This window comes from Lacerta agilis, chromosome 12 (genome assembly GCF_009819535.1).
Source record: "Lacerta agilis isolate rLacAgi1 chromosome 12, rLacAgi1.pri, whole genome shotgun sequence".
Lineage (NCBI taxonomy): Eukaryota > Metazoa > Chordata > Lepidosauria > Squamata > Lacertidae > Lacerta > Lacerta agilis.
In genome coordinates, this window is record NC_046323.1 from 48,846,832 (window position 1) to 48,991,010 (window position 144,179).

The 144,179-nt window shown below is 45.0% G+C and overlaps 1 protein-coding gene across 3 annotated transcripts; it reads right to left on the minus strand.

The window, feature by feature from the left end:
- Positions 1-15,695: 15,695 nt before the first annotated feature.
- CTDSPL (CTD small phosphatase like) lies at positions 15,696-77,518 on the minus strand. 3 transcript variants are annotated; one of them, XM_033164889.1, is made up of 8 exons: positions 76,826-77,513; positions 38,631-38,785; positions 34,740-34,772; positions 32,075-32,176; positions 28,458-28,514; positions 24,346-24,438; positions 19,176-19,361; positions 15,696-16,403 (listed from the first exon to the last, which is right to left on the minus strand). In XM_033164889.1, the coding sequence occupies exons 1-8, from the start codon at positions 77,079-77,081 to the stop codon at positions 16,278-16,280; spliced, it is 1,008 nt and encodes a 335-aa protein (XP_033020780.1). In that variant the 5' UTR covers positions 77,082-77,513; the 3' UTR covers positions 15,696-16,277. The 3 variants fall into 3 exon arrangements, with proteins under 3 accessions (XP_033020780.1, XP_033020782.1, XP_033020781.1); XM_033164891.1 differs by lacking the exon at positions 76,826-77,513 and adding an exon at positions 40,751-41,040; XM_033164890.1 differs by lacking the exon at positions 34,740-34,772 and having other exon boundaries at positions 76,826-77,518.
- Between the last annotated feature and the right edge of the window lie 66,661 nt (positions 77,519-144,179).

The window sequence follows — 144,179 nt, forward strand, 5'->3', positions numbered from 1 at the left end:
GGGATAGTGATTCAGCAAGTGACTTCAGCTCTCTGACATAGCAGGCAGGAGACAGCTTCTTCATGTAACACTCTTTATTCAGGCAAACAAAACTGGGGAACTGAGGAGAGGGAGGCTACATTTATAGGGACAAAAGACTGGCTAGAAAGGATACATTTTGGAGGGAACAATCTCAAGCAATCACAAAGCTGCCTTTTGGTGGGAACCAGTAAGACTGAGGATCCAAATGCAGCAACTTGAATGAACTAATATTAGCTGTTCCTTCTGGAACAGGAAGGCAGTTACTTTCCCCTAATGTGAATACAGACAATAGTAATACAGATATGATAACCCTTGAATCAATACACAACAGTTCTCCACCCCTGGTGCCAAAGCATGAAGCCCCGCCACTGCTTGTGAGGTAGGTTGGAGTTGAGAGACTGTGACTGGTCCAAAATCAGTGAGTGGGGATTCGAACCCCAAACCTCCTAGGTCCTTGTCTGACCTCTAGCCACCACACCACACCACACCACACTGCACTGCATCAGGAAAAAAGATATATTGCAAAAATTTATTTTACAATAGAATAGAATAAATCTTTATTGTCATTGTCCTCTTGCGGGAAACAACGAAATTCCTCTTTTCTTTTCTTTTTTTAAGAATAGGTAAGAATCCATATGAAAATGCACATGGTATGGGAAGTGTTCACATCGCTGGGATGGTTCAGTCAGCAGAGCATGAGGCTCTTAATCTCAGGGTCCTGGGTTCGAGCCCCATGTTGGGGGGAAAGATCCCTGCGTTGGAGGGGGTCAGACTAGATGGTTCTTGGGGTCGCTTCCAGCTCTGCAAATCTGTGGTTCTATCTGCTGGCGAATTTCTGCAAGAACAACTTTGCATTCTTTTTGCAAAAGGATCTGGAGATGTGCCGAACTTAAGATCGGAAAGCAGAGAGGAGCGGAAATGGATAGAACATGTCCATCGCAAGGTGGTAGGTGGCTCTGGATTCCTGCCATGAGTAGCCTCAGCAGCGTACCCACGTTTGTGTCTGTGTAATGTGCGAAATGGCTCTTGTGTGCATTATTATGAAGTGAATTTGAGAAATGAGGGAGGTCTCCTCCTTCTCATTTGCTTCCAAGATGCTGGACTTTCGGACAGTAAGTTTTTTGACAGCGGAGCTTCACTGGAGGGTTGTTTTTCTTAGCAGAGGTTGGATGGCCATCTGTCATGGACGTTTTGTTGAGATTCCTGCATTGCAGGGGGTTGGACTAGATGACCCCCCCGGGGTCCCCTTCCAACTCTACAATGCTATGATTAAGGCAGGCAGATGAGGGAGTAGCTAAATGCAGACTTAGTCCTAATGGAACAGCTTCCACTGCCTAGACAACCACCCAAGAACAGCCTGGTTCCCTTCCCTGCTGGCTTTTCCTCTTCCTCTCTCCGAGTCACACAGCCAGGAAATTTGGCTTAAGTGCAGTATCAGGTGACAGAATAGCAAATTAACATGGGCACTGTGTGTGTGTGTGTGTGTGTGTGTGTGTGCATGCACACCCCTCACTTCGCCCTCGGGCATAAATTTCCTGAGCTAGTCAGGAAAGGAATAAGTTTTGGCTTGGCTGATCAGGCTAGAAAACAGAACAGCTTATTGTGCCACCTCTCTTATCTGATACGACACATGCGTAGTTCTGAATACAGTTGGCAGAATTTGTTCCGCCGGGCTCGTCAGGAGAGGAAACTTACTTCAAGATGCACACTTCACCAAATTTTGCGATGAGGTTCTCCCTCCAGGTAATGTGTACAAAATACTGTAATAAAATGGCAATAACAATTAGCAGGATCGACATAAACACGAGCAGCGAGAAATTTAAAGGAATTATAAAGGACAAACGTGTAAAAAGGGTAAACTTGGATCTGCGTTGAGAATGTGATAGAAAACAAGAAACCACGGGGGGGGGGGGGTGGAGGGAGGTTGCAGAAAATATTATTTGATTTGGGTAGATTTATATTTTTAGTTGAATGTTGAAAAATGGGAAATAAAATTTATTTTTTTAATAAAAAAAAAATAACAACAACAATATCATAGTGCAGTGGTCAGCAAACTTACCGTGCCTCGGGCCGGTGCCTCCACCGCTGACCGTGTGGTGGGCCGGAGGGTGGGGGAGCGCGCACCCATACGCGTGTGCACACGCTATTTCCGGCGCACTTCCAGGTCGGAGGAGCACCAGAAATAGCTTGTGTGCATGTGCACGGGCCACTTCTGACCCGAATGTGCACCGTGGGCCTTAGTTTGGGGACCTCTGATATAGTGTTATGAGTTTGGGGCAAGACCTCCTTGGAAGCATTCTTGTGTTCACTACGACTGAACTTCACTGGAATTGGGTGCTTTGTAGTTTTACATATATCCAAAAGTGTCGGTATCCAGAGGGAGTCGGGAGGTCAGCTGGCTAGCCTCCAGCTGAATCGTGTCCTTCCAGCTGACCTGCTGGACAATTCCCGATCTCTGGTGCAACATTAAATCAGCGCCCCAGTCTTCAGAAGCCTGGGTGCACTATATTCTCAGAGCGTGCGGCGCAACAGAAGTGGAAGGAGAGGCTTGTGAAAGCATATCTACAAGCATATTTATTGAGCATAAATCAGGACAGAGAAAAACATTTCGGCTCGCCTTTGTCTCCTCAGAGAGAGTCACGAGCAAAAGAAAAAGAAAAAGCTATACACAAACGGAAATCTGTGCTGGTGTGTAAACAGACATGTGACACACAACAATTCCATGTCTGCAACTTACGGTGGAATGGAACTTCCTAAAGATGGCACAGGTCTCTGCTGACTTTCCTTCCTAGGAACAACAAACCCTCATTCAGCGCTTGGAGAGCCAGTGTGGTGTAGTGGTTAAGAGCGGTAGTCTCGTAATCTGGGGAACCGGGTTCGTGTCTCCGCTCCTCCACATGCAGCTGCTGGGTGACCTTGGGCTAGTCACACTTCTCTGAAGTCTCTCAGCCCCACTCACCGCACAGAGTGTTTGTTGTGGGGGAGGAAGGGAAAGGAGAATGTTAGCTGCTTTGAGACTCCTTCGGGTAGTGATAAAGCGGGATATGAAATCCAAACTCTTCTTCTTCTTCTTCTTCTTGGAGCTGCCTGGAGTCTCTTGGAGATTGGGGTGGCGCATAACGTACTAGGGTAAAGTGTGCATATGAGGGCATATTATAGTGAAAATGTCATGCTCAAATGCATTGTATTGGGGGAAAGTGCTTTGCATTATATTGGAAGAAATTCGCACGCAAACAGCGGATTAAATTTTTTTAAATGTCACGTACAAATGTGGGAAATAGGGAGAACTGAAGTTGAGATTGGAAAGATGAGAAACGGAGGGAAACCAAAATGGATCGATTTGCCTATCCCTCCGCTTTGGATGCAAATGTCCCAGATTCAATCCAGATAGGGCTGGGAGATGCTCCTTGCTTGAAATCCTCAGGAACACCCACCAGTCAGTGCAGATAACACTTAGCTATGGGTACCATCTGTGCGTGCACGCTTTTCTTAAAAAAGTACAATTCTTAAAATAAATGTGTGTCATTTCAAAAGAATATTTTTTTTTTTAAAAAAACTGCTGTACATCACCTGGGTCCTTTTAGGGGGAAGTGACAAAAGACATTTCATAAATGAAATGCAAACTTTAAACTTTTAAGCGGAAGGGATCTGTTCTTCCAAACTTGCATAATAGAGATTGCTATTTGCTCATGACTCATCCTCTCTCATAATTCAAACGACAGGCTCAAAAGAGAACAGGCGATGTGTGTGCTCTGGGAGGCGTTGGGTGGGAGAGCTGCTTTCTGTTTACTCTCTGTTTACACACCTGGCCTGCGAGCCAGATTTTAACAACAGGAGAGATGAACAGGATGATGACACTGGAAAATGAGATGCTGTCAATGCTTTGGTTCATCCCTATCCTTTCTAATTAACAAGCATGTTAATTAACTACTACTACTACTACTACTACTACTACTAATAATAATAATAATAATAAAAACCAGCACTGCCCCAGGATGTACAGTCGTGCTTTGGTTCTTGAACGCCTTGGCTCCCAAACAAATCGGCTCCTGAATAATCGAAACCCAGAAGTGAGTGTTCTGGTTTTCAAACGTTTTGGAAGTCGAACAGACTTCCGGAACGGATTCTGCTTGACTTCCAAGGTATGACTGTACGGTGATTTACGAAGTGGGAGGGAAGAGGTCCTTGGCTCTTCTGCCTTCTGTGACACAAGGGCAGCTCAGCCAATCACTGCCAGTCACCAAGTGCGTTTCGGTAGCCATAGCATCTATGGTCATTTCAGCGCAATGATTTTCATTTCATTTTTTAAAAAAGCTAAATGTAAAGATCAGTCCCCTTCATGGATCACTGCCTTGTCGTGGCGAAGGGGCTTGAATTACTCAGGGAAGCTATGGTCAAGGTCAAGATGGACAGGTCATAGTGGAGAGTTTGGACCAAACGTGATCCACCTGGAGGAGGAACTGGCAACCCACTCCAGTATCCCTGCCAAGAAAACTCCATGGACAAAGACAACAGGCATATAAAAGTTATGACGCTGGAAGATGAGCCCCTCAGGTCGGAAGGCGTCCAAACATGAGTTTGGCCAAACTGCGGGAGGCAGTGAAGGATAGGCGTGCCTGGCGTGCTCTGGCCCATGGGGTCACGAAGAGTCGGACATGACTGAACGACTGAACAACAACAGCAAAGATCAGTTCCCTTAGAAGAGGGAAACCAGGACCATCAATGGCAAATTCAAAACACGAGAACTTGCATTCCTGCATCGGCTCCCTGCTCTATACCTTGGCAAGCAAAGACAGACCACAGGAGGTTTTCCTATTGTGGAGTCAAAGCAGAGAGAGTGTGAGAAGGCCAGGGAATGCCTCCCTGCTGTGGGGAAGGGTGGCTGTGCCATTGTTCAGGGACCTAGCCAGGTGATTTTCTTTGTCCCAGACTTCCCTCCAGGCTCTCTCTCCCTCCCTTGTTCCAGCCAGTTTTGATCTCGAGCTACTGCCCCCCTAAGCAACCCCCTGCCACGGTTGAGGTCCCTTGGCTCTCTGCTCTCTCCCGGAACACTGCCACTTAACGCTCGGGTCGAGATTTAAGGCTGTAATTTAAAGGTTTTAAAATACTTGCCTAAACCTCCCTCCCCATTATTCTTATCCCACAGACCACCCCTGCGGACTCCGTTGCAATTTAAACGAGGAAAAACTGACGTGGTGCGAGCTTTTGATTGCATTTAGCCGCAGCTACGCTATCTCCCTGTTCCCTGCAAGGGATTAAAGAGCCGGTGGATCTGCGAAGTTCCTGCCCCTTTTTCACGTGACGACGACGTTGCGAGGTAGGGTTAGGTGGAGAGGAAGAAGCCCACACGAGAAAGAAGGGGTGTGTGAGCGAGCGAGGGTACAGGCTCTCTGCACATGATCAGGAACTGCAGAAAGGCCACAACTCGGTAGCAGAGCATGTAGGAGGTCCCAGGCAGGGCAGGGAGCAACTTTTCTGAAACTCTAGAGAGCCACTGCCAGCCAGAGTTGGCAATGTAGAGCTAGATGGGCCATAGGTCTGTCTCGCTATAAGGCAGCAATATGGCATAATTAGCAAGAGCCCCTTCCCTTGCTGATCTTAACACTCAAGAGGGCTTGCAGCGCAGATGTGGTCTTTCAGAAACAGGGGCGTCTTGCCCATAGAGGCAAGTGGCGCGGGGTGCCAGGGCTCCAAGTTCGAGCCAAGTTCTGGAGGGTGCCTGGGAAGAGGCGGAGGCTGGACACGACGCCTCCTGGCATCAGCTCACTGTCCTTGCCCGCTGCAACGCCGCACCTGGAGCCTCCGCCTCTTCCCTGCCGGAGCTGCTGGCAGTACCCTCATACCTAAGGGACCGCCTCTCCTGGTATGTCCCGGGTTGGACCTTAAGGTCCTCAAATAATAATTTGTTGGAGGTCCCGAGCCACAAGGATGCTAGGTTGGCTTCAACTAGGGCCAGGGCCTTCTCAGTACTGGCCCCGACTTGGTGGAACAGTCTGTCACAAGAGACCAGGGCCCTGAGGGATTTGGCATCTTTCCGCAGGGCCTGCAAGACGGAGCTGTTCCACCTAGCCTTTGGGTAGGTTTCAGTTTATCCCTGATGTTTCGTTCTTTTGGTGTGATCGGTGGGCTACTTAAAAATGAGGCTGCAGTTTAGATTTAATTTTAAATTGTATTTTAATCTGTATTTTAATGAACTGTTTTATGTTTTTGTTGTGATTTTATTGGTGTTAGCCGCCCTGAGCCCGGTTTGGCAGGGAAGGGCGGGGTATAAATAATAATAATAATAATAATAATAATAATAATAATAATAATAATAATTACTGTAAAAAGGTGAAATGGGGGGGGGGCACCGGAGGGATCTTTGAACCACGGTGCCGGTTATCCTTAAGACGGCCCTGTTCAGAAACTTGGGGCCTAAGCATAGCTGTCAACTTTTCCCTTTTTTAAAAAGGGAAATTCCCTTATTCCGAATAGGATTCCTCACAAGAAAAGGGAAAAGTTGACAGCTATGGGCCTAAGTCTCTTGGAATTTTTGCAAGGGCCCCTTCGCTATCCCTCGCTGCTGTTCCCACAACTGGGCACCGCAATTATCAGGGGCTCCAAGGCCCTTCTGAAATTGAGCTGGCATTTTGTGAGTTTGCTATTTTGCATTGCTCCGATTCATTCATCGTATTTTGCTGCGCTTTCACTGCCCATTTCTTTTGCATTAGGAAGCGTTGCTCTTGTTTGTTAATTCCTTTGTGACTGTTGCGAGCCATTTTCTGCTCAGCTGGGTTTTCGGGAAAATGGCAAACGAATAAACTTGTCCTCTTCCTCTCTACACCAGACATTTAGCCTGGAAAAGAGGAGATGGAGAGGAGATAGGATGGCCACCTTCAACTATCTCAAGGGCTGTCACATGGAAGAGAGAACAAGCAAGTTTTCTCCTGCTCTGGAGGGTAGGACTCGAACCAATGGCTTCAAGTTACGAGAAAGGAGATTCTGACTAAACATCAGGAAGAGTTTTCTGACAGGAAGACCAGTTCAACAGTGGAATGGTCTCCCTCGGGAGGTGGTGCTCTCTCCTTCCTCGGAGGTTTTTAAGCAAAGCATCTGTCATGGATGCTTTAGCTGAGTTTTCTGCATTGCAGGGGGTTGGACTAGATGACCGTGGGGGACCCTTTCAACTCTACAATTCTATGGTTTTCCTTCTCATCTCTCTCTCTCTCCAAAAGATGGCTTGGCATCATTGCAGCACAACCAACTCTGCAGCACACTGCCTCCCCTTCCTTCTCTCTCACACATGCACTACTTGGAATAAACTAGCATTGTTTACCAATGGCTGAACAGGGTTTTTCACTACGTGGGCGGGAGGGAGCCCAACAGTTTAGGCTGAATTACAGAGCTACCTACGAGTGCATCATTAGGGAGTGTCCGACTGAAAAGCTGACACTTCATACAGGAAATCTTAAGGGGTCAGCCAAGGGCAGGGGTAGGCAACCTAAGGCCCGGGGGCTGGATGCGGCCCAATCGCCTTCAAAATCCAGGCCGTGGACAGTCCGGGAATCAGTGTTTTTACATGAGTAGAATGTGTGCTTTTATTTATTTATTTATTAAAATGAATTTATTAAATTTTAACAATAAAACACACACAAAATACAAAATACAACTGCAAAAAAACTACAAAACTACAAAAAACACAAAAACAAAAACAAACACTTATTTAACTATCCTTATCTTATTGCTAACATTGTTTAGGGACCTCCTCACATCCTCTCCTCTGCGTTCATTTCTAATCTTCTTTAGTAACTTTATAACATTGTAAAATCTTCTTTCTCCTCAAATCTTAATCCTTATAAACAATAATCACCATTTAACATTAAACTTCATCCTAATAAAAACAAACATTTCATATTTCTAACTACTTCTTATATCCTATCTTAACCTAACTTCTGGCATTACTGTAGCCTTATATATCCACTGATTTCAATTTCAAATGTTTTTATTTAAAATGCATCTCTGGGTTATTTGTGGGGCATAGGAATTTGTTCATTTTTTTTTTCAAAATATAGTCCGGCCCCCCACAAGGTCTGAGGGACAGTGGACCAGCCCCCTGCTGAAAAAGTTTGCTGACCCCTGGCCAAGGGCATAAAGAAACAAAGAGATTTTTTTTTGGGGGGGGGGGAAGCAAAGAGAAAATCTTGGTTCCAAAGCAGAAGAGAGAGGAGGGGGGCTGTTTCCCCACAAAACCATTCCCATGTGACCAGTCAGGGCGGGATTCTGCCCGAGATCTGGTTGCCGGAGCGTTTCCTAGCTACTGTGTTTGCAGTCCTGCCAGGGTGGCGGTGGTGAGGGAACAGGCAAGGCTCTAGAACTGAGAAACAATCGTTCTCAGGAATGAGGAAGAAACACCCTGAAAGGGAAAAAAGAGAGGCAACAACTGTAAATATTAGTCTGAAATTGCCGTCTCGTTACAGCAGAGACTGGCCTAAGACTGAGTTGGGTAGGTGGTATATGTTTTGCTGGATACTGTATATACTTGAGTATAAGCCTAGTTTTTCAGCACATTTTTGTGCTGAAAAAAGCTGCCCCCGGCTTATACTCGAGTGAGGCAGGTGGTGGGGGCGGCGAGAAAGAAGCCCTTTCTCTCCACTCATGCCGCCATCGCCCACTCACCCCTGTCGACCATTCCTTAAGAAGCGTACAAGAACAGCGGTTCTTTACTCTCCCCAGGCAGCTTGTTCCATTCCTGAACTGCTCACATAAATGCAAACTTTAGACCCCAGAAGACAGAAAGCCTATCAGTTAAGGAAGTATTAAAACCCCACAGGTGCTCACTTTCCCTGGCTCCTGCTAAAACAGGACAGGATCCCAGCCTTCTCTGTATAACACAAGGGAACATTGCACTGTGGGTTAAACCACAGAGCCCTAGGGCTTGCCGATCAGAAGAATGGCGGTTCGAATCCCTGCGACGGGGTGAGCTCCAAAGCGGCAAAGGAGGAAGAGGAAGGAGCAGCCCAAAGGGTTCCTTTCGGGCTGCTTGTTCCTCCTCCTCCTCCACCACAGCAGCAAAGGTGAACCGGCTTATACTCGAGCCAATAAGCTTTCCCAGGTTTTTGTAGGAAAACTAGGTGCCTCGGCTTATATTCGGGTCGGCTTATACTCAGGTATATACGGTATATAAAATGCCCAAGAATGGCAGTGGGTGGAATGAATAAGTACTTTCCCATCCTGGCAATATGAAACAGCCGACCAAAGTTCAAGTTCAGGGTCAGTTCAAGGTGCTACTATCGGTGCACAGGGTCCTATGTGTTTTGGGGCCAGGATTCCTAAAATATCTCCTCTCACATACCCAACTGCCCCCTCTGCTCTGTAGGAGAAGGCCTCTTGCAGACACCATCTCATCAGGAGCTCCGTTCTGTTACCACGTAAGAATTAGGTGCCGTCACACGCAAAGCCCATCCAACAGCCATGGTGATTGTATGAGGCAGTACGATTCCGAATACCAGTTGCTGGAAGCTGCAAAGGGGAGAACAGTGTCATTCCACAGCTCCCCACCCCCCAGGCAAGGCCAAAGAGAAGGAATGACGGACTAAAAATGCATGCGTCCACATGAAATAAAACAAGCAATATTCTTTTGCCATCCCGCAAGTTACCTATGACGATTGTTGTTAACATTGGAAGAAGATCTGCTTCGGCATGAGCAAGAGTAGAAGGCAAAAAGCCTCAACCGTCTCCTTTTCTGCAGCACCTCCAAAAAATGGAGGGGGCTGATTTCGACTCTTTAGCAATAACGTACCCCAATATGCTCTTTGTGAAACAATGGGTGGACCGAAACGAAGCTACGGTTCAAAAATCACATGCCTCCGAATTTTGCGAGAGGTTGCAAGGGGACACCCTCGGAAGATGCATGAAGCAGCAGCCTTGCTGAAGCTATGCAGGTCTGAATCCGGTCAGTGTCTCCCCATGAATCTTACAAATCCTGCTTTTGAGTTCCGTGATGGGAAGAAAGGTGGATATTCAGTGCAATGGACAGGTATTTTAGAGACAGCTGTTTTCCCCATCTTCTTGGCGAATTTTCGAAACCTACTCTCCCCTCCTCCTTTCGTGACTGATGGGGTGATGGCTGTTCCCCAAGTTTTTTAAAAGAGCAGATGAATTTTAATCTTGAGGAGCTTGAAGGCATTGTCCCCAGTTGAAAAGACTAGCTCAAGTCTTCCACCCAGTGGACTGACAAAAGCTCTGCATGAAGCGTAAGAAGCCCCAGCTAATCCCAGCCTCTCAACAGAGCAGAGCCTTTTTCGAACTTTTAAAGGCAAAAAATTAGCCAGATTGCAAATTGTGCAGAATTTATTCCTACTCCAGTGGACGTGCCAATAGTTGCACATTCAGGAAGACCCTTTCAAAAATAAAATCTTTCTGATTGTCTGTTTGTTAAGACTCTAGTTTTAAAAATGTTTGCCTTTAATTGGAAAGTTAAATGAGAAAATGGGGAAATGACCAGACTTGCATAAAGTACAATATCAATATTGTTTTGGACACAGTTGTACACTTTTAAACCATGTCCTTAATTTCTCCAGAGTTCACCTTCTCCCCTTTCGGAACAACTTTTCTAACATTTCCTAAATCTAAACAAATATTTTGAAGTATTTAAATATAGTTTTCGTAAAACATCTAATTTAAATTAAGCTGATTTTAAGAAAAAAAACATTTTTTAAATAAAAAAAAAGTCAGAAAGCAATACTGGAGCAATGGAAAAACCACTGGCTTATTCAGCAGAATTCAGAAGTTAGTATGTTGCAAAGTTCGTAGTAGTGGTGTAGATGGCAAGAATGGGAAGTTATGCCATTTAAATTGGGAAATAAGAAGGATTTTTTGGTGTTTTTTTTTTAAGGATAGTGTTCCCTTCCATCCCCCAAGATACATGCACAAGTATCTGAACTGTTTAAAAAACCTTTTGTTTGCAATAGTCAAGAAATCATTCAGGTCCCTACCTGACAACACTCTGCCCCCTTCCCCTGGGAACACTCGCAGGGCAGTAAGTTTCTCAAAAACTGCGGAATAGTTCAGCGCATGAAAAAAGTGTAAACAAGTTCCTTTATTATATTAACCAACAGTTCACCCTTTTGCGTATTTCCCCTTTCAGAATTGCCCAGTGACCCATTTTCAACAAGTAGAAAAGAACAGAATTTGTTTTTTTTTTTGCATAGGTAGCTGATAAGATTTCAAGCAATGCCCTTCTATCTACCGGTACTCAAAAGTGGGATTGTAGCACCTTTGAAATCAGGAGGCAAAAACATTTTTATTTTTATTTTACCATAGGGCAGTGCGGTTCTGTTTTATTTTTCTAACTAATACAGTGGTACCTCGCAAGACAAATGCCTCGCGCAACGAAAAACTCGCTAGACGAAAGGGTTTTGCGGTTTTTTAGGTGACTCGCAAGACGAATTTTTCTATGGTCGTGCTTCGCAGGACGAAAACATTTTGCAATCCCCCCCCCCCCCGCAAATGCATTCCTATGGGAAACCGCGCTTCGCAAGATGAAATTTTCGCAATACGAAGCGACTCCCGGAACGAATTAATTTCGTCTTGCGAGGCACCACTGTAGATCTATAGCGCATTTTGTGGGCTGGAAAATATAGACTACAGATGTTTTACAGTTCCCAAAATTTTGATATGCAATTGCTCCCAAATCATCCTGATTCGTAATGGTGCAATGACAAGAGGTTGCACAGACTAGACATTAGAAGAGTTTGGGGAGTAAGATCTCTGCTTGGTTTTTCTTTTTTTAATGACAAAGGAAAGGCCAAACAAAAAGAAACAGAACCAATCAAGCCATCCAAAGTAGCAGTTGCAATATGTATTTCTTGAAGTAGTCCTTCCAAATCTCTGCACATCTCTCTCTCCTTGCCCTCCCTTCCACTTTAAGAAAAAAAGTTTCTGCTCCCTTCCCCTCTTCTCAGTAGAAGTGAGAAACACCAGTAGATTGATCAAGTCAGAGGGAAAGCTAGATGGCCCCTCACACTTCCTGTGTATGCATTGTGAAGGGAAAAGATCTCTACTGAACCTATGGGTACCCTTAAATGCAGACACTGTACCTATAGGATGGTCCATGCCCATTTTATTCTTACCCACCCAGAACCCCAACATACAACCAACAACAGAGCTTCAGCATCATGCTTGAGTGACTGACAGAAATTTAGTTTAAAAGCCTGCATCACTAATATGTTCCCTTAGTAAAATTGTCTGTACCAGGAGAAAAGTAGGGCATTAATGCCAGTCACACGGCAATTTAAGGAATTGTTTGTTCTCATGGCCTTATGAAATAGATCTCTCCCAGTTTGGTTAAGCTGCGGTTTGCAAATGAGCGGTAAAAATATAAGCTTCATATAAACTGGAAGACATGTCAAGTCTGGACTTTCAATATTGTAATATCCAGTGATGTCTACGTTTAGGGACACCCCCCCCCCCACCATCAATAAATGTAGAATGTAACAGTAATTTCCGGGTTTTCGGTATTTGGCAACCATATTCTGCTCTCTCTTCAGATCGTATTCAGCAACCACTGAATCCGTACAAGGGATCAACAAGTTTTGGCCAAGCTGTAAAGCACTCTGGATGTGATGCGAGAGTGGGCAGTAGAGAGTGCAAAGACCGACCTCAGGACTGTGTATTACAGAGAGTGGGAGGCTCCCTGCCTCACGCGATGGGTTCAAAATAATGGCCCAGACTATTTTATGGTGCACTAAAGCAGGTTTCAGCTGATTTTTCTTCAGAGGCTCTTAAACATGTACTGAGTTCTGCAATGCACAAGAACATTGGACAACGGATCTGAGCTATTTACCTGTCAAATGGTCCTGATTTCGCCCCCCCCCCCCGAGGTTCCTCAAACGCCTGAGTCATGTGCCAGAGGGAGATCTTGGCTCACAGAACCTACCGATGCTACGACAAATGCATTCGCCCGTAAGGAGTCACATGGCTTTATAATAAACCGCTATTTATTTATTTTTTTCAAGAATTTAGCAGGTTTTAAATTTCCCAGAGTTATTTTCAGCATGTTTCATTAGAGTTGGGGGAGGAGGGTGGGAGGTGGGGTGTGGGGAGAGAAGATAAACCAGAAAGAGAAGTTCCATTGTCTATTGCATGTGGATTCCACAATGTTACAAGACACTTTTAATATCGACATTCATTCACAGACATTTAAGGCAACTGGTTAAGAGATAAAATCGACGATCCCCCCACTTCCTTTTATAAAAAAAGTGAACATTGAGTGAAAATGGCCTGCGTTATGTACAAACAGATCACGTAAAACTTGTCAGAAGGTCACGTCGTGCTAGAAAGGGCGGGACAAAGGACAAGCGATGGTTGGAAGATCGCGGAGCTTAATGGGGGCGAGACTAACCACCCGCGGTTGACTTCTGCTTCGTTCCAACCATTCTCCGTCATCCCTGCCCTTGCTACAACCTGAATACATTTCCCTGCAGACTGTACTCGAGGTCCAGGAGGCCAGAAGCACAGTGGAAAAATACTGCTCAGAGAACACGCTTTGGCAGTAACAACCGCTTTTCATTATTCTGCATTCAAATACAAAAATTAAAGAACACTTTGAGTGAAGGTAAGCTTTAAATGGACTAGCCAGAATCCATACTTAAAAAAATAATAATCAAAAATCAAAAAGAAAACAACCCCTAGGTTTTCCTCTTACGTTGCCAGGTTTCCTGGCGGACAAAACATATGGTACTCAGTTAAATAACCTCTGGTGGGCAAGCAAGGTGTGGAAAGGTGGGCGATAATTTGGGGACAAGTGGAACTGTAAGAGGCTCTGCGAACACCGTGCGAAATTGTACTATGGAGTGACAATTCTGTTTCCTGCTGTGCCTGTGATAACCTATTTCATGCCCATGGAGGCTGGCTGGCTTTTCTTACATATAAATGTGTTAAAAGCTGCTTCTTCAATGTTTTAGCGGAGGACTATAAATCCTATTTTTGGCTCCTAATGGCCATACCCAGGTAATGGCAGGTAGAGACAAGCTGTTTCTGCACCTGACAGTTTACTGGGCTAAGCACCAAAGAGGGTTGTCACCCCCCCTTTTCCTTTTGGACAATTCCTGTCCAGTATGGCTAATCTGAGCAACTATAGATTTCAAGTTGGTGCAAAGGGGAAAAAGTGGCCTCAGATATTGATCGGAAAGGAAAGGAGCAGAGAGGCAAATCATCAAAATGGGATTGTGCTGCTGGGTGTGTCGTCTTTGGAGCTTCAAGTGGAGGGAGGGAGGGAGGGAAGGAGGGTGAGAGAGAGAGTGAGAGAAGAGTATGAAAGATAGAATCCTTTGCTATTAAAAAAAAAACTCTCTCTGTGGATGAAACTGACATTCTTTACGTGAACAAATTAGGGGCAATAGAAAATGCAAGAAGTGTAAAAGCCCAAGTGGAGAACACTCTGAGAGTCTTAACACAAATACTCCAATTTTAAACAATTGGGTAACTCCAACATGTGTGTGATATAGGTAACCTCAGTCCTGTTAATCTGAGCTTTTCTGCAAAGGGATGATAATCTGAAATCTCATCTAGTAGGTGGGGAAAATGAAATGAAATGAAATGAAATAGAGAAAAGTCGTGGTAAGCAAAGAATTGTCATTTTTGTAATTCTCAAAGCAGGGGAAGTGGTTTTTTTTAAAAATCCCACAATGAAGCACATGAGAACACAACCCCAGTTTGAAAGAGTTTTGCAGGCCACGTTTGATTTAGCTAGCCTATATATAGCTCAGTCAGTAGAGCATGGGACTCATAACCTCAGGGTTGTGGGCCTCAACGCTGGGCGAAAGATTCCTACATTGCAGGGGGGTAGGACTAGACAATCCTCATGGTCCCTTTCCAACTCTGCAATTCTATGATTCTATGATATATAATACTGTTTGATACACAAAGCTAGCACTTCATTTGTCGGCCATGTTTTGCAGCTTACAGAAAAAGGTTTTCAGTAGCACAGGCACAGTGGCGAAGAACAGTATAACAGCCAGGGTTCAGCTCCGTTTGGTGAACCTTCAGTAGCAGCAGTTAAGAAAAACAAAATATACAGGGCACAAAAAAGGGGGTGGGTGGGAACTGTCTCCTACACACAGATACCCCATTGTGACAGGAATGGGAGTTGTGCTCTTGTGTGATCTCCTGCACTCCTTTCACTGGGGCTTGGGCCCACACTTCTTAACAGCTCAGTTTGCATCTTTCGGTAAGGAAGGAATTCAAGCTTAATAAATAAACCCCCCATTTGTCGCCAATGCTTATCGGTAGCTCACCGCTAAGAGCATCTGAAACACCTGGCAGTTGTGCGTTAGCAAAGACAGTACAAGACCACCCCCCCCTCTCCCCACCTCCTGAAGGTGGTGAAAAGCTCCTTGCCACTGTGTGTTTATCCCATTCCGTTTTGTCGTAAGCAGTCAAAAAATGCAGATACCCTAAGCTATGTGCAAAACATGATTCAAATTAGTAAGACAGTTGCGTCACCAACCTATATATAACCCAGATGACTTTCTCCTCGTATATATTCCTGAACCTTTTCAAATGTGACACAAGCCTAGCCAATGCAACCCCAATGTCACCATCTTGTAGGCAGGACCTCCTCGCGGCCTCTTTCGATTTTTGCCTTCGTCTCCATATATTACAGTGCTCTATAAAATGATTTCCAACTTTCTCTCTTCTTCTTAAAGCATTTGAACAATACAAGACTAAAAGATGCCTGGAAATACGCCTTGATACAAAAATGTCTCTTTTTTAAAATCTGGAAACAACATTCAAAAAGGCACTTCATCGTGGAAGAAAGACAAGTTCAGAGTCAGGTCAACTGCTCTTATAAGCAGGGCAGGGTGGGAAAAATGGTCTGCATAGCAGGAGGGTTTGGGTGGGGGAAAAGGGTCCAGTCGACTTGCTGAAACATCAAGCTTTCAATATATATATATATATATATTTGGCATGTTTTTAAGAAAAAAAGTGGATCCTGTAAATTGTGTCCATTTATGAAATTCATTAAAACAGTCCCCATTCAAAATGGCTTCTTTTTAAATTTTCTTTCTCTCCAAGTAGTCTCGTCGCTTTTACGGCATCAATATTCCCATGATTTAAGTCGCATCAATTCATGATTGTCCTTCGTGCACAGCAAGTTAAGAGGGAGATCGAGAGCATCGTTACTCTTGACAACTCGAGCAGCCTCTCTGAGGTGCTGCGCTGGGATTGGCTGTCCTGGAGCGGCTACGGTCAAGCAGAGGCGTGGCCTTGCAGGGCTACCTGTTGCAGAGTTTATGGAGCATAGTGTAGACTTCCTCCTCTTTGCTTAGTCCTTCAAAGAAAGGAATGAGGTCTAACAATTCTGTGTCTGTCATGTCATCAAACCACGACTGCACAGGCACCTGAAACAAACAAACAAACAAACAAACAGTGTCACATTAAACACGTTCGTTGAAAACAAATCAGCTACCCTCATTCCCAAAGGAAGTGTCTTGCATGAAACTTTAACTTAAGGCATTTATATACGGCATAATTGTACAGAGAATAAATTGGGTAAAAAACCCATCATAAAATGGGACTTAAACCAAAACACTACTTTAAGATGCCTGCTGGAATAATAAAAGTCTTTGTCATGTGCCTGAAACTCAGCAAAATCTGTGTGCCAGTCTGTTTTATCTGAGTCGGAGGGGGTTTCACAGGCTTCCGGCCCACTAAACCGAACACATGTCCACTAGTAGTAATGAACTGTGCATCTAAGCCACAAGGTGGGTGGGTGGGGACAGACACCACCATCACAGACTCCCCAGACTCTATGGGATTAGGCAGGGATATATAATTCAGTGGGTAGAGAACTGTTACTGGCCACATCAGCATGCCATGATGTCAGCTACTGGTAGGACGCTGATGACTGTGCACCAGGGGAAGGTGAGATGGAGTCTGACTCAGGCAGGGGGGCAGTGGTTTGTGGAGACCTGTACCAGCCAGGAAGGGAGAATCACAGGCAGGGGAAGCTTCAGATCTGGAGGAAGAGGAGGAAGAGGCAGGCCAGGTGCTTTCCTACCCTCCTCTGTACCACTCTCTCCCAGAAGCAGTAGAGAACTGAAGTGGGAAGAGCAGAAGAAGCTTCCGTTCAGGCATAGTCTCTGGCTATGTCAGGGGGAGGTACATAAACTGGAGGAGGGGGAGTGGTCGCCAGTAGCTGCAACTGCTCCATGGAGCGTGGAGCTGGGAACAACTGTCTGGATGCTAGGCAGGTGCGCGCAGATCTCCAGAGCTGAGGAAGCGACTGTGTTATCTTTGACAATAAAGAGTTAAGTCTCTTCTGTGTGCACTCCTCTGGCTGTGAAGCACCCTTGACAAATGTGAAGCCAAACTGGAGCACTGGATGAGTGCGCTGGCTCCCAGGGAAGAAATTGCAGTCACTTTGCTGCTCTCCGCAGGCATTATGGGACCATGTGGTGCAGCAGCAATGCTGAGGTTTGCAACAGGTCATGGTTAAGGAGAAGAGACCTGGAGAACCACAATCCCAGGTTCGGACAACCCACTATGCCAAGTAGTAGTATGCATAGCTACTGCCCCACATCCAGGGAGGAGCAAAGTGGCTGTGAGCTTTTTGCTGGCTTGTTTGTGCTGCCATAGTTCACTCTAACATGCAAACCTGGCCATTGTGAAACCGCATGCCAATACAAACTCGATTATCTCTGGTGCTTCTGCAGGTGGCTCTATACTGCTAATTCTCTCCGACATATACAGATAACTGTAAGGTTGTGAAAAGCTGTTGTTCTCCCTCTCCCTCCCTGTCACTTTAGGAGTTCATTCACAGCTCCACAAAAACAAACATTTGGTATCATTCAGATTCCCCCCCCCCCCGTTGAACATTTGGTACCTTATGTAAGATAACGTCTAGCTGCTCTAAAATTAAACAACCAATGAAGAATTTGAAAATACCAGCTTTCAAATGGTCTCGAAGAGCTGAACAGTTGGAAGACTAAAAAACCTGTAATATCGTTAAGAACTGTATGTATGCTCCTTCGGCTCTCAAGCTTTCCCCAATTTTAAGGGGGTGAGTAAACAGGAGCCCCTGAAATCCAGGTGCCTAGTTGCCATCAGAGACTGAAAACGAAACAAAAAGAGCTCGGCAGCTCTGAAATAGGCTGCTGAAAAGAGTCACAGCTTCTTCTCCTGCCCCCTCTCCCCATTCCCATTCCCTCCCGGGATTCCTTAAACTATGGCAGAGCTCTAGAACAACTTAATTATAGCGCAAGGTAGCGGAAAATAATAAAAGAATGTGGCCACGATCCTCTGCATAAGCAAGGCAGGGAGGATAAGGAGAGGAGAATGCCCAATGAGAGAAGGATCCTCTCTCCTTACTGGCACACTGTGGAGCAATAATCCTTGTATCCTTGATTTAAATTCACCACGAACTCATGCATATCGTGGTTTGGATATCTGGAACTAATGAGGAGATGGCTGCTCTCCCCGCAAGCCCTCTGGGGGCCACGTGCCAGGGGTGGATGCAGCCAAAAGTGGGTGCGGCCACCCCAAATACTGAGGCCTCTCATATCTGTGCGGATCAACTGATGACTGTTAAGGGGGTTGTCACCCCTTTTCCACTCAAAAGAAAATGAATGGGAAAGGGGTGGGCTTGGGGAAAGTGTTGCTGTGCTCGGGCCCTGTTTTTGGGTTTCCTGCACAGCATCTGGTTGGCTACGGTGAGAAGAGGATGCTGGACTAGGTATTCCTTTGACCGGACTCAGCAGGGCCTTCTTGTGTTCTTACGCATCCCCACTGGGGCACTGGGTTTTGATCTACCCGGCACTATTAAATTACAAAGATCTGGCCTCATCACTCCTGACCAGGTTGCCTGCGCTGAAGATCCAGGAAAAAGGGGGGAAATCCTACTTTCCTGGTCAACACCTTGGCATCTTTCAAGCAAGCTCAGAAACAGAATGCAATGAGTTTCTGACACAAACAAAAGAGTTGCCCACCTCTTGCCTCTTAACACCTAAGCATTTTGTAGCATTTGCTCCTCAGGTGTCGATGCTGCTGCCATGCTCCATTTTACAGTAGCGAGAGCGAGCACTTGTGCATCTTAGCAAGCAGCAAATGCCTGAATCAACAAACCCAGAGACAAAAGAATTTACTCCCGTTTATTGCAAAGTGCTAGTACTTACTGCATTTTCAGGATGGAAGATGTAAGACGCAGGGGAGTTATCCACTATAATAACTTTGCTCAGCTCCCGCCCAAGCCGGCTTAGATCCTTCACGTAATTCCCTCTGTGGAAAACGCAGGATTCTCTGAAGAGCCGAGCTCTGAACACGCCCCAGCGATCCAACAAGTCTGCCACTGGGTCTGCATACTTTGATTAAAGAAAGGAAGTGGGGGGGGGGGGAGAAGAGGCCACACGGTGAAGACATATGTAACCCTGTGAAAATCAAGCATCCCTTTTCAACGCAGACGTTGAATGAGCCAAAAAGAAGAACAGGAGACATGGCTCTGATGAGACTCTTGTCAGATGCCTGCGACATAAAGATGCAATAGGAACTGGGAGGGGGGGCACTCCTGACCCTCCCTGTCTGTGAAGAGGGTTTGTGGTGCTCTGCACATGAGCCAAGCACCTTCCTCCAGAGTAAACGTTCACAAAAGGTGCTGTGGATATCCTTTAATACAGTGACCCTCCTTCAACAGAAGGACGAGTGACTGCCCCAATCTTTCAACACACACACACACACACACACACACACACACACACACACACACACACCCCTTTGTTCTATGTGTTAACAATCGTTTAATATACTTTTTATGTCTCAACACAGTCAGGGCAGTCAAAGGCAAGGTGCACACAGCATCTGCAACCGGCAAGTTATTTAAAAATTTACTTCTGAGAGATAGTATACGGTAGGCCCATTTAAAAACATCCCTAAGGGCCATGTTAGATTACGAAAGAGGCTCTGAGGCGAAAGAAAACACTCCCGACTCCATCCTTAAGGCTAAAGTTCACCAAATGGCTTTGTCAAAGGGTTCCCACAGGGGAATACAGAGGGAAATAAGCTGCGCAAATTGAAAGTGCGCCAAGGATCTTTCAGGAGAACCGTGAAGAATGACAAGAGGATCTGCCCACATGCTTTTTCTCCAGTGAACTAGCAGGGCAGAATAGCCAAGAGCTGCCCAGGTTGCCAGTTTCATTTCCAATTCAAGGTGCTCCCATTAATTGTTCAGAGCAATAAGCAACTCAGCTCCAAATTCCTGAAAGCCACCCCCTGGTCCTTCCCTGCAGCCTCCTTGGGTGTTAAGATTGGCTGAAGAAGCTTGGGGGGCAGTGGCCCAGGAAGAAGACATCCTCTGCTGCAACCCCTAAGCAGTGCAACTCCTTCCCTGCAGAGATGTGTAAGGTATCTTCAATACACAGCTTTGGGCAATCGCTGAAGACACAACTCTGTATCCTGGCTTCTGACACCTGAGATGCATATTTTTAGGACCCACCTGATTCCTGGGATTGTAAATTGTTTCAAACCATGTTTGACATTGTGTTTTTAATTGTCATATCCTGCCCTGGGACCTTAGGTAAACAATGATGATGATAAAGATGGTGTTCTCTCGATTCCAGGTTGCTCCTGGTTAAAAGGGCCTCAGGTAGTCTTTTGAGAGCCACTGCTAGTTCATGGAGGAGAGAACAATTGATGGCTACTAGCCATGATGGCTATGCTCGGCCTCCGCAGTTGGAGACAGCAATGCTTCTGAATACCACTTGCTGGAAACCACAGGAGGGGAGAGGGCTTTTGTGCTCGGTTTCTGCTTGCGGGTTCCCCAAAGGCATCTGGTTGGCCACGGTGATGCTGGACCAGGTGGGCCATTGGCCCGATCCACCAGTGCTCTTCCTGTGGTCTTATGTTCAGAGGAGACCATATTGACCCAGATAGTCCGACTCAGTGGAAAAGCAGCTCATCTCTTTTATGTAACTGCACATTAAATTTGCAGTTGCCCAGCAGGATTCAGCAGCTGCACTGCTCAGTTTCTAAAACAGCCGTGAAGCATTAAGGTGGTGGAGAGCTGCTGTTTTCAAGGAAAGCAAGGCTAACCCCCCCACCTTTGATCTTGTGGAACAACTTTCACTGGGTCTTGGGATCCTGGCCACCGACTCTCTCTTCTCAGCTAAAACGCTGCCCAATGAAGTCTAGCAAATTATTCGACAAACACAGTCACAGGGTTAAGTACAGCCACAATATCCGATCTAAGCTAATCGTACCAAGTCTGGTCCCAAAGACAAAGGCGAGAGAAGCCAAATTGGCCTAGAGATCCTGGTGTGGCCTCTCCAAGGTGCCATATGCAGAGGTTCGTGGCATGAGCAAGAAATGGACCCTCAAAAAGTTCACAGGAAGAGGTGGGCAAAAGTCATTACACAGATATCAAATATACTCTGTGCTACCGGTGCATGAAAATGTAGTCTTATTTTGCACATCCTTAAAATGTACCTTATCACATGGGGATACGGACTAGGGCTGAGGCAGGCCAAAATTAAAACAACGTCCTATCGCACTGAAAACCCTACACTCAACTTTTATATCATCTCTCAACCAAACCTACTACCTCACAGGGTTGTTGTGAGGATAAAATATGGAGGTGGAAAGGGGAGGAACCATGTATACTACTTGTAGGAAAGGTGGGATGTAACTGTAATTATTACTTTTTAAAAGAAAAACTCCTATTTTGCTTCATCATGTGGAATTTCAGGAGCAGCAACCTGTTTTCATTGCTGAACTGAGGAATGACAGCCTGAGCTACAAGAAGCTCTGGCGATTTCGAGTGAAAAGTATGAATTTGTCCCTATTTTTGGTCCAGCACAAGAGACAACTCAGAAACTTCTGAAAGTACATTGGTGAAGTCTGTTTGAACATTACTAGGAGTGAGGGAGAAGGTCAAAGCTGCCTAAGTGATGAAGGAAGGAAGGAGTCCATGTGCTGCTGTCAGAGTCCTGGGTTCAAGGTTCTTGGGGTGAGAGCAGAGGCTCTCTTGTAGCAATGACAGTTCATAGCTAATCTGATTTGTACGTTGGATTTGCACCACTGGACTCAGATAGATGTGGCACCAAGAGGAGAGGAAGCATGGGGCTTTCCAAACAACTCATAACCACTGTAGGGAGAATATATGTTAGTGATTATAGTATGCTATAACAGACTATAAATACTATAAATATTCTATTTACAGTCCCCTAACTAGCCCTTCCCCGCTAGTTATAGGACAAAGCAGACAACAAAATTCAAGTAACAGGAAATCACAATAGCAATGTAGGCAGATTGTTAACTAACAAGCAGCCGCCATTGTGTGAGAGACCTTCTCAGAAAGAGTCCAACAAGATCTTCAGATCTTTTTAGAAAAGGCCCCAATGCAAAGGCAAAAGCATACTTCGTTAGTCCAAAGTCTACAAATTACTGAAAAGCAACAATCTAATTTGAGGCGAAGGGTTGCGCAGAATGCCGATTCCTTGGTCAACAGAAATCCTAACACCAGGCCCACAAAATTCACGCTCTGTAGAACTGGAAATTCACATCCAAACAATATATTTAGAGCACTCTTATACCATTTTAACTGCCATGGCTTCCTCCAAAGAATGTTGGGAACTATAGTTTGCTAAGAGCGCTGGGAATTGTAGCTCTGGGAAGGTTCCCCTACTAACTCTCAGCACCTTTAACACGCTGCAGGTGCCAAGGTTCTTTGGGGGAAGTGTTAGAGTGGCGTAAGAGTGCTTTAAATGTTGTGTGGATGTGATCCAAGTCTCGGCTATCATCTCCTAAGCTACAGAAACCGCCTCTATTCTTCTGAACAGGAAGAAGATTTAATAGGCAAGCTTGAGGATGCTGTGGCGACTTCACCCTCAAGCACTCATTGCAATGTATGCAAAAGTCTACTGGAGGGTAGGGTATGCGGAGGGATGAAGCCAATCCCGATTTGTCACACCCCAAATGCTGGGGTGCACACCCCTCCCCCAGCCATGTTTCTAGGCATATGCTAAAAACAAATGGCAGGTATATCCACTCCGGCTATATTGACTTGAATAAAAGATTCATTTCATGGCAAGTTCAATTGAAGCACTTGCCAAGGCTGTAGCCGAGAAAAGTGATTGCCAAAAGACAAGCAGGGGAAGAACTGAGCTTGAGCTTTCTGCCGGCAAAATGAGCTTGCCTGAAGCCAGGAGCAAAAAAGGCTGCTTTGCAGGAGCGGTACATGTGCTCCCCAGTCCTTGTTGCAAACAAGATGCTTTTCTCCAATGACCAGAGAAGCACACTGCCAACGCTTGGAGAGCCTCTTCCAATTATCTGCTAACTGAGGCAACGTAATCCGCCCCCGCCTCCCAATTTATCCAATACGGTGGGAGTTTGAAAAAGTTTGACTTTGTTTTCTACAGGAATGTGCTGCGTTCACCACTACAGACATCACTGGCAAACATCACGGCTGCTAGAGACGGCTAACTCTACTGCAGAGCTTGTGCTCTATGCACTAGCATTTCTACAACTACTCCAAAGTGCACACAAAATATTGAATTATCCCTGGTCCCCCCGCCACAAACCTACCAGTCTAAGCATCACCATCAAGCTTTGCAAGCACTTATACGTTATAAATGCTGCTCGGTAAGGTGTGCTCTGTATTCTTTAACCAGTTGGAGCCCCGACGATTCGTTGCCTGTACGGGCACTGCATTAGAACCCGGTACATTTCATTTGTGTGCAGCTTTAGAAATACTACGTTATGTAATAAGCTATTTATTCCCATTCTCCTCCCCACCCCTCCATAACCATGGCAACTATATATATATAAAAAAGGCCTTTCATATTGCCATCATGAGCAATACATGGAGGCTACATTATGAGACAAGCCCATATGTGATATTGTTACCATGGGAACACTTACCCAAACACTAGCAGACAAAAGTACACGCTGCCAAATAAAGCAAGGAGGGGAGAAAGGGGGGGGGGGGAGATTAAGACAATTATTTTCTCTTCAATGGGAAAGAAAGCCCTATATATATATATATCTTTTAAAGTCCTCGAAGGGGACTTCAGGCATCATGAAGGGTAGAGAGAAGAGAGGTCTGTCTACATTGGCAACACTCTTGGCCCAGCTGAGCTGCTCTGGGTTCGGGTTTAGAAAGACGCTTGTTCGGTGACTCTTCTGAAGCAGTTCGCCCCCTAATTCTGCGGGACGGCTCTCAAGAGGAGCGGCTCTTATTTATAAAGTGGCAAACGTTTCCCAGCCGCTCTGAAAGTTTCCTCCAGCCAGTTTCTGAGGGTACCTGGAAGGAGGTAAAATATACCAAGGCACACAGACGAGACTTAAGCGACCTACCTTTGCTAGACTGGCTGTGAATAGCACACATTCAAAGAGCTCTCCCATCCTCTGGAGGAACTCGTCCACGTGTGGCCGCTTTAATACATAAACCTGGAAGGACGCAGGGAGGAGGGAAGGGTGGGAAAAGAAGAGAGGCTGAGACTCTGGGACAAGCGGAAACACACCGCGGGGATTAAATCAGCAGAGAAGAGATGTTGATGGGCCCTATTATTACTTGCTGCACAAAAGGCGATAGGCAAAGCAAACTTGCAAGGTGGGTAACTGGAGTAGAAAATTGACAGTGGTGTGGAAGGCAAGGCAGCTGCGGTTGTTCTTTATTTTCCCCCATTTGCAAACAATCAATTTTTAACTGAACCAAATAAAAGAGCTGTCTTTCTAAGCCATGGAAACTGCAATACATCTGGGACATTTAGTGCTTTCAAGGAACATCTGCTCGAAACGGTGTTACATCTGCACGCTGAAAAATGAGCATTACAACAATATAGGACATGTTCTCTCCCCCCCCCCCCCGGCACCATGTTTAATGTAACGTTGGATCCTTGATGGTGAAGCAGATAAACATAGCAAAGTTGCCCTTGGTACCCAATATATCTGGTTGTTGGTCTTCTTGCTGTTCAGAGCTGGGAGAAGACGCGTGGACTCGAACCTCTCAGCATCGCATTCACTGTGTTGTGGCTACCTCCCAGTGCAAGTAATCAAAGATAGGCCATTTAGAATGCACACAGCCTATCCTGGATTACTTGAACCAGGTCACAGCCTCTTCTGGAAAGATCATTCGAGGAGCACTGCCCTTCAGGGAAAGAATGTGCGCTACAAAGTCATCACATACTAAACTCATGCACACAGCTTTCAAATGGCATGTTCCTCATTCTTCTTATTTCCTTCTCGCTATTTTTGTGATTAAAAAAACCCCAAAAACCAGAATCCTTAGCTCAATAAAAAGACTACTACCGTTAAAAACAAACCCTCAGATCATTGGGTCTTATGAAGAGCTACGCTGCAAGATGTTCCACATTTTGTTTGAGCTCCCCACCCCCCATCACCCTGGACAGAGGATGGAGAATGACTTCTGTGTTCGAGAAAATGCAGCTCTCTCCAATCATTATTTAGTGGTACAATGGTTCATATTGTGAAATGCAATTTAACTCATCGCAAACACCCTCCAAATCAGAACTTCATAACTGGAAAAAAAACCCTTTTCAAACAGCAGCTATTCTCTGCGCAAAGAAAGGAGGCCTTGGATGTTTCTTAGACACATTTTAATGCGCTCCTCAGTCCTTCTCAATGCTAATGTAGATAGGCCTGCTGGGCAGCGACACAGCACTCTGAAGGCAGAAAGCTGTGCCAAGTGGTCATGGGACTGGAATAGAAATTTACTGAGCAACTGGAGAAGATGCTTTGTTATTCAGATGGGCAAATACTGTAGGCAGCACCTGCAAAACTGCTGAAGGATCACCCTGTCTGTAGTGGAGGACAATATGGGATCATGATCATCTTGTTCTCTTTTTTTTTTTTTGGAGGGGGGGGGGGAGAAGAGAAAATTGTCCCACTTGTAAAAAAAAAAAAGCCTCTTGCTCTGTGCTGGCAATTTACAATTATACCCCATAAGTTTTACACTTCTTATCTTTGGAAAGCGCTACCTTGGCACGTGAGACTGATTTGGCAGAGAGAACTGATAAATAAAGATTGGAATTTGTGGATGGCAAGTGACCCAGGTTCTGTTACAACAACAAATATATATTAGTTTTAAATCTGTTTAACTGTCATACTATCATAGGAATGAAGGATCAGATGGTTGTCTTAAGAGAACTTCAGGTCTCCTCATAGAGCCGCCATTTCCAGGGCCCCTTTGGATAAAAGAATGAATGTTCAACCCCTTTTAAGTCTGTAGCGAGAGAACTGGTTCCCTGCACTCCTTTGGGTGAAAGGGCAAATTTCTTAAAATAAGACAACTGACTAAATGAATGGTGTGGATACATATTGGAAAAACATTTTCATCCTGCAGAACATCACAATGTGTTTATAAAATATAACAGTTTCTAATAAAACCAATTTAAACAAGAATGTAACAAGCAAGCCATCATGAAAATAATCTAAGTTGAAGTTTTCCTCCAGGCTTTTCTCTGGGCAACACTTTCAGAATAAAAAATGGTTCACACCACACTGAATTTTGTTATTGACAAGAAATACATTGTGTCAAACAGAAACAACTCCCAGCAGTGCTTGATTTGTAACATACAACACAACTACTTTAGAATATGATCATGGGACATCCAGAAAGCATTAAACAATGCAGCTATATAAGGACATGAATCATTCCCAAATAATTAGAAACGAGCCTCATATATGTACCTTAAGTATGTATACAAACTCAATGAGAGGGACAAGCTTGCTTTTGCCGGGTAATCTCATTTATATTAGGTTTAATTGGAGACAAACACAGTCTTATATCCTCATCAACACAAAGAAGCCTTTCTATTTTCTGATATTTCATATTTGTCAGAGTTGAAAATCCCTTTTCCATATCTATCCACATTCTGCAAATAAAAAACATATATATTTATGCTATACTACACTGAAATGTTTATTTGATTGTCCTTGAATCTTCTCACACTTGCCATCCTCTCTAGCCACACACTTTGAGAACCATGGCCATACCATAACCCATTCTATTTAGGTGGATACATTAAAGAAACCAATTTTATCAACTAGATGGGACAAAGGCAGCGAATCAGTTATGTGTACAAGTCTGTGTTCAAAGTTCTTAATGAGATCACGCAGCAACAATGCGCTCTGTGTGTGTGCGAACAATTTGATACCGATTGGGCAATCTTTTCTTGCCTACGCTTTCACCTTGTGTATACACACACAAGATCCCCTTTCCTCTGCGATTCTAGTGATAACTTACATATTCTAGTTAACAGTTCAGCCATTTCAAATCCGAGTGCAAAGACTTTCAAGTGAATGCCATCTGGCCCCAGTGACATGCTATTTTTAATGTGTCAATTAGTTCTCAAACTCATCCTTTCATAATTTGACACCTTTCTTTAGATGCCCAACTGGTGGGAAAGGAATCCAGGGTGAATATATATCCATTCTTTTCTTTTAATTTGACAATGTTTTTCTTTACATAATGGTAAAGGGACCCCTGACTGTTAGGTCCAGTTGCGGACGACTCTGGGGTTGCGGCGCTCATCTCGCTTTATTGGCCGAGGGAGCTGGCATACAGCTTCCGAGTCATGTGGCCAGCATGACTAAGCCGCTTCTGGCGAACCAGAGCAGCGCACGGAAACGCCGTTTACCTTCCTGCCGGAGCGGTACCTATTTATCTACTTGTACTTTGATGTGCTTTCGAACTGCTAGGTTGGCAGGAGCAGGGACCGAGCAACGGGAGCTCACCCCATTGCGGGGATTCGAACTGCCGACCTTCTGATCGGCAAGCCCTAGGCTCAGTGGTTTAACCCACAGCGCCACCCATGTCCCTTTTCTTTACATAGTCATTCAATTACTGGCTTTGTAATGGAACAGGAGAGAAAAAACACAAAATGTAGCCACACACACACCTGAACACTTTATAAACTTATTTGATAATGGGTCCAGTTTCTTTACACACTTTTACAATGTCCTCAATAATATGTATTGATTAGCATATTCTGGTGTCTCGTTAACACTGATACATAATAAAGAGACTCCATTTTCAGTTGTCAAGCTGCCTCTCTTCTTTTACTCTATACATTACTCAAGTATTATCATTTGGGCCACTTCTCAAACCCCTGTCATCCAACCACCTAGTGTTGGAGCATTTGTTTTTCTCCAGTTATAGCTGCAGTTAAAAGATCATTTCCTGGTCTTCTGAGATAATGAGATCTTTTACATGATTTTCTATCCTGACAGGACAGCTATTTCCTTTCCCCTCCTGAGGGCAGGGTTACTCTGTGGGATCACTATGTGTCTCCTGATGACGGGAAAGGACTTCTGAAATTCTCAAAAGTAAAATAAAGAGGGAAAGGCAATGTCCCAGAAATAGCTACCCAGACATGAAAAGCTGCATGGGAATACCAGCACACCCAAAACCAGTGAAATGGTGAATAGAAAACAGCGATGCTCACCTGATGTATAGTTCCATCAATTTCAACGGGAACAATGAAATCTGCATTGCTAATTGGCTAGGTGGGGGTAAAAGTGAAAATAAAATCAGTTTGAGAAAACATGAACAGTCTGTACTATCATAAGCTCCCCGCACATGCTCCAGGGAAACATGCTGGGAGTGACAGCACAGCTCCCGTCAAAGCCTCAAAAACCTTGACGACAACTGGCGAAGAAAACTCCTTCAGAACAACTGCCAAAGAGCTGGAAAATCATCCTGTTCACATATTTACACACAAACCCTAATCTATTGCACAAACACATTTGCGCTTTCAGCTTTTGCAATATGGAAACAATGGGTGTCGGAGGATGCTTTCATTCATGCGCTCACACAGGCGGGGGGGGGGGGGGAAGGTGCTTGCTTGGCTTCCACAAACAGAGCCAGCAGGTAGAGCAGGCAGCAGATCTTCCTCTCAAGCAGGCCTGCTTTGAGATAAGGCTTTCAGCCTGCTGCATGAAGGGGTAGGGCGGGAGACCTTCCCTTCGTCTGAACAAAATTGAGAATGGCCCCCAGCAGCAAGGATGGAAGAAAGCATCATTTTCTGACCTGCTTAGTATTCATGACATGCGGCGCTGTCCCCCTTCTGCTGCAGTTCGCCTTCCACCAAAAACTGAGTTATTTGACTGCTGTGTTGAAACTATGTAACTTATTACATAAATTATGATTCTTTATGCTGTTCTACCCCATTCATCTCAATGCAAAGGAAACAGAATGCAAGCAGGGCGGTAGAACGTATTCATTTGTGGACTGAAAGTAAGAACAATGAACACTGATCTTCTTCACTGGATTGATTTCCATTCCGGACATAGCCCGAAAAAAAGCCAAAATGGTCATTTTTCACTCCTGCTTCCATTTTTGCTGGATTTCTCTGACATCCGTGCTCACAGATCAGTTACCGGGGAAAGTAGCAGCCTTGGTTAATGTTGGTTAACAATGCAGAAGAAATATCAATAACCTTAGATATGCTGATGACACAACCTTGATGGCAGAAAGTGAGGAGGAATTAAAGAACCTTTTAATGAGGGTGAAAGAGGAGAGTGCAAAATATGGTCTGAAGCTCAACATCAAAAAAACTAAGAAAATGGCCACTGGTCTCATCACCTCCTGGCAAATAGAAGGGGAAGAAATGGAGGCAGTGAGAAATTTTACTTTCTTGGGCTCCATGATCACTGCAGATGGTGACAGCAGTCACGAAATTAAAAGATGCCTGCTTCTTGGGAGGAAGGCAATGACAAACCTAGACAGCATCTTAAAAAGCAGAGACATCACCTTGCCGACAAAGGTCCATATAGTTAAAGCTATGGTTTTCCCAGTAGTGATGTATGGAAGTGAGAGCTGGAACATAAAGAAGACTGATCGCCGAAGAATTGATGCTTTTGAATTATGGTGCTGGAGGAGATTCCTGAGAGTCCCATGGACTGCAAAAAGATCAAACTTATCCATCCTTAAAGAAATCAGCCCTGAGTGCTCACTGGAAGGACAGATCCTGAAGTTGAGGCTCCAGTACTTTGGCCACCTCATGAGAAGAGAAGACTCCCTAGAAAAGACCCTGATGTTGGGAAAGATGGAGGGCACAAGGAGAGGGGGATGACAGAGGATGAGATGGTTGGACAGTGTTCTCGAAGCGACTAGCATGAGTTTGGCCAAACTGTGGGAGGCAGTGAAAGATAGGCGTGCTCTGGTCCATGGAGTCACAAAGAGCCGGACACGACTGAACGACTGAACAACAACAGCAACAAAGCAGAGGAAATGAAGGGACCTTGGCAATGCACTCTCTTTCCAAAAGGGGGAAAGAAGCAGGAAGTGTAGTCCTAACAAGTAACACCACCAGGAGGAAGAGAGGACTGCACCAGCTTTTCCTGCGCCATGTGTTAAGAAAATAAGTTGGCTTTCCCTTTACCAAGGACTCAGAACATGTTGCAAACATTTTGAAAGAAGGTGTGTCCATGTTTAATGGCACAAAGGCTATGCATTTTTCAGGCCTGGTCTACTACACATAGCAACAAAATTAGGTTTACTGTTCCACTTCAGATTGCATGTGGAAGAATCTCATTTTTGAATGCTTTCCTACATTTTTTTTTTAAAAGATCACTGCAAATAAGACCCTAGCAGATGTGGGATAAATTTATTCCACCACGCACCCTGGTATGGGGAGTGTTTTTTAAACATAGAGGAGCATTCAGAAGTGCTATTCCCCCACCTAAATTCTGAGGTGGCAGCCTTTTTAAATGACTGTCAAAAATGTTGTGCCAAGATGGCTTGCTCTCCCAAAAGCATGTCACATGACCTCTTGCTGGACGGCAACCATGCCGTTTATTGTAACATTGGTGACAAACTGCTGTTTACCTCATCTACAAAGTATTAACGCAAGGTACAAAAGAGACAGGCTGAATTTAGAGGATGTGAGATAATCTCACTAGCTCCTGGAAACAATGATTGGCTGCCAAGCCAAGGTGAAATTTATGGAGGCTGTTTTACTGAGCATACATTTTTGTGAGCAACAGGCAACTTCATCATATGCATGAGGTGAAGCGAACTAAGAAGGTGGTCACTTTGCACTTACACTTACACACACACACACACACACACACACAGTCGTGAGTCTAGGAGACGATAACAGTTAAGATGGGGACTGAGGGCATATAACCTATCTGCTGACGTACATGCACAAAATAAAACAGTTAGCATCATGAGTACTTAAACACAGTGCCTGTTCAAAATGGGAGACTTAAACGAAGATTGAAATACTAGAACACACACCTATATCCATTTTTGAGACCCCCAGGGATTTGTTAATAGTTAAAGCCCCCATTATGAAGCTTCTCATTCCACTATCTTGCACAGCAGCCCTTTATCAGACAGAATATCTAGGAAACAAAGTCTTGGTGCCATCACAAAATGCCAGGTATGGATGGCCACTAGGTCAAGAGACAAAACATAGATCAGGGCAAGCCTCGTTTCTATGCCATCACTCCTGGAAACGGCTGCAGAGCTAGCTGAGGAACATTCAACTCTTCTCTGCCTTACAAAGGAATGCAGTGTTTCTTTATAGAAGTTTTCCCATACTGTAAAGTCTACATGCTTCACATGTGCATTCCCACTGGATTTTCATCATTTGGAGCTCAATGTGGGAGGTGGCTTCACTGAAAGGCACCAAATTTTGAGGCTATATGGATGCTCGCTCTCTCTGCCATGGTTATTCATACATCTAAATCATGCAAACTCCGGCCCTCCAGATGTTTGGGACTATAATTCCCATCATCCCTAGCTAATAGGACCAGTGGTCAGGGATGATGGGAATTGTAGTCCCAAACATCTGGAGGGCCGGAGTTTGCCTATGCCTGATCTAAATCATCACTAAATGCTGTGCTCAGTGATTGCCAACATTACTGTGAGGCACAGTTGTTGCTGGACACAAGACATGTGCCCCCTTTTCCAAAACAGAAGCATCCAGCATTGGATCCTAATGCTTAATATTTCAACTATTGTGGGGGGGGGGGGGAAGGTAGGAGTAGGTTCCATTGTAGGAGTTATGGCCTATACCAGCCTATCACAAAGGATACTAAATAGCATACATACCTTAAATGAACTGTGCACCAGTGTTTCATCTAGATCAATAACCACACATTTCTTTCCATAATCAGATATTGTCATTTCTGGCAGGAGGTATTTAGCTGGTGGCTGAATGGAAGACACAGGAAGACCAAGCATCGTTAGAAACATATCCTCAGTGAAGTTGTTACAGTAGTAATTAGCACTGATTAGTAACACGGACATGTTGGGGGCAGTCGGTGGGAATCGCAAGTGAGGAGAGCGGTGTTGTGCTCAGGTTCTGCTTCTGGGCTTCCTATAGGCATCTGGTTGGCAAATGTGAGAACAGAGTGCTGGACTAGTTGAGCCTTTGGCCTAATTCAACAGGGCTCTTGTTATGTATTTAGGTGTTTGGGAAGTGCAGCAGATGGAAAACATTGACTTGTGTAGTTAGTGTGTGGGTTTCAGTGTTGCTACAAAAAAATCCTGTTCCTAAACAATGAGAATGAAGAGAATCTCAATTCTGAAGGAGGATGAGATCTTCAGGAATCATCCTCGTAGAACGCCACCCATCATAATCTCTTCCACAACAACCAGTAGCTGAAGTTCATAACGGACCAACAAGAACGCAACGAGAGAAACGATTCTTTATTAAACCTAGTGTAATTCCACTTTTAATCTTTTTTCTTAAGAAACCCCATGCTGAGCTCCACAGTAAGTCTCCCTATAGCTCTAGTGATTCTACTACTCTGTGGTCAGAGTGTGATGGCCCCTCAATTCAAAATGGGACAGGAAAAGCACTGCCAAGTATTGTAGTCTCACCGACGATCCATTATTTGCCTCTCCTCTGGTATCCCATTGTTTGGCCCCTCTGTCTCTTTCTCTCTCACATATAAACACACAGTTGAAACATGGGACCCGGATTGGCAAAACCTGCATGAACAGTCCTCCCCCAACTTCTCGGGATCTGTGTGTATGACACCCAGAGGCAAATGATGCTTTAAAGAGGGGATCTGCAGCCTGATCCCTCCTCCCTCTCTCTTGTTTTGTTGTTACTGCTGCAGCAAGCTGCCTTATCTTTCGACGGGAGCTTTGCCCACTCTTCCCCTCCCATGAAGAGATGATTTTTGTGCTGATGAAGAAATCCTGCAGAAATCTCTTATGGCCAAATCAGATAGCATTTCCTCAACCACCTGGAACCATGTGCTGAAGATGACAAACACTCCCCCCTGCCCCCCCCAAATGAGCCAAGGTACTGAGTCCCTGCCAACCACAACTAACTCCCCCTATACACATGGAAAGTACCTGCACGGGCAGCAGATTAAGGCCTCCGATTGATAACAGACTAGAAACAGTTACACAAATGGCTGATTCATAACAGAATCAGATTTAAACCATTATGTACATAATATTTATCTACACTGCAAGGCCTTCATTGCCTGGTGGCCACCAAGTGTTTGCAAATGTACATTGGACATGAACAGCCTTTTGTTCTGGCGGTCACTGCAATGTAACACAATAAAAGTCAGGCCGCTGAATAAGGCTATTGTGGAACTGACTGCATGGGGTGGCTTATCTTTTGACGGGTGTTTATTTTAAGTCTCTGTGTGTAGTCAGATAGCTGAAAATGGATATCCTTTTATTGTGCTGCCACAACAGGGCTGCCGGTAGTGGGATTTCTACTACGCACCTGTAAACTGATCAGAAATGTGAGGTAGTTGGGATGTGGTAGGGATCTGACACTTAGCTGGTCGCTTATAGGCAGCTTTGGCGGCGTGCTACTGTGGGGTAAGCAATTTTCTATAGCCACCAAGGCCACATTCACACCATGCATTTAAAGCATGCGTATACCACTTTAATAGCCATGGCTTCACCCGAAGAATCATGGGAAATGTAGTTTGTTAAGGGTGCAGAGGGATGTCAGGAGACCCCTCACAGAGCTACAATTCCCAGCACTCTCAATGAACTACCGTTCCTAGGATTCTTTGGGACAAGTCATGACTGCTAAAAAGCAGTACTTTTGGGTTTAAAAAGGTGCCAGCATTGTGATAAAAGTGCTGTGGGTGCCAGCAGAATTGGGCTGCCATGGGCAGAAAAAAAGAGGTGAAAGTACTTGATACAGGTGACAAAAATTCACTGGATAGAAGGGTGCTTAAATCTATGGTGTAACCCTAAAGCCCATTGGGAAATGGATTAAAGGAACACCAAGAACGTGGAACAATTCTCTTCTGATCCAATAAGGCTAAGGTAGTCAGGGGCACTTATCACTCTAGAAAAAAACACCCATGTCTGATCAAAATAAAAAGAGATGCTGAAATTTCCTTTACACTTGGCCATGAGGGAGGCCTGTACACAGTGATAGAAATTGGACATCTATTATATTTTGTTACTTTGTGGGCTAATTGATGCTGTTTGTTGTGCAATAACCATTTTTTTAAAAGTGTGTAATGACAAAGGTTTCGTGAAGGGCTCAAGACAGATTGAAGACCATTATATGTTCCGTTTCGTTCCCGTTAATATGATTTGTATTCACCAGCTACTGGTACTTCATCCTCTAAGATCTTATCAGTTAGTATAAAAGAATGGTCCTACAGCATGCAACACACACAAAAACCCCACATCAATCTAGACTCAACACAAGAGAGAGATGATTAAACCAACCCCAAATTAAGAAAATTCAAAAACAGAAAAGAAAAAGAATAAAAATACATACACTTGGTATGGGAATGACCTGCATCTGGTCACCCTGAAGGGGAAAGGAGAAAAAAAAAAGGTCACTGTCAGAGTAAGGTATTTCAGAAGAGAAGAACACAAAAAATAAGTGGAAGTATCAGATTTAGTACTCAAACCATTCCAACAGAAACTCAAAAAGTTGCTTAAGAAACCAGATGAATAAAAAGGATCTAGCACTATGGCAACAAAAATTATCAGTTAGTAGAACAGAAGCATTTGTAAGAAAAGTGGGTCCCTAGTTGTTAATTCCTATATTCTCAACAGTATTGTTTGAAAGAAATTTGCAAAAAAAATATACTCGTAAATAGTGAAAATGCATAGGGGCTCAGTCAGTCCTGCTGTATTTAAATCCCCAAGATGACAAGAAAGTAAAATAGAAACCAAAATTAGTGTTCAGAATAATTACCCATATTTTCAAACACAGAGGACAGGCTCGCTTGTCACGTGTGCGCGGGAGCACTTTCAAACTTTTAAAAATCCTACCACTCAGAATTATTTTAGTGTTGCATTATAAACACAAAGTATTCACTGGAAAAGCCAATGGGCGCTCATGCTTTCTGACATCCATTTGTTCTCGTGAGTTGAACAAGAGCCCTTCTGCTTGTCTAGAAGCAGTGCTTGGTGGTTTGGGATTATATAAATTGTGCCAAAGTATCGTTTGAATTGGAAAACCTGGACAAGTCCGTTCCCCCCCCACCCTTAATATAATTTTTGATATGAGAGGTGCTGAGGCTCAGGCCAGCCGATGTGAAATGACTTGTGAACTTGGAAACTGCTTCTTCCGACTCCTGATGCGCAGTGGCTGGCTGACTATTCAAGGTTTAAGAAAAGGCACTCTGTATGCACTCTAACTGCCCCGGCATCTTATGATGAAGGGCAGCCCATGTCTAACAAATAAGATAAAATAAATAACATGAAATGCTTTTCTAAGCCTTGGGGCTAAGCCTTGGTGAACTTCACTTTGTCATAATGTCCATTTAAAAAAAATAACTTTAACCCCCTTCCGCTTTTCTTACAGCTTCCAGTTGTGTCAGTGCCAATGAGTTATATTAATTATTTTCAGAGCAACTGAAGCCACTGTGGTTATGTCAGAATCCCATTTCACCCGCTTCCAATTTCCTTCCTCGTAAATTTGTTTCATATCTTTGTTGCCGCTGCCTTGAAGCAAGGAAGACACAAGGAAAATATGTTTTCAATGTTTTGCTGCAAATCCTGCATTACCTTCCCAGAGATTAGCAATGCCCTAGTTTGACGGCTGAAGACTGTCACCCCGAATCAACAGTCTGCATCTGTTGTGTGGTCCTGCCACTCTCCATTTAATATAACAGGTCCACCCAAGCAAGCAGGGTGACAAACTGGACCTTCCTGCCCTCCTACCTTAAAGGGTTTACAGACAGAAGAAGAGAGACAAGCACAGCTGTCATAGCACTGTTCTACATTTCCCCCAGTTTGAGGGTATGGATTTGTTGATCCAGAGGAAGAGAGACAATCTGATTAACTGGAAGTTACTCCAGTGCAATGCTTTGTGTCTATGAGACAAGCTCCTGCACCGATTTCTGTAAATTCATATATGGAAAGATTATACTTCACTGGAATAGGCAATCTATGGAAGTTGCTGCTGACAACGGTGTTTCTGAAATAACCATCAGTTCTCTCGCTGGCAGGAACCAACACAGATATTCTTCTACAGAGCCTAAGAAGGCAGTCCTATATGTGTTTACTCTCAGAAGTAAGTCCCACTGAGTTCAATGGCACTTAGGATTGCAGCTGGATATTAATTCCCAATGAAATAATTGTTAAATTCTTGAGTAGTCTAAATAGGCCTTTTCATTTAAGAGGTAGAGTATGTAGGAGCCTGCGGCTTAAACACTATCTAATTTGATGATTTTGTCATTAAGCTTCCAACTCAGAATTTAACTATTCTTTTAATTATTACCCTCAACATAAATTTGACTTTATTCTATTTAAACTACTGTTCAATCTCCTGTTTTACCCATGGTTATCTATTCAGCCAATTGTTACACAATCACTGAATCAGGGTTGTATTAGTATTAATTCAAAATTAGGAAATCCACGAGATTTGTTTTGAGTTATCTGGACATGGCCATTAAACTGCCTGTTTTAAATTATCAGCGTAGCCAGGAGGCTGCTACTATTTGCAGCAGGCAAGCACAACTTGGGGTCTACAAGCCGCCCAATAAGTCTTCTGTTTATGGAGACCTCTAGTCAATCCCAAGACAAGCTACAATACATGGCTAGTGGGCTGCATTTGGCTTGGTGGTTTACAGTTGGGTATGACTCCTGCATTAGAGCAAGAATCACCAAAGAGGCCTTCCATGGTACCCACACCTTAACCTACTGACATTAGGCTTCAAGGAAGCAATCAGTTCCAAAATAATAGAACAAGATGTGGCACGTGCTTGCCTGCAGTGTGTGTGGAACTAACAGTTTCATTATCTTGCAATATGCTCCAAAATTTTGATGACACCCCCCCAGCCCCCGATTAGAGGGTGGATTCATACAACAACTGCTCAAGCTAGTTTGCTGTCACACCGAATGCCAGGAAATTTTCATTCTATTCTAGTGTGAAAAAGATATCCTCAAGTGAGTTCTATTTAAAACGTTTGTCAGCCTGACAGCTTGCTAAGTGTCATCAGTTCAATCTTCTTGAATTTTTACCACAATTCCATGAAGAATATGGGAAAAGGCAAAGTCACATTTTGCTGCTTCTCATAATTACTAGAAAAAGACTGTTGGGTCAGCTGTGCCCCCTCCCGCCTCCCAAATAGTCAACATGGCCAAGTTTTTCTGCCCAGCATAGCAGAAAAGAGATCAGTTAAAAGACAGGAGCTGTGATGCACAACAATTCACAACCACATTCTGCCCTTGCAGCCAAGAGCATGCACCTGCATGCGCTTATCATTTCCTTTTCCACAAACGGCTGCCATGGAGTTCCTAGGCCCCTCTTTAAACTCCAGATCCAAATTAGTATGTGGAGCTAAGTATCAACTGGGAATAGTTTAGAAGGAAAATGGAAAGGGTGGAGGGGGGAGAGAATATTAAGTTAGCACATCCACAGCAGGCTTAGCCCTGTTTGGTAATTTGGTAGTTGCTAGGTTGCCTGGGATGATTTAAAGATGGCACGGCTCCACCACTGAGAGCAATAGACTCAGATAGCAGAGTGCTGCACTAACTAGAAAGCAACTGCAGTGCTCTGTCATCCAGCTGAGCTGCACAACGGCCAAGTGGAAACAAATATATGGAGGCCTCCTCGAGCTGGGCTTCTGAAGCGCGTTTGCATGTTGTGATTTGAAGGAAAGTCAGAGAGAGCACCACGCTGTGTGCAGCAATGGAACAACACTGCTCCATCTTCTCATCACAATTCATTAAGGGAAATGCTAGCTAGCAAGCCGTGGTTGGGAAGAAATCCTTGGTTAAGTCTGTGTGACATCACAAAAACCTACTGCAGCAAACTAAGGAAGGAAAGGAGGAAGCAGGGTGCTTCCAGATCATGAAACCTGTTTGCTGATTGGGCAGTGTGAACCTGAACCAGACCACAGACATAACATCTAGAAGCTAGGTTTGCCATGCAATAAATAGTGATATTATTTTCTTCAACAGCTGTGGTAGCCTGCAAATGACTTATTATGTTTCAAATGGGGGGGGGGAGAGAAATGGTTTCATCAAATGGGGGGGGGGGAGAAATGGTTTCATCAACTGCCATACTTTGCAACATTTCCCCCACTTGTAGTCATGATTGCAGCTCAGTGGTTTCCAAATGATATTGCAGGATATCCAGCCACACACAACTTTTAACGGAAGGTTTGTTCGCATTAATACAAAAAGCAAAAGTTAGCAAGAAGATGCCAACCTTCTGAAGTCCGCCATTTTCTTCCACCAATGGAGGAAGGACACTGGTGCTGTTGGTAGATGGTGGCTCAACATTGTAGTCACGAAAGCAGCAGAACAAAGTGCTAAAGATGCTTCGACTCCTCTGCTTCTTCAAACTGAGATTACATTGGGACACTGTAAAGAAAAGCAACATTTGAAGTGAGGTGTGTAACAGCTTCCCTAGGCTCTTGAAGAATTGGGTCAGTTAAAGCAACATCATAATGCTGGTGAAAGCCTTATTTCTAATAGTTCCAGTTACAGGTAAGGTAGCTGTGTTGGTCTGCCATAGTCAAAACAAAATAAATAATAATAAAATCCTTCCAGTAGCACCTTAGAGATCAACTAAGTTTGTTCTTGGTATGAGCTTCCGTGTGCATACACACTTCTTCAGATACCATACCTTCAGATACCATATCTGAAGAAGTGTGCATGCACACGAAAGCTCATACCAAGAACAAACTTAGTTGGTCTCTAAGGTGCTACTGGAAGGATTTTTTTATTTAGTTTTATTTCTAATAATCTTCTTTTGAGTTGGTTTTGAGTTATGCCAGGAAGCATTGTTGCCTCTTTTCTTCAAGGCTGTCTGGTGTCAAGACAGCAGTGCCAGGTTATACCAGAGAAATATACTGGACAGAATTTTGCTAAGCTGTGTGTCTCACTGCATGGATTTTTACAGCAAAGCTACACGTTATGCGGAAGAAAACACTGACACCCATCACATTCACACTTTATATTTAACAAGCAAGAGAATAATGCATGAAGCAGTTCTTTGGTTTCTTATGCAACAAAGAAACACAGGGAATTGCCATGGCACTATGACAAACAATACAGGAGGGAAGAGAATGTTCTATCTACGACCCATTTGGGCAGGACCTTTGAGTAGGCACAGCAGATGTGAAAGGCATCTGTGCCTCTGCGGCCCATTAGGAAGAAAAAAAAACACACCACCAAACAAAACAACCAAACAAATTGCTGACACATGCATTTCAAAGACTGTCAAAAGCACCTGTTCAAGAGTTCATTTCAGGACACAGCTCTGGCCTTGGATGTGATCTGTGTATGTAATTAAGTTGTGACAGCTAGGATTTAAATAAGTGGGGAACCAGTTATGTGAGCCCGAAACAGTGGGGTGTTAAAAGCAGGGGGGGGGTGTTAAATGTGTTCCTACAAACAGCAGGACCTCATGCCCCATAGCAAACTGGTTCTGAAATGAAAGGTTTTTCTCAAAAGCCTTCTGTGATAGTGCTTGGACAAAGGGGTCAGCTGTGCATGGAAACCCCCCCCCCCGGTAATCAGGAGAGCACAAACACTATGTAGTAGCGGTGGGCAGAGACCACGAAATTCAGCTCAGGTTCCCCGTTTGGCACTTGGTAAAAAAAAAGCCTGATTTGTCCTGATTCTGCAGTTTTCCTTAGGGTAAAGACATATTTCCCGCCTTGCAATGCTGTTCTCTCTCCCCACACTCTGTTAAGGTACAAGATGCTTCACGAGTCCCTCTGTTGGCTCATGTAGCCTCTTGTAGAGCCTGCAGTGCGTCGGACAAGCCCCAAACGCAATCTTCAAACATTTTAGCCACCTATTTGGATCCACCTTTTATAAACCGCTGTACCTCAGCTGAGTTCCCATGCCAGAGCCTATGACTGGGTATCAAGTGGACAACATGTTACAGGGAGGTGTGCTGCTATCATGGCAAGCAATCAAGACCTTTATCCAGGCTACCATGTGGTCCCACTTTGCCAGCACCTACCTCCATTTAACTAAAACATGGCAATGCCCTACAGGAAACATACTGAATGACCTAGATCGAGGCATTCACAGCAACAGTTTTACACTTGCACATTTTCTGCAAAATAACCCCAAACTCTCTCTACCTGCACTTCACTACAAACTCAGGGTGTGTGTGGATCAGCCAAAGGTACCAGGCATGACTACCAATTTGCGTTCCTGGAGAACCTTGAGAGGTATTCATGCAGCCTTTTACATAAAATCACAGAATTGTAGATTTGGAAGGGACCCAGAGAGTCATCTAGTCCAACCCCCTGCAATGCAGGAATCTCAACTAAAGCATCCATGACGGATGGCCACCCAACATAAACTCACAGGAGTGACTGGCCTGCTGGAAGCTGTCAGAGGAAGGCTGGAGAATCCCCCCTGAAGCCTGTCTGGTTTCTATGCTAGGATGTCCCTCTTCTGCCCATCACCTTGGTCAAGGACATGGAATTCATGCACCTGCCTGCAGACAATTTCTTGTTGCCCAAGCTAGAGGCAAAGCACAAGTCTGATTTTATGAAAATACTGAATAGCATTGCCCTGTACAATACAAAATATTTCCCCTCTCCAATGTTTCTCAGCTCAAGCATCTTAAACCTCTTTGTACCTTCAACAGCTTTAGTTGCAACTTTCTGGTTGCAGAAGTTTTAGCATCATTATTGCTGACTAAGGTGAGTAACTGATACACACATCGGACTAGCCAGTATGTGCAAAGTACTAATAATGCTATTTTGTGGCAGATTAAATATAGCTTATTCACCATTTCCTTCCATCACTTCCTGCACCACTTGATGTCTTTTATATAGAGAAACCCCTAACAAACACTTATGAGTAAAGGTTCTCAAAGCAAGCTCAGCTCACAGTTTTGCCCTAAAGGACCAGGCCTGGCCTGAAATGAACCCCTCTAGATCTTATGGAAACAAAAGAGTAGTTTTCATTATAAGGTGAAAGCTTGGAAACTCAGGCTTTTGAGTTATGCTTGCAAAACCAGAAGGGTCTTTGTCTACTTCTGTCCGACTCAGATGTGAGCAAATCATGCAGGCTTTTGAAAGTTTCTGGCAGAAATAAACACATTTTGGAACAAAAAGGGGTGGCCAATGATATTTTACCAAAGACTAAGCCCCATGTTAGGTCTTTACTTAGTATGTAAATTTTGCACTCCAGAGCATGCAAAATTCTTGTAGAGTGTAAGCAACAGAAGGGCCTGTACCTTCATGAATTGCCTTCCCAAGACGCAGTGGCAGGCAACCTGGGTGGCTGGCAGATCAACCAAGGCCTAATGGACTTTATCCCTTCCAGCCCACCTGCTTCCTTACTGTCAACCACTGCTGAATAACATGGCTAAAATCTTCACAAATTTTCTTCCAATGCACAACTACCTATTTCCTGCAGTTCTCTCTCTCAAGAAATGCAGACTGACTGTGTGTGGCCAACTCCAATTAAAATAAGAAAGAACGATTACCCAGCTGCAGTTATATTGGCTCTAAAACAAAAATAAAAGGGGGGGGGGACTTATGAATGAATTAAGGAACCATAAAGCAAGTCTCTTAAGCAAAAGGCCTAGAAAAATAAGCCCTACCAGATTAAGTACCTCAAGTATGAATGTAAGAAGCCTCAAACCATCATACCAAGTGGGTAGGTGGGGGTGGGGGTGGGGGTAGAGCTATTTTATATCCAGGCCTAGCCTATTCAACCCTCTTTTAGGAAGGGTTACTGATTCATGTGGGGTTTTGCTCCTGACCCCCGTGTGTGTCGGCAGAGTATGAATAAGCCTTTTCTGATCATTTCCAGGTCACTGCAATGTGCAGTTATGCGTCAATTAGGTAAAGGTAAAGGTACCCCTGGAGGGACGCGGGTGGCGTTGTGGGTTAAACCACAGAGCCTAGGGCTTGCCGATCAGAAGGTTGGCGGTTCGAATCCCCACAATGGGGTGAGCTCCCGTTGCTCGGTCCCTGCTCCTGCCCACCTAGCAATTTGAAAGCACGAAGTGCAAATAGATAAATAGGTACCGCTCTGGCGGGAAGGTAAATGGTGTTTCCGTGCGCTGCTCTGGTTCGCCAGAAGTGGCTTAGTCATGCTGGCTACATGACCCGGAAGCTGTACGCCGGCTCCCTCAGCCAGTAACGTGAGATGAGCGCCGCAACCCCAGAGTCATCTGCGACTGGACCTAATGGTCAGGGGTCCCTTTACCTTTACCTTTAAAGGTACCCCTGACCGTTAGGTCCAATCACGGGCAACTGATCGGCAAGCCCTAGGCTCTGTGGTTTAGACCACAGCACCACCCACGTCAATTGGACACGTGTAAATCTGTCATTGCCTGTACTTAAGGCTGCCCTAGATGGGTCCTACCTATGATCAAAGATTTTTTAAAAGATGCAGGTGTGTACATTATTAAGGCCTCAGTGGATCTGTGTTACTAATTTTCCATTTCTTATACAAGGAAGTTGTTTGTGCTGCACAACTAATGCAGAAGTCTATCTAAAGGTGAATTTTCATAGTGCGGCAGCATATAGGCCATATTGTACCTTATACAAGATTGAGTTTCAAGAAATCATTTAAATTAACATGAAATGGTTTTACTTCATAGCCTACTGCCTCAAAAGCAACACGACTTGAGCCTACCACTGACTCACATTTCCTTGTAGAAATATGTTCTGGAATAACCTTTGACATTTTTATAGTTTTGCAAAATTATGCAAGGACTTATATGTCTGTTACTGTGATGCAAGTGTGAGATATAACACTTGAGAATGTAAACCCTTTTAAATGAACTTATCAGCTCTTTACAACTTTTAATTTTATATCTTGTGGTTATTGTCTTAAGAAAAAGGGGCTAGCCAATTATATTTAAGTGTACATGGGAAGCATTCCTGGAAAACTATTTTATACTTCTTATACAGCCCTGCCCCCAAAAATCCTGCAGTAAAAAAAATTACCTGAATGTCAGAATTTTAAATCTGAATATTCAAGGTGTATGCTACTGATTAAATGCATAGTGAATATTCTGAATTGATATCCAAGGTTCATATAGTTTCATTTTTTATTGTTATCATTCACTTCAACACACCAAATAGAAAAAGAAAACAAATACAGGGGTACCTCTGGTTTCGCAACATAAAAAGCCCGCAACCTGAAGCACCATATTTGCGCAATTTGACGCTTGTGCGCATGCGCGAAGTGCGATTTAGCACTACTGCACATGCGGCGAAACCCAGAAGTAACGCTTTCTGTTACTTCCGGGTCGCCGTGTGACGCAACCTGAAGCAAACGTTAACATGAGGTATGACAGTATCCATCACCACAAAGCAAAAAAAAAAGTGATACATCAACTAGTAATCTCCAAACCTTGAAATAACATATAGTTCATATAATTTCAATTCAAAGCTGTTACGGTACTTTAGTGTGGTGGACAATGAGAACTTGCTGCATTTAGGCCACTGTCTTAAGGTCCATCATAGAGCCAATAAGGATATGAAATACCGGTAGGTTCTGTGTGAAAGGTGATGAAAAGCGAAGAAAACAAGTCTCACATAGTGGCCATAAGAGTGCTATCTGTAGACCACTTATTAGCCATTGTTTCAATGCAGTTGAAGAGGCAAATGATTTAACCAGGATTTGCAATTCTGGACCAGTCACAACATGTTTGGTCCGTACATAATGCTGTTTTGGTTTTGTCCTCCTACAGAGTTCTGAGTTGATCAAGAAAAGACCTACCTATTCTGTATCTCAATGCATGAGAGACATCAGCTTCAATTTATGTATCAACGTTATATTATTAAATGCCTGCAGGCCACCCTTTTCCTTCTTCGCTCAGGCATACAGGATGAGCCTCAAAGGGTAGCACTCAGTGTCAGACTCCAATTTCCAATCCCCAAGGTAACACATTTAGCATTCCTGGTGCATGACAGTAGCATTTAGAGTTCCCAGCCATGTTTCTCCCATTGGGGGTGGTGGAGAAGCAGGAGGGGAGCTCACCTGCAACACTTGTTTGCACAAGTGCTATAAATCTTACTCAAATTTATATTAAAAATGCCAAATGCTCAGGAGTTCGCATTTAGAGAAGCCAACTCAGCAACAAGAAGGGAGAAAAAAACTACTTCTTCCATATGACAGACATTCCAAAAAAGTAAAGTATTTTAGGAATTCACGGTATTAGAACTCTTTGCAGATGCCTCCAAATGATGTAGCAGAACGATCACTAAGGAAAGAATAAAACCCCATTTGCTTTCTCAGTCACATTTGCAGCCACTCCACAAGATGCTCACTCAAGACATTTTTTCTGGAGACACTTTCAAGTCAAAACATCAATGCAGCTTTTAAAGCCAGCTACAGCTTCTTCACCTTCCCACGTCCAAATTGCTATTATTTCCAAAAGCATGAGATGTTTTTACAGGACTTTAAATATGGATCAGTCAAAAGAACAGCTGCCTAACCAAGCAGTGAAGAACTACCCTGTATTAAAGTGCATGTGCGAGAGTACAAAATGAGTGTTTCACAGTGGTAACTGCACAAAAGGAGAGGCACGCAGCCAAGTAGGTGCCACAAGTAAGGTGGTTATAAGTCCTGATGATAAATTGGCTTGTCATATTACCCTTAGGATTCTATTCTTTAAGACTTAAGCAGAGTTAAAATGACAGAATATGCAGACAGCATCATAAAGCAAAACAGATGAATATAAAACCCAATGTATACAGTGTTAAGTGGCAGGCGGATATGCAGTAGCTCTGTACAGTAAGGTACACAGATAGCAAGGAAAACAGCACCAGTAAATAATTACTTATTTTGTGCAATTCAAGCATTCCAATAAGAGAATGAAATAATGAAACAATATAGCCTTTCATTACATTATCTTATGGTTGCCTAATAAGCTTGGCCAACACTATTCTGGTATTGTAGGTAGTAGGATGAATCCAAGAGAGCAGCAGCTTGCTTAAAGGGACATCTTGTGAGTTGACAGGTTTCCTGGGACAGGGGTTTCCAGGCTCACAGTTCACTCAGCCAATATATTAGCACAGGGGAACTCGCGGTCCTCTGTTGGGGCTCAAGCAAACAACAAGTCCTAGAAAAAGTGGCAATTCCAGGAAAGCTAGTTCACCAAATCTTCCGAAGGAGTTTTTTTTTAAAGGCATCACGGAAGGATTGCTACAATCTTCAGCTGGGATGCACTGTGGTTTGTTGACCTTTTGAAGCAATTATGCCTTTCGCTTCCCCAGCCCTTTATCTGGAGGATCGGTCTTGCCCATTTTGCACCGGGGCAGACAGTAACTTGCGGAGTCTCAGAAACATGATTGATTGCCACTGGTGGCACATTTGTGGATCTCTGGTCGTGGCTTTGTTTTACAGGTGAATTTTGGCTTCACATAGATTATTTTGATTCTAAATTCTATAGTGAAGTTCTACATGACATTGAGCTTCATATTTTTATTGCTTGCGACTGCTATTTCCTAAGAAAGAATTCTATTCTTCTAACTAAAACATTCCTTCCTTTTAACAAAGGGAATTTTCAACACTGTGCTAATAGATACGGACAAAGAATGATCCAAGAAGTCCTCAACAGCAGAACATGCAGAAGATAACAAGCGGTATGTTACAACAGCTGTGAAGGTGGATGAAGGCTGCAGCAGATAAGAATCTGTTGTGATACTCATGCCATCGGAATAGAGCCTTACTGCGAAGACTGTGCGTTGGTCAGCGTACACTGATCTACACACATAAAACAAATTCACGCACAGGCGCCTTGCAAAAATAGATACAGAATGGGTGTGCTGTTAGCCTGTGCTGCCTTTCCTAACACCTTTTTCAACTTCCCCATTTACACTTCCATTATGCTGCAAGAGCAGCTGTTCATGGGGATGCTGCTCGTAAATTAGGTAACTCCAAAAACGCTGCTCAGCAAATAACTCGGGAGTTCATTGCTGTGAAGTGACCTCATAGCACGCACGCACTTCCCAGGCAGCACATATTGGAATAGCTGCTTAGTAATATCCAGGGTAATGAGGTGCTAATGATGCAGTTTGCTGAGAAGCTCGGTCAGTTATTTCTAGAGCCCTGGCCTCAGATTTACATTAGGAAAAGAGCAAAGAGGGGACAATTCTGTTAGGGTGGACACGTGTGCATTGCTAGAGAGCGGGCAAAAGAGGACAGAAATTTGCATGAACTTTCTATATGCTAATTTAAAAAGAGTATCATTTACTTATTAATTGCATTTGCAGGCAACTCCCCATTTATGCGGGGGTTGCACTCTAAGGCACTGCATGTGTTGGGGGACACACACACACACGCATAAGCCTGCCCCATTCTGCCCCTGCTGCCTTACGGTGCTGAAAATATGCCAAACACCTGCAAATGGGGTGTTGTCTGTGGATCCAGCCCCGAAGGAAGCATACATGTTACTCCTGCTCCTCATTTAATCCTCACAACAACCCTTTGAGGTATAGATTCAGGTAGGTAGCCGTGTTGGTCTGACACAGTTGAAATAAATAAAAAAATTAAAAAAAATTGTCCAGTACCACCTTAGAGACCAACTAAGTTTGTTCTGGGTATAAGCTTTCATGTACATGCACACTTCTTCAGATACTTTTGAGGTATGTTAGCCTGAGAGGCAGTGACTGGCCCAAGGTCACCCGGCGCTCATCATGGGCAAGTGGGGATTTGAAGTCTGGTCTCCCAGATCCTAGTCTGACATTCTAACCACTATGCCACACTGGCTCTCAAAGGTAAGAAAACAAGTATATGGATGTAGGTTTAGAAACAGTAAGTGTAACTTAAAAATAAATACAATTCCCCAATATGGAGAGAACTGTGACCAAGTAACCTATGAGCCTGCTCAGTCTGCTGTTTGTTCAACTTCAAGGAACTTTCTCTCCCTTCTTAGAGCTCTTTTCTTTTAAATACTATATGGAATATCATGGAACATGGAATATGACCTGACAACTCATCAAATAGAGACAGACCTCTGTAAAGCAGGACACACATCCACCCTAAATTCTGTTTCCCTGCTCTGCTATGAAAGATTACCTGGTTTCTGTTTGCTTCCAAATCCTTCCTAGAAAATGCACATGAAATCCATATGGTTTTCAGTTCCAAGGTAACACATGCACATGAATCCCAATAGCAAGAAAATATAATTTACACCAGAATCAGATTCCAGGATGGCACTGAGCAGTGAAGCTGGGATCTACTTGAGGACTAGCTCCCTATGTTACGCATGCAAGACAACATTTCTTCTGCAAAATTTATTTTTATTTTTGGCATTTTCTTAATATCATTTTAACCAACGATTCCAATATGCACTGGAACACACTATCAATCTTACACCACGTTGATTAAAAATATGAAGAGCGCAAGTCACTGAAGGGAATCCTCCAAGTGCCTTCTAATAACCAATCAGAAATAAAAACTTTCCAACATATATCTGGTCTAAAATAATTGCTACGTAGTCTAGACTAGGGGTAGGCAACCTAAGGACCGGGGGCCAGATGTGGCCCAATCGCCTTCTCAATCCGGCCTGTGGACAGTCCGGGAATCAGCGTGTTTTTACATGAGTAGAATGTGTCCTTTTATTTAAAATGCATCTCTGGGTTATTTGTGGGGCCTGCCTGGTGTTTTTAAATGAGTAGAATGTGTGCTTTTATTTAAAATGTACCTCTGGGTTATTTGTTGGGCATAGGAATTCGTTCATTTTTTCCCCTTCAAAATATAGTCCGGCCCACCACATGGTCTGAGGGACAGTGGACCGGCCCACGGCTGAAAAATGTTGCTGACCCCTGGTCTAGACGCACGTCCACATACTATTTACACATCTCTAGTAAGGCAGTAGGAAGGGCTTGGTGGGCTACTTCTACCACCCCCAGTACTTTAAATGCACATTTCATCTCTGATCAATGCACTAATCATCCTACCAATGTATTCAATTAATCTTTCCTCTTTTCTTTAAATTTTAACTACAAGGGAGATACAAAATTCATTAGCTGCAAAAATATTTCACAGTGTTTTTAGAATGCAGGGAAGGTAGCTCCTTGCTTTGCAAGCCTGTTTCCAATCTGACCTTGGGAGGGCAAGGCCCTGATTGACTCCAGCTACAAAGGTTGAGGCTGCTGAAGAACCCAGAGACCATCTTGACTGTCTCTTAGTGCAGACTCAGGTCATTGAGCCTGAGCTTCCACTGCTGCCACCTGTCATGAACCACCATGGCAGCAACAGTAACAAGTAAGTTCTATGCTTACTATAATATGCTGTCCTCTTGCTTATTATGCTGTTTTAAATGTGCATTCCATTGTTATTTTTTAAATAGTTTTTTATTGGGTTGTAGAAACAAGTTAAATGTGAATTGTATATCTTACTTCCTTCAGTAATGCTTTCTTTTGAAACGTTTAAGATACTGTTGACCTCCTTTGTTATGTTTTATTCTGGATGGTTTTATTTGATGTTTTAATGTGTTTTAAACTGCTCTTCCCCTCTTCCCCTAATCACTCCAGTATCACTACTTTCAAGTTAGTTCAGTGCTGGGCAAACATTTGGACCATCTGAACCATCACCAAAAAACCAGAACTAGAGCAGAGCAGCAACCTGAACTTATTTCAGCTTTATAAGCATGTATGCACTCTTGGTATTTTTCTCAGCCCCGTTCGGGAAGTGCTTTTCTTGCCCCGAAAACGCCCATTCATTGTTGCAGGGAGTTAATGGTGACTGAAAAGCCTAATATGATGCTATCTGCCATCCACTTCAGTTCCCACTCCACACACGCACACTTCCTCTTTTCTGTCAAATACTTAACAAATGATGTAATTTATTCCCATAGCTAAGCAAATCAGACTAGACCCAATAGAAAGAACTAGTAAATTCAACATGTGTTTCCTGTTCAGTACAAGGATTGCTAAGTTAAAAAGGAAAAGAAAGAAAGTACATGCCAAATATTGTTCCTCTATAGTCCCGGACAAGGTTTTAATTCAAGGGTCTTTACTTGATCCAGAATGTATTTTAGTTTGGGAAGGAGGGGAATTAGTAATTTCAGCGATCTTAAAATTATGCTAATTGCAAAAAAACCAACAACATTAAGTTAAGCTCTGTAGAGGCAATAATGGAGTTGCTTACCTCCAGTTAATAGTGCCTCAAGGTCTGTGGTGCAGACACACATTTGGGAGTGCCCTGGAGCTTAGAGAGAAGCTCATTCCACTATCCTTCTGGATGGCCAATGCAAAGTACCATAAGTGAGCTGGAGGCTGCATTAAGCTTTGCCTTGTCCAGTTCCCTCCTGGCTGCCAAGGAGGCCACAATGGGAGGTACTGTTCTGAAGCTTGAAACATGCTTGTCGTTACGCAGGCATGAACAGTTAAATGAAAACCAAATATTAAGCAGACTCTGTAAGAAAGCAGACACGACTCTTTTGGTCCCCAAAAGGAAAAGGGTCAGTGCTTCGTAATAATGCACAATCTTTGCATGCAGATCCCAGGTTGAATCCGCAGCATTTCCAGGAAGGGCTGGAGATGACCTGCTTGAAACCTGTAAATTCACTGCCCATCAGCAATGACAATACTGAGTCTGATGGACCAATGTACTGACGGCACAAGGCAGCGTCCAACTATGGCTGAGTTCTTTCAGGTTTGAGCCTGTGTGTATGTAATTCCAAAATGTGAGACTTCACAGAGGCATGAACTGCAACATCTTCAGAAGATACACGATATGAAATCTCCAGTTTAGGTCATAAGGGCTTATGGGCCAATTAAGTTGCTTTCACTGGGTGAAATTGCATCTCCTATAGCAATTAAGCAATCTGTCCAGACTTCTGTCTTCCATACAGGACCAAATGAAATGCACTAAATGTGCACCGCTAAAAAAAAGGTTCTGAATTTTGAAAAGTCAAGCACAGCAATACTCATTTAATCCAGAGGCCTGCTGCCTGGATCGTTCTATATTCCAGATAAATTACTATTTACTACTCTATGCGTCATTCCGATGCCTCATCACAGCAAGCAAACTTCCACAAGGAACAGCAACTAAATGAAGCTGGTATATATTTGCCAACTTTAGATCTCAAAATGGCAATGCTGTTTTGTTTCGTGTGCATGTATGTGTGTTAAACTTAGCAGACTGAATTCTTTCCCTCAGCAGAAAAGGATGTTTGGATTCTGTGGCTGCATCTGCTGTTGAACTTTGTGCAGCTTGTCTCTTTCTACTAGAAGAAAGCTTTGTTTGTTGGCCCCTCTCTCAGGGCGGGAAAGGAATGCAATGCATGCACAGACTCTGCAGTATTTCCTGTTACACTCCTGTTCCAAACCAATGTACTGGGAAAAAATCCAGGCAGCACAATCAAATCCTTGATCTAAAATGAAGGAAGGATGCTCAATGTTTTACAGTTTATATGTGTAGAGAAGTTATCTACATGGATTGGCAGGCTGTAAATAAACACAGAATTTACCTTCTAATCTGGACAAGACTAACTAAAATTCCCAAAACAACAGCATATGTATCAGCAGAGCAGATAAATGCCAGCCAAAACTAAATGACGTTTAATGTGTAACAAGATTTTTCAATGGCAATTGACACATGAAGGACCTTATCTCTCTATCTACTTTACCCCTCTACAACCTGCTGCAAGTCATGCTTCTAGCTGGTAACTCCCTCCACCCTGCAACTGAAACAGATGATTGGGTCACTCCTTGACTCCAACTAAAAAGAAGGGGATTACCCCACATATGCCTGGATATTAATATTTTATTTTATATCCAACCCATCTGTTGTCTCGCATGCCTCCAGGTCTCTAATACCAACTGAAAATCTAATTTTGAACACCAATGTACACTATCAAAAAATGTTATCAATAGTTTATAAGATAATCAGTGATTTACAAGTAGGCCAACTTAATTCTATGAAACATCTTTGGGAGTTGGACCTAGGGGCTGAGACTGAAGAGGAGGATTGGCATAACCTAAGCGCTAATACACATCAACATGTATTAAGAAAATATTTTTAAATTACCTGTATTGCATAGGTGGCACTTAACCCTGCTAAAGTGCAATTGTATTAGCAAGTCATCCTTCTTCCTTTGCTAGAGGAGATGTAATGACATTGGTACCAGAAGTGGTGGGCATGTACCAAATCAGAACCTTTCTAGCAAAAGGTCTTTGAGGAGATAACCTCATCACAAGACAAAATGTTCGTGTGCCAAGGCTCACGAAAGAACAAATGGATCTTCAATACAAGGGACTTAATACTTTTCTTCTAGTGGCAATGAGGCAGCTTACAGCCCCAAACTGGAAACAAATGAAACACTCAGGGCTTATCCACACCTCTGTTTGTCCCACCACTTTCACTTGGGAAAACCCGCAGTTTAGCACTGAATTGGAACAAACAGTGATTGGATTTTCCATGGATTGCTGTTCCGTCCAATTTAGCGCTAAAGAGGTGGTTTTCTGGAGGGAAGAGGTAGGGGGAAGGCAAAACCACTAGAAAGTGTAGGGCAAACCACTTGGACCTGTGCTTTCTAGGCACGCGGCAAGCAAAAGTGTGGACAAGGCCTTACAAATTTCTATGTGGCGACAAAAAGTATGGAAGATAGCATTATCAGAAAAACCGAGGGCTTTGGTCAACAAATGAGATTCGACAACCTTTTGGGAACTTATTACCCTTTCATAACATTCTTGGTTGAAAACCCCATTGTTTGGCACCTACCAGACACACACCTGCAACTATGGTGAAATGTATTTCCATAATTTTCTGCTCCATGGGAAAGGGGGTTGGGGATTTGTGACTTTTGGGGGGGAAAGTTTTATATACCCCTCCCCAGATTTATTCTTATGAATATAATGCATTTACTGTACATACCACCCCATTATTCTACCTCCCACCTTTGGTCAGGGAACCAACTGGGTTTGGGTGGGAGGGAAAAGACCATGGACTTAATTCTAAATGGTACCCAGGACCTAATGTGAGATGTGTCTAGAGACAATGCTGTCTAATTCAACATATATGTAATTGAACAACTTCAAAGAAGTCCAACGTGGATTTGAATTGCAGTGAGGAAACCTCTCAAAATTGGGGTGACTGGTCCAAAGGAAGCTGAAAGGGGAAATAATCAAGAGGGTCAAATCTCTCCAAAGCAATAGTAATTATTCAAAGCCACAATGATAAAAACATAGCTATAATGTAATGTTTATTATGGATCTAAACAACTAGGGACTATACAGAAGACACAGGAAAGGAGGCCCTCTCCAAACAGGTTTAAAAAGTCGGCAAAACAATGAAATGCAGAATAATTATGCTTCAGAAGGAGAAGGGAAATTCCAAATTTAGAACAATATATTGTTAAAATGATGCTTCTTGAGATCTTTTGAACAGTGGGAGATAATCTATTGATTATCAAAGAGATCAGAGAAGAAGATGCAAGAGAGTGGATACATTTAAAAGTCATTCATGTGAAAATAAATGTGAACAAGGTAGTATATGCAGAGAAATTGGTAACAGAAACATATAATCCTGATGTAAGTGAAAAGACAGGAATTGAAATTTAAGTAAGGATGAGTGGCTAAATGTTTATTATAGCAACATGAAAACAAGACAAAAAAACAAAGGAGAATGAGCTTTAGCCATATTTAACAATAGTAAATAACAGCTTTGACAAAATCTAAAGCGGGGAGAGGAGGATGAAAGCTTGAAAATCAGGGAAGTGGTATCAGGAACAGATAAAGAGAAGGAACATGGTAAAAAGAATCAAGTAGATAAGACATTATTTGAAAAAGACTGAAGTGGGAGAGAAAACAATTACGAAGAAATAGCAGAGACAAGATGAAGGATCAGCAAAAGAAGAAGAATATATTATCAGAAGTGGAAGATAAAATAAGAACAGAGAACTGAAGCTGATGTTTGAACAGAAAAAGGAAATGAGTTAGTTTATGTTGAATGATAGGGCCGGAAAGAGCCTTTTAGGGATCAAAGTGTGTGTTGTAAAAAAAATGGAACACCAACAGATCCACAAAACATTCAAGCAATTTTGAAATCAAGTAAAGGAGAGAAACAGAATGGTAGTTAGCCAACAATGAATGGTCACAAGAAGGTTTTGTTGCTATTTTATATAGGAGAAACTAAAGCAGATGTTAAGTGGGATGGCAAACACACAGTAGCTTAATAAAGACTGAGAATACAAAGGAAGCAAAGAAATCTGTTTAAGACAAAGAAGGAAATGGGATCAAGGGGACAAGTAGTAGCTCTTCATGACAAGAGAACAGTGACAAATTTCTAAGAAAGAGGGAAGGAAAGAAAATGGGGGGAAGATAAAGAAGATTTCACTGAGAACAAAAAGATGATGACAAGGAGAACAAAGAGGACTGGAAAGTAAAAATAGAAACAAACAAACCAACTTTTTGGGAATAAAAAATGACACATACACCCCCCCCCCAAAAAAACCTGAACAAAAAACAAACAAACCCTGAGAACAAGTTGGGGGAAGAGGAGAATGATAGTGTAAAAAAATAAATGGCCGGGGGGGGGGGGAGTGTAATAATCATCAAGAAAAAGTCAAGTGTTAAGCATATGCCAAAAAGATGTTTAGTGGATCAAGCACATGAGTGAAAATTTCAATCACAATGCAAGCAAAGTTGGGATGGACAAAGGTCAACAAAAATAAATAAAAATGTGAAAAATCAATTTTAATGGGGAAAGCAAAATGGAAGTGACTTCACATTTTCATTAGAGAAAGTGAGGCAAACACAGGAGAAAGTAAAGGTTAAATGAGAGGGAACAGAAGTGGGATCACATGCATGTCAAATCGTTGAAAGGATTAAGAACAATTAGGCAAACCAGCATCTAGTAAAAAGATGATGATTAGATAATAGCAAGGAAAAATCAACAGGAACTAAGAGATGAAAAAGCAAAAGTTGCTCCTCTATCTAAAGCATGACTATCAGCATCAGTATACATAGTAGAAAGTTCAAAGGAATCAAGAGGAGCAAGAAAATATTTTATGTCAGCATTACCGAACATCACCTAGTATAAGAACTAGAGAAGAAAGCACAGAAAGCAAGAAAGGTAAATAATTAGATATGGAACCTAGAGGGTAACAGGAAAAAAGAGAATTTGAAGGATAAATAGTACTAACCTGTTGCCCTCTGGTTGTTTTGGACTACACCTCTCATCAACCCCAGTCAATGCAGCCATAGTGGCTGGGACTGATGGGATTAGGGCAACAAGTTGGTGAAGGCTAGAATAGAGAAATGACAGCACAAGAAGAAGAAAATCCACTCCAATCCCATTGGTTTAGCAAGGGGAGTGAAAGCAAAACAGAACCACCAAAATCCCACAAGGGGTTGCCAGGATTAGAGTCAGATGGTGGAACCCAGTTTTACACCAAAGCAAAACAAGGAGTGAGAAACTGTCGGCTTATCAACACCTGAGCACATGCAGAAGAAAGTAGACAAAAAAGGAATAAAATTTAAATCAACCAGACAGCAGGCACAAACATACCAGGGCCCAGATTCAAAAGATTCACAGTGGTGTTGACAGGTAAGGTGAGAAGAGAAAAAAACAATTTACCACATGGGTAACTCATGTACACTGGTTAAGAAAAATGCCAATGTGTTTAAGCAAGGGAATGGGAAACGCAGGGGCAGGGGCAGGAGTTTTCCTAGCCTATTACAGTGGTACCTCTGGTTACGTACTTAATTCGTTCCGGAGGTCCGTTCTTAACCTGAAACTGTTCTTAACCTGAAGCACAACTTTAGCTAATGGGACCTCCCGCTGCCGCTGCGCCGCCAGAGCACGATTTCTATTCTTATCCTGAAGCAAAGTTCTTAACCTGAAGCGTTATTTCTGGGTTAGCGGAGTCTGTAACCTGAAGCGTTTGTAACCTGAAGCGTATGTAACCTGAGGTACCACTGTATTATTACAGCAAAAATTGCAGTTCTGGAGAAAATGGCTAGTCGCAGGGAAGCAAACATAGACACTTACCGCAGTTTGGCTACCAGGCCATGGTAAGTGAGCAGAGTTAATAACTGCTGACAGAATAGACTAGCCAACCTCAGGAATGGACCTTGTGGGAACCCTACTTGGCTGCAAAGTTTCTGACAGCATCTGCAAAGGAGCTTTCAAGCACCAACTCACCACCAGGAGGCATGCTGGAAGTTTATAAAACTCTCTCCTTTGTTTGTTTTAAACTTTTTAGACTGCAAGATTATGGGTGTGTCTGAAGAGCTAAATATGTTTTCCATAGAATATGTTCTCCCACATATAAATGGAACAGCTGATAACTGATCCAAGGTTCTAGCCCAGTTTTTAAATTTAATTTTGTGAAAATACAGCCTGAAGAACAACCTAATAAAAACGTATTTCCCCTTTTCCAGTTTTGGCACTGGCTCCTATGTTATCTTTATTTTATGCTGCCAATGTTGTAATAAGGGTTTTTTGTATTTTAAAAGCTATATTTTTATATTTGGGGTTTTGTTTTTAGCTACATTGGGTGCTAATTTTACCATGGGACATATTGATTGATTGTCCAGGTTAGCTGGAATCAGTTGATGATATACAATATTAGTAGCAAGGAAATAAAACATTTCCATTGTGAAGTTTGAAACAACATCTTAATAATTTAAAATATTGTTACCCATCCTTCCACGACGTAGTGTCCAAGAGAGCTTCCTACACTTGGAATATTAATCCCAGTGCAGAAACATACCACCAACATTGGCTGGTGCCCATTGGATCTGGTGGGGCTGACAACAAATCAGAAGGGTGTGGCCAAAATGTTCTGATTCTTTCTCCTTCATACCTTACCAAACTACTGTAGATACTTAAGCACTGCAATTTTACAAACAGATAGCACTTCATGACAAAGAAGATATTTAAGTCTCTAGATCCTCTGGTGTGCTTGTGTTTTTAAAAGGTGTAAAGACAATCAGGTTCTTTCCAGTTGGCTTACTAAGAAGGAAAATGTGCAGGCAATATTCTACTCAAAGTGTGATGCAGCTTAATGGGTTGAACTATTACAGGCATAGGCAAACTCGGTCCTCCAGATCTTTTGGGACTACAATTCCCATCATCCCTGACCACTGGTCCTGTTAGCTAGCGATCATGGGAGTTGTAGTCCCAAAACATCTGGAGGGCTGAGTTTGCCTATGCCTGAACTATTAGCACCACCAACTCCTCCTCACAAACCACAGCCTCCCATTAGAGAGGAACCGTGATTAGGGAAATAAATTAAATTTATACACCGCTTGATTGTAAAAAAAACCCTCAATTTACAAAGAGATAAAGCAAGAAAATTAAGAAAATTGGCACCCACACTATAAAACAGGCACAGGCAAACTCTGGCCCTCCAGATGTTTGGGACTACAATTCCCATCATCCCTAGCTAACAAGACCAGTGGTCAGGGATGGTGGGAATTGTAGTCCCAAACATCTGGAGGGCCAGAGTTTGCCTGTGCCTGCTATAAAACATACAAAGGTTAAAATACTGAAACAGCAGCCCCAGTGGCCAAGACTCCACTGCGTACCACTACGAAGTAAAATGATAGTGTGATTGTAACGAAATTTAATTTAATAAGCACACAGTTTAAGCCCCAAGTAATCCAAAGTGACCTCTTAAAATTTAGGTCAGCTGTTACCCAGCCGCAGCCTATGCTGTTTTCTCCTGCCAGAGCTTTGGGAAACTGTTACAGAAAAGCCTTCTGGAAACCATGCAATTTATGCCTGAACCAGCTTGCCACCTGCAATCCTTGAGGCTGCTTGACTCCTAATTGAGCCCTAACGAACTCTTCTGAAGTCTTTACAAAGCCAGCTAATGGAGGGAATTGCAATGAGGAGGCTTATTTGCTCCCAGCATGCCTGAAACTTTCCTGATTGAGTACCAAATAATGAGGCTGTGCTTATATAATTAACTGCTTTTCATAAATTAATGAAAAGCAATGCCAATGGCCAATTGCATAAATGCAGAGGGGGGGAAATATTGTCGTCATTTTCACAGCAAGATGCCTTTCACTCATTTACAATATTATCTAAATAAAGGCTGATAATTTTATTTCTGCTTGGTCACCTAGATATCTGATAGACTCCTGGGAATGTGGAAGATTTATCTCCTGTCATGATCCAAGCATGTTAACATGTCTGGGAACATATATGAAAGCTTTGTTGTTGTTGTTGTTCAGTCGTGTCCGACTCTTCGTGACCCCATGGACCAGAGCACGCCAGGCACCGCTATCCTCCACTGCCTCCCACAGTTGGGTCAGACTCATGCCAGTCGCTTCAAGAACACTGTCCAACCATCTCATCCTCTGTCGTCCCCTTCTCCTTGTGCCCTCCATCTTTCCCAACATCAGGGTCTTTTCCAGGGAGTCTTCTCTTCTCATGAGGTGGCCAAAGTACTGGAGCCTCAACTTCAGGATCTGCCCTTCCAGTGAGCACTCAGGGCTGATTTCTTTAAGGATGGATAAGTTTGATCTTTTTGCAGTCCATGGGACTCTCAAGAGTCTCCTCCAGCACCATAATTCAAAAGCATCAATTCTTTGGCGATCAGTCTTCTTTATGGTCCAGCTATGAAAGCTTACCCACCCTGCAATTTCTTGATTTAGTCAAAAGGGATCTAAATAATGCAAGCCTAGTTTCTGAGGAAAGCTTGCAAGATTTGTGAATGAAGGCAGCTGAAAAACAAGAGGCATTCATCTTCAAGTAACAGCAACCCCAGACAAGGATTTATTATTACAATAATCTTGCTCTCCCTAACAACCACAGTGAGATAGATGCTTATTAATCCCCTTTGCAGAGTAAGAACTGGAGGTTGGTATCTAATGACCAGACCATAGCAAATTCAAAGTGCTGATTTGTCCAAGCTGCTATTTGAGCCCATTACTTGTCATTGTCCACAACTTTGCAGAATCAGTTCAATAACTGCCTGGTCAGCTAAATCAGACCAGATACACATACACATACACTAGAAACTAGTCCAATATAACTAAGATAGAAGAAAGCATAAACACAAGGGCTGGAATAAGGACTGCAAGATAGTGTTTGTATTATGGCTGAAACTAGGGGGCACAATCAGGATCAGACAAAACACATGGTCAAAGTACAATCTTGTTACCAAGTTGCTGGAGGGAGAAGGGGCTCTATGTTTATTTATCAGTGTATGACAGCCTTTTGTTACTGGGTGACATGCAAACTAAGCAATGAGATATATGAACAGTGTGTGATTACTCGGGATTTTATTTCATGTAGCAAATAGAAGGCTGAGCAATACATAGTGCTCCATCAGACATTATCATCTTGTAGGGATAAGCCAAAGAGGGGTTCGAGTGTCATTTGTATATCATCAACAGTCTTCATGAAAGGGATTTGAGGATCAGTTTATACTTTCAGCAGTTGTCAAGGAATGTATACAGTGCTGTGCTCCCATGCTCACTGTGGCCCACTGTCCCACACCCTTCCTGGGAGCCCTGATGCACTGGAGAGTTCTTTTGGAGGGAGTGGGGGCCTGTACTGGGGCAGATAAGATAGGATGGGGAATTCCTCTTGTGCAAGAATTCTTCTGCCAGACTGGATACAACCCAAGAAGTATTTTGATACTCACCCATATTAAGAACACTCTCTAAGTAGGCACATCAATGAAAAGTTTCAGCCTCATCTCCTTTGATATTTTACTGTGGGAAGGGGTGGTACAATACAATAATATGAAAGTTGCAATCCCCACGTGGTCTGTAGTGGTTGAGCTCAGGAAAAGCCTTACCGGCGGCTTCTGCAGAACATATAAAATGGCCCTTAAAACTAACTAGAAGTTTTCTGACAACAGCTTTATACTTTCTCTCTTTTTAAACTTTGGGCCAGGCAGAAAATGGTTGAGTAGCGGGAGGTCTGCTCATATAAAGGTTCTCCTCTCTGAGCAATATACATTGTATTAGTTTCTACAGCACTGACATATTTAAAATGTGATGAGAATCAGCCTGCAAACAGATTTGTATCAGTTAAGACAATACACTGAAATTTCAATTGAAATTTCAAGCAGCAATTAATGCTGGAACTGTGTGCGCTTTGGTCTAAAAACTGCAAAACCACACCACACCAGATTTTGTTGAAGTGTACAGTGATACCTGCGTTTAAGAACAGTCCGGTTTAAGAATGATTTGGTTTACAAACTCCACAAAACCGGAAATAGTGTGTTCGTTTTAGAACTTTACCTCGGTCTAAGAACAGAATCCGAATGGTGGAAGGGCACCGGCAACAGGAGGCCTCATTAGGGAAAGCGTGCCTTGGTTTAAGAACGGTTTTGGTTTAAGAATGGACTTCCAGAACGGATTAAGTTCATAAACCGAGGTACCACTGTATTTCAAGGCAGTAGATATAACAGCAGTACGGTAGCCAACCTGGCTCAGATTGAAGATCCATCTCAAGAAGCAGTATGTCAAACTGTGGTCAAACAGATGCCGCTAGGAAGCTCTCAAGCACAGGAGGATTGAGATAGCCATCACACAGTGCTTGTTTGCAGCATTTGGGAATCGGCAAGGTGTGCCTCTCACCAGAGATTCAATTTAAACTTCACTGCTTTTTGTATCTTCTTTTCTTCCAAGGCACTCAAATCTTATTATGGTACAAGCTAGAAATAACTTAAGCATGCTGAAAAACACTCTTGAATTTTGAAACTACTCTCTACCTAAAAGATTGCTAATGATAACAGCAAAGTGTTTTTGACCAAAATGTAAATAAAGACGTCTTGCAAGTCATACAAATAAAGTCTACTATATATATTTCTGTTACTGTATCAGGCTTAAAGATAGGCTGCATGATATTTGAATACTTAAATTCTTTATGCCTCTTCAAAGCAGAGGTTGGCAACTTATCCCTTTCCTTGGCAGAATCACAAATACCCTTCCCTATATTTACAAGATTGCCGTGGATGCAAAATAGGTTGTAAAGGTTTATTCACAACTCCAATAGGGCCATAGAAGCTTCAGTATGTTAAAGCATGTATGAGCTACACACAGCCTTGATAAAATTGTCGCAAAGGCAGAGCTGTAGCTACAGGAGGGATAGCCAGCTCTTTTTTTTTTTTTTGCCCCAGGTGAAGCCTCCAGAGGGGTGCCATTGAGGCTTCCAGCTTGTGTGTGTGTGCAAATGAAGGTGGGTGGGTGTGCCAAACTGGGTCTATGACCTGGGTGAAAATGAGCCTAGTTTCATCCCTGCCAAAGGCACCATGCAGACAAGATACTACCTGCCCACGTTCCTAACATCTTGTCTTAAAAATATTGAAGTGAAGGTTGTAAATCATTTGTGTTCCACTGTAGGGGCCACTCTGGAGCAGAAATTGAAGCAATCTCAAGGAAGATTATATGTTCTCAGCTGATCCATTGTAGGCAGTGAATGATGAAGGTTATCAGAATCGTGCAGCCAAAACTTCTTACTCTGTTCATTGGAACTGACTGAAGGGTGAATTAATATTGTGGACAAAACTTCCTTACAGTTGCCCATGGCAGGTTCCTGCTACGATGGTAAACCCCATCTTGCCTCTTGCAAAGTCAGCTTCCCTTGCCTGTTCAGCAAACAGGGATAAAGAAATGCAAGCCTTTCTTAGACTCACAATAAGTAACCCTCCATCCTGAATGAACCAGATGACAGGTAGAAGTTCTAGGATGAACTGTCAGGTTGTTGTTGGTTTTAGTCATGAAAGGTGGCACTGCCAAGTCAGGGCATGGAATACAGAAGGACAAGGCCGCAAGAGTGTAATTTCAGGGGTCAGGTGTTTTGTGGCATTTCCCCTTAAAACACCAGAAGCCTTTTGAAGTATCATGAGAAATCGTAAGAAATGTCTTCAAAAAGGATGGTCCCTCAAAAACAAGCTAGTGGAAGGGACTGCAGCATATAAGAACTAGATGACTGAACAGCAAACCTTTGCCTACCATGTGAACTGAAATCTAGGTTGAAGGACAGCCGCAAGGCGGCAGGATTCTTTGATCTTCTGATCCTGCTTGTTGGCAAGAAAGGGGATATTAAAATACAAAGGTGGGAAAATATGGTTGTAGCAGAAGTAGAAGCTGCATCTGCTAAGAATAGGAGTCATTGAGCTGAATCTGAAATGGAACGCTGTGGAAGACCCACCTAAAGGGAATGAAAGATTTTGTACATGACAAAATAATATGAACTATCTGTGTGAAAAAGCAAGCACAACGGTTTAATAGGAACTCCTAATTATCTTTCTAAAGAACTTAAATCATGTGTTAAATTGCTGCTTTAATGCAAAAAACAAATTCAATTCAAAATAAGGGCCATAATCCTTACACCACTCTTCCAAAACACACAGTTCTCCCATCAACAGTATTTGTTTTATACACTCAATATGAGCATCTCCAGACTTCATCAGAATTTTTTTCCAACACTGATATGCGAAACGCCTACCCATGTTCTCTTTTCTTTCTTTTATGAGAGGTAAAAGCAGATTGCTTTGAGAAAAAAAGCTGCCTGACATGCTTACTAATTGGGCTTGGTCAAACAGCAGCTTCACAGACATCAAATGCCCAAAATGTCAGCCTCCTCCCAAGGCAGGAAGTCCACCAAGCAGTAGCTGGCCAATGCCAGAGTAAACTGAACCTTCTATGTTTGTCCAATTACCCTTTTTCCCTTTTGGCTGCCTTTGCTGTTCATACACACTCAAGCTTCCCTTGCACAGGAAGTTGGGCCTCAAATTTAATCCTGCAGATTGAAGCCTTGTTTCATTAAAGCTACCAGCATTTTAAAAAAAAAAAAAACACCAAACAAACCACCACTCTTGCTAACACCAGCAAATGCGGGGGAGGGGGAGGGGAGAGATTATCTGCAAACACCTACCAAATTAAGCATTGACTTCAACAGGAAGGTGGGGAAGGCTACAGTTATCACAACTTCCTAATGAAATTATGTGCCTCCAGGAAGAAAAGTGGAAGCAATTCTTTCACATTTGTGTGGCCAAACGTGTGTCCTGTGGGTACTCAGTGTGGAGGTCAGAAAGAGGCACCAAATTCTACTCATTTCCAATTTTGAAACACAGATAAGGAGCCGCACAATGAGGAAAAAGTTAGAAAGTGAAACCACATAAGCGTCCCTTGTCCATCATGATTTTGCCTACATCTCTCCCAGTATTCACAGGTGACCAGAAGTTTAAGACTATAAGAACGTAAGAAGAATCTGCCAAATCAGGTCAATGGCCCATCTAGCCCAGCATTGACCAGATGTCATGGGAAAACTGCAAGCAGGACCTCGGCACAAGAGCACTCTCCCCTCCTGCAGTTTTCAACAACTGGCATTCAGGAACATTGCTGCCTCTGCTCACACAAGTGAGTGAATTGAATTCCATGCAGACTAAGTAAGCAGCCCATTAGAAGACAGATGGATCACTCTGTCCCTCCTCTGCCAGCCTGCATGGTTTTTAGCTACTGTGGAAGAAAAGCTCTCCTCTCCAATCAGCATACAAACACAGGGTAGTACTCCCCCGCCCCCAGGCTTGTATCTTATTAATACAGTAATGCTGCTTTACACCATCCACAGCTGTTCGTTCATCATGACAGAGGGAACTTTGAAATATTTTGTACACCACTAAAAGAGAACTATGTGGCATGGAAGTGCCCTACGCTATCAAGACAACCAAAATGTGATGCATCCATAAATCTTACACAATATTAAAAGAACACAAGGATTTTACCAACGGCTTATGAAGCTTCATTATTTTAGAACTTTTCATATACACATTTAAAGAAGGGTTCTCTTTAATTCATATTCCAAATGGAAAGGAGAGAACCAGTGGGACACGGTTATCCCTGGCTATAAACTCAATAGGAAGCATACAACAGGAAATACCCGAGGTCGTGTCACTCTATGTCAAAGACAGGTTGGAGCAGACTCCTCCACAGAATCATTGTGGGTGGGGATACTGGACCCCAAGAATAATTTAGTGCTGGGGATATACATTGAGTCCAGAAAGCTAGAAATCCCCAAAGGGGAAGACTTCTCCACTGACCTGTCATTTAGCAACAGCATCACCAGGTGAGAGGGTAGACCAACAAGTTAGGTGGACCAGCATGACTCTGCAGGTTCTGACAAGGGTAGCAACCCTTTAATGGCATCACATTTTTCCTTCCCCCACAGCTCTACAGTTGTTGAAGTTGTAAAAATGTTTATCTGCATAGTAGCTAACGTAACATAACAAAATTTCAAAGTAACTTACAATGTTACAGAAAATCTCCCTTCTGCCACCATTTTTTAAACCAGTTAAAGTTACAGCAGCTAGCACAACAGCAGCGATAATCAGTATTAAAGTGCAGGTATGTCATTTCAAAAGGCACTTCTTACAAAACCTAAGGTACAGTTTCTTTTTGCAACAGCGTATACAAAGCGCAACAGCAATTTTAAATTGCAATTGTGCACAGCATGAACTATATTAATCCTCCAGCAGTTTTACAATACAGTGGCAATTAAAGTGCCAATGTGCAATATGCAACAATCATCCAGCACTTTTGCAGTGCAGCAGCAGTTTTAAGGTGCAATGATACAGCACAGCTGCCACATTAAAGTGCAGGTGTGCAAACATATGAACTACCGGTAGCCTGATGATAATCCAGTAGTTTCCCACCTCAATAAAACGGCAGATTCTGCCACCCATCATCTGGGAGCCTCCTTGACTTTAGTCTACCATCCTGGGGTGACACCCCCCTTCTGCCTCTCACTTAGGGTTACAAAAATAGCCCTTGTCACTTATCAGGGGGGTTGCTGCCCCAATCTTCATTATTTCCCAAGTGGCAGCATGCCCACCAACTGTCCACCCAGCACAAACTGGACTTTTATCTCGTACTCCAAGCAGCATCCTGAGGGAAGGTTGAGCCAAGTGTCCTGCTGCAGCATGTGGGCAACTGTAATTAGGGAGCTGGTGAGTCAGTACCGGTATTTCAGTTCAGCTGTCACAAGCTGCTGGATGTTTCAGGCTTAAGGTGGAATACACTTCAGCTAAAGGTGGGGAGTAGAGGAGTTGTTCTCACCTTACTCCCACAGCAGCTCAGCTACTTTCTCCAGTGCTGCCCCTGGAGAAATCATGCTATGAGTACTGTATTATCCACCAGAATGTTAGCTTTATTTCACTAAAAGATTTTATTAACATACTTTATCTAACATAACAGAGAAGTGGGGTTTTATATATACATATACAGTATATAAAATACCAGATCAGTTTGAAAGGCATGACCCAGTCTTAAATAAATATAACAACAAAGTGCAATTCTAGCTTTAGGTTTTTCTTTCATTGTGCATCTTTTAAAGTACAGTGGTACCCCGGGTTACGCACACCCTGTGTTGTGGACGTTTGAGTTGCGAACGCCCGCAACCCAGAAGTGTTTCCGGAGCGTGCGCGACTCCTGGATGCACAGAAGCGCTCAAATTGCGCTTCTTCCGGGTTTTTTTGTGCGTTCGTGATACACACGCCCACGTTACGTACCGCAACCCAGAACAGATCGTGTACGTAACCCAGGGTTCCACTGTAGTGCATTTTAATAACATTCAAAACCGAGCTTTCAATAAATAAGACTTGCATTGTAAAAACTGCAAAAAAGTTTTTTAAAAAAGTTTGATATTTGGAGCAGCCCAGATATCTGGAATAGCCGTTAGTGATTCATATTTCTTCATAGTAAAGAACCTACTAGTCACTGTAGTCTCTATGGAGTTCGCACCCACTTTGTAAAAGGGTCAGACTAAATGTCATAACCTTGCTAGTTCTAGTGGTTTGCTTATGGTTTATAAAAACCTAGTTTTAGATGTTGACCTAACAAAGTAGGCCGAAGTTATAAAGCACCTACAATATACTTAACCACCTTGACTGACCTAAAATGGGAGTCCATTTTCATGGTGAAAAGAGTCATTTTATGAACAGATATATAATCTTAACATCTTAACATCCAAACTAAATGCACAGGAACCAGGTGGTCTCTGCAGGGCTGAGGATGGAAGAGAATGTTGGCAGAAGCATGTCCACTTGGGTAGCCTAGGTGGGTGAGAAGAATCAGAAGACTCAAAGCTGGACAGAACATTGGAAGAGAGCAGCAAGGCAGCGGCATGGAGAACAGAAGCAAGAAGTGCATTAGTAGGCAAGTAAGGTTTCAGAGCAAGGTAAGAATTGGGGATGGGGGTGACACAGGTGTTCAGAGTACAGAACTATAACTAGCAAATGCAGAAAGTGAAACTGAGGAATACGGGCAGCAATGGCTATGTAAGCTCCCTAAGGCAGAAATGTATTGCTATGGTCTGTGCACAGCACTATGCAAGCCCTGATGATTGACAGGTGGGCCCTGCCTGACCTGTGCAGGGCAGAGTAGATGAGGATTTGGCTTGCTGGCCACTTCCAGTCCACCCGCCACTGCTATATTCATAAAAACAGATAGATGGTGTTAAACTAGGGGCAGTCATAGCAAGAAACTTGAAATGTTTAATGGAGGGTAGCTCTACTAGGCCTAGGAGAGTCCCAGCAATCCCAGGGTCCTTTAGACAACGTGTTAACAACTCCTGGGAGATGAAGTCAGCGTATTAGTAGCTGACATAAATGCATCCTCATTCCTACACCGTAAACAATTTCTTTTATGTTAATACATATTGACATTTTTCTGAGCAGGAAACATTTACACCATGATCCCCACGCTGCTAGGTTCTTCCCACGCACCACTGAACTGGAAGATTGCCATTTTCCTTTAGAACTTAACAGTCACACTACTCAGAAAAAAGAGGGATGGTAAATTTGATAAACTGATGCACCTCAGAGGAATCACAACTGTGGGCATTAAAAACTAGGTTTTGAATGTAAGGCACTCTCCTCCTGCTTAGTCCATATCCTCTTATGTGAATCTGCCCATCCTTTGAGGTTAGCCATTGCATCCCTCTTGCATGTCCCATCATCCCCCAAAGCAAAGCTGGTGACAAACAATGTTAGAAACTGATACATGAAACACAGGCGCTAAATGGCACCTTAAACCTGGGCACAACAACAGAATGTCTAGGCACATGTTTTTATAACAAGAATACAAAGCTGAAAATGAATGGATTGCAGCTAAAATATTATGCTCATTTTTCGCATGGTCTAGTTCATGGGTAGGCAAACTAAGGCCCGGGGGCTGGATCCTGCCCAATAACCTTCTAAATCCGGCCTGTGGACGGTCCGGGAATCAGCGTGTTTTTTACATGAGTAGAATGTGTCCTTTTATTTAAAATGCATTTCTGGGTTATTTGTGGGGCATAGGAATGCATTCATTTCCCCAAAAAACATAGTCCGGCCCCCCACAAGGTATGAGGGACAGTGGAGAGGCCCCCTGGTGAAAAAGTTTGCTGGGCCCTAGTCTAGTCCTTTGCCTGCCCACCACCCTAATATTCTTAAGATTATATCTCTTTCCTCATGTCTTCAGAAATCAGCTTTAAGTGGGGAAGCAGAAAAAGGTCCTTCTTTCCTCCCACTCTGCAGTTTTAATCTGAAATTTTAGGCGCAGTACTGCACCCAGAGATCAGAAACTGCTTGCACTAATAAAATTCCCTGTTGCACATAGAACAATGGGAGTTTTGAACACTGGTGACAAGACATGACAAAGTTCTCTCTGCTGTGGTGCTCCATATGGGGAATTCCATGCTCAAAGAGGTTAGGTTTATTTTGTTCCTTATTTGTATTCCACTTGGACATCCCTTTAAAAACAAGCTTTTGATTAGTGCTAACTTTTCATCTTCTTGCTGCTGTTTTTAGTTTCGTTGAATCATTGCTGCTTTTATATCTGCAAACTGCTTTGAATAACTCTTAATGCAAAGTGCCTGCATATCCAGAGAAGTCCCTGGGATTTCAGCATATTTTTTAATAACAGTAATGGAAACTAGATAAGTTTCAAGCTGTTTTATCCTAGTTTGGGGCATACACACAAAATGATTCTGGCTTACACTGTCACCTCACAAAAATTTACTTACTAGCCCTATCCCCCAATGTGGCCTAGAGCTATTTTGAATAGGTAAAAAGGTAAAGGGGTACAGGACCCCTGGATGGTTAAGTCCAGTCAAGGGCGACTATGGGGTGTGGCACTCATCTAGCTTCAGGCCGAGGGAACCGGTGTTTGTCCACAGACAGCTTTCCGGGTCATGTGGCCAGCATGACTAAACCACTTCTGGTGCAGCGAGACACTGTGACGAGTGCCAGAGCACATTGAAATGCCAGTTACCTTCCTACTGCAGTGGTACCTATTTATCTACTTGCACTGGTATGCTTTCGAACTGCTAGGTTGGCAGTAGCTGGGCCAGAGCAACGGGAGCTCATCCTGTCACACGGCCATGGATTTGAACCGCTGACCTACCGATTGGAAAGCCCAAGAGGCTCAGTGGTTTAAACCACAGCACCACCCGTGTCCCAGTTATTTTGAATATAACAATAACCCATTTCAGTTTAGTTGTTATGACATGAACATGAATGATTAAATGTGCAAATTGCAATGATATTGCTGCCTCTATTCTTTGGTTACAATATTAACTCTGTTTTACTGTGTTTTTAAAAACTGTGTCCACTCTAGTTTTTAGCACAAGTATTTGTCTTGTTTTGAAGCATCGGTGGCCTACATTTGCTTAAGATACAAACACCATCATCACCCCAGCACCTATGTACAGATGGGACATATCAGATCAGTGACAGGGTAGAAAATTCTAGGTCCAGAGTCCAAGGTCACTAGTCAAATGATTACAGGCCAGAAAAGATTGAGAGCTGCTGACAGGGTAGATGACATTGGACTATGTAGATCACAGGCTTGACTCAAAAGAAAGCAGCTTATTTGTATCTAACTGAGAACTGTACCTCTCTAAGATTCTCCACCTCAGTGTCATGCATGGGCAGAAATGCATGTTAAACTTGTAGAGTCACTTTTAATGTCCCTCCCCTCTGCCTACTCACCCCATAGACTTTTTGTGCATGTGTATACTTTGCATGATACCCTTGCAAGTAAGCTAGATTAGTCTCAATGCTAATCAACAACAGGAAAAACAAGAGCACATGGAGGTCCGATCACCACCACCACCACCACCAAAGCAAGCGTCATCACAAGACAAATGATTTATAAGGAACTTAGGAGCAGAACCTCAGTGAAAAACTGAGATATTTCTTGAAATATTAAGCAGCATATAAGTGCTTTAAAATAAACCAGGCATCATATATCCACATTGTCACATTACAGCCTTCAACAAAGGCAAAGAGAAGTGGGAGAAACTAATACTGCAATACTCAGCTAATACTAAATTTAAATTATTTAAATTTAAATTCCCTAAGAAAAAAATAGGAGAACATAGTAAGACATCTGTTACAAAGGATGAAACTGGATATGATAGAAGTTTAAAATGCAATTGTATGTAATCATGATTATAAACATTGATGATGGGTGAGCGGGAAGTCATTAGTACTGTAGAATAGAATTATAACTGTTGAGTGACAAAGTGTAACTTTGAATCTTGAAATAAAATAAAATATTCAGTAAAGGGGGGGGGAAGAATTTAAAGACTCAATGTTCCTTTAAGATGACAATAAAGGCAGTTTCAACCACAAGATATCTAAACTTCAGATAATTTATTTTCCTGCCAAAGTGCTGACAAAGCTAATATACTTTGGGCCAAGTTTCACTTCCTTGCTGCAGTGTCCTTCATTTTTATTATTGCAATACTAATGAACCTTCAACCAGCCAGCTCCTTGCATTTTATGCCCTATCTGAACTGCAACCTTATTGAAGAAAGTTTAAGTATCCAGTATTAGGAAGAACTCATGCCTGCGCTGGTAATGCCTTTCCACATTTTTCAGAGAATAATGTAAAACACCTTTAACCTTGCTACAAGGCATCCTATGTATACACGTTAAATTGATTGCAGTTATTGTAATGGACAGCTCTTGCAACAGCTGTGAATGTTACAGCAATGTTTATGATGCCCTTGTGTAACCCCAAGTCAAATGTTTCTTTCTAGAGGCAATTTGGCTAGCTAAGTGTGGCACACACAGCTAACATCTTCCACCATCAAGACTAAAACATAACAGCATTTATGCGAGATAATAATATGCATAAACATCAGTTCAAAGCATTTTCCAAACAGTTAACCTGTAAACCAATGCTACATCCTAACACCATCATTTTCCGAAGAGGAAGAAGTCAAGAGAAGAGCAATGTTAATGGAGCAGTAATGATTCTGTCAATGAAACAAACAAACAAATCTCCCCAAGGATACCAACCAAGAATTGACCAAAAATTAAGACCAGGAATGAAAGATGCAAAGTAAAGGACACTAGGTCACTTTCTGGTCAGAGCTCCAGAGCAACAACATTTTTGAAAAAAAAAGTATTGTGGGTGGGGGGGAGAAAGGAAAACACAGCAGCGAGCTGGAAGATGTACACATCTCACAATGTGAAAACATATAAGGTACACTAGACCCTCAAAGCATCTGTAAAAAAGTGTCTAGGTTTTAAGACACCAAACTGGCAGACAGGAAAGGGAACCTGACCCCAGGCTGCCATTTCCTTTTCTCCCCCAATGCCTAGCACCCTTGAACCTCCATTTAATGGAAAAAGCACTTTAGGGAATAGTGTGCAGCAGGCATAGGCGTAGTGCCAGTGTGGTGTAGTGGTTAAGAGTGGTAGACTCATAATCTGGGGAATCGGGTTCGTGTCTCTGCTCCTCCACATGCAGCTGCTGGGTGACCTTGGGCTAGTCACACGTCTCTGAAGTCTCTCAGCCCCACTCACCTCAGAGTGTTTGTTGTGGGGGAGGAAGGGAAAGGAGACTGTTAGCCGCTTTGAGACTCCTTCGGGTAGTGACAAAGCGGGATATCAAATCCAAACTCTTCTTCTTCAGCAACTCCTCCCAATCACTTCTTTTTGCATTATATATTACCTACACTCCCTGCTTTACAAGTGATTGAGGGAGGTCTGCATTTCAAGATTCAGTCCTGCCACCATCCCAAAATTTGGGCCTCAATCTCCAGATTTGCAGAAACCAAGACTTTTGTAGTTAGGTAACTCTGTGGCCTAAGCAAGTTTCTGCCTTCTGGACACAGAGCTTACAAGATAACAGGAAGACAACATGAAAATGGAAAGGTTATTAAGGCTGCCTGGGTAATTTTAACTTGAGCATAGTGTTTCCAAAACCAGCAATCCTCAGGATAAAATGTCCTAAAATAGCTGAACTGCACAAGTGGTGAAAAACTGTTGCAAGTATATACAAGTTTATTTTTATTGCACAAGGGTTGCAACTATGTATAACAAGTGACTTGCCAACCATAATGCAAACTTCCTTCCATGGGATACACGTAGGCTAGCTAGAATAGTATGGGGGGAGGGTTAGGATTTTCTTTCCTTTGGATTTAGGTAGCTTTATGCTGTAACCCTACAATCACTTACTTGGGAGTAAGCACCACCGAATTTAGTGGGATTCTGTATAGGATTCAACTATCAGAAAATGAAATTTTATTTGTATGTGGGTGGGTGGGTGCTGGGGGAGCACTTTTCCACTGGTTACTATTTGAAACTGGTAAAACTCTCATGTAGGAACAAATATGCAATGCGCACAAGATTATCTACATGCAGCTTGCAAGCTTTAAAAACATAGAGGAGCTGTCAAATGTGATCAATTCATTTTATTTGAAGAAACCTTTACACTAATCCAAATTTTCTTCCATAAATCTGTCAATCACACTCAGCTAAAAACTCCTACAAGGATTCCTGGCCACTGGATTAAGGAAAGAATAACTCCCTCAACTACTGGTGGGGGAAGAACAGCTCACACACAAAACAGCTCAAACCAAGATGACTCATTTGTATTTTAAAAGCTGCTATTTTTCCAAAGTAGAAAGCGGAAAACTAATACAGAACTCAAACTGTAGTTGGAAAACAAATAACATCCCCCAGCTTAGGGAAGGAGCAGCAGCTGCTTAGCAATATTTAAGAGTAGGAAGAGTTGTCATAATCCACCAGGAAACAAGGGGGTGGGGACACAAGTGAAAGTAAATTGTTCCTTGGCTATAAAATTTTCAAAGACATATATTTAAAAAGTCTATTGTGGGCATTTCATAATTGGTTAACATTACTCTCTTGCCCATCTAATGCATTTTTGAGAGGAAGTTTCGCTGAAGGCAAAAAGAAGTGACTGTAGTTCTGGAAGATGTGATGTGTCTACAGTTAGCAAACACCACATTTAGACTTCACAAATTCATTGATACTTTTATGCTTTGGAACTACTAAGTCTCACCCTCTTATACATTTGGTTTTGCTTCTCTGGTATTTTATGGGTATTCCGTGTGTGTGTGTGTGTGTGTGTGTGTGTAATCACACACAATTGTCCACTGGTTTGCAGTCATGGACTGCTAAATGCGGATGAAGCTGACCTGAAATGGGGAACAGTCATAGCTCAGTAGCATGACATCTGCCTAGGTTCAATCTCCATTTAAGGTTTGGGAAGACTTCCTGTCTGAGAGCTTTGAGAGCTGCTCTAAGTCAGCGTGGACATTACTGAATTCAGTGGATCATTAGTCTGATTTGGCATAAAGCAGCTTCCTAGTTTCCTGTCATATTTTAGTCCACTACATATACCCGGTATATAGATCTGGTCTAAGCAAACAACTCAAGTGTTTTGCAGACTGATATTCACTTGTACACAATTCTGTATGCAGGAGATAATCTGCCACATTGCCCGGAGTGATTTTTTAACTAGGCATTTTATTATATAATAGTAATTTGCTATTATAAGCAACGTTAAAGGTCTAGAGCACATCCAGCCACTTTACAAACTGCAATAATATACATCTTTGGTTGGGAACCTCTGGCTCTTGTGCCTAATCAGGCCTGCCTGGCTTCTGGCTTTGGGTCATAAGGCCCAGCCATGTCCACTTTTCCTGCACCTTGCAACATATAACACAAGTCTCAAAGTGGCATGCAGAAAATTGACTACTTTTGGATCTGGTCCTCTGGACAAAAGTGGTTCCTCACTATAGCAGGAACAAATTTATTCCCCTCTTCCCAAACTACACTGATGAAATGACAAAAGCTTGGGGTCTGCATGACTAGATTTGTGTGTGGTTTTGTTAACACCTAGAACTCTAACCAATGATGAAGTACAGCATCACTGCTCTCATAATGTAGATTTCTTTTGTTTTGCATCTCCGTAAAAGGATCAAAATTGCAATCTCTTGATGTTTACAAAGTTAAAGGCCTGTAATAGCAAAGAGATGTAATTTGTAGGAAATGGTTTTGATTAATGAAATAAAAGCAATGCTTTATTAATGTATTGTTTGACCATTTAAACACACAATATCCACAAGAGGCTATGATTTCGTTGTTGCAGGTTCTATCCAACTCCTTCAAAATGGCTTGAGACAGATGACAGTTTAAGGTGACATATAACAAAAATACACACATTATTATGTGGACTGTCTAGACTATGGTGTGGTAAGGAAAAGTTAGGAAACTCCTCCTTGCACACCAGTGTCCTGATTCTCACCCACAGCAAACCATTTTTAAAAAAAGATTCACACATATTTAGCATTACATGTAGTTGGATCAGAAATGTCTAGGTTCACCTGACACATGCTCACATATACATTACATGGCCCTTAAAGTTACATTGATTACAACTTTGAAAATGCAAAATTTGATCAACACTGTATCCATTCCTTGTATTATTGCAAATGAAATTTTGTTACGCAACAGTTGTTTTTAAAACACACACACACCCTCTATTAGAAATATAAACGTTCATATCGTATTATAAAAACTATGTATTTTTATACATGCTTGCGTAGTTGATCTTCTGTTACTTTAATATCAAGTTTTCAGAGCACACTTAGAAACTAACACAAACTGTATGTAAACCATTGTTTTCTTAAGTCATTTTATGAGTCGAATCCTAACAAATTCTGCTATAAATGAAAGAGCTTTAGCCCAAATAGTTTACATCAATATGGGTCAACTTCGTTATCGGGCTGGGAAGAATTCACTTATTCCATTGATACAATAAGAGTGATCATTATTGACCAGTAACTGTGTCATTCTTTAAAAGCAGCCCATATCCATTTTATGTGACATGATGACACCACATCATGAGAAGGTCAAAGCCAGCTATTGGTCTGAAGCAGGCTTGCTTACCAACTGCTATCTATATGGAGTACAGGTGGTGTTATTTGCCTCCATGCAATACTGTCTACAGCAGGCATAAGCAAACTTGGCCCTCCAGATGTTTTGGGACTACAACTCCCATGATCCCTAGCTAACAGGACCAGTGGTCAGGGATGATGGGAATTGTAGTCCCAAAACATCTGGAGGGCTGAGTTTGCCTATGCCTGGTCTGGAGTATTGAGTCTGAATGTGGGAAATTAAAGTTCAAATCTCTGTTCAACTATGAAGTTCACTGGGTGTCCTTGGGCAAGCCACTTTCTCTCACCCTAAACTACCGGTACTTCAAATCTGTAGGGAAGCTAAAATGCTGAACTAATTTTTTCAAGAGGAAGAAAGCATACAAAAACTTATAAAGCAGCTCCAGAGACAGCTTATGCTGTAAGTTGTCTAGCTCCAGACATGCTGCCCATCTGTAAAGTCAATACTGTATGTGGATAAATAGTCCATGAATGTTGACTTGGCCTACTATCCAGATACCATTTGCTGTAATTGCCAACTGCTTTGGTAGGCAGGGTTTTCTCCCATTTGTGCTGTGCGTTTGAGAAGGTAAGAGTAACAAAATCTCTTCTTTCCTGCTCCAAACCTCAGCACAAATGAGAATTCTTGATGGTGACCTGTGTGCTTCTGGCTTTTTGCACACCAAAAGGACCAGAGCAATTACAACTGGCAAGCAGATGTGTCAACACCTGAACATTACTAAAGCTTCACTAGTAGCAGGGGTCCACCGTTCCACTCCTCACGCTCACCATGGCGAGTGTTTCATCACCCTCTGGCAATGGCGATGAGGAGACAAAGCAAACAAATAAGAATCATAAACAGCTGTAGAAACAGGCCCAACATGAAAAAGACAGCTGCACAAGCAGTTATTTCCCGCCTCCTTTGCTGCATTTCAAGAAACCACCCTCTTATCTAAAGATCTACCTGGGGGAAACCCACAAAATTATATACACTAACTCCCAAGTATGAAATTTAAAATCCTCTGTTGTGTAATTCTGCTATTTCTTTTTACAGCTCACTAGCATCAAGTTAGAGGAAGTTGTGGCTGGGCATTTTGGTGGTGGGCTGCTTAGGCACTTGGAGCAGCTCCATCATCTGCTGCCAAAACAAGTCCCAACTTTCACTAGAACTCCAGAGGGGAACATGTGTGCTGCTTGCCAACCAACCAAACCTTCATCTCCCTGGCTCCTGCTTCCTAAACCCAACACACTAATGCTGGAATAAACCCCACTGAGCACAGGGAAAGTTTATTTTGAATAAACATGCATGAGATTGCATTGAAGAAGAGGGACACAATCCTGACTGTTAGCAAGACAATCCAATTTGGTGGGTCCTGACAAGTAGTCTCCAGGTGCATACCGGTAATCTGTTAAATCTGATCAGGGGGCCCATCTAGTCCTGCCTTTCTAACTGTAGCCAGTCAGCTGCTTCCGGGAAGCTTATAAGCAGAGCATACAGGAGACAGTCCTCTCTTGATTGTCTCCAATATCCAGAGTTTGATAGAGAAGGTCTCTTGATTCACTCCTTGCATTTAATAGGTTTTTCAATTAAATCATCTGTTTCTGACAAGTGTTGGTTTATACAACTGCTTCAACATAACACCAGTAATGAGGAGTACTAGGAAATTTCCTTGAGCCAATGCAGTTGTAATGCTCTTGTATCTTAGTGGGTTTTTCCCCCCTTCAAAATCAGGAGCAGGCTACTAGATCAAATGTTCTTTCCCCACCAGTCCCTCTACGCACATGAGTAAAACTAGAATATGAAACATGGGAGTTAACACTAATCATGGTTTGCTAGCAAAGTTCCAACCCCAGCTAAGACACAACAGTGGTTAGTATTAATCGTGTTTGTTAGCAACCATTAACTCTGGTTAAGATCTGGCAGGGAGGGGAATCAAGCATGCAGTCCCATAGCCTGTTCCCTCTTAACCGTGGCTCACATTGAACATAACACCTTAGTACATAGGTTGCTAGTAAGTTCTCACATTTGTTCTTCATTTTCCACTGCCACCACTATATTTATCAGTTAGACATGGGTTTATATTTTTTTAAAAAACCAATGTAAACCTTACACAGTTCTGTTTTAAGTAGACTGGTCTCTTTAGTAACAGGACTCCCTATTACAAGACCATGTACAATGATGAACAAGACCAAAGAACAGTTTGGAAACCTGAAAAATCTGAAAGCTTCCTCACTATAGAAGGAAAAGGATTATCCAACATGGATGAATGCTTTAACTAACAACAATAAATTGGTTTCAAAATAACGGCTTTCTTTTTTATATGATGGTGATGATGAGTATGAATGGTATGAGGGAAATCACAGAATTAAAACAAGTAAACCAAAATCAAAAGGATATCAAACCCCTACTCCACAGCAGGATACTCTAGCCATCATGACAAAGATTATTGCCTATTAGCCACACCAAACAAGTAGAGAACTGGAGCAGACACAGTACACTACAGTAAAACAACCACCAGGTTTACTTCATGTCCTTTTTTTTTTTTAAGGACTGCCCATGGCACCACACATTGAGAGCACAGTCAATGACTTCTTTCATGCTTCACTGGTCTAAAACACCCCTTAAATTCTGAAGTTTTGACCATCCACCTTGATCTTGGTTCAAGCCTTGCTTTTGCTGAAGGAAAAATGAAAACAGTTTGACCTGGTTTTTGAACTGGAGGGCAACATTCAATGCATGTTATGGGTAGGATCTTTACATCCAAACTACACACTACATACACCTTATTGCTTTCCCTGACCATTTTTGGCTGTTTCAGCGCAAAACACCTTAAACCAAAAGTCTCCAAATCAATCATTTAATCCACAGTTTGAAGGATGTTTACACCAGCCTCTTCCAAAAAACACAAATTCCTCAGTGCCCAAATGCCAAGATTTCAAAACCACCCTACTAAGTTCAATAAAGGTCTGCCTCCCTAGAGCTTGGACTTGTCCCAAACTCTAGCTGGCAGAGGAACAACAAGGTTACACGAGTTGCACTCAACACCAATTGGAGTAGAGACAAAACACAGAGAGGCACAAAAATGCATTCCACTTCAATAGCTATAGTGATGTCTTAATTTACTGCTGGACTGAAGCAAAACAGTTAAGTGAAGTGGTTTGAGGTGCTACACCAGAGCAGCAACCTGAGTCTACACTGGCACGATGCTGAAAGGAATATTACAGGAAAACTTAAAAAAAACAAAACTTGCCCATTTTGTATGCAACCATTAGGACAGTATTGTGTACACATAGAGAACAGTTTCTCACCTTTATCCTGAGAGCAAGACAGGATTTCTTCCTCTTTGGGGTTAGTCACCTGGGTGATAATGGACGGGTTGTCCATGGAAACAGAGTGCGTTTTCACCTGGCTATTTCCCTCCCAGAGGCAGGTTCGATGTGCGTTTATGGGTTCCTTTTTATTCGTTTTCCTTTTAGGAAATCTAGAGGCAGACTTATGTGTGAAAAAAGAACTCCTCCAGGAACGAAGCCAGAAAAAAAAATTGTTATAGAAGGCAGCACGCATACAGGTCTCTTCTGTAGTGCCTTGTCCTCTTTCCTTCTTCAAAGAATGGAGGGAGTCAAAAAAGATGGAGGGGAGGGAACCCCAAATCTAAAGACTACCCCACCTATAGCAAAACCCTGTCCCACTCTTGAGTTAAAGAAAAAAACCAGTGCCACTCCAAATCCCTACTCCAGGCACAAAAATACCCGCCTGAACAGCAACCTCAGGACAGCAGTAGAGAAAATACAGATACGGGATCTTGACGGCGGCTCACCTTCGCACCCCCTCAAGAACCCCCGATTTGTCCTGTGCCTCCTAAATGGCTGCCCTGAGCTGATCCCTAAAAAAAACAACACCCCACTCACACTCCTCACCCCAAAGCCAAGGCTTTGTATTACCCCTCCCCCCAAAAACCCAATTCAAAACACCCTACATGTAACCCCCCCAAACCGTGCCTCTGATCTACCATTTCCCCCCAAAAATCCCCTTGCCCAAAAAAAGAGGGTTCAGACCCCCCCTCCTCATCTGGAGGAAGCACCTTCCTTCCTCCCCCCCCACTCTATTTAGATCCCAAAACTTACCTACCTCCCCCCTCCCGCCAGAAGAAGGGGGGGAAAGCCCCTTTCCAGGAGGAGGAGGAGGAGCAAGAGGTGCTCCCCACCCCACAAGAGCCCTCCCCCTCCCCTCCCGTGCCCCCTCCCCTAATCAAGCCCCCACCCGCCCCTCCCTGTCCTGTCCTCCCCCCTTCCCCCCCTCCCCTCGGAGATTATCTCATCCCTCCTTCGCCTCCTTCCCCGACGCAGCTCTTGGGGGGGGGGAGGGAGGGAGGAGGAAAAGGGGGGGGAGAGAGAAGAAGAAGAAAACGGGGAAGGGAGAAGGGGAGGCAGCTCCTGCGGAGGAGGCCGGTCTCCGCGCTGCGCCACAGCAGCAGCAACAGCAACAGCAGGAGCAGCAGCCGCCTTCCCGCTCGCCTTCCCGGAGCCTCCCCTCCTCGCCTGTCAGCGCCAGTCCCAGGCGCCGCCTCCTCCTCCTCCCTCAGCGCCCCAGAGCCTTCGCCCGCCCCCGCTGCTTTCCCCTCAGGCCCGCCGCGCGCGGGACAGGAGCCGCCTCAGCCTCCGCCTCCCGCCGTCCTCCTTGTGGCGGCGGCGGCAGCAGCGGCGTCTCCTCCTCAGGCAACAACATGGAGGCGGGAAGGAGAGCGAGCGAGCGCCTCGCGCCGGGGGAAAGCGAGCGAGCGAGCGGGCGGGCGGGAAGGGGGGGCGGTTTGAACTGCGCGCGCCCGCCCGCCCCGTTTCTCCCTCGCTCCCTCCCTCCGCCCGCCTGCCTGCCTGCCTGAGCGGTAAACAACGGGGCGTGGCCGAGCGCTGGCTGTCCGTCAAGGCGGGGGAAGAGGCTGGCCCGTCCAACCAGGGTGGGCGTTATGGGCGGGGATTGCGCTGATTGCGTCCAAGGGTTGGAGGGTGGGGTGGGGGTCCTCGAAATGAGTGGCGTGGGCGGGGCTTGCTTCTTGATTGCGTTCTTGGTCCGAGGGGTGTGTGGGGCGCGTTCGATCCCCGAAAGGGGCGCGGGGGGGGGAAGGGAGGCGTGCCTTGTCTGGGGCGGGGGGGGGGGGTGATGCACGGCATAGGTTGGCAGCATACACACCCCAAGAGTTAAGGGCGCTGGGAATTGTAGCTCTGGATGGGCGAACTATAGTTCCCGCTGCCACACAGGATTTCTGGGGGGTAATGGTTCCAGGGTACTAGGAATTGTAGCTCTGGGGAGGTGCGAACTACAGTTCCCAGGATTCTTTGGGGGCGTGGGGAGGTTTGCTTTCAATGTATGATGTGTGCACAGCTAGTGGGTTTTCTCCCCCCACTGCCTGGTCCCTCCCACCAAGCAATGCCTGATTTAAGATGGTGCTTCTGAGCATGCACAGAATGTATCTTTAAAAAATAATTAATTAAAAAAATCATCTCTTCCCAGACTGTGCAGCATTAGTAGATTAACTGATCAGATTCCAATTAGTGCAACAATCCGTTTGAATAATTTTAGTTGATTAACTAATCTGTACTGTATATTTAATTTGCATTTTGGTAAAAAAACAAAACAAAAACTCAACCAATATTTTGGAAGCAGGAATAATAGGCTTTTCCTCCCTTTTTTTGATGCCCATGTTGAATGTAGCAGGTATCTCTTTCAGAAGAAAGATTCCTACTGTGAGAAGAGGGAGAATGATCTCTTCTAAAATGGAGCTTATTTTCTGGGGTTTTCATAAACAAGTTTTAAAATACTGTGCATATGTTACCCAACTAAACAGGTGGCACACCTTTTCATTGGATTTTTAAATCAGTTAATCCAGCCAGTTGCAGCCCTAATTTAAATATATTTGCATACCAGGTAAAAGGTAAAAGCTCAGTATAAAAGATACTGAAGGAAGAGCAAGCAAAAACTTCCAATTCAAATGTTAAAGCTCCCATCCTATAGTAGTATATGCTGTTTTGGCTTCTAGAATTTTTCGGAGAATGAAAAATGTTCTGCTCTCATCCGTACTGTGGAAGAGGGGACTTTTCAGAGCAGCTGTGTTGAAACTGGTCTTCCAGGTGTTGCTGGACTGCAACTCCCATAATCCCTGGCCATTGATCATGGTTTCTGGGGGTGATGGGAGTTGTAGTTCAGCAACATCTGCAAGTTCCCCCGCCCCCAGCTTTAAAAAGAATATCAGCATTCAGCAGGCACAGTTGCTTTGAGTTGTAAGACAGACCTGATGGGGTGGGGGAAAGGAACAATTAAAATTCCTGACATGACTTCAAAATATGTGACGTTTTCGTATTTTAAAAAATGCATTCTTTCGACATTATGCTGAAATGAAGGCACCTGCAAAACTGCCAGAGGGAAGAGGCTGTTTTTCCCAGGACCTTTTCTCTGTCCAGGTGTGTCTGTTGGCAGTCATCAACCGAGTGAAACAATCTCTCTCTCAAGAATACTTCAAAACATTTCTTTTTCTCTTTCATAGGCTTTGAGTAAACCTCTGTGCGAGGATTCTTCATTATCCTCTGTGCTTTCTCTTTTTTAACGTTGACAGAGGGGATGATCGTGCTGGTTTCCAATTAGTAATTGACAGTTAATTCAGTTTAGTTAGGAGAACTTCTAAAATGAAGTCTAGGACTGGAGCATGTGCAGTAGCTCACACCATCCAGTTTGTGCCCTGGGAAAACACTGTGCAAAACTAATCTTGATATAACCACACGTACAATTACATCCTAAGGGCACAGCTGCAAATGTTTTCTTTTGGGGTGGATCCTCAGTTGCACTCTAGCAAACCTACCCCCGCCCCCCCAAGCAAATTCCTCAGGATTATTCTGAATATCCACATGGCACTTTTGGGGAATCCCAGGCTATGCATTCCACTCCAGAGATGGAAAGATATCTCTCCCCACCCCTCCCCCGTCTCTCACCCAACTCCTCTTTTTCATCTTCTGATCTGCAAATTGTTCTCTAACTTCTTTGGCGATCACTCGTGGCCGAATAAGATTGTCTTCCATAAACACGGTTTCAACAATGAGTCCGTAAGTTGAGGTTACCAGATTTGTTTTCAATGAATCCGGGGACACTTTTCAACTTCAATGGATTTTGTATGGGGACTGATTTTGAAACAGGGACACCTGGTAACCTTACCGTAAGTGACTGTGGAGGCCAATTATGGATCCACATGTCCTTCCACAGTGGGGACATTGGTTTCTGGGCAGGAGTTGATCACGGTGTGGATTTGCCAAGCGTGCCTCCCTCTTAGCACTTTTCTCCATTTCATACTGAGTTTGAGTGTCTTCAAAGCCCATGACACCTTTGGTAAATGTTCTCCAACTGGAGCGCTCGCAGGCCAGTGTTTCCCAGTTCTCAGTGTTCACACTACATTTTTTAAGATTTGCATTGAGGCAGTCTTTAAACCTCTTTTGTCGAGTGTTCTCTAGCAGCTCTAAACTAGTCTCCCATCTTGGCACAAGCGTTGCAAATCAAGACTGGTGGAAAGACTGGTGTCTTTCAACATTTGATTTGATTTGCTTCACCTAAGCTTGGGGGTGCTCCGTAACTGTCGCTTCCAGGCCCAGGTGGCCTCACTGGTGCCTTCTGTCAGCTTCAGCGGTGGCCCAACTATGCCCCTTCCTGCCTTGCAGGGGGTTGGGCTAGATGACCCTCAGGGGTCCCTTCCCACTCTACCATTCTACGATTCTAAACAGGGCTGGTGAGGGGCATGGCCTGCAGAGAGTGGGTGTCGCTCAAGAGGAGGATGTTGGCTGGAGAGAGAGAGCCCTGGTGGCTGAATTCGAGCTCCAGGCCTGAGGGTTATCCATCCCTCTTTTACACATACATGCACTCATTCTCCAGACAAGCAAGAGATTGTAGATCTGGGGCACATTCATCCCAGGGAAAAACACCTGAGGAATGTGAGTAGCAGGACCAGAGAGAACATGGCCTCCTGTTTTCCCTCCTTCCCCTTTATGCTTGGAACTCCTTCGTAGACACACACACACAAAAACACTTTGCTCGGAAAGACCTTTCTCAAGACCAATTCTTCCTAGCTTCAGGAACTATGTACCCTGAAATGTTGTATCCCTTGGTATGATGTATGAATTACTAGTCTTTTTGGGGAGGGGCTATAAAATACAGGTATACTTTAGATGTTGCTCCAGTGTATGTGGTTCCCAACGCATGCATGCGCTAGGTCTAGATATCAAAGAATGATGGGTCTGGGACACACAAGAGGCCTAGAAGGGGCTCCCTCCTCAGTCAGAAGCCTCAGGCTGATTGTAGTAGCTGTTGGTTCTAACAGCTGCTACAGTCAGCCGGAGTCCCATTTGCAGCGACATCCAATTTGGTAGTCCCTGGCGCTGCAAGAAAAACCCACGCACTCCCAATTTGCACACTGCTTTTGTACGTGCAGGCTAGAGCGCATTCCTTCCGCATCATGTCGGTGCACCGTGCAGGAATGCCACTGTTTTCCTTTCCCCCAAAAAAGTATTGAAAATACACCTGGAGACAAAAAGAGTTATTTGTCGCTTCTCAGAGGAGCTGCCCTTTCTGAGCAACTCCATGTGGTACCTGTTGTGACAAGATTTGTTTTTGAATTTTTATTTAATTTTACAGCTTGAGTTTCCAGACCCTCCCTAGCCTGCTTTAACAGCCGGGAAGAGCTGGCTCTCAGCGATGTGCTGTGGCTTGCTTCCCAGTGCCACGGGGCATGCCTGTACCCGCGACGTAGCCCCGATTTCTCTTTCCAGTGGGAAAACAGCAAGTCATAAGGGAGAGGCAGTCACAGGCAAACGAATGGGAGGAGGGTGGCCCCTCACGCCTGCCGGGGAAATAGTAAGGCTGTCTGAAAGGGTTGACTTCCTCCACTGCGCAGCTGCCCGCCAATTTTGCAACCAGCAGTAGCGAAAACTTGAGCATGTTGATGCTTTGCTTGCTTGTGCAATGGAGGCTTTTAAACACTGAGGGCGGCCAAGGGCATTTGCAGCGGGGGAAAGGTGGAAAGTTATAAAAGGTAAAAAAGTAAAGGACCCCTGGACCAGGCATAGGCAAACAAACTCAGCCCTCCAGATGTTTTGGGACTACAACTCCCATCATCCTTGACCACTGGTCCTGCTAGCTAGGGATCGTGGGAGTTGTAGGCCCAAAGCATCTGGAGGGTTGAGTTTGCCTATGCCTGCCTTGGACAGTTAAGTCCAGTCAAAGGGCGACTGTGGGGTGCGGTGCTAATCTCACTTTCAGGTCAGAATAACATAGCAAAATTGGCTTGCGAGGTGGTGTGTTGTTTGATAAGAGATTGGGTATTTGGGGGTGGGAGGGAGGCTCATTTAACTTCATTGTACACAGTTGTACAAGGACACTAAATTATTATTATTATTATTATTAAAGGAGCCGGTGTTTGTCCACAGACAGCTTTCCAGGTCACATGGCCAGCAGGACTAAACCGCTCCTGGCGCAATGGAACACCTTGACTGAAACCAGAGCGCACGGAACCGCCGCTTACCTTCCCGACGCAGCAGTACCTATTTATCTGCTGGTTTCCTTCATTTGTTTCCTGCTCTTCCCTCTGTTGTTTTATCCACACAACAACTCTGAAAGGCTGAAAGGCAGTGACTGGCCCATGGCCACCCATGGTTTATTCTTCAGCACTGCTGCGGTCTGTGGCACCTCGCGGTATATATGCAAAATTCTGTTTAATTAATTTACTTATCTGCTGGATTTATATCAGGGGTCAGCAAACTTTTTCAGAAGGAGGCCGGTCCACTGTCCTTCAGACCTTGTGGGGGAGCAGACTATATTTTTTGGGGGGGGGGTGAATGAATTCCTATGCCCCACAAATAACCCAGAGATGCATTTTAACTAAAAGGACACATTCTACTCATGTAAAAACACACTGATTCATGGGCTGGATTTAGAAGGCGGTTGGGCCGGATCCGGCCCCCGGGCCTTAGTTTGCCTAACCACGGCATAAAACTATCCATTGGGTAATTTACATTTGTGTGGACGATGTGCTACGGGGAATGAAACATCTCCCTGTCGTGCCACACTCTGGGAGAGCCTTTCCATTGGGGCAGAAGTTAAATGGAAACAAATTCGTAAAGTACAGTAAATAAGTTTGTGCTTGTTACAGGTAGGTAGCCGTGTTGGTCTGCCATAGTCAAAACAAAATAAAAAATAAAAAATTCCTTCCAGTAGCACCTTAGAGACCAACTAAGTTTGTTCTTGGTATGAGCTTTCGTGAAGAAGTGTGCATGCACATGAAAGCTCATACCAAGAACAAACTTAGTTGGTCTCTAAGGTGCTACTGGAAGGAATTTTTTATATTTTTTTATTAAGTTAGTGCTTGACATTCCTTGACCCAGGCCCACATTCCTCCTAATCTTAATTCAGCGCACAAGGGAATAAGGGAGCCAGCAGCCAGGAATTTGAAATACTGTTTAGCATTTAGATTAGCTATTAGGTGATGATGATCCATATGACACTATGCAGGCTTGATCTTAGCCTGTTGGTACAATTTGAGCTGGTTCCTTCTTCCTCTACTGTCAACAACAACAACAACAACAACAAGGAATTCAACACCTTGCTCTTCCTGTCGTTTTGTCTGCATAAGCATTTATCATTGCCTGGTGGAACGATCTCTCCTCTTAAAATCCTAGAGTTGGAAAAGACCACAAGGGCCATCCAGTCCAACCCTCTGCCAAGCAGGAAACACCATCAAAGCATTCCTGACAGATGGCTGTCAAGCCTCCGCTTAAAGACCTCCAAAGAAGGAGACTCCACCACACTCCTTGGCAGCAAATTCCACTGCCGAACAGCTCTCACTGTCAGGAAGTTCTTCCTAATGTTTAGGTGGAATCTTCTTTCTTGTAGTTTGAATCCATTGCCCCGTGTCCGCTTCTCTGGAGCAGCAGAAAACAACCTTTCACCCTCCTCTATATGACATCCTTTTATAGATTTGAACATGGCTATCATATCACCCCTTAACCTTCTCTTCTCCAGGCTAAACATACCCAGCTCCCTAAGCCGTTCCTCATAAGGCATCGTTTCCAGGCCTTTGACCATTTTGGTTGCCCTCCTCTGGACACGTTCCAGCTTGTCAGTATCCTTCTTGAACTGTGGTGCCCAGAACTGGACACAGTATTCCAGGTGAGGTCTGACCAGAGCAGAATATAGTAGTACTATTACTTCCCTTGATCTAGACGCTATACTCCTATTGATGCAGCCCAGAACCGCATGGGCTTTTTTAGCTGCTGCATCACACTGTTGACTCATGTCAAGTTTGTGGTCTACCAAGACTCCTAGATCCTTTTCACATGTACTGCTCTCAAGCCAGGTGTCACCTATCCTGTATTTGTGCCTTTCATTTTTTTTGCCCAAGTGTAGTATTTTACATTTCTCCCTGTTAAAATTCATCTTGTTTGCTTTGGCCCAGTTCTCTAATCTGTTAAGGTCATTTTGAAGTGCGATTCTGGGGTTTCTCCAGCCACCCCCTGTGCCATTTTGGGGTTGGGGGGGCAGTGCCGGATTTACGTATAAGCTAAACAAGCTATAGCTTAGGGCCCCACTCTCTTGGGGGCCCCCAAAAAATTAAAGGAAAAGGAAAGTGACTGTTGTTATTGGCATTTGCCAATGTGCTTGCATTATGAAGTTTGTTATGAATAGAAAAATCATTTTAAGTTAGAGCTTAATAATTATTTCACTATTAATATACTTCTTAATTGTATTTCACTATTAATATACTTCTTCTTAATTGTATTTGTTTTGAATAGTGTTGATATTGGGTCATAAAACCTTTGACCCAAGTAGTGCTGCTGGCCGGCACTGCAATCAATCACCTTTACGATCGTCTCCGACATCAATGGCGCCCAGGCACACTTCTGCTGCGCCCTGAGCGTTCTTCTGTTTAGCAGTGTTTAGCAGAGTTGAATCGCAGCGACGAATGGCTTGTTGAGGTCTGCTCCGTGGCGTCGTGAAATAACTTGACAGACGCCAGTGCTACTAAACTAAACTAGGCTTTATTTAGTAGCACACACACACAAGTCCTACAGACTTGAGCTGCATGCTTGCAGCAAACTCACATCTAGCAGTAACGATACACAGACACAGAGTGAGGCGAAGGGGAAAGTGAAACCAAACCTCCCCTTCTTCTAGACAAAGGAAAGTGCCCGTATTACAGTGGGCAAGGCTAAACTCCCAGGATCAGAACGCCTCGTGCATCATTAACTCTATGATGCCCAGAAAACCTGACACCCCCTCTCGTTCGCAATCCTGGGTAAACATATATGCATTTCATTCAACATTTAACCCATCACAGAAAACCTCGTGTTTCTGGAAACTCAAGGGCTTTGTGAATCCATCAGCAAGATTCATTTCGCTAGGACAGTATTTCAGCTTGACCACATTTGTCCTAGCGCTCTCATGCACATTTTTGAACCGAATATCCAGGTGTTTGGTTCGTGCGTTGAATTGGCCGGATTCAGCCAACTTCAGGCATGGCTGGTTATCCTCCCATATGGTGATGGGTAGGTAACACTTCTCACACACTTCCTGCACTAGGCACCTGTAGAATTCAAGCTCTCGACACATTTCTGAAAGAGCACTGAACTCTGCCTCAGTGGATGACAGAGCAATTAAACTCTGCTTTTTTTGACCTCCAGCCAATTACAGAACCTCCAAATTTTACCACCATTCCAGAAATTGACTTCCTGTCTGAGCCGCAAGCCCAATCAGCATCCACCCAACATTGGAGCTGTTCATCACACTGGGCTTTGCTGCCTCTCGGCTCAGCAGATTTACCAGACCTGACCTGTCGCCCTCAAAACCCGGAGGAGGTAGCATATAGATTTCCTCCTGCAGCGGTGCGTTTAAGTAGGCGACATCAATGTCAAAATGAGCAGCTTCTGCGCCTCTTTGCGCTGCTACAGCAAGAAGCAGTCTCATTGTTTCACTACGGGACGTGGGTGCATAGACTTGTGAGTAATGCACTCCTGGCCTCTGACTGAAACCTCTTGCCACCAATCTAGCCTTATATTGTGGCTCTCCACTTGCAGTGGGTTTCAATCTATAGACCCAGCGACAGCTCACAGCTTGCTGTCCAGCTGGCAGAGTTGTCAGCGTGAAAACTCCAAGAGATTTCATGGCACTAAGTTCTTTCTCCATTGCTTGTTGCCACTTGCTGGATTCTGCCTGAGGTAATCTCTGCACCTCAGCGAAACTTTCCGGTTCGCAGTGAGCAAAACCGGCCCAAACATTAGTGGCTTGGAACTTGTCAGGAGGTTTCCCCTTTGTAGTGCGCTTGGAACGCCGTGGCACCACCGGTGACTCGCCCCCTGACCCAGACGTGCTAGACTCAGCCTGGGAGTCCCTGGCGTCTGGTGAACCACCAAGCGACCTACTGCGCTTGCTATGTCCCCCTGGACTAGGCTTCCCAGTTGGGGACCTTGGAGACCTACCTCGCTTGCCTCTCCTAGCTACTTCTGGAGATGTGGGTGCACTCCTTGGTTCTGTCTTCACCTGTCTCTTTGGGATTGCCCCCTCTGACACTGCACCCTGGTCGTGTTCGGGAATGCGGCCCGAAACACCAGCAGGTTGACCACCTTCTGCACCACTGGCAGGTGTAACTGGCTGATCTTCATAGTCAAGATCGCTGAACGGATCTGTGAGCACCTCAGGATTTCCATGAATCCTTTTCCAGCCTTGCTGCTCACAAAACTCAGCGCTCCTACTGATTATGACTCGTGAACGATCGCCATCTGGGAAAGCAAATCTCCATGCTTTCGAACCTGTCTCGTAGCCACAGAAAATCAACTTTTGTAATCTTGGACTGCCCTTTCTACACAAATGTCTGGGGACAAGAACCCAAGCTTCTGCCCCGAAGGTCCGAAAATAGTGGACCTTGGGCTTCTTTCCATAGAGTAGAAAGTAGGGTGTGGTCCCTATCACAGAACTGTATGTTCTGTTAAGAGTGTGGCAGACAGTTCTCCAGGCTTCAGCCCAATAGCATCTTGGCAAGCCTGAATCAAACAAGAGAGCATCTACTGCCTCCTGCATTGTTCTATTCCGCCTCTCAGAAACACCATTCTCTTGAGGAGAATAAGGAGCAGTTTTTCTATGCTTGATACCTTTGGCACGAAAGAAATCCTGCAGCTTAGATGCAGTAAATTCTGTGCCTCGGTCTGTCTGAAACGCTTTCACGCGGGTTCCAAACTCCACCTCTACTGCTTTCACCCATTCTATAATCTCCTTCGCTGTTTGCCCCTTGTCTTTGAGCGTGAAAATCCAACCTGCTCGACTAAAATCATCAGTGAGACAAAGAACATAGCGAGAATTACCCATGCTTGGCACCCCCATCGGACCACAGAGATCCGCATGCACAAGCTCGAAAGCTTGCTTGGTCACCCTATCAGACGATGGGTAGCTGCAAGAATGCACTTTGGCTCTTTTACAAGCTCTACAGTCTAGAAACTTGGAGCACTCCTTCATTTTACAACCATCAGTGCACTCTACCTGCTTGCGCACGTATTTCCAATTCACGTGCGAGAATCTGCGATGCCATAAATGCAAACACTGATCATGCGTGGGTAAGTTGGCATACTGAGCTTGAGTCTCCTCAGAGATGCCATTACTTGTTTCAGCACCCTGCGCCCTCTCTGTGGCGCTGTTGTCAGTTTCCAGCATATACACCCCATCATGGCCTTTCACCTGGACCAATTGTTTCCCATCTTTGGAGATGGTGCATACCTGGTTCCCAAAGCTGACCAGATAACATGCATTGTCTAAAGCTGAAACAGAAAGTAAACCAAATTTCATACCATCTAAAACATACACATCAATATCATCATTAAGACAAGGCATGAACATAACACCAGTTTTGGTAACAGGTCTTGTGGTTGAATCAGCCAGAGTGACTGCAGTTGCATCTTGGATCGGCCTGCAGTTCCGCAACTGGCTGCTAGGTGGCGCTAGATGTCTCCCCGCACCACTGTCTATTAACCAACGCAGCTTGGGGGTAGCAACTGTCTTTCCAACCAAGGCATATGCAGCTGCTTTGCAGTGGGCTCCAGCCCCTCCTCTGCTTGCTCTGGAAGGTCCTCTTCTCCCACGACGTGGTCTTCCTTTCATCTCCCGGTTGCCATGGAAACCATCTTTGAAGTCAGCCTGATCGCAGTCTGCCTGAAGATGGTTATCAGAATTGCATAGATAACAGCGCTTAGCTGCAAAAGCTTTAACAGAGCTCTCAGCGTTTTCTCCACTCCTGGGCTTAGGCAAAAAGCAACCCCCCTTAACAGCTTTCCCTTTCTCTCTCTGCCTCCGGTCCTGTTCGTCCTGCAGCCTCCCAGTAACATAGTCCAGATTCAACTGGCTTGCAGGCATGGACTCCAGCGTTAGGGAAAGAGTCTCATAACTGGGGTCTAGTGAGCTCAGAAGGATATAGACCTTTTGTTCCTCTGAGAAAGGAACATTCAGCTGTCTCAACTTGTTGAAGAGTGCCAGCATTTTGGCCACATGTTGACGCACACAGCCTCCTTCTTGCAAACGTAACTCAAACAGCTGTCTAGTTGTATGAAGTTTGGCACCAGCTGACGTTCTTTGAAACACACGCTTAAGACACTCCCAAATTTGGTGGGCATTAGTGGCAGCGTCTATGTGCACCATCAGCTCTTCCTCTATGCCCATGACTATGTGAGCAGTAGCCCTCTGGTCTTTCTTAAGTGCTGCAGCAGCTTCAGCAGCAGGGGCTTGAACTGGTGGGCTCTGAGTACAAGTCCAAAGATCTTTAGCAATCAGAAATATCTCCATTTTCTTGGCCCAATCTTGCCAGTTCCTCCCATCCAACCTTGGAAAGGGTGGCACGAAACTCTCATGGGACTGCGCCATCTCCCCCCTGGGGCTTGAGGTAACTCACGTGGCTGCAAACTCAGCACTCGCCTCTCAGCTCCCAGCTCCGGAAAACGGCTTCTCTTCACCAGCGAGGTTTCCCTGCTTTGTGCCTCAAAAGCATGGCACAAAACAGTCCTCCAGCTGGGCTATCGGCTGCCGGCCCCGCAGACATGCAGACCTCCCGTCCTGGCAATCAATCTCCTCAGGACGCCTCGCCATCAAAGCGTAGCTTCTTGGCAATAAAGCAATTAAGCCATTAAACCATAACCTGTTTTGAATAGTGTTGATATTGGGTCATAAAACCTTTGACCCAAGTAGTGCTGCTGGCCGGCACTGCAATCAATCACCTTTACGATCGTCTCCGACATCAATGGCGCCCAGGCACACTTCTGCTGCGCCCTGAGCGTTCTTCTGTTTAGCAGTGTTTAGCAGAGTTGAATCGCAGCGACGAATGGCTTGTTGAGGTCTGCTCCGTGGCGTCGTGAAATAACTTGACAGACGCCAGTGCTACTAAACTAAACTAGGCTTTATTTAGTAGCACACACACACAAGTCCTACAGACTTGAGCTGCATGCTTGCAGCAAACTCACATCTAGCAGTAACGATACACAGACACAGAGTGAGGCGAAGGGGAAAGTGAAACCAAACCTCCCCTTCTTCTAGACAAAGGAAAGTGCCCGTATTACAGTGGGCAAGGCTAAACTCCCAGGATCAGAACGCCTCGTGCATCATTAACTCTATGATGCCCAGAAAACCTGACAGTATTTCACTATTAATATACTTCTTCTTAATTGTATTTCAGTTCAACAATTACTTTGATGAAATACATATTTTGTTATGTGCAAATGGCTCTAGATACCTATTACGCCCATAAATTACCACATAGCATATATTCAACACAAAAAACAGTGACAATTTGTGGTCATATAAAGGGCCCCATTACCTTTGTGGTAGCTTAGGGCCTCTTCAAACCTAAATCCTGCCTTGGTGGGGGCATGTGGGAGGGAGGGAGGGAGGGGGGAAAGCCCCATTGCACTACAGGTTGTTATTGCTCTCAGGGCTGGAGTCTGACACTGGTTAGCATGAAAGACGCAAGGCTGTGTTGTCGGCGATGGTAACTCCACAAAACTGCTGGTTCTTTCCCGCCCTTCTTACTCTTTTCAGTCAAACCCCACATTGCTTTCTCTTCTCTCTGTACTTCCACGTTTTTCATTGTAAGCACCTGGGGGGGGCAGGGGCCCACAGTGTGGTTTAGTGGTTGGAGTGTTGAACCAGGGCCTGGAAGACCAGGGTTCGAATCCCCACTTGGCCGCGAAGCCCATTGGGTGACCTTGGGCCATTTGCGGCCTCTCAGCCTAACCTGGAAGGAACGAAGAGGTGGAGAACCTTGTGCTCCTTGGAGGAGAAAGGGGCGATATACATCATGGGTAGGCTAACTAAGGTCCGGGGGCCGGATCCATCCTAATCACCTTCTAAATCCCAGCGTGTTTTTACATGAGTAGTATGCGTCATTTTATTTAAAATGCATCTCTGGGTTATTTGTGGGGCATAGGAATACATTCACCCCCCCCCAAAAAAAATAGAGTCCAGCCCCGCAGAAGGTCAGAGGGACAGTGGACAGGTCCCCTGCTGAAAAAGTTTGCTGACCCCTGAGATAAACCCAACAGATAAGTAAATTAATTAAACAGAATTTTGCATGTATACCGCGAGGTGCCACAGACCAGACCGCAGCAGTGCTGAAGAATAAACCGATAAGCCTGGCGAATGGATCCATGCCAACTTAAGGCAAGATTATTTTTATTTTAACCTACAGCACCACATAATGACGAAGAAGAAGAAGAAGAGGAGGAGGAGGAGGAGGAGGAGGAGGAGGAGGAGGAGGAGTTTGGATTTGATATCCCGCTTTATCACTGCCCGAAGGAGTCTCAAAGCGGCTAACATTCTCCTTTGCCTTCCTCCCCACAACAAACACACTGTGGGGTGAGTGGGACTGAGAGACTTCAGAGAAGTATGACTAGCAGCCCAAGGTCACCCAGCAGCTGCATGTGGAGGAGCGGAGACGCGAACCCGGTTCCCCAGATTATGAGTCTACCACTTTTAACCACTACAGCACACTGGCTGCTGCTTTAGTTTTTGGGTGGCCCTCTATTCCCCCCCTCCAAACCAACTGGCACACAGCCACTTGAGTTTGCTGTGACAGGGGGAAGGAAAAGCATTGTCCTTGGAGCGGTGGGGGGAAAGAAACTGAAAGATCGTAAGCGTTTATTATGGGTGCCTGCTGCTAGACTCTTTCCAGTAAATGGTTTGATAGATTAAGCATCTCAGCATCGCTGCAGCTATTAAATCATACAGTGTCTGCTGCTGGCTGCATATTGCTTTGTATACGCCAAAGTGGTGAGGATTACCTCTTAATTTCCCCCTTGTAGTCCGTTTATTGTTTCCCCAACAAACGCCACGACGGGGGTGGATTTCAGTAAGGATATATTGCTCGAAACAAAGTTATGGCGAGGGCATCGCTTCTTCCTTATGAAGCGCTGTTAAAAAAACATGAGCTTCTTCTGAGATGCAATTGCCGTTTTGGCACATAATTGGGGGGTGGGGAGGAGGGAGCTGGTGGAATAGAGAATCCCTTTTTTAGAGTTGACGGGAGGAGAAGGAACTGAAATGCAAGTCTATCGGGTGGCATTACCCAAGTGAATCAGAGGGCAAAGCATCCGCAACCGAAATGTTATAGGGAAGGAAGAATGAGAAGAATTGCGACCCAGGCTGTGGGGTTGATTGCCTTTAACTGTGCTGATTGAGGCCAGTCCAGCAATCCTTTATCCCCTGGTGGCGCTGGCTGTTGGTATCTTTAATTTTCTCGAAATGAAGGCTGATTGATAAAATTAATTCGCACACTTGGCCACTTTATTACTCTGTGTTGGCTTTCCCCAACTGGGCGCTCTGCAAGTACATACCCTCCAAAATTTCTCCGATGAAAATTGTTGTCGTTCAGTCATGTCTGACTCTTCGTGACCCCATGGAACAGAGCACGCCAGGCACCCCTATCCTCCACTGCCTCCCGCAGTTTGGCCAAACTCATGCCAGTCACTTTGTCCAACCATCTCATCCTCTGTCGTCCCCTTCTCCTTGTGCCCTCCATCTTTCCCAACATCAGGGTCTTTTCCAGGGAGTCTTCCCTTCTCACGAGGTGGCCAAAGTACTGGAGCCTCAGCTTCAGGATCTGTCCTTCCAGTGAGCACTCAGGGCTGATTTCCTTCAGAATGGATAGGTTTGATCTTCTTGCAGTCCATGGGACTCTCAAGAGTCTCCTCCAGCACCATAATTCAAAAGCATCAATTCTTCGGCGATCAGCCTTCTTGATGGTCCAGCTCTCACTTCCGTACATTACTACTGGGAAAACCATAGCTTTAACTATACGGACCTTTGTCGGCAAGGTGATGTCTTTGCTTTTTAAGATGCTGTCTAGGTTTGTCATTGCTTTTCTCCCAAGAGAATTTAATTTTGTGACTGCTGTCTCCATCTGCAGTGATCATGGAGCCCAAGAAAGCAAAACCTCTCACTGCCTCCATTTCTTCCCCTTCTATTTGCCAGGAGGTGATGGGACCAGTGGCCATGATCTTAGGTTTTTTTTTTATGTTGAGCTTCAGACCATATTTTGCGCTCTCCTCTTTCACCCTCATTAAAAGGTTCTTTAATTCCTCCTCACTTTCTGCCATCAAGGTTGTGTCATCAGCATATCTGAGGTTGTTGATATTTCTTCCGGCAATCTTAATTCCGGTTTGGGATTCATCCAGTCTAGCCTTTCGCATGATGAATTCTGCATATAAGTTAAAATATAAGTTAAGATGAAAATAAGGACACCCTATTTCCATCACCATCCATTTTGTGCTTTAGACTCCGTCCTTCTGACTGGGTTGCCCCAGCCACTCCGGGTGGCTTCCGACATATATAAAAACATAATAAAACATTAAACCTTAACAACGTCTCTATACATGGCTGCCTTCAGATGGCTGGGGGCGGCGGCGGATAATTCCATACCCTCCAACATTCCTCCAATGAAGAAAGGGATGTCCTAAGGGAAAGTGTGACAAACCGGGACGAATTTAGGACTGTCCCTGGAAAATAAGGACACGCGGGTGGCTCTGCAGGTATTTTGGACTACAACTCCCATGTTCCACAGTCTGGCAGACCAGGTGCTTCGAAAGCATCAATGGAGCTCTAAATCTGGCTGTTTTCCAGGCCCCACCAGAAGATTAAAACAGGGAAGAAGTTCTTACAAGTGCCCTGGGTTTAGCTGGAAGGGACTGATAGTTTTGGAGGAAGGGTGAAAGAATAATGTGTGAAGGGTCCCAAGGCGTGCTCTACCCAGGGCTGTTGGGGAAGAGGACAACCTGGTGATGAGATCTGTAACAAAATGTTGCAGCAGGCAGTCCTCCTGAGAGAGAGAGGAGCACTCCCGTTCAAGACTCCAGCCAGTCCCCCCCTCCCTTATCTGGAATGCCCTCCCACCATGATGTTGCCTTATAATTATACAGAGCTGAGTTGGAACATAGGGACTTAGGAAGATGGAAAAGGGAGCATGCTTGCTTTCTCCTGCTCTGGAGGGTAGGACTCAAACCAATGGCTTCAAGAAACAAGAAAGGAGATTCCGACTAAACATCAGGAAGAACTTTCTGACAGTAAGAGCAGTTTGACAGTGGAACGGTCTCCCTCGGGAGGTGGTGGGCTCTCCTTCCTCGGAGGTTTTTAAGCAGAGGTTGGGTGGCCATCAGTCATGGATGCTGTAGCTGAGATTCCTGCATTGCAGCGGGTTGGACTAGATGACCCTCAGGGTCCCTTCCAACTCTATAATTCAATGATTCTATGTACAGTCAGACCTCGGGTTACGGCCACTTCAGATTGCGTTTTTTCATGTTAAGAAAGCGCACGTGCACAGAAGCGTGCGCGCTTTGCACATGCGCAAAAGCACTCTATGGCACTTTCACGCATGTGAAAAAGTGCCACTCTGGTTGCGGACTTTTCGGGGTGCGAACGGCACCCCGGAACGTATCGTGTCCACAACCAGAGGTACCACTGTATCAGAAACCTGGGGGCACATGGGAAGCCAGTTGGAATGGAATCCTGAATAGCAAACACTGCAACATTTTGTTGCAAGCCACCCTCGTCCTCTCCCATTGCTCACTTTCTACATTCGGGTTTCCCAAACTGGGGAGTGTTTCTGCATCGGAGTTCCTCCGTCCGTATTTCGAAACGGCCCCTGGAGGGATGTGCCCCATTTGAAAAGAAGCACAGGGAACGGCTCTTATGTAACAGCTTTATCAATGCTCGCAGTATTCTCCGAAGGGTGAACGAGATGTGTGTGGTTCCTTCTCTTTCTGAGCAGGCTCCTCTCACACACACACACCCTCCTCTCGCCGATCAGGAGCAGAAATGATGAATGAGTCCTGGAGACGAAAAGCAACTGGACCCCCTCCAGGATTATAAGCGGCACAAAGGAGTTGTGGCATATATCATGCTACAGACATGTTTTTTGTGGTGCAGACAAATAACAAGGCGTGGAGCTTAACAAGCCACCCATTGGCAAGTCACACTGAACCATTGTTCCCGAGCAAGTGAGAAAATCCATGCGTGTTTATTTTTGCAAACCACATCCTAGCAGAGAGAGGGAAGCACATGGCAAGGAAGGTAGAATCCTGACTGGAGTTTACAGCAGCAATTTCCTCAGTCAGGGCCAAGGGGCAGGGCTTGGTGGTGTTCTGACACAGCCTTCCCCAACTTAGTGCCCACAAGCAGTGGCGGAGCTTCATACTCCGGCACCGGGGGCGGGGCTGGTGCGCATTCTGGGGACAGGACTGCCTTCAGATGTCTTCTAAGTCAGATAGTTGTTTATTTCCTTGACATCTGATGGGAGGGCGTTCCACAGGGAGGGCGCCACTACTGAGAAGGCCCTCTGCCTGGTTCCCTGCACTACTTGGAGCTGGACGCCGATCAGAAGGTCGGCGGTTCGAATCCCTGCGACGGACCGAGCTCCTATTGCTCTGACCCAGCTCCTGCCAACTATGCCCCCCTAGCAGTTTGAAAGCACGCCAGTGCAAGTAGATAAATTGGCAGGACTAGCAGACTCCTATGACTAGCAGACTCCATGTGTTGTCGGTGTGTAGGTGTTGTTGCCATCAATCTCTCTGACTGCCAGTGTTTCCTAGGATGCCGGGGAAATGTCTTGCCATTTTGTGCTATTTTCTAATTTGCTATATGCATTCCACTCCCAGGCGAACAGTGGTCATTCTGCTGGTGTAGGGGTGCCTTATATCACATACATAATTGGTGTATAGGGTCAGCAACCAACATGGTGCCAACAATTTCCATCATCTTTGAGCGTTGGACATGCTGGCTGGGGCAGATGGGAGTTGCTGACATTATCTGAAGGACACCACTCTCAATTAAATAGTATATGTATTTCCATTTGTTAAATTATAAACTTGTTGTTGTCGTTCAGTCGTGTCCGACTCTTCGTGACCCCATGGAGCTCGGTCCGTCGCAGGGATTCGAACCGCCGACCTTCTGATCGGCGAGTACAAGAGGCTCTGTGGTTTAGACCACAGCGCCACCTGCATCCTATGATGCCTAGTAGCCACAATGGCTCTGCTCTGCCTCCACAGTCGGAGGCAGTAAGTGCCTCTGAATCCCAGTTGCTGGAAACCGCAGAAGGGGAGAGTTTCTCTTATGCACGAATCCTGCTTTCGGGTTTCCCACAGGCATCTGGTTGGCCACCGTGATGCTGGAGTAGACGGGCGATTGCCCTGATCCAGCAAGCTCTTCTTAATTTGTGTTACCTGTAGAATCAGCCTCTTTTCTTGCTAGGTATCCCTACTTCTTCACCTTGTGCCTTGCCAATGGACCAATCTGATTTCTGCATTAAAGCCTTTAGCGGAAACAAAGCTGGGAGTTTGAGTTATCACTCCGGCAGCAAAGGCCAGGACAGAGCAGCAAAGGCTTTCTCTCCTCCCTCCTGGAACTGCTGCTGCTTGATTTCACTAATGCTCTCGTTTTAGCATCTCGGGAGGCGGGATTTGCGATTCTACCTTGCGTCCTCCAGGACGTCGTGTCATTCAAGGCAGGCGCTCGCTGCTGCTCCCCGCCGGGAAAAATAATGACCACCTGGCTGTAGGTATTACAGCATGTACTTGGCAAATTGCTGTGCAGCGTCTGCCTGTTGGCAGGGATATATCCACTGCGTTCATCACACCATGGCAACATGTTAAGAGCTTCACCGAATCAGCCAATGGCTTTCCATGTATCCCTCTGGCTGCTGTTTGTGCACCGGAGAGGAGAGGCAAATGTAATTCGCCAGAAACCACCCAAAGCCCAGCCGTGGAAATAGTGTGGCCAGCAGGCTATTTTCGTTGCAGAATCTGGGCGGGTAGCATCTCATCCTCCACGGATGCAAGGCGAGGAGAGATGGGATGAGGGCCAGTGTGGTGTAGTGGTTAAGAGCGGTGGACTCGTAATCTGGGGAACCGGGTTTGTGTCTCCACTCCTCCACATGCAGCTGCTGGGTGACCTTGGGCTAGTCACACTTCTCTGAAGTCTCTCAGCCCCACTCACCTCACAGAGTGTTTGTTGTGGGGGAGGAAGGGAAAGGAGAATGTGAGCCGCTTTGGGACTCCTTCGGGTAGTGACAAAGTGGGATATCAAATCCAAACTCTTCTTCTTCATCATCTTCTTCCCCTGTGACCTTGTAAGTGGGGTCTCACGAATAGCAGGCCGCAAGATTGTCAGTGGTTGATTTCAAAGCGGTGGCCTCCTCATGGTCAGGGGATGGAGCCAGGATCAGATGGAGAGGAGGAAGCTGGGGCAAAACCTGAAGCTAGCCTCGGGGAATGGGTTGGCATTCATCTTTCTTGAGAGACCACAGAGCAGTGTGCCTGCTCTGTGTTAGAAGGTAACAGCACCTGTTGTGGCTGTAGAGACCAATATGGGAGAGACATGTTTTGTTGCAGCTGGGGCAGATGCAGGTGTCCAGTTGTGCTGCTGCAGATGCACCAGGGCGTTTCTTTCTCTGCGCTCCTCCCAGCGGTCATTCTTCCTCTGCAGGGGCGTAGCAAGGGGGGCGTAGGGGGAGGTCCGCCCCAGGTACCACCCCGGGGGGGTGATACTCTGGGCGGGGCCCTGCCCTCACGATCAGCGCCTCCAAAACCTCGCTCGGCCGGTTTTTAAAAGAAAAAGGAAAGCAAAGCAAAGCAGGCGCTTGAAAGCACCTGCTTTACTTTCCTTTCCCCCCCTTTCAGCAGCCTTTTTCGGCGCTGGCTGGCCTGCGGAGCCGCGGCATGGAGGCAAGGGGCAGGGCAGCGAGGAGGGGCATCATGCTTGTCGCTGGTGTGACGCCCCTCCTTGCTGGCCCGCCCCTTGCCTCCATGCCGCACCCGACGTGCATTGTGATGTCACGACACACGCGTCGTGCCCCGCCCCCAGGGGAGGTGCCTCCGCACCGCTGCCCCAGGCAGCGAAGAGGCTTCCTCTGCCACTGCTCCTTCGGTCACTGCTGTGGATACATGGCCTGACTGTTTCTCTCCAGGTGCTGTGGTTATCTGCAAGGGATTTTCAGAAAGCAGGGTTGATGCTGCCAGCCTTCATGGTTCGTCTGCACACATCTATGTAATGCAGAGTTGGTCTGCCTGAAGCCATACAGCACATCCTCGGGAATCCTGCCATCTTCCATTCTGTGAACATGACCAAGCCAATGTAGATGTCGTTAAGACAAAAGTGCAAATATGCTGGGGACATGGGCCTGGGGGGGAGGGCATCTTTGTTTGAAGCTCTGTCCTGCCATGTGATGTCCAAAATCTTCCTGACGCAGTGCTTGTGGAAGGCGCTGAGATGTCACTTCGGGTGGTTGTAAGAATGCCCACGACTCACTTCCATAAAGCAGTGTGCTCATAAAGCAGTGTGGTAGACATTCATCTGGGATGCAGGTGGTGCTGTGGGTTAAACCACCGAGCCTAGGGCTTGTCGATCAGAAGGTCGGTGGTTCAAATCCCTGCGACGGGGTGAGCTCCCGTTGCTCGGTCCCTGCTCCTGCCAACCTAGCAGTTTGAAAGCACCAAGTGCAAGTAGTTCTAATAAATAGGTACGGCTCTGGCGGGAAGGTAAAAGGCTGTTCTGTGCGCTGCTCTAGTTCGCCAGAAGTGGCTTTGTCATGCTGGCCACATGACCCGGAAGCTGTACGCCGGCTCCCTCGGCCATTAACATGAGATGAGCACCGCAACCCCAGAGTCGTCCGCGACTGGACCTAATGGTCAGAGGTCCCTTTACCTTTACCTTTTAGACATTCATCTTGGTTCTTTCTCCCACATCCTTTTGGAGAGGCTAGCTGCCTTGCCAATACACTTGTCCAGCGTATATGAGAGCCAAGGCAGAGTTCATCAGATCAGATATAAACCTTTTGCAAGAGCTGGCATACCGAGCTTGGATTTTCCTTGGTTTTCAAACCCTGACACACTGATTCTGGCTAGTGGGGCTGGTATATACGTCAAAGAGAACGCCAGTTCCTCTTCCGATTTACCTCCAGCTCTTTGGGGTGGGGGAAAGGTCTTTACCCAGCCTTAAAACGTTTGTTCAGAAGTCTCCGTTCTCTCCCCTCCCCTCTGCCACCCCACAGAAAAAACTGCAAGGCCCTCGATTTACTTAACGCAGAGATATGACGGATGCTGAGCCATCAGTGCCGGAATGTGACCTTCGTGTTTCCAGCGACACGAAATATTCCAAATGCTCCGGGTGCCGCCGGCGGGTTATCTTTGGCATGCTAAGTGAAAGGGGGGGGGCAGAGAGAGAGAGAGCAAAGGACAAGAATATCCAGAAACAACAATCTGCTGTGCAGATACTGCATCTTAAATGAGATTCCATCTTAAAATGATGCGTTCCCCCTTTTGTGGCAACGCAACCCTACCCTCAGTCTGACTGGCCAACACGGAGTTGTTCTGGCTGATCTCAACAGCTTCACCCTGAGCAGAATCCAAACACACCATATTTGATTTGGATAGTTTTCCGGCACTTACACACACAGAGACACCCCCCACCCAACAGCCACCCCTATTTTGTGAGACTCCTTCCTTCATTAAAACTTAATTGGCTGTTATGAAACGTTTTTTTTTGGAGGGCCATTGCTTTAATTATGAATCCTTGCTATTAGGAAATGGATATTGGATTTGTTTATGGATGCAGAAGTCAGACGGGGTAATTGGCTCTGCAGGAGGAGGAGGAGGAGGAGAGAGAAGGATGTGGACGACTGAGAAAGGGGGAAGGAAGAATGGAACAGGAAGGAAATTAAAGTAGTAGCGTTCCGGACCAAATACAAAGCAGCGAACACCAATTGACACAAACTCATGAAGTTGGTCCTGCTTTTGCATCGGAGAAAGTTGGATGGTATTCCGGTATGTGGACACCTCCCTTCTACTCTTAAATCTAGATTTAGCTGGACTTGGGCTTTGCTTGTCACACGTACAATTTCTGGGTTTGCCGCATTCCTTGCTGCCAATCACCTCACGTTCCGAAGACCTCTTAGGGCAAACTCTATTCTCCGGAGCAACAGGTGGATGTGAAAGAGAAAGGCCTATTTTGGCTATCCCCAGACAAGCTTCACGGGACGCGGGTGGCGCTGTGGTCTAAACCACTGAGCCTCTTGGGCTTGCCGATTGGAAGGTCGGCAGTTCGAATCCCCGCAACGGACTCAGCTCCTATTGCTCTGTCCCAGCTCCTGCCAACCTAGCAGTTCGAAAGCACACCAGTGCAAGTAGATAAATAGGTACCGCTGTGGCAGAAAGGTAAACGGTGTTTCTGTGCACTCTGGTGTCCCGTTGTGCCATAAGCGGTTTAGTCCTGCTGACCACATGACCTGGAAAGCTGTCTGTGGACAAACGGCGGCTCCCTTGGCCTGAAAGCGATATGAGCGCCGCAACATCATAGTCGCCTTTGACTGAACCTAACCGTCCAGTGGTCTTTTACCTTTTACCTAGACCAGCTTCACTGAAAGGACATTAAGAAAGGAAGTTCAGCAAAATTATCACCGTTCTTCTCAGGGCGTGATAAGGAGGCATTTGATGCCATCGGCCTCTAAAGCCATAAAGCCACTCCTGTCTATCTAAAACTCTCAGAATGAGGTGGATCATCAGTCTAAGTGGATTGGTTTAATTCAATCCAATCAATCAGTCAATCAATCAATCAATCAATCAGTTATCATGGCAACTGCAGATGTGGTTCCAGGGAAGAATCTCCCTCCCTCCCTTCTTCATAGCTCTCCTTTGGAACTGCTCCCCCTCCTTGCTGAGACTCCTCCCCCCTTGTGATTACAGGACGATAATTAATGGGAGCAAAGTTTATTTGAAACCCAACTCCGGATTGCTATGGATGCAATCATGCCAGGAGCCCATAAACCTTTCTTTAATTTGCTAAGGAGGAAATTTACGGTCGCACGCGTCATTTAAAAGTTTCCGCTTGTGCAATCCCAAGGCTAATTCCCAAAGGTGACCTCCTTTCTTTCAGCTTCCCTCAGGCAACACTGAACTGCACAGATCCTTCAAAGAGGCCACCGGTTCTTCAATGCCAAGTGAATGGCTGTCTTGCTTTCCGCTGCGGCTGACCCACTCATATCTTACCTGGGTTTTTTGGGATTTGAGCACTCTTACACCACTTTTAAGTATCATGACTGCCCTGCGCAAAGGATTCCGGAGACTGTAGTTCATTAAGGGTGCTGTGAGGTGTCAGGAGACCCCTGAACTAAACTACAGCTCCATTAAAAAGATGCAATAGAAGTAACTACAGAAAGCCAGTCCTCAAAATGATATAAGTTAGCATCTGCAAACAGTCACCCAAGGGGAGTGGCCAAAGGGCAATAAAGCACCCTGCGTCCAGAATTTCCCAGGATTTAACCATTGGAAATAGTGAAAATCGGTTAAAATGTCTGGGGAAAATGTCTTCTTATTTTTTTAGCTTTAGCAAAAAAAAAGAAAGAAAGGCTCAGCTAAACAACTTTGCCCCCCAAAAGCTTAACAACTTGTATCCCAGGATGTACACAGGACTGGTTCTAGGGTTTCTTGCGCCCTAGGCAGACCACCTTCTGGTGCCCCCCACCCCCACCCCCACCAAATCCTGCTTTAGCGGGAGGTGGGGGTGGTAGAGAGGCAAGCAGCACCTCTCCGCTATAGCGGAGAAGCTGCTGCTCGCCCGTCCCGCCCCCCGCCCAAGCCTGCTTTATCAGGAGCCGGGGGGTGGTGTAGGGGGCAAGCAGCACCTCTCCGCTACAGCAGAGAAGCTGCTGCTAGCCTGTCCTGCCCCCCCCCCCGTCAAAGCCTGGCCAGCGCCCCCTCCATTTTGGCACCCTAGGCAATTACCTAGTTCGCCTTAATGGACACGCCGCCCCTGTTTGTACAACACTGTATTTTTTGGAAATACACATTATATACGTTGCCGTTTCAGTTCTAATCAAGGTATCTATTCATTGGTTTCTACGCAGGAAATGTTTCCTGGTGGAATTACATTGCCCCCCTCTCTGTTAACACTCTCGCTTTGCACAATGTACTCCCCCCTGCACCACCAGAGTCACCAGGGCCATGAGTCAGTGCTCTCCACAGAGAGCATCATGGCTTTTCCAGTCAGCTGGGATGACCACCTCAGCTTTCCTTCTCTCTGTTTTCTTGGTCCTGCTGTGGGGTTGGCTCACACCCCTTAATGTAGGCGGCTACGGCTCTTCCCCTTAGTCCAGACTACAGTTCTCACCAGCCTTGTCCTAGATGGTCAGTGGTAACTGAGGATGGGAATTCTAGCCCAAAATACCCGAAGGACCCCAGGTTGGGGCATGCTGAGTTAAAAGGTGCTTTCGAAGCACCAAGCGGCACCGTACAACCAAAAATGTCGTCCCCTGTCCTCCCTGCCCCGTGGACACTTGGTCCCACCCACCCTGTCCAGTTTGTCAACCTCAGAGAAAGGCGTCGGGCGATTTATAGCCATGGTAAATCTTTTTTGCTTTGGATTCTGGCTTCTCTCTCTCTCTCTCTCCTCCCACAATACGATAAATAATCACTACTGTGCCCATCAATCAGTTGCATTTCTATACAATTAAATAGCAGGACAGCTTCCAGATGACCCTAAGCTTTAGCGGCAGTTCAGCAAGAGGGGGTTAGGTTATGTGTGCGGCATGTTAATTATGTCCGGAATGAAATGCCATCATTTGCAAACGCAGAGGGTGCTGCAGTGCAGGAGGAACTTATAGCTCCGTATCACCGTAATGCCTTTGATCAGTTTTAATGTATATATTTCATCTATTCTGTCATGGGGAGGGGCAGCAGTGGGAGCAAAGGCTATGAGTTCTCTATTTTGGTGGAAGTTCCAGCTAAGTCCCTTTAATCAGAGATCTTATTAAATTGGGTGCTGCTTCTGAGAGCTGCCCGGTTGGCATCAAACTGTGACAGGGCCTCCTGGGTGGTGGCTCCCTGCTTGCGAAATGCCCTCCCTGGTGAGGTGCATCTGTCTCCTTCATCATGAGCTTTTAACAGGAAGCTATATATATATATATATATATATATATATATATATATATATATATATGTATATATTGCTTACTCAGGCAACATATATGACTGAAAGATACTGCTCCTAGAAGACTCGACAATATTAGCTGTCGTGGTATTTCTTTCCCATGTGTTTAGATGTTCTGCAAGCTTTTAGACGCTTTAATAGTTGTTGTGTGCTTTAAATGCATCTTTATTTTATTTGTAATTGTATTGTTGTTGTTCAGTCGTTCAGTCATGTCCGACTCTTCGTGACCCCATGGACCAGAGCACGCCAGGCACTCCTGTCTTCCACTGCCTCCCGCAGTTTGGTCAGACTCATGTTGGTAGCTTCGAGAACACTGTCCAGCCACCTCGTCCTCTGTCGTCCCCTTCTCCTTGTGCCCTCCATCTTTACCAACATCAGGGTCTTTTCCAGGGAGACTTCTCTTCTCATAATTGTATTATTCTGCCATTATTATTATTACAGTGGTACCTCTAGATGCGAACGGGATCCGTTCCAGAGCCCTGTTCGCATCCTGAGCAGTCCGCAACCCTCAGCGCACGCGCAGGTCGCAATTCGGCGTGTCCGCGCATGTGCGGGACGTCATTTGACGCGTCTGCGCATGCGTGACCCGCTGAACCCGGAAGTAATCTGTTACTTCCGGGTTTGGCACGTTCGTAACCTGTGCTGTTCGCAACCCGCAGTGAACGCAACCCGAGGTACGACTGTTGCTGTTGTTGTTACTACTACTACTACTACTACTATTATTATTATTACATGTGGACTGAACAGACAAGACCAATAAGGGTCCAACTGTGAAGAAGGCGGTTTCTGCACATGCTGTAAGGGGAAAGAGAGGGGCAGATGGGGTTCGTCAACCTGAGAAGGAAGCTAATATCGGAGAAGGAAAACTCTGATCCTAAAATTCGCTGCCTTGTGCGACCTCTTTGGGAGAATAAAAGGCTTAGGGGCAAACCCCTACACAAATCCAGAGTGGAGTCCCTAAGACAGTTGGATGGCACCTTGTCCCCCTCCTTCTGGCAACTCCTGCAACCAAGCTGGTGCCCAACGTCTTGCTCTGCTTTCCTTTGGACCACATCAGCCAGGCCAAGAGGGGGGGTCTTGTCATCTGGGCAGCCCAGGACCTCCAAACACACTGTCCATGCTTGCGCCCCTGGGAGGTTACTTTTGTGCGGTTTGACTTCACCCCCCGGAGACGCACTCCACTGTCTCTCAAGACAGACAGGTGCCAACCAATGTGCCAGGCACTGAAAATCCCTGCTGGCAGTTAAAATGAAATTAATTTCAAATTGGCTTGTTGTAATGAAATTTGGAATTAGGCAATGGAGGTTCAGGAATATAGTGAATGCAGAGGATAGGATAAAATGATAAATAAGACCCGTAAGATGAATAATTATCTAGTAAAAGAATTAATTAAGAAAAATGTGAGAAGGAGGAAAAGTAATATGGGGATTAATTGGTAATAACTGTGAATTAGGGTTAATCTGGAAATCAATGGGGGGGGGGATCGGGGAAGTTGGAAAAGGCAAAGATGATATGTACAAAGTAAGTGGTTATATTGGGAAAGAATTGTTGATCACCCCAGTGAGAGGGGGGTTTGTTTTGTATGCTCCCCTTGGTGAGAGAAAGGGGAGTTTGGAAAAATTAAATCATGTATTGTAATTTGGATTTAATTGGAAAAACCTTTAATAAATATTTTTTTAAAAAAAGAAAAAGAAAATCCCTGCTGGTGGCTCAGTAACCATCCAATGTGCTTCAGAACACTTTGAAGCAGACAAATAGGCTCTATTGCAACGCGACGGATTAGGGGAGCCAGGAGAAGGCAAAGAACAACATAGGAGAATGGCTGGGGGTTCTGGAGGAAAAGTTGCCCTTGCAGTCTCTCTCACCTGTGGCAATGGCTTCACTCTGTCCAGTGGTAGGGCCAGGCCAGGCCAGGATAAGCAGCTGCCTGCAGCAATTGCTAGCGTTGTGATGCTACCATTGGGGCCATACCAGGTGCCCGTTCCTGGCGCCGAGTCCGATCAAAACTTGCGGGTCCTGCACTGGATGCTGTTGCAGGCCCCCCGACACTTCCTAAGAATCCTGTTTGTGTTTCTGTGGTTTTGTTCCACGCCTCATCCTCCCTTGGAAAGTGACTCTTGGCTGGAAGCCTTTGGTAAATAAAAGATCGTATCAGCTGTGTGCGATCCTGCGCTGGGATTTCTCTTTCTTTCCCTTTGCAAGCCATATCTCGAGTTTACACAGCTGTTTCTCGTGTTATGATTAAAACAGTGGCAAAGAGGCACCCCCCCCCCCGGGAGGGAGACGGGCTGCGAGAGGCCTGCAGAAATGTTCGCAAAAGCAGCGTATCGAGAGGACGCCATTAATAAAATATCTCGTTATGCAGTTTTTAATTGTTTTCCCACGGCAGCTCAGCAAAGATCACTACCCCCTTTCGGCAGAGGCACATCCCCGGCTGATGGCTTTGGTAATAAGCCATTATCGGGGTTATCATCTGGCGGGACAACTTGATAATTAGCGATTCGTTTCAACCACGTATCTTCGGTCGTCTCCGGTTCGCGCTGAAGCACAGCCTCGCAGGGCTGGCGCAAGAGATTTCGCTGCCTGAGGGGAGGTGGACATCTCCTGCTGCCTATGTAGGGAATGTGGGAACCCTTCCTCAGAGTCAGGCATTTGTGGGGGAACGGGGCTTGAAGATGGCCTGCTCCCCCACCACTGCTGAGAGGCCAAATACAGTGGTAGCTCGGTTTTCGAACACCTCAGTTCACGAACAAATTGGAACCCAAAATAAAAAATAAAAAAAATTCCTTCCGGTAGCACCTTAGAGACCAACTAAGTTTGTTCTTGGTATGAGCTTTTGTGTGCATGCACATTTCTTCAGATACCCAAACGCTGAAAAACCGGAAGTAGGTGTTCCGGTTTTCGAATATTTTTTGGAAGCTGAACATGCTCAGTTTTGCACCCCCTGTGTTTCCTGTTGCGCTGCTAATTTGCCCCCCCCCCGTTGTAATTCAAGCCTTCCGTTTCCGATTGCAGTGTTCTGGGGTGATCTATGGAGCTTATATTTGGTGCTTTTGTTTTTCCTATTTATTTTGCATTTTTTTGTTTTGAGGCTTTTTTTTGGTTAATTTGTTTTTGTGACTGTGTGGATCCCCTCCTGAATTAATCCCCACAACAGCCCTGTGAGGTTGGGCTGAGCGGTAGCGACTGGCCCAATGTCACTCGGTTGTGCAGGGATTTGAACCCTGGCCTCCTGAGTGATAGTCTGATGCTCTAACCCAGGGGTCCCCAAACTAAGGCCCGGGGGCCAGATGCAGCCCAATCACCTTCTAATTCCGGCCCATTGATGGTCCGGGAATCAGCGTGTTTTTACATGCGTAGAATGTGTCCTTCTGGGTTATTTGTGGGGCATAGGAATTCGTTCTTTTTCTTCTTCTTCAAAATATAGTCTGGCCCCACACAAGGTCTGAAGGACAGTGGAACGGCCCCCTGCTGAAAAAGTTTGCTGACCCCTGCTCTAACCGCTCTGCATGGCCCTTGTGGTCTCTTCCAACTCTATGATTCTATGATACAAATGCAATCCATCCATCAGTGCCGAAGGCAGTCGAGGCAGAAAGGAGCAATGGGAAAATGCATGGTGTTTTCTCCCCTCCTTGGAAGAACAGATTTGCCTTTCTCTCTTGAGACTCCCTACACTTCAGACTTGTACATCAATTCCCAGGATCCTCTGGGGAGAGGGAACAAGATAAGAGGCCAGATAAGGCAGTAGTGCAGGCATAGCCAGATCAGACGCACAAGCGTATCTGCAGTTTATATTGCATTCATTCGACCGTTAGCTTCTTCCCATTTCTGCACACAATGTGATTTGAGGAAGATAAAACAGAGAACAAACAAAGCCCCCTTTTTTTAAAAAAAAAGGGGGGAGGGGAAAGTGGAAACACGAGATGTCATGGTGTCCTTCGAAGGCCATGTTTTCTGAGAAGGATGGAAAAGATGGATTGGGCTCATGTGATACGAGCCCCTGCAGTTTCCTGTTTAAATGTTTCATGCCACCAAATCTGATGCTTATATCGACTCGGACGCACGTCCGTCTGGGTTAAATGGTTCTTGCTCCCTTTGTAAGCGTGGAAGGATTGGCAGTCCTGCTGGGGGATCTCAAGCAGCTTTTTCCAAAGAAAGTTGCGCCACGTAAGATCGCAATAAGATCCCGCTGGACCAGGTCAAGGTTAATACTGAAAATAAAACATGAAGGAAATGGCAGAGCTGGCATATGAAGCCTTTCCTATAATTTTGAAGGAAAAGACCACCAGTTTGCTTTAAATTCTTTCATTGCAATGCTTCCGCAGCCAGCCATTTCTTAGGAAACATGTAGAATGTTTATTTCTCTATTGTAAACTGAGCCTTACAGTGTCTACTCACAAGTAAGTCCCATTCAATGCAGCTTACTCCCAGGTAACTGGGTCAAGACTTTTTCCTCAGAACTAAATCCTACTGAGTTCAATAGGATTTAGTCACTGGTATGTTCCTGATCATTCTCACAGTTTCTATTATTATTATTATTATTATTATTATTATTATTATTATTATTTCAATGTTGTTGTTGTTGTTGTTGTTGTTGTTGCTGTTAATTTCCTGATTTTTCCCCTAACAAGGACTCTAGGCAACAGACAGCTACAATTTTATTTCAATCCATTTACCTGTGGAAGGCATTATACACGATTCCTTCCCTCTCACATTTTTTTTTCTTTACAACAGCCCTGTGAGGTAGGTTTGGTGGAGAGGCTGCAATTGGCTCAAGGTGACCAATGTCAATGTGTGTGTGATGTCTTTGTGTGTGGGAGATCAAACCCCAGGAGAAGCTCCCTGGTATAGAAGAGGACGTCCCTATTTTCATCGGAGAAATGTTGGAGGGTATGCAATGAGTGTTGAGGTTCTGGCTAGAGAGAGTCAAGCTTCCCAGTCCCTGGTGGTGCCCAGCTTCTCCTAGTTCCTGAGGACTAGAACCTTGGGTTACTTCTTGATTCGTAGCTGAACTTGGATACTCAGGTGGCAGCAGTGGGATCCCTCTGGCAAGAAGACTGTGGTGGAGGAGGACCACAGCTTAAGAGGATATGCTTGTATGCTGAGGGCCCCGGGCTTGATCCCCAGCACCTCCAAATAGGGCTGGGAAAGACCCCAGCCTAAAATCATGGAAAGATACTGCTAATCATTGTAGACAACGCTGAAGTAGACAGACCAATGGTTTGACTCAGGACAAGGCATCTTGCTATGTTCCTATTTGCAGTAGTAGTGTAATGGTCTGGGCCCATGGGGTGTGGGTGGGAGTCAACATTAATATTTCTGCAAAAAGGTCCCTGCCCTAGAGCCACAAGCAGCCTGAAAGGAGAGCTGCTTAGTGTTTAAAGGTAAGAAGAAGAAGAAGAAGGAGAAGAAGAGTTTGGATTTGATATCCCGCTTTTCACTACCCGAAGGAGTCTCAAAGCGGCTAACATTCTCCTTTCCCTTCTTCCCCCACAACAAACACTCTGTGAGGTGAGTGAAGCTGAGAGACTTCAGAGAAGTGTGACTAGCCCAAGGTCACCCAGCAGCTGCATGTGGAGGAGCAGAGACGCGAACCCGGTTCACCAGATTACGAGTCTACCGCTCTTAACCACTACACCACACTGGCTCTCCAGTTAAACCCCTGGGACCCCTGACCATTAGGTCCAGTCACGAACGACTCGGGTTGTGGCACTCATCTCACTTTCCTGGCCGAGGGAGCCAATGTACAGCTTCCGGGTCATATGGCCAGCATGACTAAGTCACTTCTGGCAAACCAGAGCAGCGCACAGAAATGCCGTTTACCTTCCTGCCAGAGCGGTACCTATTTATCTACTTGCACTTTGACGTGCTTTCGAACTGCTAGGTTGGCAGGAGCTGGGACCGAGCAACAGGAGCTCACCCCATCACGGGGATTTGAACCACCAACCTTCTGATCAGCAAGCCCTAGGCTCTGTGGTTTAACCCACAGCGCCACCTGGGTCCCTTAGTGTTTAGGAACACCGAAAATCCAAAGTGTTTCATTTTCAAACACCAAGTGGTTTGCTTCATTGACATCCTTCCTTTTTCTCCAAGGACCTCAAGGCAGTTCTCCCCTGCTTCCTCACTTAACCCCCCCACAACAACCCTGCGAGGTAGGGTAGGCCCACGGTCACCCATTGAGCTTCGTGGCCATGCGGGGATTCAAACCTGGGTCTCCCAGGTTCTAGACCGACACCGCACTGCTAGGCCGCACCGGCTCTCAATAAACATTTAAGGAAATGTCAGGAAAATTGAAGAAGCTGCCATGGACCCTCCTTTCCATTCTTCTGCCTTCCTCTTCAAAACTACACTGGAAGACTGGAAATATTTCGGCGTGTTATTGCAAAGAAAAGGACCAGAGTGGAGACAGTGTGCGCACATGTATCCACATGAGGGTCGGGAGAGGACTTCAGCCCTGCCATTAACTTCCCTCCCTTGCAGCAATTACCTTTGCAATGCATCACAAAGCTTCTTCATCCGACTGCCGGCCTATTAAGGGGAATGGCTTCTCCGTCGTTCGCGCCTTTGACCTTGCAGGAGATTTATGCCCCGTCACTCGCTATTGCTCCCTTGCGCTTGGGCAGAAAATGCAACCCCCTGCACCTCATCACTCCTGTAACGTCCGGCGCCTCTGATCCATTCTCGTGGAACACCCGTTACTCTGCAGGGAACCTCTGGCAGCTGTCCGCAGGGTTTGTAAGGTGGATTCTGCCCCTCGCCATCCTCTTTTATGGCTCTCCCCCTTCTATTATTCATTTCCAGAAGCATCAGATTTATGTTCCCAGTCACGGCACAGCTTCGAAGCCAGCAGACCATACCATCATAGATTTCACGAGGCACTTCTCAGATGTACGGACTTCAGTTCTAGTGGAGGGGGCGGGTTGGGACTCGCCCAGCTCACGGCTAGAAAGGATTGCTGCCAACTAAATTCTGCTCAGAACCGGCCCACAGAAATTAGGGAACCTAAGTTCATCACACATTGAACGTGACAAGAAGGACCTGGGAGGTGTATGAGGTTACTAGTATAAGTTGGTGAAGGTAAAGGGACCCCTGACCGTTAGGTCCAGTCGCGGACGACTCTGGGGTTGCGGCGCTCATCTCACTTTACTGGCCAAGGGAGCCAGCATACAGCTTCCGGGTCATGTGGCCAGCATGACTAAGCCGCTTCTGGCGAACCAGAGCACCGGAGGAAACGCCGTTTACCTTCCCGCCGGAGTGGTACCTATTTATCTACTTGCACTTTGACGTGCTTTCGAACTGCTAGGTTGGCAGGAGCAGGGACCGAGCAATGGGAGCTCACTCCGTTGTGGGGATTCGATCCGCCAACCTTCTGATCGGCAAGCCCTAGGCTCTGTGGTTTAACCCACAGCGCCACCTGCATAAGTTGGGGCAGGGGTAAATCCCAGGCAAGGCAAGGCAAGGGTTGCAGGACCATGGACAGCTCCCTGCAGGACCACGGACAGCTCCAAACTCCCTCTGAAAAATGTTCATGGAATCATAGAAGTGTCAAATTGGGAGGGACTCTGAGGGTCATGTGGTCCAGCCCCCTGCAATGTAGGAATTGCCGCTAAAGAACCCCTGACCGATGGCCATCCAACCTCTGCTTAAAGCAATCAGAGTCCACCACCTTCCGAGGGAGTCCATGCCACCGTCGAACAGTCAGACTCTCCTTCATTGCAGTTTGAATCCTACCCTCTGGGGCAAGAAAAAGCAAGCTTGCTCCATCTTCCATGTGACAGCCCTTCAGATGTTCGAAGGTGAGTACCTATGTACACATTAACAAAAAACATGGCTACCCTCTTCTAATACTAATAATTTTAAAAAACTGCAAAAAATGAAGAAAAATATTTTTCAGTTCAAGAGTGTCATGCATCATCCTCAAATGCATGAATCCAAAACCAGCTCCTTGCCACTGAAGATGGGAAAACATTTAATGACATTCATGTTTGTCACTGGCAGGCTCATTTTTGTCAGTAAACAGCCTACTCACAAGTAGGACCCTGGCAGAGACACATGCCTGACTGGCATGTTCCCTCCTTCCTGGACGATCGTTCGGGAGCTTCTTAAGCTTCTTCAGCCCGAACATCACTGCGACTGATGTGGGAAGATATCAGCACACTCTTAGCATCCGCAGAGTTTGCCCAGCTTGCGTGACAGACCACTGCAACTCAGCATGTTGGCTAACCTACTTTATTTACATATAATACACACGGAGCTCTTCAACATGGCTCCCTCTCTCTCTAGCATCAGACAGCAAAGAGAAAGAACAACGGACAACAGTCCCACTTCTGGGAACACAGTAAGACAAAATATCCTGTCTACATCACATCCCATTTCCTACTCTGTGGAATGAAAACACATACCCAGTCATGTGATAAACAATAAACCCATGACTGCACATGGGGAAATGAATCTCCCAACAATTTTAACATTTTGGCAACGCAAGAGTTAAATCAGCTTGGCCATGTTGACTAGGGCTGATGGGAACTGCGGTCCAGAAGGGAGCCAGTGTGCTTCAGTGGTGAGAGAGTCAGGCTAGGACCCAGGAGACCAGGGTTTGAACCCCCAATTTAGCCATGAAGCTCACTGGGTGGCCTTGGGCCAGTCACTGCCTGTCTCGGCCCAAGCTACGTCGCAGGGCTGTTGTGAAGATAAAACAAGGAGGAGGAGATGTCGTACGTGTGGAGGAAAAACTTAAAACACGACAGCAGAGATTCAAAAAAATAGACCAGAGGCAATATTTCATCCAGCAGAGCTTTTACTTGTGCTGAAGGCAAATGAGCATAATGGTCACCGATCCAGTACATTCAGGATTGGCACAGTCCATAAAAATCCAGTTGCCGCAATTACAAAAAAATTATAAATTTAACTCATAATAAGATTAAACCTTAGCACTAAGCATACTATGTACAGAACACCACACCAGAAGGAAGAGAGATAGAAAGAGAAAGGTAAAACCCAGGCTCCTTCTGGCCTATATTTATAGTCAGCATGACCTTAATTGGAAGAGATAAGAGAACCAGTTCAAACTAGCTTCCCAGAAGGTACAACCCAAACAATAATTAACCCTTCTGCCTGCTTCTCTCACACAGAGAAGCTTCTAGTACCTTCCAGAACCTTCTTGAATGAATTAGAATAGGAAAGATCTCTACACATCAGAACAATACTTTCTGCGCTAAGAAATGCAAACGTCGGCCACCTTGAGCTCTTGGATGAAAGATGGGACACGAAGGCAACAGATTAAATAGGAAGTTTAATAAGCAGTTAAATAAGCCTAAGTCACTTGCAGTGTGGTGTAGTGGTTAAGAGTGGTAGACTTGTAATCTGGTGAACCGGGTTTGCGTCCCCGCTCCTCCACATGCAGCTGCTGGGTGACCTTGGGCTAGTCACACTTCTCTGAAGTCTCTCAGCCCCACTCACCTCACAGAGTGTTTGTTGTGGGGGAGGAAGGGAAGGGATAATGTTAGCCGCTTTGAGACTCCTTCGGGTAGTGATAAAGCGGGATATCAAATCCAGACTCTTCTGCTTCTTCCAACACTGAGTCTCTGCAACCATCCAGCAGGTCTTCTGTCCCCTGATTCAAACTATTAAGCTTCGTTCTCCATGCCCCACACCTTTCCAAACTGGGCACAGGCTATTCTTAGCGTCTCAGTCATCCCCGCCAGAGCTGACATAACCCTCTCGGCATCAGGTGCCACTTAGACATTCTTGGACGGCCATCCGAAACCCCCCCTCCACACTCCGGCAGTCCAATGCAAGAGCCGCTCTCCTCCTCTGGCTCTTCAACCATCATCACCATCTGCTAGGGAGACAGGGTGCCTGCCCGGAAATAGCATCCGAGGTTCAAAAGGCCACGAGGGGACTGCCGCGAAGGCACTCTAGGCCACGTGTCAAAAAATAAAATAAACTACTAATCCCCCACACAGTGTCTCCCCATTGACTTTGTCAGGGAGGGGAGCAACCTTTGGGGGTGTTGAAAGGGATCAGGCTCTGAGGTTGGGGACAAACCATATCTTTATTTTTTTTTCAATTTTTAAAATTAATTTTAACAATTTTAAGCACATTACAATACCGTTAAATTTTTAATCCTTTTCCCTCTCTCACTGGGGGAAGCAAAAATTCCAATCCCCTCTCTCACCGGGAAAGACAATAAACATTTCACATTTAACATACTTAACATACAAAATATCATTGCTTAGGTCTGGCCCTATTCTATAGGCGTGATATTCATCCTTTCCTCAAGTTCATTTTTGGGTTGACTTCCTCAGGTCCCCCCCCCTGTATGAATTCATTTTCTATCCCCTTTAACAGTTTTCCAAATTCATAATCATATCTATTTTTACCTCAATATTATAATTTTTCCTTTCCATTTCCTCATCCTTTTTCACAGAATCATAAAGTACCAAAATCATTTTCCTTATTATTTTACTAATCCTAAATCAACCTAAACTAACTCCTTTTCTTCTATACCTTGGCTTCTAGCTACTTCTGAAGCTTTCTTAAACCCTTCTCAATTTCCCTTACTCAAACCTAATTTTATACTCCTATATTTCTTCTTTTTGCACCCTTCCCTCCCTCCGGTATCAAAAATTTTAGCTAATTTTCACACCTCTAACCTCCTAATTATTATTTTTAATACATAACTTCATTAACCCCGATGTCCAGATCCAACCAGGGGGCAAACCATGTCTTTAAAGCACATCTGCCCCCCCCCCGAGAATCCTGGGACCTGTAGTTTACCTCTCACAGAGCTACAATTCCCACAGAGGTACTCATTTAGAGCACTACCATACCATGGCTTCTCCCAAAGCATCCTGGGAGATGTAGCTTGTCATATAGCTTGCTAGGAGACCCCTCATTTCCCTCCCAGAGTGTCGGGCTTCAGGGAATCAGCTCCCTCCCACGGGGGCAGCCCAGGGTCCGAGAAACGCCAAGAGTTCTTACCAAGTGTTTCATTCAACAATTCACAGAGAATGGCGAAGGAATGCAGCCTTCCCTAATAATGGCGTTGCTCCAAGTAAAGTCCCACCTCCCTACGTCACTCCTCTGTCAGGTAATCTGAGCTTTCTGTCTCTGAGTTCTCTGGTCTAATACCCTCAATGCCTGACTGGTCTTGGGAGGGGGGGGGAGAAGATTGTGGTGTTCTGTCATGGAACAACCCCATTGAAAAAGATAACAATAGTTACCCGGACCTCGTTGCTGGTTGTGAAGGGTCCCCCGACTCCCCCCATAGCAATTCAAGCTTCTGGGCCCCAAAAATGTGGGTCTGTCACAGCAAGAGACATTAACCCCCAAGGTCACCCAATGAGCTTCATGGCTGAGTAGGGATTCGAACCCGGGACTCCCAGGGCCTAGTTCCACATTTTAACTGCTACAACACACTGGCTTTTGTTGGAGAGTTGGCAAGGCCTTCGACTCCCCCCAAAATTAAGCCCTTGCCTTTTGGCTCGGGCCCCTAGAGGGCTGCTTATGGTTGTTTTTCCTGTGTCAGTTGTCCAGTGGCAATGGGACTTTTCCCACTTTGAATGACTGCATGTTTCTGTCCATCATCATCAACATCATCATACCCCAAACATCTGGGCTGGGTTGCCCCAGTCACTCTGGGCAGCTTCCAGCACATATAAAAAACATAATAAAATATCAAACATTAAAACCTTCCCGATACAGGGCTGCCTTCAGATGTCTTCTAAAAGCTGCTCAGTTCCTCATCTCCTTGACATCTGACGGGAGGACATTCCACAGGGTGGGTGCCACTGCCGAGAACATACCCTCCGACATTTCTCCGATGAAAATAGGGACGTCCCATTCCGTAATGATGGTTTTGCTATTTATACCCCACACATCTCACTCGGTTGCCCCAGCCACTCTGGGCGGCTTCCAACATATATAAAAACACAACAAAACATGATACAGCAGGCATGCCCAAAGTCCGTTTTGGGGACAGTTTATTTCTCGGGGTCAAAGAAGTGAAATCCCAAAAAAAAGCTCAACAACTTTTGTCGGCCCTCACACATGTTGTTCACTTCATCAAATCTTGCCCTCTTTGAAAAATGTTTGGGCACCCCTGCCATACAGGATAGCCTTGAGACGGCTTGGTTGTTGGATAACTCCATACCCTCCAACATTTCTCCAATGAAAATTAGGGACGTCCTAAGGAAAAGGGGAACATTCCAGGATCAAATCAGAAACCGGGATGGCTTCTCTAAATCAGGGGCTGTCACTGGAAAACAGGCCCCTCTTCCCGGTTCCCTGTAACTTGGCTTCTCGTCGTGAGGGAACCGCCAGAAGGACCTCGGAACTGGAACTCAATGTCCGGGCCGAACGGTGGGGATGGAGATGCTCCTTCAGGTATATAGGGCTGAGAGGCCGTTTAGGGCTTTCAAGGTCGGCACCAACACTTTGAATTGTGCTCAGAAACGTACTGGGAGCCACAGGATCCATTTGAGGCTCCCATTGGATTCATAAGTATTTTGCCTGGCTGTGAGGTGTGAGGAAGAGACTCCTCTCCTCTCCTCTCCTCTCCTCTCCTCTCCTCTCCTCTCCTCTCCTCTCCTCTCCTCTCCTCTCCTCAGAAAACAAAACCTAAAGCAATTTTGGGCCCATGGGCACAGCGTCACAGGTCTTTGATACCCAACCTTTTCATTTTAATCCCACAGAATTCACATTTTTGAAAACTCGCAAGAGGCTTGGAAATGGATGTTGCCCTATGCCTAGGATTCAGGGAGGTAGTGAGTCTCTCTCTCTCTCTCTCTCTCTCTCTCTCTCTCTCTCTCTCTCTCCATAATAAGGCTTCTGTTTGAAGGCTCCACTATGTCGCCTCAAGTTATAAAGTGCTGTTTTGTTTTTGGTTTTTTTTTTTTTTTAAAAAAAATAAGGCATGAGAGGTGCTGGGGCGAAAGGAAAGCGGGGGATACAGCAAATGAGTAACTGAGGGAAAACAAAATCCCATCACCTGCTGTTCGTATGAAAAAAGGAGCTATTTAGGTGCCTCACAGCGCTGCTGTCTCCACTGCTGCCCACAGCTCCAAAGTCTTGGCATGTTCGTCTGAGAAAAGGAAGGGACTGTGACTCACACTGGACTGAGGGAAAGGTTGCCGGTGTGCCCCATTGGCGTGGTCACTAATTATGGCGTTTTGGCAACAATATTTTGCCCGTCCGGCTCCCAAGCAATAGATCAGGAGCTGGAGGCGGCTGTAAATGGATCCCTGGCACCGGATGGGCAAAATTTGTATTTCTTTAACCGATTGTTAATATGAACGTCCCCCTCATTTCCCAGCAGGAAGGATGGAAGAAGAGACAGACTGGTTGGGCCCCTTCTCGGGGAAAGAGCTAAAAGAAACTCCCCGGAGAACATTCCAGAAGGAAGCGCAGAGAACCTCACCTGTGCCCTTGGCAAAAGATGAACAGATCTGCTCCCTCATGCTGGGAAGCTTATGGGAGTCCTGTCTGAGTCTGGAAATATAGCTACATGAGCGGAGGCTGTAACAAAATGTTGTAGTGTAAAATGCTCCTGTTCAGGGTTCCAGCCTCGCAGGCATGCCCTTTTCATGATATTCCATTCCACCCCCACCCCCCGCTGCCTGCTGTACTTTTCATTTCTCTCTCTCTCTCTCTCTCTCTCTCTCTCTCTCTCTCTCTCTCTCTCTCTGCAACAGACATTCGGCTTTCCATTGCCACTTAACATGCTCATACCTTAATGGCTGTTTTGATGCTGTTGAGCACCTTAGATTTTCCATATCTATATCTATATTTGCAAACTAAAAAATAAAATAAAAATCCTTCCAGTAGCACCTTAGAGACCAACTAAGTTTGAAGAAGTGTGCATGCACACGAAAGCTCATACCAAGAACAAACATAGTTGGTCTCTAAGGTGCTACTGTACTTTGGCCACCTCATGAGAAGAGAAGACTCCTTGGAAAAGACCCTGATGTTGGGAAAGATGGAGGGCACAAGGAGAAGGGGACGACAGAGGATGAGATGGTTGGACAGTGTTCTCGAAGCGACTGGCATGAGTTTGGCCAAACTGCGGGAAGCAGTGAAGGATAGGCGTGCCTGGCGTGCTCTGGTCCATGGGGTCACGAAGAGTCGGACACGACTCAATGACTGAACAACAACAACAACAACAAGGTGCCACTGGAAGGAATTTTTTTTATTTTGTTTTGACTATGGCAGACCAACATGGCTACCTACCTATATTTGCAAACCGCATAGTTCCTCTGAGGCTGCTGATATCTCTCTAGTTCCTCAGTGACCCTGATTTGGCTACAAATCCACTGGAATTCAGCCCCCAAATTGGCTATTAGATAATCTTAAGTTTCAATGTTCTGTGTTCCTGTAAGGTGAAATTGTGGAATCCTGTAAACGGCAAAAGGACTCACTTTCTGTAAATTGGGATGCCAGAAGTCAAGCTAGCCCAGGATCTGACATGATTTCCCCATAATCCTGAATGTGGTGGCTGGCCTCTGTTTCCACAGCAATACGGAGGGAGCACTCTGTACATGCTCAGAGACTCCCAATTATCAATTTGTATGTTTCTGCCAATCCTGGTTCAAACTGTATATGGAATGAGCCAGCTGTTCTGGAGGGACATTTTGGCTTGGAAGGACCAAGTGACCATGTGACATATCTCAGAGACTTATTGCTAAGAGCTGCACACGGCTAAGCATTTAGAAAAGTCCTGTTCATCCTTGCAGTGGTGCTTATTTCCTGACCATGCAACCATGGGATTTCTTCAAAGTTCTTCCCGTCTCCACAAAAGAGACAGAAATAAATGCTGATTTTGGGGGTGTTTTTTTTTTTTTTTTTTACTTCTTACTGCTGAGCACCAAGAAACGCCATTTGGATTTCAAGACAGCTAAACCTTGCTACATCTCTCTTCTTTGCTTTTCTAAGCATTGCTATTACTGTCATTTATTTAATTCCTATGCCGGCCTCCATCCGAGGATCACAGGGCGCTGATTCATTTAGGGAGATGGCAAGCGTCGATACGAATACCCCCCTGATTCCCACATTTACGCAGAACATCTGTTGCAAACGACTTCTTTTTTGCAACATCTTCATTTCCAAGAACCCCGAAACAACAGCCTTTTCCAAGAATGGAGAAAGCCATCATATGTCTGCCCTTAGATGTCAGCCCGATGACAAGCTAGTGCCGGTTGACAGATGGGGACGATTTGGGAAGCGGAGAGAAAATCGAACATTTGGATGGATGGAGAGAGGCAGAGGGAATGGTTCGGAGTTGTGTGACACTGTCATTTCTCAAGGGGCCAGAGCCAGGGGCTCACCCCCCTCCCTGACCCAAATTCTGTAATACCAGAGGCTGGTATTCAGTTGGTAAGGATCAAAGATATGGGCAAGGTACTTGGATGAGCTAGGGCAGGGGTCAGCAAACTTTTTCAGCAGGGGGCCGGTCCACTGTCCCTCAGACCTTGTGGGGGGCCGGATTATATTTTGAAAAAAGAAGAACGAATTCCTATGCCCCACAAATAACTCAGAGATGAATTTTAAATAAAAGCACACATTCTACTCATGTAAAAACACCAGGCAGGCCCCACAAATAACCCAGAGATGCATTTTAAATAAAAGGACACATTCTACTCATGTAAAAACACGCTGATTCCCAGACCATCTGTGGGCCGGATTTAGAAGGCGATTGGGCCACATCCGGCCCCCGGGCCTTAGTTTGGGGAACCCTGAGTTAGGGTGACCATTTGCTCTCTGGACCCTTGCTCCTCTTGGCTGATAAAAACTAGCCGGGTGGGGACAGCTGACTTGGAGAAGAAGAAGAAGAAGAAGAAGAAGAAGAAGACGCGGTGGAGGAGGAGGTGGTGGAGGAGGAGGAGGAGGAGGAGGAGGAGGAGGAAGAGTTTGGATTTGATATCCCGCTTTATCACTACCCGAAGGAGTCTCAAAGCGGCTCACATTCTCCTTTCCCTTCCTCCCCCACAACAAACACTCTGTGAGGTGAGTGGGGCTGAGAGACTTCAGAGAAGTGTGACTAGCCCAAGGTCACCCAGCAGCTGCATGTGTAGGAGCGGAGACGCGAACACGGTTCACCAGATTACGAGTCTACCGCTCTTAACCACTACACCACACTGGCTCTCCATGCAGGGATTTGTGGAATAAATAGGCAACCACTAATACCTTTGTCTAAAAGCAGTAGGCAACCCATGTTCCCAGTAAAGGATGCTTCCTCCTTCATACAGATCAAAGCAGCAGCACCTCCATAAAACCCAGGCACACGTCTTGCTATTCACAGCCTCCCCGAGCGGACGCCCTCCCGTTCAAATATTCTGCCGCTGCAATTAAAGGAACACCTGGCCTTTGAAGGGAAACTTTGCACCCGCAAAGACCTTTCCTCCCTTCTGTTATCTGCATACCATTCATAGCGCCCGAGTCCTTGGACCGGCGTACAGAGGCCAGCAGGCGTACAAAACAACATTGCAGCCTGCTCTCTGCAGAGGAGGAGAGCCGCCGCTTCAAAACCACGATGCAAAACGAAGCTGGGTCAGCGCTTTAAATCAATGGTTTTAAGGGCCCTGCTGGATTAGACCAACGGTCTACCTAGCACCCCGAGCCCAGTTGTAAGGAATTCCCATCGTAGCAAAGTGCAAAAGCGAACGTTCGTATAGAGTCGGAAATGCTCGGTTCGCAGCATAAACTCGCAAGCCGCCATTCAGAATCGTGCGCGCATTGAACATGAAATATGCATATATTGTTAAGAATTGCGCAAAACATAGGCAAGCTAGTCAGGCCCATCAGGCCCCTTCTACCAGACTTCTGGGCCCTGGGGTATAAATAAATATATAATATTGATCATATAATAACAATACCAGTGCCTGCCTCCTCTCATTGGCTCTGGCCTCCTCCCTTACAACCAGTTCAGGTGGTGTAGAGAGAGTTCCCCGTCGATCTGTTGTTGTTTTTTAGCCGAGAACTGGCGTCGGCACATTTGCAAACCGCAAACAGAAGCAGATACCCACGTTCGGATCCACGTGATAGTCTGGGAGATGCGAGTCTGCATTGGAATGTGCAGAGACTGATTTTCTCTCTCCTCTTGATCCCCTGCCCTGCTTTGACTAGCCCGATTCTGACCTCTCCCATCGTTGTTTGCAGTCCTGGGACTCAGCTGCTGCCCGGTTTGGACTTTGTGCCCATTTCTGGCCCTCTCAGGCGGACAACACCCACCCCCTTCCACAACCCCATTGCCCAAATCCCTGACCCTTCAAAGAGCTGATAGGTAATCTCTCAATGTGGAGACTGTTGCCATTGTGGAAGCCAGCCCAGAAATGTCACCTGACATTTTTAGAAGTATTTTCTCTGTTAAGTTTGCAGGTTCCTGCTAACCTGTTTCCGGACTTGTATTCCCGCTGCTTATATTTATTTCAACAGCTTGTACAACTGCTTTGCTTGCAGAAGGTCCCTGTTCCCCAGCCTCTGCAGGTAAGGTTGGGAATGTTCCCCTGCTTGAAACCCTGGAGAGCTGCTGCCAGTCAGCGCAGACATCACTGAACTGAATGGACCAACATTTTGACTCAATGTAAGCAAGAAGATCAAACCTATCCATTCTCAAGGAAATCGGCCCTGAGTGCTCACTAGAAGGACAGATCCTGAAGTTGAGGCTCCAGTACATTGGCCACCTCATGAGAAGAGAAGACTCCCTGGAAAAGACCCTGATGTTGGGAAAGATGGAGGGCACAAGGAGAAGGGGACGACAGAGGATGAGATGGTTGGACAGTGTTCTCGAAGCTACTAACATGAGTCTGACCAAACTGCGGGAGGCAGTGAAGGATAGGCGTGCCTGGCGTGCTCTGGTCCATGGGGTCACGAAGAGTCGGACACGACTGAACAACAACAACAACAACAACAAGCTAGCACCCTGTATTCCTATATGGATGTTCCTTGAGAAAAAGAGCAAAGGTTTCAGCTTACATTTCCTCAGTCCCGTCTCCCAGACTTCCCTCCACCCCGCCTTCCTCCAGCGATGCAATCATGGCTAATGAATGAATTCATTTCTCAGCCGTCTGCCTTTGCTCTCCCAGATGGGCTTATTATTTATTGCCATTCATTTGCCAGCTAGGCTGCGTTAGCAACGCAAAGTCTCCAAGTTCTCGGAATAACACATGCTCGACCCCGGAGGTGCGCGAGAGCGAGGCCCCGCTCAAATGTAAATCATGACAATCAATTAAAATTAACAAGTGGCCAGTCCTCAGTGAACACCTGCTAAGGTCACAAATCAGGCAGGAAGCTGGAGGGTGCTTGCAGCCTTCATTATAGCTGAGTGCTCCTTCTAAAGGAAAGGAGGAGAGAGAGAGAGAGCACAAAGCACAAGGTCAAGACCGACCTTAATTATCGGAAGAGCCATATCAGGAAATGTCAGCCACATCTGCAGACAGTGACACTGGGGATAGAGCAGGGTTCGTTTCTGAAAGGGCCACAGGCAAATCCCTTCCTCTGTCCAAACCAGCAGATATACCACCCACCAGTGAATATTGCATGATTCCCTCTATGAACACAAGGATGAGATGAGAGGGAGACTGATGAAGAGCTGCTGTAGGCATGGATAGCCTCCGGACACAGTAGTGGTGGAAAGTCTCTAGCTACAGTTGTTGTTGTTGTTGTTTAGTCTTTTAGTCATGTCCAACTCTTCGTGACCCCATGGACCTGAGCACGCCAGGCACTCCTGTCTTCCACTGCCTCCCGCAGTTTGGTCAGACTCATGTTAGTCGCTTCGAGAACACTGTCCAACCATCTCGTCCTCTGTCGTCCCCTTCTCCTTGTGCCCTCCATCTTTCCCAACATCAGGGTCTTTTCCAGGGAGTCTCCTCTTCTCATGAGGTGGCCAAAGTACTGGAACCTCAGCTTCAGGATCTGTCCTTGTCCTTCCAGTGAGCACTCAGGGCTAATTTCCTTCAGAATGGATAGGTTTGATCTTCTTGCAGTCCATGGGACTCTCAAGAGTCTCCTCCAGCACCATAATCCAAAAGCATCAATTCTTCAGCGATCAGCCTTCTTTATGGTCCAGCTCTCACTTCCATACATCACTCGTGGGAAAAAGATAGCTTTAACTATACAGAGCTTTGTCGGCAAGGTGATGTCTCTGTTTTTTAAAGTGCTGTCTAGGTTTGTCATTGCTTTCCTCCCAAGAAGCAGGTGTCTAGCTATAGTATGGATGGCTAAACCAGGACTCCCACCTGCTGAGCGATGTGGTTCAGCTCAGGAGCAGGCCAGCTTGAATTTCTTCCCTATTGTGGCATGCTGGGCAGAGGAGTTAAAAGTTCCCTCCCTGCTATGTGTGCCATGGTTAGGAAGAAAGCCACCTCGGTAAAAGCTTTCTGGGAAATGATGTATATAAAAAGTTAAAGAAAATGTTTAAGAAAACTGTTGTTAAAAAACCAGAGGCTTTTTGGTTAGGTATAATAGGTGGTAAAGGTAAAGGTAAACGGACCCCTGACCACTAGGGTCCAGTCACGAATGACTCTGGGGTTGCGGCGCTCATCTCGCTTTACTGGCCGAGGGAGCCGGCGTACAGCTTCTAGGTCATGTGGCCAGCATGACTAAGCAAATTCTGGCAAACCAGAGCAGTGCATGGAAACGTCGTTTACCTTCCCGCCAGAGCGGTACCTATTTATCTACCTGCACTCAACGTGCTTTCGAACTGCTAGGTGGGCAGGAGCTAGGACTGAGCAATGGGAGCTCACCCCATCATGGGGATTTGAACCGCCGACCTTCTGATCGGCAAGTGCTAGGCTCTGTGGTTTAACCCACAGCGCCACCCACGTCCTCCGGTGAGGAGCTACCAAAAGAAAACAGAGGACTGTTTATGTATGCAACGATGGCAGCAAGAATGCTTCTAGCCCAGAGATGGAAGGAAGGAGAAGTACCAACAAAAGAAGGATGGCAGACCAAGCTGATGGAATATGCAGAAATGGCAAGACTGATGGGAAAAATCAGAAACCAGGAAAATCAAGTATTGGAATAACTTTTTTAAACATACTTAAAAGACCACTGCAGACAGTTAAAATCATTGGCAGGGATACAATGACACTTGTACTGTGAAATGAATTTTGGTTGCTATGATTATATAACAGATGGATAACGGTAAAAAATGCAGAAAAAAGAAAAAAGAAGAAGAAAATCTTTGGAAATGGAACCCACGGAGGGAGGGGAGGAGGTCCGTAGGTTCGAAAGAACCTTTTTAATTTTATGTTTTGGAATGGTTACATTTATTGTGTAAAAACTTATGTAAAACCAATAAAAATATTTTTTTTAAAAAAGGAGGAAAATTGGAGCAGATCATCTAGGGAGCAGCAAGTGGTTTTCATCAAAGTCAACACAACACAACACACACACACACACACACACACACACTGGAGAGGGCCAGACTCCTCTTCCTAGCACAGCAGAAGAAATCCCACCTATGACACAAGGAATACAGAAGGCCCTTTTAGACACACACACACACACACACACACACACTTATTGCACTGCTCAGCACCATCTGAGTGATCTTGCAGACTCGATCTGGACCCCTCCTTTAAAGAGACCAGAGTTGAGATGGGAGTAGCCTTATTTTTAGCCATCTAAAATGTGCCCGCCGCTCATTCTCCAGATGCCTGACGACAACACACCTTAAATAGAATAGCACCCACCCACACCCCTGCTACATGTACCTTCCGCCCTGAAGGAGGAGGTCTGGAGAAAGTGGGGGGCAACTGAAAGCAAATCTCTGTTGTGGTCCGGTTGCCAAGGGAGCGGCGTCAACCTTGTAGCTAACATTTGGAACGGCCAAGGGAAATGACTCGGCGGCCGTCATCTCCGGCTGCAGAACGTGGAGCGGAAGTGAGGCGAACCGAATCCCGAAGCCCAAATCCCCCCAATGGGCAAAGGGCATATTCTGGGATATTCTGGTGCAAATCCAGACTCTGTAGGCAAGTATCAGTTGCAGGGTGACCCGAACGGAGTTTTGCAAGGTGCCTGGTGCAATGTTGCTGTTCTAACATTGGCCAACAATTATATCATTCCTGCTATTTCCAATCTCCAGGGTGTGAGCGTCTTTCTTTTTTTAGCCCAAGCAGCATTACCCATGCACAAGAGGGAGCAACCAGCAGATTCAGGGGAACCCTAAGTTTTGCAGAAATTCAATTTTTTTAAAAAAAAAAAAAACCTGTTGTCAGGGAGGATTCGGAGGAGCCATGGACAGAAGAGGCAGAACAGGGGGCAGAGAGCATTCAGGGAGAGCAGGGGCTCAGGGATGCTGAAGAATCCTGCAACCACCCAGAGGCTCGGGAAGGAAGGGGGCTTTCAAATCAGCACAGACAAGGAGGGAAATGAAACGTAAGGATCCAAGACGTCTCGCACGATTCCCACGCCTACTTCATTGGCGCGGGAATCGTAGGAAGCCACTCCCCGAATCTGACTCAACGGGTTCGGACGCGTAATTCTGAACTGTAGCTGTTCTTGTATATATGTAATAAAGACTGTAAATATCACGCTGCTTGTGCCGGAGTGTTACTGCAAAGGGGAAACTATTCTCAGGAGCAACAGGTGGATGTGAAAGAGAAAGGCCTATTTTGGCTATCCCCAGACAAGCTTAAGGGGACGCGGGTGGCGCTGTGGTCTAAACCACTGAGCCTCTTGGGCTTGCCAATTGGAAGGTTGGCGGTCCGAATCCCCGCAACGGAGTGAGCTTCTGTTGTTCAGTCCCAGCTCCTGCCAACCTAGCAGTTGGAAAGCACACAGTGCAAGTAGATAAATAGGTACCGCTCTGGCAGGAATGTAAATGGCGTTTCCGTGTGCTGCTCTGGCTTCGTCAGAAGCGGCTTAGTCATACTGGCCACATGACCTGGAAAAACTGTCTGTGGACAAACGCCGGCTCCCTTGGTCTGTAAAGTGAAATGAGCGCCGCAACCCCAGAGTCATTCGTTTAAGTCCTCATGAAAATTAGTCAGCATTTCAGCGCAAATTTCTTCTGTCACTTTTGTATGCAATGTTCCTGATCATAATGCATTATTCTATGACATTTTCCCTAATACAACACATTTTAATGCTCACTTTGCCCCAATATATGTAGTTTTGTACACATGACTTGACTGGAGAACTACATTGCAAAATTCGGAGAAGTGTGAATTTCAAAGGACGGCTGTGATTTGGCCTGCATATTGTTTCAGAAAGAGTGTGATAGGAACTTCCAACGTTGAAAGATTGGCAGACGAAGGTGATTGAATATGCTGAACTGGCGAGACTGGCGGGGAAAATCCGAAACGAGTGTGACGAACTGTTTGAAAAGGACCGGAGTAAATTTGCTCAATATATGAAGGAACATTGTAAACATTTACAGGTGGGTAGCCGTGTTGGTCTGCCATAGTCAAAACAAAATCGAAAATTCTTTCTAGTAGCACCTTAGAGACCAACTGAGTTTGTTCCTGGTATGAGCTTTCGTGTGCATGCACACTTCTTCAGATACACTGAAACAGAAGTCACCAGATCCTTAAATATAGTGGGGGAGTGGGGAGGGGTATTACTCAGAAGGGTGGTGGGAATGGGTGATAGGCTGATAAGTGTGGAAAACCTGTTGACGACTCTAAACGGCTGCAATTAGTCTTGCAGGGAAAGGCAAGGGGTGAGATGGCTAAAGATGGCTTTGTTATGTATAATGAGATAAGAATCCAATGTCTTTGTTCAAACCAGGTTTCTCCATGGTTTTAAGTTTGGTGATGAGTTGCAATTCAGCCACTTCTCTTTCCAGTCTATTTCTGAAATTTCTTTGTATTAAGACAGCTACTTTGAGATCTTTTATAGAATGTCCTGGGAGATTGAAGTGTTCTCCTACTGGTTTCTCTGTCTTGTGATTCCTGATATCAGATTTATGTCCATTTATCCTTTGGCGTAGGGTTTGGCCTGTTTGTCCAATATAGAGAGCTGAAGGGCACCGTAGGCACTGTTGGCTACGAAACTCTGTCATTTTGTCCTTACCCACAACAACTTCAAATTTGGTGAGGACCTGTTCCTTCAGATCAACGGCACAGCAATGGGCACCCGCATGGCCCCACAGTATGCCAACATCTTCATGGCAGATTTAGAACAACGTTTCCTAAACTCCTACCCACCCCAACCTCTCTTGTACCTGCGTTACATTGATGATATTTTTATTATCTGGACACATGGTCAACAGACCCTGGACACCTTCCACAAGACATTCAATGACTTTCACCCCACCATCAACCTAACTATGAACCAATCTATGCAAGAAATACACTTTTTGGACACTACTATAAAAATACAGGATGGACACATAGACACCACCTTATACCGCAAACCAACTGACCGACAAACATATCTACGTGCTTCTAGCTACCATCCCAAACATACCAAACAATCCATTGTATATAGCCAGGCCCTACGTTACAGCCGCATCTGTTCCAACTCTACAGACAGAGACTCTCACCTAAGAGATCTACAGCAAACCTTTTTAGAACTAAAATATCCACCTGATGAAGTTAAACAACAGATCGACAGAGCCAGACTGATACCCAGAGAGAACTTGCTGCAAGACAGACCCAAAAAAGAAAATAACAGAACACCACTAGTCATCACATACAGCTCCCAAGTTAAAACAGTACAACGCATCATCAGAGATCTACAACCTCTCCTAGACAATGACAGTTCTCTTTCTCAAGCTCTGGGAGGAAGACCCTTCATCGCATACAAACAGCCACCCAATCTCAAACAGCTCCTCACCCACAATAATACAAAAACAGGACTCAACATGGACACTGGTACCAGAGCCTGCAATAAACCCAGATGCCAACTTTGCTGCCACATAAACCCGGATAACACCATTACTGGTCCCAACAACATCAAACACACCATCTCAGGACTATTTAATTGCTCATCTTCCAACATTGTGTATGCAATCAAATGCCAACAGTGCCCTTCAGCTCTCTATATTGGACAAACAGGCCAAACCCTACGCCAAAGGATAAATGGACATAAATCTGATATCAGGAATCACAAGACAGAGAAACCAGTAGGAGAACACTTCAATCTCCCAGGACATTCTATAAAAGATCTCAAAGTAGCTGTCTTAATACAAAGAAATTTCAGAAATAGACTGGAAAGAGAAGTGGCTGAATTGCAACTAATCACCAAACTTAAAACCATGGAGAAACCTGGTTTGAACAAAGACATTGGATTCTTATCTCATTATACATAACAAAGCCATCTTTAGCCATCTCACCCCTTGCCTTTCCCTGCAAGACTAATTGCAGCCGTTTAGAGTCGTCAACAGGTTTTCCACACTTATCAGCCTATCACCCATTCCCACCACCCTTCTGAGTAATACCCCTCCCCACTCCCCCACTATATTTAAGGATCTGGTGACTTCTGTTTCAGTGTATCTGAAGAAGTGTGCATGCACACGAAAGCTCATACCAGGAACAAACTCAGTTGGTCTCTAAGGTGCTACTAGAAAGAATTTTCGATATTGTAAACATTTACAGGATTGATTTAAAATATTTTGTTAGGTTACGGATTTGATACCTGTTTATAAAGATTAGAAGTAAGTTTTTAAAGTATGGAGATAAAGGTAAATAGGGTGATTTAGAAATGCGAAGATAAAAGTGATTACATATGGAAGTCAGGGAGGGGGGCGGGAGGAAGTCAAAGCTCAATTTGAGCAAATATATATGTGGTGAAGAGTTTTTATTTGGTTGTTATAAAGAAAAAAGAATATTTATATTTATATTTATATTTATATTTATATTTATATTTATATTTATATTTATATTTATATTTATATTTATGTGTGTGTGTGATAGGTAGATTCACCTCTAAATGTGAACTGAACCAAATTTCTCCCCCCTCCCCTAAACACACGCCACACATTTAGTTATGCTAAACTTAGAATCATAGAATCCTAGAGTTGGAAGAGACCACAAGGGCCATCCAGTCCAACCCCCTGCCAAGCAGGAAACACCATCAAAGCATTCCTAACAGATGGCTGTCAAGCCTCCGCTTAAAGACCTCCAAAGAAGGAGACTCCACCACACTCCTTGGCAGCAAATTCCACTGTCCAACAGCTCTTACTGTCAGGAAGTTCTTCCTAATGTTTAGGTGGAATCTTCTTTCTTGTAGTTTGAATCCACTGCTCCGTGTCCGCTTCTCTGGAGCAGCAGAAAACAACCTTTCACCCTCCTCTATATGACATCCTTTGATATATTTGAACATGGCTATCATATCACCCCTTAACCTTCTCTTCTCCATACCCAGCTCCCTAAGCCGTTCCTCATAAGGCATCGTTTCCAGGCCTTTGACCATTTTGGTTGCCCTCCTCTGGACACATTCCAGCTTGTCAGTATCCTTCTTGAACTGTGGTGCACAGAACTGGACACAGTACTCCAGGTGAGGTCTTGTTTATTTTGTATTTCAATACTCCTCCTAAAGAACTGACGGAAATGCCCACAGATCCTGTGTCTTCAGAAGTGCCCTGGGAGAGAGAATGGCTGGCTCCAAACTCGGATGGCAAATAACTTTGTCCACTTTTCACCATGGACCAAACTGATCTGATGTTGCCCAAATTGCTTGTGCATCGGAATGCAAGTCAAATTCCATGATCTGCTGGATTTTGCAATGCATTTTCAATGTGTGACAACTGTCCACAAAAATACTTACTTTATGTAGAGGCTGCAGGCAAAGTTACCGGCCAATGCATTTTTAAGCGTTTATTTCACATAAGCAGCACTGTCTGGAGCTGGTAGGAAATCTCACCCAGAACATCTGGCGGGCACCAGGTTGGCAAAGGCTGATCTATATCCACGCATGAACTTTGCAATGAAAGCAGCAACCTCATTATTAAATACTCAAATATGCAAGATGTGAGCAGAGTCAGAAGGAATGCTGATTTAAATATTAGCCATGGTATTATGAAACTCTTCTAATGAGAACGTTCTCAAGAAATAACGAAGAGAGATAACTTTCAACTCATAGCAAATAAGGAATGGTATGCTTCATCTCGAAATGTATAATTTCAAATGCACTCAATGCTTTTGGTTTCCAATAGAAGATCTTTTAATTGCTGCCGTGTTTGTCACTTGTGGGGCCTTTTGAACATTTTGGCAGAGTAAATTTAGAAAGGAGGAAGAAGAGGACGAGGAAAAACTTGATCTGAATTACACACACACACACACACACACAGGTGAAACTCGAAAAATTAGAATATCGTGGAAAAGTCCATTTATGTAAGGAATTGTTTTCATTAGCTACTGGAGTTTAATATATGAGATAGACTCATGACATGCAAAGCGAGATATGTCAAGCCTTTGTTTGTTATAATTGTGATGATTATGGCGCACAGCTGATGAAAACCCCAAAGTTGAAATTGTTAATTTGGGGTTCTCATCAGCTGTACGCCATAATCATCACAATTATAACAAACAAAGGCTTGACATATCTCGCTTTGCATGTCATGAATCTATCTCATATATTAGTTTTCACCTTTTAAGTTGAATTACTGAAAGAAATGAACCTTTCCACGATATTCAAATTTTTCGAGTTTCACCTGTGTGTGTGTGTGTATCTCCACTTTATCACACCACACAAAAGAAAATTGCCTAAATAAACAGATAAGCAAATATCCATCACCTCCTAACAACAACAAAAAGACAGACTAACAAATACACACCTACAACAACAATATATTAAGTAATATTAACAAAACAAATGTTCTTTTTTTCCATACAACTGACTTCCCACCCGCTCCTTATTTCTTTATCTCTTCAGTTGTTCATTGACATATTATAACAAATTTTATTTTAAATATTATGTTTCCCCATCATACTTTTCCACCTAACTTAAAGTTCTCATAAAGTCATTCAAATGCTGCTGCAGATATAAGCTACCATTGCTATTTTCCAAGTAAATTTTGAAGACTTCCCATTTTGAAATAAATACTTCCTTTGTTCTGTTCTTTATTCTTTCTGATAGATTGCACTTGATCTGAATTATAAACCGGGTTGGATCTTCTGAGAGGGGACGGGTTAAAAACGGAACAGAGTTAAACCGGTGTTTGCACTCCACTGAGGACCTTGCCGCCCCCCCTTTTTTTAACAAAGCTTTTTTCCATTGCGGGTGCGCTGAACGGCGCCTGGCAACATGGGTAGTTGTATGCCCAACATAATAGTAAACACACCAGACGGAGCCCGATACATTCAGTGCCAAGATAACTGGAAAGAGTGGTTCGGTTTACCACGCTATGCTCCGACTTGGAATAACATCAACCCTGCAGCGAGGGCCTCAAATATCTTTCTTGGCAAGCGTGTTGATTCCTCCATCGTTTCTCAATAGGTCAACTTAAAGTCTGGGTGAATCATTATTTCCACCTTGGAGAAGGGACGAGCTGGGATCAGCCTCCAGGCAGGGGAGAGGGGGGGGACAGGGAGGAAGCCAAACGCTTAGATTAGCTCTTAATATCTAAATCGAGAGTTGCCAGGAGCTGTCATCGTAGGAGTCACACTGTCTGAGTTCCCCCTGATCCCAAGCGACGCACCTTCCAAGGGTAGAGCCTCAGTACTTCAGCTCCAAAACCCCAGAGCTCTACAGGTCTAAAACCTGCTATAATGTGCAGCGAGCTCTCCCATTGGCCGCAGCAGACCAATGAGAAAATCAAGTGTACAAAGATGGAAAGCGGTATTAATTCTGATTGGATAAAAAGACACCTGCCCACTCCGATTTTTCCGCTGTGGTGAAGGCAACAGCAGGCTGAGAGTGGGATGTGGAGAAATTTTATTCAGGTCACATTCAAAGGGAAATCTGCCAGATTCGCACTTTTCTTTTCTTACAATATTTTTTATTGGTTTTACAATTTAGTTTTACATTCACAAAAAAAGAAAAATACAATCCAAAAATATAGAATTCTCCGGATTCTCAGACTTCCACCCTCCCTTTTGTGGGGTCCGCTGATAATCATTTTCACTGCATATCATATTATCCTCCATTTATCCACAAATCTCTTATTTCCCCCCTATAATTCTTTTCACATTTCAAGCATTATTTCAATCCTGCTAAATGTTTTTAACTGTTTACAGTGTTCTGTCATATATATTACAATTCCCCCCCCCCCCAGCCTTTGTTGAAATTTTTATCGTCCTGATTCCTGATTCTACCCGTCATAGTCCATTGGCTTGGTTGTGCCTTGTGAAACATGCATTGAGTGACTCGACTTTTCTGAAATCGTGAATATGCAGAGCCTTCTGAAACGGAACATGAAGGGAGAAGCCCAGCATATTTCTCCATCTTTGGGTGATAGTCAATCTAGCTGCATCCAGTAAATATATAATGAGTGTTTTACAAGCTAGTCCTGCTTTGCTGAAAAACATTTTTGTTTGTTTGTTTAGGCAAGCCTACACAGACATGCGGGTGGCGCTGTGGGTTAAACCACAGAGCCTAGGGCTTGCTGATCAGAAGGTCATGGTTCGAATCCCCACGACGGTGTGAGCTCCCGTTGCTCGGTCCCTGCTCCTGCTAACCTAGCAGTTCGAAAGCACATCAAAGTGCAAGTAGATAAATAGGTACCACTCCGGCAGGAAGGTAAACGGCATTTCCGTGCGCTGCTCTTGTTCGCCAGAAGCGGCTTAGTCATGCTGGCCACATGACCCAGAAGCTGTACGCCAGCTCCCTCGGCCAGTAAAGCGAGATGAGCGCCCCAACCCCAGAGTCGTCCACGACTGGACTTAACTGTCAGGGGTCCCTTTACCTTTACCTTTTACCCAGACATGCAGAACGTTGGCACGTGTTTGAATTTGTTTTGAGTTTATTGCCGGTTTTCTCTTTGTAATTCTTAAAGAGTTTTTACTGGAAATTTTATTGTTTGACTCTTATTTTTTTTAAAAAGAACCTCCTGAAAAGCAGTGTATAAATTTTATGAAATAACTAACGAACTAAAATAATTATCTATCCATGCGTCCATTCATCTCTCTCTCTCTCCGCGAATCAGCGAATAATAACATGGGAGGGAGGAAACTGCGGCCACAGAATTATTATGCCTTGAACTAACGTATTGGGGGGGGTGGAGGGGGGGTGAAATTATTAAGTGTCTAAGCTTCTGATTTCACCAGCAAAACGCAGCAATTCAACCTAAAAAAGCAGGCCCTGAGAGCCGAGGTGGCAGAAGCTACATCAGCCCTTAATGGGCTGGGCTGACAACTAACCAGGAAGAGGCTCATCAGCATCTCATTGTGTGCGCTTGAGACAGTAAACAACTTTCTGCTGCTTGTTTTCAGATGCTTATTTTTGGAGAGGAGTAATCAAGTGCAGGCTTTGATGGGAAATGTCTGTCCAGCGTTTCTCTCTCTCTCTCTCTCTCTCTCTCTCTCTCTCTCTCTCTCTCTCTCTCTCTATGAATTCAAAAATCTGCATCTTATTCCCTGTGTACCCGTGGTTTTTACATAAAATAAGTAAATAAGGCACCAAGCTGTGGGTTGGATTTCGTGGTTCCTGGCTCATATTCTTCTCACGAGTTTCATTTTTTTTGAGTCTTTTCCTTATTGAACTTTTCCTTTCCTTTCCTTTCATTTGCTCGGTACATAAGGCTTTCAAAGATTCTGCCTAAGGATCTCTTCAGAGCCACAATGCCATCATTTGTTATAAAACCAGGAAGGATAAATACGGCAAATGGCACAGGCTGAGCCAAACAATTTTCCTGCATCACTGTAGAATGCTTGGAGACATAGGCATTTCTTATCATGTTGTGCCAAAAAAATTCCCCTGCATCCCACCAACCAATAATGACTTAAGGCGAAAACAGATTGCATTAAAAAAACCCACCAGAAATTACCAGAAATTCTGCCTTAAAACCCACCACTGCTTTTCCCCTCTCAGTGTTCCTCTCTTCTCACTCCTGTGTCATGACCACTGATGTTGTGCATCCTGCCTTAACTCCTGGTCCCCTACCCTGCCCTAAGTTCATGGAAATCCAGTATTGTGACACACGGCACCACAAATCCACCAATGGAAACTGTGCTCTGACTTCACGCAAATGTAGGACTGTGACGCGGCACTACAAGTCCACCAATGGAGATTCTGCGATGACATTCTTACATTTTTTATTATAGAGAGAGATAATAACAGGGGTAGGCAACCTAAGGCCCGGGGGCCGGATGCGGCCCGATCGCCTTCTAAATCCGGCCTGCAGACGGTCCAGGAACCAGCGTGTTTTTACATGAGTAGAATGTGTCCTTTTATTTAAAGTGCATTTTCTTGCGAGGAATCCTATTCGGAATAAGGGGAAAAGTTGACAGCTATGCTCTGGGTTATTTGTGGGGCATAGGAATTTGTTCATCCCCCCCCCTTCAAAATATAGTCCGGCCCACCACATGGTCTGAGGGACGGTGGACCGGCCCACGGCTGAAAAAGGTTCCTGACCCCTGGATAATAAGCTCAAAATCCCACAGCTACCAACATTCTTAAGGACACTTCCAAGTTCCCTGGAAAAACACAGAAGCCTGTTTTGCGAAGGAAAGAAACATATGAGAAGCTGGAGGACTGATTTCAGCACAACACTCATGCCTTACACCTTTGGGAAGTTATGTTTTCTGTCACAGCGGTTCTCAAACAGTGGTCTGGGGACCAGGGTTCAAATCCTCACCAAACCATTAAGCTCACTGCCTCTCAGCTTGACCTACCTCCTGGGGTTGTTGTGGGAATAATTGAGGAACGGAAGAAGCATGCATGCTACCCTGAGCAGCTTGGAGGAAAAAAGGTGGGATAGAAATGCAATAAACCAGCCAAACCGCCTTGCAACTGGTCTGGCGGCGGTATCCAAGCCCCAACAGCCTGCTGATTGTCATTGCCTGCAAAACACCATGTGTGGGGCTTTGGAGGTGCTGTCGATCAGCAGGTCAGCAGTGCCTACAAATTCCCATTTTTGGCAGATGAAAATGATGGACTATATGGAGCTTGCAGAAATGACCAGGAGAATCCGCGACCAGAGAGATGACGCGGTGGAAAAAGAATGGGGGAAATTTAAACTGCATTTAAAAAAAATATTGTAAGATTTAAAGTTGGAATTTTTGTTTTGAAAATAAGGATAGGCTGTTAAATTAAGGTTGAGTTAAATGATGTGAATTTAGGAGTGAAGTAAGATGTAGAGATAGAGTCAGAAATTGCTATATTGGTATATTTTTAAGTAAGCGATAAGAGAAGGTTAGAAAATTGTTGTTATTAGAAGTAGATTAGATATTGATTAATTGGGAAGTTACTTAAGATATTTGCAAGGGACGCAGTAGGAGGAGACAGGAGGAAGTCCAATCAAGATGTGAGGAAAATACAGGTTGTTTAAGATAATAGTTTCTTTCTTTTTTGTAGTAGTAGTGTTTTGTATTTTTTTTCTTTTTTAATGTAGTTCGTTTGTATTGTTTTTGTTGCTTTTTTGATGTTTTGCTTAGAAATTCTTTAATACACACACACACACACACACACACACACACACAAATTCCCATTTGGCCCATCTGCATGTTTTTGGCCACACACCTGACATAAAATATGATGTCAGGCGTAGTAATGGGTGGGTGAATCTGCCCACGTCGGTTTATGTCATTTTCTCATTTTATTCCCAATCTTAAATTAAAATTTCTTCATTTCGGCATGTGTGTGTGTGTGTTGTGAAAATTCACAAACATTTTAGTACAGTACCAATTTCTCTGAATATTCACATTTTTGTATGCCGATTCTGCCTTAAAATACACATATTTTTTTTTTTTGGCCAAGCAATTTCCCCATATACACTGAATTTTTAATTGTTATTTTTCCAGCTAACAAATGCATTTACACGCAAGGTTTACCCTAGAGCACACATCTTTGTACGCGTGACTACGCTGGAGACGTGCACTGCAAAATTCAGGTGAGAACAGATTTCAGTGGGAGGCAGCGTTTCACATTGTTTCAGGAAGTGCAAATTAGATGGGCTTGCCTTTAAATGCAAACAGAATTGACTCCCCTCCCCACTGTCTCTAGGGGCAGAGCAGGTGGGCGTGGGCTTGGCCACCATAGCCTGGCGGGCCAAATGGGGATCAATAGTAAGCCCTGATTAGGCCCATGGGCTGCAGGCTCCCCACTACCGCTGTAATGTCTCTGGGGAAACCCTGGACCTCGGCAATGAGGAAACAACGCTGCCAAAGCAGTCCTTACTAAGCTGTAGCCATTGTTTATTAAAGAATCATACACAGCGACGATACCCCCTGCAAGGAGGGAGGAAAACAACTGAATGAATGAATGGGAGGGGAACAGATTACAACTAAAATACCTGTATCCCAGCTAACAGGATTCAGGTGTACACAATGAGATTCCACACTTAAAGACACATACCATCACACCTCCCTTTTACACTGAAGTTAAAGAAAAGTCAAAACTACAATAATAAACACACATATTAAAACCAACGTCATAGCATATATCTCTGAGGCATATACACACACCTGCCATATGAGGTCACATACCTGGGTTGCCTTACATCTGTTTGCGTACCAGGTATTCTCCCAGTTCCTTCTCCATTATCTCTTTGCATTTCCTTTCTATTCCCAATCAATTTGCCTCTTCTCTCCTCAGCTTGTACACTCCTAGGCCTTATTCTTCGCCTATTACACCTATACACCCTGTCCTGATGAAGTAACTACCCGGTATGTACGTGGCTGACCACTGCTGGGGACCATCCTTCTGTTGACCGCTGGGGACCATCCTTCTGTCCACACTTAAAGACACATACGCCACAACCGCTGCATCAGAGAGTTCATTGTAAGATTCTTCTTCATGCCACTGTGCTCTGGTCTATCTCCCTTCCCACTTTGCATCCTCTACATTTAGGACTTTGACGAATGCAGCAGCAGTAGCAGCAATGGAAGCTGCATTATCGCGATTTGCAGCCCTGACTCAACACCACACGTTGGTGCTATCCATGGTTTGCCTGACATAGCAGTTATGTCTCTCTCTCTCTCTCTCTATATATATATATATTTACGTGTGTGTACAGACACACTTTGTTTTGTGGAGAAGGAAGGAAAGAATATGTATAGACGAGAGACTCGCTAAAAATAGAACAGGCCGAAGGCGGCCCATCCAACTGTAAATTATCCGGAGTCCAATAAAGCATCAGTGGATGAGACGGCTGGAATGTGTGGGGGCATGAAAACATAATGACATTAAATTAGAGCTTGCCTTGAGAGCAGGGAAGAAGGGCCGTGAATTATGCCGGGCGTGCAAGAGTGCTTCTCTGGAATCGATTGCGCGCTGGGTGCCCACGGACAAAAGCTCGTAAATCCCGTTTTATTTCAGCTGTCGGGAGCCATGCGTGTCACGGAGAGTTTAAGGAAACACGCTCCTTCTCTCGTGTGCCGAGAACGAAGGGGAAGGAAGCCGCCGTTTCTTTTCCGCCCTCCCGTGCTTTACGACGGCAAATGGAGCATGACTTTAAAAAAAGAAGAAGAAGACCGGTCTCCCATCTCCACCGCAGAAAACATGGTGCGCTAGTTGGTGCTAAGGAGTGCTAACAGGAGCTAGTGTGTCTCCTGGTGGTGCCACTCCTGGGGGGCTCTGGGGTTGGAGATTGGATGACAGGGTGGCACCTGGCAGGGGGTGGGCACCCTATCAGATAATGTGGAGCGTGGAAGTGTCATGGAACCACTTGCCCAGCCTAGAAAGCGAAGGGAGGCAAAGGCAGGGAAACATGGTGGCACAGGAAGTAGGGGACTGGCATAGAGATGCAAAAGAACTAGAGTGGCACAGGAAGTAGTGGGCACCATAGAGAAGGAGAAGAGCTAGGGCGGCACATTGAGTCAAACTCTATACTGCTATAGCCCTCTTGCCAGTCCAGCAACCTGTACCAGGAAAGACGAGCCAGGCACCATAGAAGCAGTGCTGAAAAGCTCTCCCCCCCCCACCCTAGAAAGCTCTGCCTTGATCCACCGAGCCCTACTCAATAGGTCCCAGGCTTCACATCCCACCCTACCACCCGCTATTGTTGTGTAGGGTGCCACTCAATGGCCAGGGACGGTTCAGCCAAAGAAGTCCAATAGCCCCCTGCGTTGGTCAAGGACTTGGAGAAGAAAATCCACAGAAGTGCAAGGCCGTGCCAGAAATAAGGAGTCTTGGGATTAGGCGGCGAGAACCGGCTGGTTGTGTTGCATTTGAGTCCTGGCCATAGACTCGTAAATTATAGAGGTCCACCTCAAACAGGAGGGCCAATCCTTTTATGTGTCTTCTCCCTAAAATCAGTACTTTGCCCTTCAGATTTAGATGCCAGCTAGATGTCTCTGGGAAGCCCAGAAACAATAGGCCACCTTGGTTGTCCCCCATCCCTTTTCTCATGAGGTATATGCTTGGTATACTGCCATTGTCCATGGAGGCATCATTGAGTCATCATCACATGGGAATCTCAGCTCTTTGAGCTACAGTCCATATGTAGCCAAAATGGCACCATCCACGCAGAAGCAGGATATTTTTGTAGACTATGGGGAACCCTGAGGTTTGTATCTTTAAGATGGGGCAGCTCCTAAAACTAGCCAATGAGGACAGCACAAGTTCGATGCAAAAAGGAGGTACCTTCATGCACATGTGGTGGGACTGTGTGAAGATACGAGAATTCTGGGACACAATATATAACAAATTCAAAAAGATCTTTCAATTCTCCTTTCAGAAGACCCCCCGAAGCCTTTCTGTTAGGCATTACGTCCAATGAAATACAAAAAAATAACTTTAGAACCTTTTTTATGTTCACACCCACAGCGGCTAGAATTTTAATAGCAAAAAACTGGAAAGGTGACTCAATCCCCCCCCCCAAAAAAAATTGAATGGCAAGCAAAGATGGTAGAATATTTACAACTTGCGCAAATGACTGGGAGAAGAAGAGGAAACTCAAACCAGAAAGCGAGTAAAGATTGGACAATATTTATAGAATACCTTAAAAAGTACTGTGACGATGCAAATCTCCTGACAGATTTAGATTAAATATTGAATAACAAGGAAATTATAAAAGCAAAAAATTATCTTGGTATGTAACAGGGAAAAGAAACAAACAAGGAAGTGCGCATAGACCAACAATGTGTAAAAAGTACAATGAGGTGAATCGGAAGTCAATGTATGTGTGATGTGAAAAAGCCACAACAACAGGTTGCAATGTTCAACACTGTTCCTGCCAACACACACAGAGCAAGTGCTCTGGTCCCCTGGAGAGTTGGTAATCAAAGGCACCAACTGGTAGAACCAGTCTCAGAGAGTTCCAAGAATGGAACAAAGACGACAGGGTCATACTATGTATATGATAACTGTTTGTTTGCTTCTCTTAATGATGCCTTAGCTTTTGCCGCTCTTTCATTGTCTAATATCGGGGGAGGATGTTGTGATATTATTACAAGCTGAGCTGCAAAAGCTGCAGCAGCGAGGCCAGCATGACTGTGTCTGTTTTCATTCTGTGGGAAAGCCACTAGTTCTACCAGCTTTCCTACACACGTGATGTTTTGTACTTTACTATTGTACTTTACTTTCGTTTCTGGCTCAGAGATGCTGGACACCCTAATGCACAGCTCTGATTTACTGAGCTTGCAAGCAGAGACATACTCTGCATTTTATCTGCAATAAAGTAGTTTTTAGCCTTAATGGCTTGTGTGTGTTGTTCTTCACGCTGGAGAGCAATCGCATATTATCAATGTGCCCCTGGACTCGAGTAGCCAGGAGGGCACGCAGGCTTCGTCCCTGTCTGGGGGTCAGTCTCACAACTTGCCCCCCCCCGGGACGTTTCACAACAGTTAGTTAGGGTCTATGGTATGTTTGTGGTTTTTTATGTTTTATGTAAATTGTTTTGCAATAAAGGAAATATAGTGTCAAAAAGTTCAGTGGGCAGGAAATGCTGCAGGGGAGGTAAATGGGAAATCGGATTGGAAAGTGAATGGAACCAAGTGACAAGAATCCAGAAGTCGGAGGACTCCCTACTGCAACACTTTGTTGCAGGCCCCTCTCATTCCCTCTGTTTCAGATGTTCAGGCATTGGGTGCCAATTGCTTTTACGCAGGCAAAATTGCAACACACACAGCTATTATCAGGAGGTATATATAAAAAATGTAAGTAGGAAGGACTTCAAAAACAACTTTATGATGCCTGAGCATGCTTGGTGGCTAAGAGGGTGCCTACTGACTGTTGGGAATGAAAGTGGAGAGACTTTAACCCCGAAGAGCCCTTCAGCGGTGCAACACTTTGTTGCAGCACCCAACATTATGGCCGACAGCCATTGCTAGCTCTGTCCTGTGTAAATTTACCTAAGCCCTTGCAAAAGCCACCAAAGTTGCTGTAAATTCCATAAATAGTTTGTGGCAATAAATTCCATACATTTGTGGCAGTAAATTCCACAAATTCGTTACAGGCTGCGCAGAGAAAGTCTTTCGTTTTTCTCGTTTCCGGAACGTTCTCTGGAGAGATTCGGATCCGCTTAACAAAACAGACATGGCTTTCATTCTGTTAGAGTTCTCCCCTGGCTGCTTTCCTCCTTGCGAGGGATTATTAAAGGGGGGGGGCAGCAAGAATCTGCTGGTTAATGGCCAACTTGATAGATAACCTTTTGCGTGCAAGGAAACACCACTGGGCTTAATTTGCTCTGTCATTGTCAGCCAATTAGCAGGAGAGCTTGAAAACCCCTTTGATCCCCAACTTCTGGTTTCATAAAATTCCGAAAACTCTTTTTTAAAAGAAGAAAAAGAAAGAAGCCTACTGGCTAGCTTTGAACTCAGCGCTTGTTAATTTTTAGATCAATAAGCTGCAGAAGATGTATTCATATGAAGAAAGAGGGAGGAACAGGGGGGCCGGCTCCTAAAGGTAAAGGGACCCCTGACCGTTAGGTCCAGTCGCGGACGACTCTGGGGTTGCGGCGTTCATCTCGCTTTACTGACCAAGGGAGCCGGCGTTTTCCACAGGCAGCTTCCGGGTCATGTGGCCAGCATGACTAAGCCGCTTCTGGCGAACCAGAGCAGCGCACGGAAACGCCGTTTACCTTCCCGCCAGAGTGGTACCTATTTATCTACTTGCACTTTGACGTGTTTTCGAACTGCTAGGTGGGCAGGAGCAGGGACTGAGTGATGGGAGCTCACCCCGTCGCGGGGATTCGAACCTCCGACTAGAGGCTGGGTCCCTCCAACATCCTGAAAGCACAGTGTGTGCAGGGTGCCTCCAGTGGCCGGCTCCTTCTCCTCCTGCCACGGAGGGGAAGGATGGTCCAAGCAGCTTCTCCCCAGGGGCGGCACCAAGAAGAGGTAGAGAAGGAGCTGCTGGCCATTGAGCCAAGCAGCCGCTGGGTTCAGCTCCACCCCGACTCCTCCCCACATCCTGACATCACATGCATAACATTTTCCCCTCCTCCAATTGCTCTCTCAAGCTGGCTCCTCTGGGGAGGAAACTAGCAGGTCTGTCCCTTAAGTGTCCTGATTTTCAGCAAAATGCTTGTGCTAGGGCAGGGGTGTGGAACAGGGTGCCTTCCAGATACAGTGGTGCCTTGGTTCCCAAACTTAATCCATTCCGGAAGTCCGTTCCAAAACCAAAGCGTTCCAAAACCAAGGCGCGCTTTCCCATAGAAAGGAATGCAAAATAGATTAATATGTTCCAGGCTTTTAAAAACAACCCCCAAAACAGCAATTTAACACGAATTTTACTATCTAACAAGACCATTGATCCATAAAATGAAAGCAATAATCAATGCACTGTGCTATAAAATAAATAAGACAGTATTGGAGATGCTAAAAGTTAGAATTAATTTTTTCCCCTTACATGCACTGATGATAGTCATTGTTTGGATGGGGGGGGGGGCTTTTATCCATTTCTGCAGTCACACAATCAATCAATAAATCAATAAATCAGTAGCTGAACTGGTTTCCACACAGTCACAAAAACAAGTCACAAAAACGAAGTCACAAGCCACAGTCAAAAAAATGAAAAACACACAAACAAAAACGCAAAAAATAGCAAAAACGAAAGCTCCAAATATCACCTATGTGTTGCATGGGTGCTCGGGACTCAACAGCCGACAGACTCAACAGGAAGCCTCTGATTTGCAGCAGAAGACTCAATTTACAAATGGAACACACTCCACAGGAAGCGGAACATGTTCCGCTTCCAAGGCAAAGTTCACAAACACCTACTTCTGTGTTTGCAGCGTTCCATTTCCAAGTTGTTCACAAACTAAGCTGTTCTAAAACCAAGGTACCACTGTATTTGGACTATAGTTCCCATCATGCCTAACCATTGGACATGCTGGCTGGAGCTGATGGAAGCTGGAGTCCAGCAACACCTCGAGGGTTGCAGGTTCTTAGGGACTAGGAGCAGCCTGTTCTCCAAGATGCTCAGGGAGGCACCTGTGGTTCTCCGACTCTCCTTTCCATCCACACTTGCCACCAGCTCGGTGGTGGTGAGGGTGGGGAGGAACCGTGTTCCAAGAAAGCCGGCGAAAATATTCTTTCATCTTTTGATAAACCGCAAGGCGGCTAAATGGGCCTCCTATCGTAACAGGTAAATATGTACTCTGCGAAATTGCGTCGCTCTTCATTAATTCGTCGCCTGGAAACGTCTTTAAGGGTCACCTTTGAGTGTACTTTAGAAGAGAGTTTTGGATGTGTATGGCGCCTGAGCTCCAGTCTCACCTGCGAAGGAGCTTCAGGGGTGGGGACATGCGGGCATCCTTCCTATAGGTAGCTCCAGCCAGCGTGGTGTAGTGGTTAAAAGCAGTGGACTCGTAATCTGGTGAACCGGGTTCGATTCCCTGCTCCTCCACATGCAGCTGCTGGGTGACCTTGGGCCAGTCACACTTCTCTGAAGTCTCTCAGCCCCACTCACCTCACAGAGTGTTTGTTGTGGGGGAGGAAGGGAAAGGAGAATGTTAGCCGCTTTGAGACTCCTTTGGGTAGTGATAAAGCGGGATATCAAATCCAAACTCCTCCTCCTCCTCCTCCACTGATCCCAATGCTTCACGGAGAGCATTTCTATCCCACCCTAGTATGGCTCTAGGAGCATCTCGCCAAGGTGAACAGCAGGGCAGTTCTTTTTTACTGGTTTGCAGTCTCCAAGACACGACACAAAAGGAAGGAAGGACGGGGAGGGAAGAGGGGAAGAAGTGAACTCAGGTGGCGCTTCTTCAAGTTACAAAGTTCTTATTAGGAGCATGTGGGATGGAAACAGTTCGGAGACAAGAGGAACCCAAAGTTGCTAAGATGATGGGATAATCCCATCTACCCTCATACTGGTTGTAGTTTATTAAGGGCGCTGGGAATTGTGGCTCTGTGAATAAACTACAGTTCCCAGGATTCTTGGGGGGCGGGGCGGAGGGAGAATAAAGGTGCTTTAAATGTATTGGGAGGGTTTGCCTAGGTCTGAAGCTGACCACGTTAAGTGTGGGTTTGCTTTTTTAAGATTTGCCACCTTCTCATCCCAGCAAGTAACGAGGAAAGGCGGAAACGTTGGAAACAAGAATTAAAACATTTCATAAAGCATAGTGACCCTGAAAGCGTCCAGTGGGACCCCCCCCCCTCTTTATGTTACACAGAGATGAGTTTTCTCCTTCCCTCAGGCTGGCTGTTTTCCTAACTCCCACTTAAGCAGTCTATCTTGGCTTGTTCCTGGCAGTGGTTTCGGGACCTGGCAGAGTTCCTGGCAATTCTGCAATCAGGACAGCAATTGCAGCACTCTCTTGAGAGTCCTGGGTTGACCAGACCCAAAAAGTCCCCAAAAGTTTCTGTGCCTCTGAGCTTCGGAAGCAGAGGCAACGTAGCGCTGCGGTAGCGGCGGGGGGAGACGGTGAACTCCATGCAAAGCTCCAATCTCTGCGGAGATCAAGGTTCCTGCTTCACTTTGCTGCCTCCCATCATTCACTGTAGCGAGAGGGCCATCTCCCATCTCCCATCGCTTGAGCAGAGAGCTGGAAGGGAATCATGCCTCGACAAGAGCCGGGACAGAGGCCTGGAGAAACATTTCTGATGACAGAATTGCCCCTCCTCACTCCTAGGGAGACACAACTAGGCAGGAGACCCTGCACAGGCATGGTGTTAAGCCGGGGATGTGGGGAACCTGTAGCTCTCCAGATGTTGTTGAAATCCAACGCCTGACCCTCCAAGTGTCCCGATATTCCCGATTTATCCCAGTTTCCGATCTGACCCCGGAATGTCCCACTTTTCCTTAGGACATCCCTATTTTTATTGGAGAAATGTTGGAGGGTATGGAGTTATTCGAACCCTGAGCCAAGGAGATAAGTAACTATGCAACCTTTAGAAGATATCTGAAGGCAGCCCTGTAGAGGGAAGTTTTTAAATATTGATTGTTTTATTACGTTTCTTCTATAGCATGGGTAGGCAAACTAAGGCCCGGGGGCCGGATCCAGCCCAATCGCCTTCTAAATCCAGCCCGCAGACAGTCCGGGAATCAGCATGTTTTTACATGAGCAGAAAGTGTCCTTTTCTTTAAAATGCATCTCTGGGTTATTTGCGGAGCATAGGAATTCTCTCTCTCTCTCTCTCTCTCTCTCTCTCTCTCTCTCTATATATATATATATATATATGCCCCCCCCCATAAGGTCTGAGGGACAGTGGACTGGCCCCTGGCTAAAAAAGTTTGCTGACCCCTGTTCTATAGGTCTTGCTCCTAGGAGGCAGTTGTGGAGACTGAGAGGTCTCCTCTCTCAGATTCTTCCCACGCAATCAGAGACTGTGCCCACAAGATGCCAACTTCTCCTCTGCCCTCTTCATGCCTCTCCTGGGAGACCAGTGAGGAGAGCGCATATTGCAGCAGGAAGGGGAGACCCCCTTGCTCCTTCACCAGCCAAACTCATCTCTGCCTCTTGGTCTCCTCTCCTCTCCTGCTTCAGCTTCTGCCTCAGCTTCTGGACTTCTCTCTGCCACAGATTATCCCCGCTCACTAAGCCCTGTTACTTCTTCCGCTTCCGACACCTTCACCTCCCAGACTTCTCCCTCTGGCCCCTCCTCATTGCCCCACCACCACTCCCTGGGCTCTGAGCCTTCTTCCCTTGGAGGTTCCCCAGCTGGTGCCTTCCACCATTCGGGGCGGAGCAAGGGGCGGGGGTGGTCCGCC

What these genes read in the sequence shown, in the direction of transcription:
- CTDSPL (XM_033164889.1), bottom strand. Translation starts at nt 77,081, where the DNA reads ATGCGTGCTGCCTTCTATAACAATTTTTTTTTCTGGCTTCGTTCCTGG. An exon ending in TGGTGCACAGTTCATTTAAG is followed by an intron (nt 28,515 to 32,074) that starts GTATGTATGCTA and finishes ACCCCCACCTAG; the next exon opens with CCAATTAGCAATGCAGATTT. An exon ending in TCACAGCCAGTCTAGCAAAG is followed by an intron (nt 19,362 to 24,345) that starts GTAGGTCGCTTA and finishes CTTTAATCAAAG; the next exon opens with TATGCAGACCCAGTGGCAGA.